Source organism: Nicotiana tabacum, chromosome 5 (genome assembly GCF_000715075.1).
Source record: "Nicotiana tabacum cultivar K326 chromosome 5, ASM71507v2, whole genome shotgun sequence".
NCBI lineage: Eukaryota > Viridiplantae > Streptophyta > Magnoliopsida > Solanales > Solanaceae > Nicotiana > Nicotiana tabacum.
This window is the reverse complement of record NC_134084.1, coordinates 33620339-33764517: the sequence shown is the minus strand read 5'-3', so window position 1 is coordinate 33764517 and position 144179 is coordinate 33620339. Positions and strand designations below refer to the sequence as shown.

Sequence of the window (144179 nt, the reverse complement as noted above, 5' to 3'; positions counted from 1 at the left end):
AAAGAGGTTGTGAAGGAGATTGATATAGCACAAGAAACGATAGTAAAAGTAGTGCCTGAGCAAGATAAAACTCAAATCACAAGAAAGAAGCGACCTCCAACACCATTCCCACAGAGATTGACCAAATACTAGAAGGACGAGCAATATAATAAATTCATGGAGATGTTGAATCAAATACAGGTGAACATTCCACTGATTGACGCTTTGTGAGAGATACCTGGGTATGCCAAGATGATAAAGATTTAATGTCTCACAAATTTGACTTCCAAGACATGTCCACTGTTATATTGACATAGACCTATAATGCAGTCGTGACGAGACCCATAGCTGAGAAGTTATCAGACCCAGGGAGTTTCACAATCTCATGCACGATAGGCATCTATGCTTTTACTAAAGCATTATGTGATTTGGGGGCAAGCATAAACTTGATGCCCTTGGCTATCTACAAAAGATTAAGCATTGGAAGAGCTAGACCCATGTCCATGTTACTACAGCTAGCCAACCGAACAGTGAAGAGACCCTCTGGTATCCTTGATGATGTATTAGTACAGGTTAGGAAGTTTGTGTTCCTAGCAGATTTTGTCATTCTAGACTGTCGGTTTGATGAGGAGATTCCCATAATTTTAGGAAGACCATTCTTGGCCACCGAGAGAGCTTTAATTGATTGTGAAATGGGAAAGCTCAAAATGAGACTAAATGATGAAGAATAACATTCAACGTGCATAAATCTATGCGGCGACCAAGTGAATTTGCTAACTGCTCTTTAATAGAAGCTGTGGATGTAATTTTGGAGGAGGAAGATGAGACATTGAACACTAAAGACCCTCTAGCAACTTATCTCATGAACTTAGATAAAGCAAATGGAGAGGACTTGGCAGAATGGGTGTTGACTCTTGAAGGCTAAGGGTTTTGGAAAAGAGAGCTCAAATTCGAGCCTTTGCACTTAGAAGAAAGAAAAACTCCTCTGACTAAGCCATCGATAGAATCAAAGTTGGAACTGAAGCCGCTACTGTGAGACGTGATTTTTGCCCTATATGAATTACTCCCATAAATTCAAAACAAAACAATTTCTTTTAGTATTTGCAACTTTGGAGATTTTCGTGGCATTTTCTGGTAATTGTTTGCATTTGTCTGTGCATTTTTATTTTATTTAATTAATGAAAAATACAAAAAATATGTTGCATTTGCATTTAGGATTTAATTTTACATTTTTAGGATTAATTGAAAAATTATTTTATAAAAAAAGGAAAAATCACAAAAATAGTTTATTTTGCACTTTTTATTTAATTTTGAATTTTAGTAGTTTTTTCCTTTAATTTAGTTTCTAATTATTTGTAGTAACAATTATTAGGGCTAATTAATTTAGTATGGTAGGATAATTTGGTTTAGAATTAATTTAAGGGTTTTAGTTTAATTTTGAAAAAAAAAAGAAGAAATGAAAAACAACAAAAAAGAATTAATTTTGAAAAAAAGAAAAGATATTGAAAAGAGAAGGAGAAGTCAGATTTGGACGTTTGGGCCAAGCCTGTAACGGCCCAAACACTTTTCCCCATCCAGTCCCAAGCCCAAATCGGCCCCGACCCGGTCCATCCCCTAACTCAGCCCAAAACGACACCGTTCGTCCGCCACTTAATCTGGACCGTTGATCTTATACGATCGAACGGTCCGAAACTGGCTCTTTCTAACTATAAAAGTGTCTGAATGAGTACCCCCCCAAACCCGTCTCTCTCGTTCACCCACTTCAGAGATCCCAAATCCCCAACCCTAGCGCCGCCTTAATTCTCTCCACCATCTCTGCTGGCGGCGGGTCTCTAATCTTACCCAAATTTACACCCTAAAACCCCATAACCCCCTCATCCCAAATACCCAACCCACTACCCTTGAAGCCTAACAGAATTCTTCGAATCTTGAATTGTAATTTGAGCCCTAATTTCGAAAGTTCCGGGTTCCAGTTTTGTTTAAAGATTTAGGTCGATTGTGATGTTATTCGTGTGTTATTTTCAAAAAAAAAACACGATTAATGTCACAGTCAACCAAAAATCCATGGAAGTTGAAGGTTTGGATTCATTCCTTTGAGTCGTAGTAAGTATTCTCCTTCTTCCTTTCTTTCTTTTGTTTTTTTATCTAGCTTTTGTTCTCCCCTGAATCTATTTCTTTTCCTGGTTTTTCTTCTTCATTTTTGTAGTGTAATTTAGTCTCCCAGAAAGCTGTGTACTCGTTTTTTATGAAAACTAGTCTTGCATCTTTAGCATATTGGTTATTAACTTAGTAGGTTAATGAATGTTTTAGCTTAGATATTTGCCCTGTTTGCATTTCCTTGGCAGTTCAGACTTTAGCTAGGCCAATTTTAGTTTGGAGTTTTGGGACCTTTGCCCCATGTAGAAGAAAAGGCCAGGCCCAATTGTGCAAATGGACCCATACCCGTTAGGTCCAATGTAAATTTTAGGGCATTGGGAGGGTAATTTAGGAAGTCTAGGTAGGGAATCTTTTTGCAACTGATTTCGGAAGTTTCTAGTGAGGATTTTTGTGAAATTTCTTGGTTTTTAGCTATTTAACTTGGGTGGCAAGTCATAACTCTAGGGACCCTAAAGCTAAAACAAGAACTAAAAGGGGGGTAACTGGTAAAAAATGAAATCTGAAGGCTGCCCTATGGCCAGGCCTATAAAGGGTAGCATTCTTGCCTTTCAAGGCAAGGATGGGAGAACTAAAAACCAAAAATACAAACGGCTGAAGCTTTTCACTATTTCATCGGCCTTCTTCAGCGATTTTTTTTGAATTTCTAAAACAATTTTTGACTCATCTGAGGATGGAAATGGATTAGAGTTAGTTTTTGAAAGGATCTGGTTCAAGATTTGTGGTTGGGTTTATAGTTCTATTGAATTCCTGAAGCTGATTTTATTATCTTGACTGTTGGAATCTGGGTTTAACTGGTTCTGTTGTGTTCCTGCTTATTCAAGCTCACTGCTGCTACTTATTGCTCCTCACCTCTTTTCTTTGCCAATTCCAGGTACATGTTTCCGAAATGTGCCTACTGTGATGTTCAAGTTGAAAAAAAATGAAATAAAAAGGAAAGTTTGAATTCATGCGCATAGCATAACTCCAGTTGTTTTTTTTTTGGTTTTTATCAGTTATCTTATGTTTCTGCTAGTTGAGTCTCCTCAAGTGTGTTCAAGTATGTTAACAGATGCTTTGCGTATTTATTTTAGGATTTAGTTGATTTTAATTGGGATGTAACTGACTGAAAACATGTTGGACTTTATTGAGCAGATGTGTGAGAGTTGTTTTCATGCAAGTGTGGTTCTATAGAAATATCATGACATGTTTGTTCTGTTTATGGCAATGTTAGACTTTATAGGATAACCAATTAATGGGTATTCTAATTCATGATCCGTTTGTTTCCTTTTTTTTACAAGTTCTGCAACCTTAATGGCATTCAAATACTCTTAATATGTTAATTATTGGCTGGTGGTAAGTTTTTTTTATCTAGTTGTTTTGAATAAAAGGTTGATTGCTTTAATATGGGCCTAATGTTGGCTTTAACATCCCCAGCTTTGCCCTTCACGGGGTTTGGGCTTATTTCGCGAGCCCTGCATTTCATTTGTTTAGTTGCTGGGCACTTATGGTCGCAGAAAGGACCAAAGATGCTTGAATCTTAACCATGGAGGGTTTAGTCGAATAGCTCATGCCTAATTGACCAAGTTCAAGATCCTTGTTGTTAATTCAATTTCGTGTTTGTAAAATAGGCTTAGCAAATTAGTTTCTGTTTGGTTCTGAATGAATTTGGTTCTGATAATTGGGCCTGGGAGCTGGCCCAGTGATGGCATCTCAGAGAAATTCAAATAGGCTCGTCCCCCTCTGTTTATTTTTATGTAAAATTTCTTGTTTAGCTAACATGAACGTCAGAATTAAAGAGGGATGGACGTTGGAATTAAGTCAACTTCGGGCGTGTCCTTTTAATAGAAATAGCCCACGACCCATTTGGTTTCAAAGTCGAGGAATTCTAGAACAATTAGTGAGGTGTGCCATACTTAGCAAATATAGTTATGGCCCTCAACAATGTAATTAGGGACTCCCTTTAAAATTAGAATTGAGGTGCGCCGCGCCAAACAAAAGTTGACAAATTGCGTGGCCCTTTTTAACTATGTCTTTAAAATATTTAGAACACGAGGCACGCCATTTAGCCAATTTTCATGGCTCTCGCAAAGTTAACAACGCGTTAGTTGCCTTTAGGCACGTTATTTAATAATTTTACCTTCTTAAACTCGGGTGTGCATTTCATGTGACCTAAATCCAAATCCTAAAATGTGAATAAAATGTGTTCCGGATTGCGGGTGCATTTCATGTGGCGCGATCCAAAGATATGTTTTAAACGACGTTCAATCTTCTTTAAAATTGAACAAAATCGGTTAAAAGCTAAAATTTGCACATAGGTTCAAATGTATTAAAATTAGATAATTAAGCCGAATATAACAGTTGAGAGACCGTGCTAGAACCACGGAACTCGGGAATGCCTAACACCTTCTCCCGGGTTAACAGAATTCCTTACTCGGATTTATGATTCGCGGACTGTATTACAGAGTCATATTTTCCTCGATTCCGGATTCAACCGGTGACTTGGGACACCCTAAATCTCCCGAGTGGTGACTCTGAATCTTTTAAATATATCCCGGTTCGATTGTCCTTTAATTGGAAAAACTCATTTACACCCTTCCGGGGGTGTAAATGAAAAAAGGAGGTATGACATCTCTGGCGACTCTGCTGGGGATAGAACCCAGAATCTCTGATTCAGGGTTCAAGAATTCGAGCTTAGAATACTTGTTGTAGTTGGCTTTATCCATTATTTGATTTTGTTACATGATTTGGGCCTAATGTGCTAATTGATTGCTTTCACCGCTTTGATATTCCGTGAACTGTATATAAACTGTTGCAAAATCCTTCTTCTCTCTGAGTCTTCTAAATCATGAAGAAGTGTGCACTTCGTGTGACTTATTTTCTGTTAGAGTCATATTCCAAATTTAGAACGAGGTTCGGACAAGTTGCAAAGCCGGTGAAGCTTCTGTATTCCCGGTACGCTGCCCCCCTCGGCTCGAGTTGTCCGCTCGGGTAAGCCAGGTCTAGAACAATAAACCCAAGTTTTAAACCTAGTATAACAAGTCCTCATGCCGGATCCCTAGTAGGAACGTTTGTTGCATCATGTGCATTTGACTTTGGAGACTCAACACAGGGGTTGGGTCTGTCTAGGACAGGTGCACCCGAAACAAAAGGCCATCCTGATGCATCCTACTTGCTACTTGTGCATTTATTTGCTTCGGACTGGCATGCTGGCCAGCTTATGAATATTGGAAAGAGAAATAATAGTATCAGGGTTAGAGAGAGTTAATCGCCTGTTCTGACAAAAAACCGATGTCCAAATAGTGCCGAAACTCTGCCGAATTTTCTAGAACATTAAAAGGGAAGAAAAGGGGTTTTGTTTTCAAAATAGTTTGTTTGATTTACCAATGAAATTAGAAAAATCTTGCTTTCAAAAAAAATAGTTTGTTTTGCTTGTCCGAACTACGCCAGTTTGATTCTCACAGGGTGTGAGATACGTAGGCAACCCCCATCGGGTCCAACTTCCTTTTGAAAAAATAGCCCAAAAACCCCAAAATTTCACTTTAATTTGAGAATAATTAGGGTGATGCCAATCTTGTCAAAAATAGCCGAATGTCCCTAAAAAGGCGCCGGAAGGCTGTTTTTGCAAGAACAACCACTTTTGTCACTTTCAAAGGTTTTGACCGATTAGCTGACACAGCCTTAAAATCTTCGTTTCAAAGTGCTGAAAGACCGTGTTGGTAAGGCCGGATGTTTTGTGGTAATTTTGAAAATTGGTCATTTTTCTTAAGTCAAAACGAGTCATGGTTTTCTTTTAATTAAAATCACCTTAATAAATGTGCAGGATGAGCACAAATCAAAATGAACCTTTCTCAGTCCATGAAGAGATCCCTTTGGAGCTACATATATGGTGACATGATTTGGGGGACGACAGCAGGAAAGTTGTGACAAAAGCACTGGGCGGTCTTATTGGGCTTTTGAAAGTCAAGCCCAGAAAAGACGTGATCGAGGCCTAGAAGAGATAGCAGGCTATGCTGGTTTCAAAGGGAATCTCAGAAGTCAATACCCGGTAGCACCAAGAACAGTGACCCCCACAAATTTCTGGACTTTCTAAGCATCAGTCGGGATGTCCGAGATGGAAATCTGGCCAAAGGATTTTGTACCTTCTACTTTCTGTATCGACGTTACGGGAATCCCCGTGGCTTTGAGATGCCAGATACTGGTCTTACTCACGCTGGAAATCAAGACAAGTGGGAAGCTCGGAAAGGATTAGCTTTCATAGTAGCATTCCTGGGTATTTTGGTTTGCCCAAGAAAAGACGGGAATATAGAGATGGGGTTAGTAGGGATAGCTGACTTTATGATGAAAAAGGCAAACGGGACTATAGTGCCGCTGATCTTGGCAGAAATTTACTGAGCTCTTACTCGTTGTCGAGAAGGAGCAAAGTTCTTTGAAGGGTGCAATATGCTGTTACAAATATGGATGGAGGAACACTTTTGCCACCGTCCCAGATACTTGAATTGTGGTATGATTGGCCTCGAGTGCATTGAAAAACATGAAAAGCGAGTATAGGGTTATGACTTTCCAGATGGTACGGAAGTATGGCATGCTCATTTGAGATCTTTGACCACAAATAAGATCGAATGGACATTCGGATGGCTCTCGGTCAATGAAGTAATCTATATGTCGGCTGAGGTGTGTTTTTTGCTGTTGATGGGTCTGCAGAGTATCCAGCCTCTCCGCACAGAGTCTTGCGTCAGTTGGGCCGGTACCAGACCATCCCCCACAATGAAGATTTGAGTCAGCAAGTCATTGAGTTAGATCCAAAAGTTGCCTTCCCAGTAGAAAAAATACGTCGGGTTTGGCATCAGTGCAGCTTCTTAGGGCCTAACACGCGAGTACGAGACCTATCTAGAGGCGAGGTGGAGCCCAGTTATATTGCTTGGTATGGTAAAAGATCCCGAGTTCAACATGAGCTTGACAGGCCCGCAAAGAGATCCCATGTCCAACAATTCACCGACGAAGCTCAGGTATAATGGGATTGGTTGACCAAAGAAAATAAGTACATGGCTACCATAAGCAAGTTGGAAAAGCAAGTCAGAGAACTTCAATTTGAGAATAGCTTGCAAGTGGCGGCGGATGAAGGAGAAAAGAAAAGGCTAGACAAAGAAAATGAAGCCCTTCGAGCTCAAATTCAGAAATTGAGAGTAGCGGCAGAAAATCCAGTCCGAAGTGACAGAGATGAAAAGCTCATAGCTAACATGAGGCAGAAAGTAAATGACTATAGTTTTTATTTGAACAAAGCAGAAAGCGAACTAACCAAGGCCCAAAAACAATTGGCTAAAACTGCAGAGAAACGAGTACGCCTGGTTAAGAAATTAAGAGAAAGGTACGATGATGAGGTCGCAGGGTTGAAGAAAAGGGTCATCGCCACGGAAAACAAAATGATCAAACAGGCAAAAGACTTCAAAGTTGAAAGGGAACACTGTTATACGGCATTGACACAGTTAGAAATAGACTTGCAACAACATTAGGAACAAAATTATGCAGCTGAGCAAACTTTGGAGGCCAGGGCCCAGCAGATTGGGAGTTTATTACAAGAAAAGGGTGCCATAAGAGAGAGAATTAGAAGCATTGCCGACTACATCGTTATGAAGTGCCAGATTTGTGAGGATATGACTCGCACTACCTTCTTTGCAGCAGTAATGACATTTGTTAAATAGATAATGAACGACTTGGATCGACTTCAAAGGGAGCTTGCATATAGGCCCGCAGCAAGACCGAATGATGTCCCGCGGGCACTAGGAGCATTGTGTATTCATAATTTCTTTTCATTGGAGTCTGCATTTCCCTTTTGTTAAGCGTCTATCGGTCATGTTGAGTTTTCTTTCTGCTAAAGTCTGTCAAATTGCTTTCGAGTCTGTATTTTCTTCTGTTGGAATATAATGTCTATTTTTGGAGTCTGTATTTCATCTTTGCATCGAAATCTATTAGCCTTTTGGAATTTGCAGTTTTGAATTTGTAATAGAAGCATTTGTTGTTTTATTTTATGAAAATTGAAAATTCCAAAAATGTTTTATTTCGCACTTATCTACAAGAACTACGCTTGGTCTGATTCATGCGGGGTTATGATATGTAGGAAATCTCCATAGGATTCGACCGCCACCAAATAAAAAAAAGAGAGAGGAAAAGTGGGAAAGAAAATAAGAGGAAAAACAAGAGGAAAGAGCGGAAAAACGAGAAAGAAAAAGAGAAAATAAGAGAAAGTAAAAACAAAGAGAGAACAAAGGACAGAATGAGAGGAAAGGAAAGAAAAGAAAAGAAAAGGGGATGTTTCCAACTAAAAGAAAGAAAAGGTCAGGATGACGCATGCAACCGATCAAATACATAATAGAGACGGTTAACTGTTTAGGTGCATTCATGCCCAATGTGCGGTTACCAATCTGTTAAAGCCTAGTCGCTAACAAGGTTGTTTGTTTGATGTATTAAGTCCAGGCATATGGTTAGTTGGCTGGCATTCTAGCAACTCACTCCTACAACACCCGATCGAAAGACAGGCTGAATATGGTCGACTAGGAACCGGAAACAAGTATTGTCGACCCATCGAAAGAGGTGGAAGAAATGGACGTTAATGCGATGAGGGAAGAAATGTATAAGCTGAAACAACAGATGGCTGAAATGTACCAAGCTTGGGTGAAGGGACATCCACCACCGGTTTATCCCGCCAATCCTGCTTATATCTCACCATCAGCCCAACCTCCGGAGCTTCCCACTGTGAACTCATCTCCAGCCTTTCCCCTCTACCAACAATGTCATGGCTCCACTTCCCATACTTCTTAAGCTCCACCACCCAAACAAGTCTCATAACCTCCTCCACCAATTACACCTGTTTCTGTGGCACCTCCACCTGCTACATTACACCGATCCTCCAGTGAACCTCTATTACAGACTCACGACAACCAGTATAATCCCCCTGAACCCACCTTCAAAGTTCCAGAACCATATCCTTACACTCCTCATCTTGATATCCCGGCGGAGACCGAGAAACCGCCCAAAAATCCCGAGCATGAAAAGATGATTAGAAAGGTCAAAAGCTTAGAGCAATCTTTCCGAGATATGAAGGGGCTGGGAGTCCAAGTGAGTGTGGCCTATAAGGATTTGTGTCTGTTCCCAGATGTTCAGTTGCCAGCACGGTTCAAAATGCCCAAGTTTGATATGTACAATGGGCATGGCGACCTGGTAGCACACTTAAGAGGATTCTGTAGCAAGATGAGAGGAGCAGGTGGAAGAGACGAATTTCTGATGGCATATTTCAGCCAAAGTTTGAGTGGGTCGGCGCTAGAATGGTACACCAGACAAGATCATAGCAGGTGGTACACATAGGATGATTTGGCACACGCCTTCGCCTGTCATTTCTTGTATAATCTTGAAATCATCCCAGACCGTCTGTCACTGACGAAGATTGAGAAGAAGCCCGGTAAGAGTTTCCGAGAATATAGGTTCCGTTGGAGAGAGCAAGCAGCGAGGGTTGACCCCTCGATGACAGAGATCGAGATGGTTGATTATTTCTTGCAGGCTTTGGAGCCCACTTATTTTGGTCATTTGGTGTCAGCAGTGGGCAAGTCCTTTAATAAAGTTGTGAAAATGGGAGTCATGGTTGAGGAGGGACTCAAGTCCAATAAGATCATGGTTTGTTCAGCAATCAAAGCAACCACTCAGGCCATTCAAAACAGGACTGGGGGTGTGCTCAGAAAGAAGAAGAAAAAGGATGTTGCAATGATTGAGTCGGCAGCTTGGGGTAGATCCAGGAACCTTCCACCATTCTACAACCAGCCTCGACCTTTTCCCTAAACATACCCCCACACTCCATATAGCCCACCACAATACTACTACCCACCGCCAGATCCCCATTTTTTTTGTCTATCACGCACAAACCTATACCCAACCTCCCGCTTACGTATAATGGCGTGCGCCAGCTCTGCAAAGTCCCTACCAAGCTCCACAAAATACCTATCCACCCCCAAAAGCCTATAAAAACTCTCCTGGAACAGGTTTTCGACCCAATCAAGCCTTTAAGAATGAAAGGTTGCAGAAGCAGAAGACTCTCCATTGGGAGAATCATATACCAGCCTACTCCAAAGATTGAGACAATTGGGTATGTTGAATCCGATCGAGGCCAAAATGCCGAATCCCCTTCCCAGAAATCTTGATCGCTCGGTGAGTTGTGAGTATTGTTCAGGGGCCCTGGGCCATGACACAGAGAAATGCTGGAAACTAAAAACAGCTGTACAAGAGCTCATTTATACTCATCGGATCAAGGTTCAGGCCCCAGAAACACCAAATATCAACCAGAATCCACTACCAGATCACCATGAGACCCATATGATTGAGTTGATACACAAGGGAGGGGAGGCTAAGAAACCCTCACAGACGGTAATGATGATCCGCTCCAGTGAAACCAAGGAAAAGGTAACCAGTCAGTGGTCCAGTTGAAAATGGTAGACAATAAGCCAGCTGTGGTAACCGGGAAAGGGTCGTCAAGCGTTGTCACAGTGAAACCAGAGAAAGCTAAAGTGGTGGTATCAGGGGTTACAAGTAAACCTGTTGTGGTCGTGAAGGGTGCTCGCACAGAGCCTGTTATTATAAAACCAGTAACTCAGCTCCCAGTGATCAACAACAAGACGGTCCCATGGAATTATGAACGAGTGACAGTAACTTATCGAGGGAAAGAGGTTAAAGAAGAAGTGTGTGAGACCCATGGTTTAACCCGGTCGAGGAGATGCTTTGCCCCCGAAGAGTTGAGAAAAGCTAAGACCTCAAAAGATAATCCAGTGTTAGTGAAGAAAGCGGTGACTGAGGAAGAAGAAGAAGAATTTCTGAGAAAGATGAAAGTTCAAGACTATTCCATTGTGGAGCAGTTAAGGAAGACACCAACTCAGATCTCGCTCTTGTCATTATTGATCCATTCCGACGAGCACCGTCGAGCTTTGATGAAGATCTTGAACGAAGCCCACGTTCCTAACAAAATCTTAGTAAACCACTTGGAAAAGATAGCTAACAAGATATTTGAGGTAAACCGAGTCACTTTTTCTAATGATGAGTTACCCGTGGAGGGTACCGAGTACAATAGAGCCCTCTATCTGACGGTGAAATGCGAAGATTCCATGGTTACTCGGGTACTAGTTGACAATGGGTCTAGCGCAAACATCTGTCCTCTCTCCATATTGAACAAGCTACAAGTGGAGGATGAAGGAATTCACAAGAACAGTATTTGCGTTCAGGGATTCGACGGTGGAGGGAAAGATTCAGTCGGGGACATAGTGCTTGAGCTCACAATAGGGCCAGTTGAATTTACTATGGAATTCTAGGTGCTCGATGTGGCTGTTTCATACAATCTGCTGTTGGGACGACCCTGGATCCATGCGGCCAAAGCAGTCCCGTCTACTTTACATCAAGTGGTCAAGTTTGAATGGGATCGACAGGAAATTGTTGTACACGGCGAAGATAATTTGTGTGTGCCCAACGATGCCATTGTTCCGTTCATAGAGGTTGACGATGACAAGGGACCATGGGTTTATCAGGTTTCCGACATAGTATCGATAGAGAAAATTCTGGAAAGAAAGTGCGTTCCAACTCCAAAGATGGTTGCGACATCAGTTATGGTAGCTGTTGAAATGTTGAAAAATGGTTTCGTACCGGGCAAGGGTTTAGGTGCATCTCTGCAAGGTATCGTGCATCCAGTTTCTCTTCCAAAGAATCTGGATACTTTTGGTCTTGGGTTCAAGCCTACCGTTGCAGACGTGAGAAGAGCTAAAAAAATGAAAAAGAAAGCATGGGAATTGCCAAAGCCAATCCCGCGTCTGTCTAGGTCATTCGTCAGGCCGGGTATCAGAAAGCAACTGTTGTCAAAGGTCCCTGGACCACTGATTGGTGCCGATGGAGATTTGGAAAAGGGGTTTGAAAGGTTATTCACCGAGGTTAACATGGTTCAGGTTGGGGAAGGGTCCAGCAGGGCAGATGTGCAATTCGTGGGACCACATACAAAAGTAAACAACTGGGAAGCTACTCCTCTTCCTATCCGGAGGGAGTCTTGGTAGTGGGTTTTGATTTTCTTTAGTTGTCTGGATTATTCCAGGGTCTATAATTCAGATATTATGTTCCGTCCAGTTGGATGTGTTAAAACCCTGTCATCTTTATATTTAATGAAATGCAATCGTTCATTTTCCTTCATTTTTTTCTAATTTTATTTATTTTCTTCTCTTGTACAGTTCTTTTTATGCTGATATCAATGATATGACATGCATGAGGAATCTTCGGCCCAGTTTTAAAAGCCAATCTAACTCTAAAATAATAATATAAGAAATTGAGTATGATGACGAGTTGGAATTTGAGGATGATGAGGCCTATGAAGAAATTAGTAAGGAACTAAGTCATTTTGAGGGAAAACCCAAACCTAATTTGAACGATATAGAAGCAGTTAATCTAGGGGACCAAGATAATGTCCGTGAAACTAAAATAAGTGTCCATCTGGAACCTCAACTCAGGGAGGAGATAATTAAAGCACTGTTCGAATACAAAGACGTTTTTGCATGGTCCTATGACGACATGCCGGGTCTAAACACTAATTTAGTGGTTCACAAGTTGCCCACTGACCCGGTATTCCCTCCTGTCAAACAGAAGCTGAGAAAGTTCAAAATGGATATGAGTGTGAAGATCAAGGAAGAGGTCACCAAGCAGTTCGATGCCAAAGTCATTCGGGTCACCCGGTATCCCACCTAGTTAGCCAATATTGTGCCTGTACCGAAGAAGGATGGCAAGACCAGGGTGTGTGTTGACTATCGGGATCTCAACAAGGCAAGTCCAAAAGACAATTTTCCGTTATCGAACATCCATATCTTGATTGACAATTGCGCCAAACATGAGATTGGTTCTTTTGTGGATTGTTACACGTGTTATCATCAGATCTTAATGGACGAGGAAGATGCAGAAAAGACGGCATTCATCACGCCGTGGGGAACGTACTGCTATCGGGTCATGCCATTCGGTTTGAAAAATGCCGGGGCCACCTACATGAGGGCAATGACAACAATATTCCACGATATGATACACCGGGAAATCGAGGTGTACGTGGACGATGTGATCGTAAAGTCTAGAAAGCAGTCCGACCATGTCAGGAATTTGAAAAAGTTCTTCCGAAGGCAAAGCAGGTATAATCTAAAGCTTAATCCTGCAAAGTGTGCTTTTGGGGTGCCATCTGGGAAGTTGTTGGGGTTCGTAGTCAGCCACCGGGGTATTGAATTGGACCCATCAAAAATCAAGGCCATCCAGGAATTGCCACCTCCAAAGAACAAGACCAAAGTGATGAGTTTGTTGGGGAGATTGAATTATATCAGCAGGTTCATCGCTCAGCTCACGACAACTTGTGAGCCTATCTTCAAGCTGTTAAAGAAAGACGCTGCGGTCAAGTGGACAGATAAATGTCAGGAGGCATTTGATAAGATAAAGGGGTATTTGTCGAGCCCACCCGTGTTGGTCCTGCTAGAACCAGGGCGACCTTTGATTTTATATTTGACGGTATTGGACAATTCATTCGGCTGTTTATTGGGTCAACATGATATCACTGGCAGGAAAGAGCAAGCCATAAATTATCTCAGCAAGAAATTCACACCATACGAGGTCAAGTACACTCAACTTGAGAGGACATGTTGCGCCCTAACCTGGGTGGCGCAGAAGCTGAAACATTATTTGTCATCTTACACTACCTATCTCATACCTCGCTTGGATCCATTGAAGTATATCTTTCAGAAGCCTATGCCCACAGGGAGGCTTGCAAAGTGGCAGATCCTGCTCACATAATTTGACATTGTCTACGTGACTCGAACTGCAATGAAGGCACAGGCCTTGGCGGACCATTTGGCCGAGAACCCGGTTGATGAAAATTATGAACCTTTGAAAACTTATTTCCCTGATGAAGAGGTGATGCACATTGATGAGTTGGAACAAGTTGAGAAGCCGGGATGGAAACCTTTCTTTGATGGGGCTGCAAACATGAAGGGTGTGGGCATAGGAGCGGTACTTATTTCTGAAACAGGGCACCATTACCCTATTACGGCTCAACTTCGTTTTTGTTGTACCAATAACATGGCTGAGTATGAGGCCTGTATTCTGGGTTTGAGGTTAGTTGTGGATATGGGTGTACAGGAAGTCTTGGTCTTGGGTGACTCGGACCTCCTGGTGCACCAGATTCAGGGAGAATGGGGAACACGGGATTTGAAACTCATACCGTACAGACAATGTTTGCATGATCTTTGTCAGCGGTTTCAGTCGATAGAATTCAGGCATATCCCAAAGATCCATAATGAAGTCGCCAATGCTTTGGCTACTCTGGCGTCAATGTTATATCATCTAGATAAGGCTTATGTGGACCCTTTGCAGATTCAGGTCCGTGATCAGCATGCTTACTGTAAAATGGTAGAAGAAGAACTTGATGGGGAGCCATGGTTCCATGATATCAAAGAATACCTCCGGATGGGGGTATATCCGGTACAGGCCACAGGTGATCAGAAAAGAACAATTCGACGATTGGCAAGCAGATTTTTCTTCAGTGGAGGGGTGTTATACAAAGAACTCCAGATCTTGGATTGCTAAGATGCATAGATGCCAGACAAGCCACAGTCATCATGACTGAGGTACACTCCGGAGTTTGTGGACCACATATGAGTGGGTACGTTCTAGCAAAGAAGATTCTCCGAGCAGGTTACTACTGGCTCACTATGGAGCGGGATTGCATCAGTTTTGTGTGTAAATGCCAATCAGTGCCAAGTGCATGGAGATTTCATTCATTCTCCACCATCTGAATTACATACAATGTTTGCACCATGGCCTTTTTTTGCTTGGGGCATGGATGTCATTGGGCCAATCGAGCCAGCAGCATCAAACAGACACAGGTATATTCTGGTAGCCATTGATTATTTCACCAAGTGGGTTGAAGCGAAAACGTTCAGATCTGTGACCAAGAAAGCAGTGGTTGGCTTTGTGCATTCAAATATCATCTGTCAATTTGGGATTCCGAAGATAATCATCACGGACAATGGCGCTAATCTCAACAGTCATCTGATGACAGAGACATGTCAACAGTTTAAGATTATACATCGCAATTCCACCCCATACCGCCCTAAGGCGAATGGAGCGGTCGAGGCAGCCAACAAGAATATAAAGAAGATACTTCGAAAAATGGTGGAAGGTTCTAGACAGTGGCATGAAAAGTTGCCGTTTGCATTGCTAGGTTATCACACTACTGTCCGTACTTCGGTAGGGGCCACTCCTTATTTGTTGGTGTATGGCACGGAGGCGGTGATACCCGCAGATATCGAAATCCTATCCCTTCAGATTGTCGCTGAGGCAGGTATTGATGACGTTGAATGGGTCAAAACCCGCTTGGAACAATTAAGTCTGATCGATGAAAAGAGATTGGCAGCAGTGTGTCATGACCAATTGTACCAACAGAGAATTGCGAGGCATATAACAAGAAGGTACGTCCACGGAAGTTTGAAGTGGGTTAATTAGTGTTGAGACGTATCTTGCCTCATCAGGCTGAAGCAAAAGGAAAGTTCGCCCCAAACTGTCAGGGGCCATTTGTTGTAACTAGAGTGTTGTCCAATGGCGCATTGTATTTGACAGATATAGAGGGCAAATATGTAGAAATGGCTATCAATTCCGATGCAGTCAAAAGATACTATGTATGATTTCTTTCTTTGATTGTACTGGTTTGTATTTGGCATATTTCGAAGATTGAAATGACGAAGGCGTTATGTTCTGTTATCTAAACACTTTATCCCTTGTCAGCCCTTTTGAGCCTTATTTATTTTCTTTCATACCCCTCTTTCGGGATCAATGACACAATTCAGAAACGCAAGTGCAGAGGATAAGTAAGTGAAAAAGAAAAGAAAGAATCAACAAGAAAGGAAAAGGAGAAGAAAAATGAAAAGAGAGAAGAAAGAAAAAGAAAAGAAAAGAAAAGAGAAAAAAAAAAGAAAAAAGGAAAAAAAAGAAAAAAAGAGAAGAAAAAAAGAGAGAAAGAAAAGGAAGAGAGAAAAGAAAAATCACAACAACGAAGTAATTTCTATGACATGAACTACGTTCGACCTGATTCCTTTTAAGGATACGTAGACAGCCTCACGGTTCGGTCCCATCAAATAAAATCCAAAAGTCCCCATGCAAGAAACTGGGGCAGAAGTTGTGTTTGTTGTGAGAAATATGATTCCAAAAGTTGTAATTTTAACCCAGTTGAACTGTTTTGAGCCTTTTATACCCTTTCTTTCTAACCTTGTCCAGAAGCCTACATTACGGTCCAAACAAAGACCTTTGATCAATCTTTGAGAAATGCCAAGTCGAGCAGGTAAAGGTAATTCATGTCAGGGGCAACACTCTGGTTCAAGCAGGAAAAATAAAAATGAGAGAGTCTTATTGGTGAAAACCTTCACATGCACCGTAAGGCGACGGGAGTTGAGAGAAAAATAAGAGAGTCTTATTGGTGAAAACTCCCACGAGCACCGTAAGGCGAAAATGAGTTGAGAGATGAACGAATGAAAGAGGTCTGCTGGTGAAAACCTTTCAAGGCACCGCAGGATGAATAAGGCCAAGGTTTGGGTAAAGTAATCAGGTCATGGAAATTTTGGGGCAACAAAGTACGGCAACTGAAAGTTGATTGGTTGGACAGATTGGACCGATTAATCTGAAATGCATGTCATGATCATTGGTACCAACTGTTCCACCCAGATAAGTTTCTTTTCTTTCTCCTTTGGTAGCAGTCATCTAGTTTTGGATTCTTCTTATCCTTAACCCGCAAAGTCATTGCATTTTATTTTCTTTTGGGTATTTATCTAAAGATGTTTCAATGTCACTCTTGTTCAAATCGAGTGAAAAGGATTTCAAAGCTCACTACCAACTTCCAAAATTGCAAAGCACGGAGTGGTCAAAGCAGACTAAGGATAACACGACGTAAGAGGGGGATACAAGGAATCACCGGAAGCTTCATTGGTGGAATGGTTTGGTAATGTCATAGGAGACGCAAAAGTGCAGATAAAGGGGTTAGAGGTAAGACAACAACGGGGGTATAGAACACTCGGCTCGTCAAAAGTAACGGGGTTTGAAAGTCAGCCAGAAAGTCAAAGCGGTTCAGGGCCAGTTCGGAGAAGCCAGTCAGAACAAACATTGCAACAGAAAGATCTTCAACAAGAATGCCATCAGCTAACCACCACTTTAAACTGACAAAATTTTCTTTGATTGAAACAGGGGCAGAAAATTCGTTGGATTCGGAGAAACTCTCCGTGGAGAAAGGCAGTCACCAAATAGGTTTGTTTTGATTTTCAGGACCCTCCTGGAAAATGGGACCTAGTTTAAAGATCATAAATAGCATAATCTAGCATAAATGCATCCCAAAAGAATATAAGTTAGCTTAGAAGTTTGCATGTTCGAGATAGGATTCAATTAGGAGTTACCAGGACCCTCCTGAATAATGGGACTTAGCTTAAGATTTCGATTAGATACCAATATTTAGCGTAAACTCTGCTGTAAGGTAGTATAATTCAGACATGAAAGCTGTCACCTTTAAGATAAAATTTGACCTTTGAGTTTCAGGACCCTTCTGGATAATGGGGAGTAGTTTAAAGATCCTCTTAGATAGCAAGATTTAGCAGAATTCACACCTGTAGAAGATATAACTTAGATTTTAAATTGTCGTTAGTTAAGAGTTGTCAGGACCCCCCTTGAATAATGGGACCTAGATTTCAAATCCTTAGTAACACTTGGTAACATGATTTAGTTTTACAATCACATCTGTCCCCAGCCGCCAAACTGGGGCAGAAAATTTTCTTGGTTTTGTCTATTTTGTTGAAGTCAGGAGCCCACTTGGAGAGCAGGGAATACATTCAAGCACAGCAGTCAGGAGTCCGCCTGGAGAACAAGGGAATACATTTCCAGTCAGAAGTCAGGATCCCGCCTGGAGAGCAGGGAATACATTTCAAGTTGAAGTCAGGAGCCCGCCTGGAGAACAGGGAATACTTTCAAATGCAGCAGTCAGGAGCCCGCCTAGAGAGCAGGGAATACATTCAAGCACAACAGTCAGGAGTCCGCCTGGAGAACAAGGGAGTACCATCTAAGTATTAGCTTTCAAATTCTTTGCTTTATTTATTTTGAAATCAGGAGCCCGCTTGAAGAGCAAGGAATGCATTTCAAGTCGGCAGTCAGGAGCCCGCCTGGAGAACAAGGGAATACATTTCCAGTCAGAAGTCAGGAGCCCGCCTGGAGAGCAGGGAATACATTTCAAGTTGAAGTCAGGAGCCCGCCTGGAGAGCAGGGAATACATTCAAGCACAACAGTCAGGAGTCCGCCTGGAGAACAAGGGCATCTAAGTTTTAGCTTTCAAATTCTTTGCTTTGTTTATTTTGAAATCAGGAGCCCATCTGGAGAGCAGGGAATACATTTCAAGTTCAGCAATCAGGAGCCCGCCTGGAGAGTAGGGAAGACATTTCAAGTTCAGCAATCAGGAGCCCGCCTGGAGAGTAGAGAATACATTTCAAGTCAGCAGTCAGGAGCCCGCCTGGAGAGTAGGGAATACATTTTAAGTCAGCAGTCAGGAGCCCACCTGGATAGCATGAGAATACATATCAAGTTCAGCAGTCAGGCCCCACCTGAAGAAGGGAAAAATATCTCAGTTTACAATTCAAGGTGGCAACAAATGGATGTCTCCGGGAGAATGGAGGACAACAAGGCAACAAGAAACACAAGAGCAAGTTTGAAGATATAGATAAGACTTTTGTAATCCATAGACCATAGTCTAGTCTAGCTTCTTATTTTATTTTGACATGGTGTAATAAGGGGGTTCAGTAAGCAGTAGCAGCAGAAGCAACAACAACACTGGAAATCCAGCTTCATGGTAGTCCCAGCTACCAAACATTCTTGAACTACACTGACCTGATTCCTTTTTAGCCAAGGATATGTAGGCAACCTCGGAAGCAAGGTGCATTCAAATCTTTCAAGATGCTTCCCACGGAGTATTCAGACGGGCAAAAATCGCTCGTATCCGCTCACTTTATCTTTGTACGAAAACTCTCCGTGTTTTCACGCAAAGAGGGGCAGCTGTGAGCACGTGATTTTTTCCCTATATGAATTACTCCCATAAATTCAAAAGAAAATAATGTCTTTTAGTGTTTGCAATTTTGGGGATTTTTGTGGCATTTTTTGGTAATTGTTTGCATTTGTCTGTGCATTTTTATTTTATTTAATTAATGAAAATTACAAAAAATATGTTGCATTTGCATTTAGGATTTAATTTTACATTTTTAGGATTAATTGACAAATTATTTTATAAAAATAGGAAAAATCACAAAAATAGTTTATTTTGCACTTTTAATTTTAATTTTGAATTTTAGTAGTTTTTTCCTTTAATTTAGTTTCTAATTATTTGTAGTAACAATTATTAGGGCTAATTAATTTAATATGGTAGGATAATTTGGTTTAGAATTAATTTAGGGTTTTTAGTTTAATTTTGAAAAAAAAAGAAGAAAAGAAAAACAACAAAAAAGAATTAATTTTGAAAAAAAGAAAAGATATTGAAAAGAGAAAGAGAAGTCAGATTTGGACGTTTGGGCCAAGTCTGTAACAGCCCAAACACTTTTCCCCATCCAGTCCCAAGACCAAATCGGCCCCGACCCGGTCCATCCCCTAACTGAGCCCAAAATGACACCATTCCTCCGCCACTTAATATGGGCTGTTGATCTTATACGATCGAACAATCCGGAAATGGCTCTTTCTAACTATAAAAGTGTCAGAATGAGTACCCCCCAAACCCGTCTCTCTCGTTCACCCACTTCAGAGATCCCAAATCCCCAACCCTAGCGCCGCCTTAATTCTCTCCACCATCTCTGCTGGCGGCGGGTCTCTAATCTTACCCAAATTTACACCCTAAAACCCCATAACCCCCCCCATCCCAAATACCCAACCCACTACCCTTGAAGCCTAACAGAATTTTTCGAATCTTGAATTGTAATTTGAGCCCTAATTTCGAAAGTTCCGGGTTCCAGTTTTGTTTAAAGATTTAGGTCGATTGTGATGTTATTCGTGTGTTATTTTCAAAAAAAAAAACACACGATTAATGTCATAGTCAACCAAAAATCCATGTAAGTTGAAGGTTCGGATTCATTCCTTTGAGTCGTAGTAAGTATTCTCCTTCTTCCTTTCTTTCTTTTGTTTTTTTATCTAGCTTTTGTTCTCCCCTGCATCTATTTCTTTTCCTGTTTTTTCTTCTTCATTTTTGTAGTGTAATTTAGTCTCCCAGAAAGCTGTGTACTCATTTTTTATGAAAAATAGTCTTGCATCTTTAGCATATTGGTTATTAACTTAGTAGGTTAATGAATGCTATAGCTTAGATATTTGCCCTGTTTGCATTTCCTTGGTAGTTCAGACTTTAGCTAGGTCAATTTTAGTTTGGAGTTTTGGGACCTTTGCCCCATGTAGAAGAAAATGCCAAGCCCAATTGTGCAAATGGACCCATACCCGTTAGGTCCAATTTAAATTTTAGGGCATTGGGAGGGTAATATAGGAAGTCTAGGTAGGGAATCTTTTTGCAACTGATTTCGTAAGTTTCTAGTGAGGATTTTTGTGAAATTTCTTGGTTTTTAGCTATTTAACTTGGGTGGCAAGTCATAACTCTAGGGACCCTAAAGCTAAAACAAGAACTAAAAGGGGGGTAAATGGTAAAAAATGAAATCTGAAGGCTGCCCTATGGCCAGGCCTATAAAGGGTAGCATTCTTGCCTTTCAAGGCAAGGATGGGAGAACTAAAAACCAAAAATACAAACGGCTGAAGCTTTTCACTATTTCATCGGCCTTCTTCAGCGATTTTTTTTGAATTTTTGAAACAACTTTTGACTCATTTGAGGATGGAAATGGATTAGAGTTAGTTTTTGAAAGGATCTGGTTCAAGCTTTGTGGTTGGGTTTACAGTTCTATTGAATTCCTGAAGCTGATTTCATTATATTGACTGTTGGAATCTGGGTTTAGCTGGTTCTGTTGTGTTCCTGCTTATTCGAGCTCACTGCTGCTACTTATTGCTCCTCACCTCTTTTCTTTGATAATTCTAGGTACATGTTTCTGAAATGTGCCTACTGTGATATTCAAGTTGAAAAAAAATTAAATAAAAAGGAAAGTTTGAATTCATGCGCATAGCATAACTCCAGTTGTTTTTTTTGGTTTTTATCAGTTATCTTATGTTTCTGCTAGTTGAGTCTCCTCAAGTGTGTTCAAGTATGTTAACAGATGTTTTGCGTATTTATTTTAGGATTTAGTTGGTTTTAATTGGGATGTAACTGACTGAAAACATGCTGGACTTTATTGAGCAGATGTGTGAGAGTTGTTTTCATGCAAGTGTGGTTCTATAGAAATATCATGACATGTTTGTTTTGTTTATGGCAATGTTAGACTTCATATGATAACCAATTAATGGGTATTCTAATTCATGATTTGTTTGTTTCCTTTTTTTTTTTACAAGTTCTGCACCCTTAATGGCATTCAAATACTCTTAATATATTAATTATTGGCTGGTGGTATGTTTTTTTTATCTAGTTGTTTTGAATAAAAGGTTGATTGCTTTAATATGGGCCTAATGTTGGCTTTAACATCCCCAGCTTTGCCCTTCACGGGGTTTGGGCTTATTTCGCGAGCCCTGCATTTCATTTGTTTAGTTGCTGGGCACTTATGGTCGCAGGAAGGACCAAAGATGCTTGAATCTTAACCATGGAGGGTTTAGTCGAATAGCTCATGCCTAATTGACCAAGTTCAAGATCCTTGTTATTAATTCAATTTCGTGTTTGTAAAATAAGCTTAGCAAATTAGTTTCTGTTTGGTTCTGCATGAATTTGGTTCTGATAATTGGGCCTGAGAGCTGGCCCACTGATGGCATCTCATAGAAATTCAAATGCGCTCATCCCTCTCTGTTTATTTTTATGCAAAATTTCTTGTTTAGCTAACATGAACGTCAGAATTAAAGAGGGTTGGACGTTGGAATTAAGTCAACTTCGGGCATGTCCTTTTAATATAAATAGCCCACGGCCCATTTGGTTTCAAAGACGAGGAATTCTGGAACAATTAGTGAGGTGTGCCATGCTTAGCAAATATAGTTATGGCCCTCAACAATGTAATTAGGGACTCCCTTTAAAATTAGAATTGAGGTGTGCCGTGTCAAACAAAAGTTGACAAATTGCGTGGCCCTTTTTAACTATGTCTTTAAAATATTTAGAACACGAGGCGCGCCATTTAGCCAATTTTCATGGCCCTCGCAAAGTTAACAACGCGTTATTTAATAATTTTACCTTCTTAAACTCGGGTGTGCATTTCATGTGACCCAAATCCAAATCCTAAAATGCTGAATAAAATGTGTTCCGGATTGCAGGTGCATTTCATGTGGCGCGATCCAAAGACATGTTTTAAACGACGTTCAATCTTCTTTAAAATTGAATAAAAGCGGTTAAAAGCTAAAATTTGCACATAGGTTCAAATGTATTAATATTTGATAATTAAGCCGAATATAATAGTTGAGCGACCGTGCTAGAACCACAGAACTCGGGAATGCTTAACACCTTCTCCCGGGTTAAAAGAATTCCTTACTCGGATTTCTGGTTCGCGGACTGTATTACAGAGTCATATTTTCCTCGATTCCGGATTCAACCGGTGACTTGGGACACCCTAAATCTCCCGAGTGGCGACTCCGAATCTTTTAAATAAATCCCATTTCGATTGTCCTTTAATTGGAAAAACTCCTTTACACCCTGTAAGTGAAAAAAGGAGGTGTGACAGCTACCACCTCACCTCAGGTATGCTTTCTTGGGATCTAACTCAACTTTACCTGTTATTATCTCATCGGGTTTGTTAGATGTGCAGAAAGAATAGCTTTTGCAGGTATTGAGTGAGTGCAAAACTGCAATTGGTTGGACCATTACAGACATTAAGGGTATCGGCCCGGCCTTGTGTATGCTTAAGATTCTACAGGAAGATGATCACAAACCTTCTAGAGAACATCAAAAAAGGTTGAACCCCAACATGAAGGAAGTTGTGAAAAAGGAGGTGAAGTGGTTAGATGCGGGGATCATTTTTCCCATCTCCGACAGCAACTGGATCAGCCCAGTCCAATGTGTACCTAAGAAAGGTGGGATAACTGTAGTGCAAAATGAGAACAGTGAGTTGATATCAATAAGAACAGTCATAGGATGGCGAATTTGTATGGATTACAGAAGATTGAACAAGGCCACCCGAAAAGACCACTTTCCCTTGCCGTTCATTGATCAAATGCTAGATATATTGGTTGGGAAGTCCCACTTTTGATTTCTGGATGGATACTCGGGGTATAATCAAATCTCCATTATAATAGAAGATAGAGAGAAAACATCATTCACTTGTCTGTATGGCGTCTACGCCTTTCGGAGGATGTCGTTCGGTCTATACAATGCACCGGCCACATTTCAAAGGTGCATGATGGCCATCTTCACTGATATGGTTAAGGACATCATGGAGGTCTTTATGGATGATTTCTCAGTGGTGGGATACTCATTCAATGATTGCCTAAGGAATTTGAAAAGAGTGTTGAAAAAGATGTATCGAGACTAATCTGGTACTCAATTGGGGAAAATGTCATTTCATGGTACAAGAAGGTATAGTCTTGGGGCACCTAGTGTCGAGTAAAGGCATTGAGGTAGATCATGCAAAGGTTAATGTGATTGAAAAGCTTCTACCACCCACTTCCATCAAAGCAATAAGAAGTTTCTTCGGCCACACTGGCTTTTATAGACGGTTTATAAAAGACTTTTCCAAAATTGCTAATCCCTTGTGTAGGTTGCTTGAAAAAGATCACCTTTTTGTGTTTTTTGATGACTGCATGGTAGCATTTGAGGAATTGAAGAAGAGGCTAGTAACAACACCTATCATAGTTTCACCTGACTAGGAGAAACCATTTGAGCTGATGTGCGACGTAATCGACTATGCTGTGGGAGCAATGCTTGGGCATCACAAAGACAAAGTCATGCATCCAATATAATACGCAAGTAGAACTTTGAGTGGTGCCCTACTAAATTACACAGTGACCGACAAGGAGATGCTAGCAGTGGTATTCGCATTTGACAAATTCAGGTCATACCTGATAGGCTCCAAGGTAATTGTTTATACTGACCATGCTACTCTCAGGTAGGGGCGTACATAAAAATCCGAAAAACCGAACCAAACCAAAAACCAAATCAAACCGACCAAAAAACCCGATACTTCTTAGGTTTGGTTTGGTTTTGGTTTTGAATTTTAAAAACCGATCAAATTTGGTTTGGTTTTGGTTTTACTAAAATAATAATCGAAAAAACCAAACCAAACCGACTATAAAAGTAGCTATTTAAATTTATTATTACACCTATATATATGTATATTTTTATATAAAGTTTCTAAAATTTTATGGCACATATTAGTCATTTATATTTTTAGTCTAGTTCTTTTCTATTTAATAATCTAATTCTTTGCCTTTACATTCTAGTTTAATTGGTAGTTTTCTTTTTCTAAGTACAAAAATTTATATCATGTTAAAAATAATCGATTTTTAATTGAGTAGTTAAATTATTCATCACTATTTGATTCAAGTATCATCAATATATCTTGGTAAATGATAGATTTTTCAAAGAGCAATTGATTTGATAGTGTTATGTTGAAAATATAGTCGCCGGAATATGCGTTTGGTAGTGTATGTCTCATACTTAAGAAAAAACCCGATAAATAACCGAAAATCCCACAAATCCCGACAAAAACTGAATCGATAAAAAACCGACTTAATTGGTTTGGTTTGGTTCCAATATTTGAAAAACCGATTTACTTGGTTTGGTTTCTTTAAAGGGAAAAATCGACCCAAACCGAACCATGAACACCCCTACTCTCAGTTACCTAATTGATAAGAAGGAGTCAAAGCCGCGCCTGATTAGATGAGTGCTACTGCTGCAAGAATTTGACTTGGAAATCCGTGACCAAAAGGGAACGGAGAACCAAGTGGCTGATAACTTGTCTAGGCTAGAAGGAGTCGAAAAGAAGGTTGAGGTGGAAGAGATTGTAGAGACTTTCCCGGATGAACAACTACTAGCCACGAGTCTTGAGGCAGTGCCATGGCAGACATTGCAAACTGCCTAGCAAGCGGTATTGCTCCCTATGACCTTTCCTCTGTTCAAAAGAAAAAGTTCTTTCATGACTGTCGCATGTATATTGGGATGAGCTTATCTGTTTAGGATTTGTGTTGATAATATGATCCGGAGATGTATCCCCGAGATAGAAAAATCTTCTATTTTGCATGCTTGTCACACTTCACCATATAGTGGCCATTTTGGGGGATTAATGACAATTGCGAAAGTGTTGGAGTCGGGTTTCTACTGGTTGACATTGTTCAAAGATGCACACTTATGGGTAAAGAGTTGTGATGAATGCCAACGAACCCAAAATATTTCTCGCTAACATGAGATGCCTATGAACCCAATTCAGGAGGTAGAAGTGTTTGATGTATGGGGAATCAATTTTCATGGGGCCTTTCGTCAGCTCATATGGCAAAAAATACATACACGTAGCTGTGGACTACTTGTCAAAATAGGTGGAGGCTACATCGCTCCCTACTAATGATGCCAAGGGGGTAATTGTTTTTTTGAGAAAGAATATATTTACCTGATTTGGCACTCCAAGGACAATAACCAGTGATAGAAGCACTCACTTCTGTAATCGAGCCTTCGCAAAGTTGTTAAAAAAGTATGGTGTACACCACAAAGTTGCCACCCCATATCATCCACAAACGAGTGGGCAAGTCGACGTTTCTAACAGAGAAATAAAGAATGTTTTCACAAAGACTGTGAATGCTACAAGAACAGATTGGGAGAGAAAGTTAGATGATGCACTCTGGGCCTATCGTATTGCTTTCAAAACTCTGATTGGCATGTTGCTATATAAATTGGTGTTTAGGAAGGCGTGCCACTTACCAGTAGAGTTGGAGCATAGAGCTTTGTGGGCATTGCGATAGCTAAATCTCGATATAGAAGCTGCGGGTACAAATAGAGTCACAGAGTTGCACGAGTTTGATGAGTTTCGCTACCACGCTTTTGAAAGCACAAGACTATACAAGGAGAGAATGAAGATGATGCATGACAAAAATATTCTAGAGCGGAGTTTTAAACCCGGAGATAGGGTACTGCTATACAATTCAAGATTGAGGTTATTTCCGGGCAAATTAAAGTCAAAATGGTCAGGACCATTTCGTGTGGTGGAGATTCACCCCACTGGTGTCGTAGAGATTATTGCAGAAAATGACTTTCGCACGTTTAGAGTCAATGGGAATAGGTTAAAACATTAGTTGGGCATGGAAGATGCGAAAGTAGTGTCGGTGTCTCATTTGCTCGAGCCACCAAGGTTAAGCGAGCCTTAAGTGCAATTACCTTCATCATGCCACGACATTAAATCAGGCGCTTGATGGGAGGCAACTGTAATGTTGTAATGTTGTATTCGTCGTACCGACGTTAACTAAGGCACTCGTTGGGAGACAACCCAATTCGTAGTTAAATTTTAGGGTAGTTAGAATTTTTTTTCTTTTCGTTTTTATGTACTAACAAGTTTGCAGGTGATTTTGGGCAAGACGAGCAAAGCTTTAAGCATCACAATAAGGAAACCAGGCGAGGTAGCTCGAGCCGCGAGGGGTAAGGCCAGGTAGAGTTGGCGATGGAGCTCGCGCCTCCAGGGGTGAGGCCAGGTACACCAGGCGCTAAGGCTCGCGCTGCATGGGTTGAGGCCAGGTACTTCACGCTTTAAGCCTAGCGCAGCAAAGCCTCCAGGCTCACGTTTGAGCTGGCAAGGCGAGGGATTATGCGAGATCCTCCAGTAGGCATCACCAGGTAAGTTCTTTGGCATATTTTAATTTTTTTCTCCCTGATATTTAACTCTAATGCCCAAAAACACTAAACATAATAAAAACCCTAACCTAAACCAAACACACATCCAGCTCAAAATAAAAGTCCCAAATGCACAACACCGCTCACAAACAAACACACACTGCACAAATTTCCTCACCCTCACACACTCACAAGCACACTACCATCGTTGTCTCTCCCATACCCATTGAAGTCAAGCTTAGTACTTGTACACGGTGAAATCTGGGAGACCGATTTCTCCTCAACTGAATACCTCGAAGGGTGATCCCGAAAGCCCGTGATCTTGAGCCAGTCATTTCCCTCGAGATCGGGCGATACCCCGCCGAGGATAATGTCGGCCAAAGCCTTAGCGAATACAGGGACCTCTCGAGGAATGCACCCGGGGTCGATCAAGTCTATTCAAGTGGCTCAACATCAACCCACGCACACATCACAGAGCTAGACGGTTGTCCTATCCTATTTTCCTGTATCACATAATGTATTTTGTACTAAGATTGGACTTCCCCCTTTCTATAAAAGGGGAGTCGCTAACACCCTGTAAGGGCAGAGCTCCATTTTCTCCACAAGTGCAATAATATCTTCTCTCTCTTTCTCCTCTCTAACTCGCTTGTCCTCACTGGTTCGAAGTCATTTAGCTTTGTTGTCTTCTTGCCTGTTCTTTGTTTGCCACTCGATATTGGCTCGAAGTTATCTCGATATCCATCGCTTTCTTACTTGTTCTTTATCATATACCTTAATAGAGGCCATAAAGAGCCTTGTTTAATTATATCTCCAACTTTTATCCCATCCCCGACTATCCCCGATAGCTTGAGCTTGACTCTGACGCCGACCCCGAGGTCCCTCATTGTAACAACCCGAATTTTCGTTTTAAGAATTTGCGTTTAGTTCAATGGCTTAAGACCCCGAGAAGCTTCGTAATACACATTATGACCCGCATGTATGGTCAAGTTTGGTTTTCGTAAGATTCGGAGTTCAATTTAAAGAAATCAAAATCAAAATCTTATTTTTGAAGCTCAAATGGAAAGAGTTGACTTTTGAGCAAAAGACCCCAAAATGGAATTTTAATGATGTCCATAGCTTCGTATGGTGATTTCGGACTTAGACGTATATCCAAATTTGGATTTGGAAGTCCATAGGACAATTCGGCGCATTTTGGCGAAATAAGAAAGTTGACGTGTTTTGATTATATTATTTTATATGTGTAAGAGGTCTATTACCATGATGAATATCAATTGGATATGATAGCAAGTGTACGAGGTGTACTATAAGATATATGGGGTCTAAGGAAAGTCCTAAGTCTAAGCCAAGTTGGAAAATTTCATAATAGACTAAAGTTGTAAATGTGTACGTACAAGACCTCACTTTGGATGAGCATATGTACATATATATAAGGAGTTGTGTGAATCACAACCTATAAAATTAAAGCTCTGTGAGTCTAGTTTCCAAATGCATCAAACCGTTTGTCATTTGTAGGTGCATACAGAAATCTATGACCAATTTACTGGACATGTATCATATGCGCGGCCAGGTGCGCGATCTGAGCGCGACCGCGCATATTCAGAAGTTTTTTCCTCGTTAGCGCGGGCGCGCTAGTAGCAGACCTCTAATAGAAGACCCCTAAATGCACCTTAAGACGGGAAAGGAGAGTATTTAAGTTATTTTTCAAGACTAGGGCATCCTCTCCATCCCCAATCTGGCCAAGGCATCCAATTACACACCTAAGGTGAGTTTTTAAGTGTGTTTTCATGGTGATTTCACTTCTCAATCACTAGTTACAACATGGTTTTGATTGGATTTCATAGGATTCCTTCAAAATCTCAAGAACACCCCCAAAGTTGTCTTTCAAGATTTGGTCTACAAGAGGTAAGCTTTCACCCTTAGACTTACATATATGGAGTTATTATGGAATTATGAGTATGAATCAAGTATTGGAACTTATGGTATGGTGATTGGAAGCCCTAAATTCCCAATTCAAATAGAGATTTAAAGGTGATTATTTGATGGAATTTTATTGGTTGGGTGTGAATGGTTGATCGCACATGTGATGTTAGGAGTATAAATTGTTAAAGAATAATGGTGAGATGAATTGTTCGTAAATTGTAGTAGTTGGATGAACTAATTCTATGGATTAAGAGATGTAGTCAAATGTTCACACATAGTGCTTGATGAAATGCTTAAATGAAGTAAACTTACGAATATCTTCCTAATTATGGTTCACTTTTGTATGATTCTAATTAGATTGAAGTTGCTAGAATTTCCGGAAACCTTGTAGTAAGGTAAGAAAAGCTCAAGAAAGATTGGAGCTGTCCGGAGGTCGATTCGTGCAAGAATGCTATTTTGGAATATCGGCCTAACTCCGTTAAGGTAAGTGTTTGGTCTAACCTTAGCTTGAGGGATTAGGAGTTGTGTCCTATTTTTTATATGTTATTTGTTGAGTACGACGTATAGGCATGGTGACGAGTATCTATACATTGGTGTCAAGCATGCCCGTGAGTCTTATACTTCGATTAATGTGACTCTGTTTCGTATTGTATATGCTCTATATGATAATTTATATTGAGGAATATGATTTGTGGAAGTATTATTGAATTGTTGAACATGGTAGAGCGTTGGCTCAAGTTGAGAATTGAGTTGTTGAACATTGTAGAGCATTGGCTCAAGTTGTGAATTGAGTTATGAAGTAAACGTGAAAGAAGATAGGAGAGAGAGAATCATGATATTGTCTCCCTTGTAGGGATATTATTGTTTTGATGTTGTTTCCCTTGCCGGGATTTGATTGTTGTACTATTGTTCCCTTTCCGGGATTTTATTGTGATTTCATTTATTCCTTGCCCTTATTTCTTATGATTGGTGTTTGGGTGAGGAAGAGTGTTAAAGCACGAAGGGTGATGCCGTGTATGATTTTGTGAGGAAGAGTGTAAAGCATGGAGGGTGATGCAGTGCCGCACGATGTACAATTCCGTGCCGATTATATGATTTTGTGAGGAAGAGTGTAAAGCATGAAGGGTGATGTCGTGCCGTACGATGTACAATTCCGTGCCGATTATATTGATTTTATGGTGAGGATGAGAGTAAAAGCTCGAAGGGTTATGTCGTGCAGTTTATATTGATTCTTATGGTGAGGACGAGAGTCAAAGCACGAAGGGTGATGCCGTGCACTTGTCCTTAATTTTCTTGATTCTAATTGAATTATGTTGTCCTTTACATTTATTTACTGATTTTCTGTTGTTACTTGATTTTATTTCAATGTTATAGATTTCCTTACCCTATTTGCCTTGTGTTTGTTGCTTGGGTGAGGAAGAGTGTAAAGCACGAAGGGTAATACCGTGTATTATTTTGGTGAGAAAAAGTGTAAAGCACGAAGGGTGATGCCGTATATTGTTTCGGTGAGAAAGTGTTAAAGCACGAAGGGTGATGCCGTGTATTGTTTTGGTGAGAGAGTGTTAAAGCACGAATGGTGATGCCGTGCACTTTATGTTTGCTATGTTTACTTATTGTTACCAATTCAAGTGTTTTTTAACTTTTCATATTCCTTTACTGCTGTGATCCTTTGTGAAGGAACCCCATCGTATTTTCAATACTTCAAATTTCAATAATTGCTTCATCTTCAATTCATTTAATTACTCAATTAAGTTTTCTTAAACCATCTGAGGTTTTATGTTACTTAAGAATGGAATTTCTACTAAGTTAATTTATTAAATTCCTTGTTAAAGGTAATATTTCATTCGATGTTGTACTTTAATTGAAAATGGTACTTTCTTTATTTAAATAATTTCTGAAAGTAACTTCATCTTTTCTTGCTGAGTTCCTAATTGGTTTAGAAGTTGTACTCCATTTATGTTAAGTAAATGAGGCTCCTTGAACATTCTTAATTGTATTGGGTTATGAAACCTATGAACTGAGTAACATGAGAATATTGTTGTGCAATGTGAGACAGAAATATGTGGGCACAAGGTGCCGGGGAAAATATTATGGTTTTATTTAATGGCACGTGAGTCGTCCGTGCGGTTGTGATATAAATATGGGCACGAGGTGCTGTGGAAATATGAAAGTGGGCTGAGACCTATATTATTTATGATTATGAAATGAGGCATCACAAGGTGACCTTTACTCGAAAGAATTATATTCGAAAGATGCTTATTTGAAAGATATTTATTTGAAGGAAATATATTCAAAATATATTTATTGAAAAGCATTGTATCTTCGAGATTTACCCTCTCCCATACTTAACTACACAATACTGTTCTTCTTTTCTGATGTATATGATTTAACTGCACAGGTTTATTTGGTAGTCTGGTCCTAGCCTCGTCACTACTTCGCCGAGGTTAGGCTAGACACTTACCAGCACATGTGGTCGGTTGTGCTGATACTACACTCTGCACTCTTTCGTGCAGGTCCCAGTGTTGTAGATTTCAGACCGCAGTGAGATTGTTGTTTCTTGTTCATTAGGCGACCCGAGGTAGTCCTGCAGGCGTTCGCAGTCCTCGGAGTCACCTTCAATTGTACTTATTTTCATTTGTTCCCTTTGTTTTGGAACAATGATGTATTCATTTTGTATAGCTACTCTTAGAAAGACTTGTGACTTATACCACCGGTTTTGGGAATTGTAAATTATTAAGAGTTATTGAATTTAAAGTTGGAAAATATCAATGTTATTTCAGTTAATGTTAGGCTTACCTAGTTTAGAGACTAGATGCCATCACGACTCATTCGAAGGGATTTTTGGGTCGTGACACTCATTGACCAGACCGACATTCGGGCAGCCGGCCCTTCGGTTCGATTATTATCTCATTTTAGCTCGTATTTAATCTTTAAACTCCATATTATTAGCATCAACTACTCTAACAACTAGCTCGGGAATAGATCACGCATTTTTATAATCCTATTTATAAATTTAATTGTTGTTACCATTTTCACGGTAAACAGTATGGGGCCTACCGTGGGGCTAAAAATAATAGTGATTATTTTCTTGCTAGTTTCATTGCACAAATGCACATTATCTTTCACATTTTTTTCTTGTCCAAGATCCTTTGATTTCAGGTCAAAATGTCTGGCTCGATAAATGGAATCGAGAACGACAACCTCGAAAATCACGGGGAAAATGGCGTGTCTGTCCCGATCGCCGGAGCACCACTACAAAATCCCGATAACATGCCCGAACCGATTCTAGCGGATACGGACTCACAGGACGCGCAACATGTCAACAAAACTTCGCACACCAATAGGAGCGTACGACACAACGACCGACAGGAAGCTCCAAAAACCCCGGCTCGAGAAGAACGGGAAGTTAGTCTTCATGTTATTTTTGAAATGTTGCAGGCACAGTAACTGGACATTGCCCAGTTGCAAAGCCATCCGAGAACTCCCAGCACAGCGGTACCAAAGACAGCTCCCTCCGCCGAGCAAGTACCCGAAAGATCAAGCAATAACGGATCAGTGGCTAACTCCGCCATAGTGAAGATGCTCGAGGACCTCAAAGGATCGAATCATGTGAGAAAATGATTGCGTCCAACGATAAAAAGGTCGAGACCTACAAATCTAGGGTGGATCAGATCCCGGGAGCACCCCCGGTCCTAAAAGGTTTGGATTCGAAGAAGTTTATACAGATGCCATTCCCCAAGGAAGCGGCCCCAAAGCCCATACCTAAAAAGTTCAGAATGCCAGAACTCCCTAAGTACAATGGTACCACCGACCCCAACGAACACGTTACTGCCTATACCTGCACAGTAAAAGGTAACGATATAAAGAATGAAGAGATCAAGTCTGTATTGCTGAAAAAATTCAGAGAAACGCTTTCGAAGAGGGCCATGATGTGGTATCACAATTTGGCTCCGAACTCCATAGATTCATTTGCTATGTTAGCAGACTCCTTCGTAAAAGCACATGCAGGAGCCATCAAGGTAGCAACGAGGAAGTCTGACGTTTTCAAAATCAAGCAAAGAGATAACGAGATGCTGCGGGAATTCGTGTCCCGCTTCCAGATGGAACGAATGGAGCTACCGCCTGTCTCCGACGATTGGGCAGTACATGCCTTCACCCAAGGCCTAAAAACGAAGCTCGGTGGCCTCGAAACAGCTGAAGCAGAACCTGATCAAATAACTGGTTGTGACCTGGTCGGACGTTCACAACTGGTACCAGTCAAAGATCAGGGCCGAGGATGACCAACTAGGAGCCCTTTCGGGCTCAGTATACCCAAACAGTCTCCTGATAAAAGAGTTGAAATCAAACAAAGAAAGGTACTGGTCGTACCTCGAAGACAAAAGGAACGCCCTAAGGCGCAACCTACCTCGCAACGATCGAATGATAGATCGAGGACAGGACCTCGAGGGCTCGTCAACAAAATCAGGTTCGATCGAAATATAGTGCCAACAAACGCACCCCACTTATCGGAATACATCCTCTGTGTCGACGTTTCAGACATCGTGTTCTCTATCAGCAAGATCAGAGACGCCAAGTGGCCCAAAGCGATACAGTCAGACCCTTCGTAGAGAAATTACAACTTAGTGTGCGAGTTCCATAACACGCACGGTCATAGGACCGAGGATTGCCATCAGCTACAGGAGGAAGTGGCTCGACTGCTCAACAAAGGGCACATCCGGGAATTCCTCAGCGATCGGGCTAAAAATCAATTCCGAGATAGGGAGACAACCAAGAAAAATGAGGCAAACGAGCCATAACACGTCATCCATATGATCATGGAGGGCGTCAATGCCCCGTAGGAGCCCATAATGAGAAGGACAAAAATATCCATCACTAGAGAAAAATGGACTCGGGGATATATCCCCGAAGACGCCCCCACGTTCAGCGACGAGGACACCGAGGCCCTGTCTCGAACCCACAACGACGCCTTGGTAATCTGCTTTCTTGTAAATTCTTTTCAGATAAAACGTGTATCGTGGATCCAGGTAGCTCGGCCAATATCATCAGGACAAGGGTGATAGAACAACTCGGGTTTCCCGAACGAATCGTGCCCCCCACTCGAGTCCTCAATGGATTCAACATGGCAAACGAAACAATGAGAGGAGAAATTGTCCTTCCGGTTACCGTGGCCGGCACAACCCAAGACACTAAATTCCATGTCATCGAGAGAGATATAAGGTATAACGCCTTATTTAGACGGCCTTGGATACACTGCATGAGAGCAGTACCATCCACTCTCCACCAGGTGATAAAATTCCCGACAAACGACGGGATCAAAACCGTGTACGGGGAACAGCACGCGGCAAGGAAAATGTTCGCTATACACGACATGATACCAACGCTCATGCCTCCACCCCCGAATGAAACAATGAGCAAACTAGGTCTCGCCCCCGGTCAAACTCGACCAAAACAGAGTAAAGATCCACGCTGCATCTTTGCCCCCGAGCAGTTATAATAGACCGATCCCAAGGCATCACCGGCATATCTCGTTTCAAGGTACAACCATTCTTTTTTTTTTTATTATTATTTCGAATTCGGAATTAACCTTTGTGCCGGCACCCGATCAGAACTGCCGGGACGATAGTACTATTGCAAGACCTCGAGGCCCCAAAGTCGCACTCGTTGCACTCTTTTCCTTCGACCGAGTTTTTATCCCAGAATAAGGGTTTTTACCGACAAGGTTTTTAATGAGGCAACGTCTGCAAGCCGCTTCAGGGGGAACTCCGCAAAAAATATTCAAGACTATCCCATCAGTCGACTTTTGAATAGGCGAGGGGCATTCCCCTCGAAAAGCTGCCCGCTTGAAGGAGTTTTGAAAAACTCCGAATGAGGTTTCCTATGGGAAAACGATGTATCAGACCGAAACACCGATATAGTCAAGCCCCATCGGCAAAAACATGTACTATTGTATTGAGCAATCAAAAAATACCTTTTGTCAAAAAAAGGAGGGGGGAGGGAACTCCTTCTCAAAGTAGGGTAACAAATCCTTTTACCAGAAATGCCCCGAAAAACTCGGGAATGGGTGCCAGTAGTTCAAAACGCCCCAACGGCCTCTGGATCGAGGCTCTAAAATCACAACAAATTTCAGGCAGGACAAACCTCCAAGCGATCGGCTTTGACCCGATATAGGTCAACTCAACAAGATATATTACGATAGTGGATTGAAGGATGTCTCCCAGTACCCCATTCTCCGAGCAGGGAAATCACAGTATGTTCCCGGTAGGGGCATCTCCACCAAACACGTCCCAAGATACTCGGAGACTTAGCGTCAGCAATTCAATACTCGCACAACCCCAAGGTCGAAACTCTGGGCTCAAAAAGCCCCTGCAAGGCAACTCCGAGCTCATGAAAAGCGGTCTTCACGCTTAAACAAGTTTGATGACTCGGAGACTATCATTCATCGCCAATCACCATGCGCTGGAAAACCCAAAACTGTAAGATCCCTAGCGGGCAGACTCGACGTAACCAGATCTATTCTACATTACAAAAACTGTAAGATCTCAACAGGCATGAAAATCCCTAAGTTTAGGCTATATGTCGCATTTGTAAAAATCCCGAAAGGGCATACCCTCGGTGTAGACGCCGAAACTGTCACTCAGGATAAAAAATGGCTACGGCCAAACACATATGACTACGGTCAAAATGGCTGATACAGCTTAACTAACGCGGCTTGAGATGCCCGACCGTCGCTAAACAAAAATTGTAGGCCACTACTTCGAATATACTTCAGAAAGAACCGATTAAAACAGGCTTCCCTCAACATGCAAAAACGAGATTCGACCACGTCAGCTCCAAATCATAAGGCTTCGACCTACTCAGCCTACGAGCTATGAACCTTCCGAGGTGCTCGAAACATCGCCGATAATGACTTGAAATCGAGGTTATTCCAGAACCGATGACGGGTCAGGAAAAAATCTTTCAAAAGACCTTAACGAGCGGAAAACAAAGCCTACAAAAAGCCCACGGGCAAAAAATAGCGTGAGAGCCATTGTCGCTAGCTAAGCAAGCCTCCGGGCCACATATTAAAATGTCTCTATGACCAAACAACGTAAGAGTCATTGTCGCCAGCTAAATAATTGACAATTTGAGGATTAAAATGAGCTCGAATCGTAATCCGATTCGGAGACCGGATCCAAAACAGTTAACTATGCAAGCCTCCGGGCCACATATGGAAAGATATCGATGACCAAAACAACATAAAAGACACTATCGCCGGTCTAAAAATACTTAAGGGTTAATTAAAGCTCGAATCGCAACGCGTCTCGGAGATTGGACCCAAAATGGCTAAACTACAATATGCCTAAGGGCATGGCATAAATGCCACTGCCAACTAGCCGAGTGAGCCTCGGGGCCACGCACCTGTAAGGTACTTTGACCCGAAGCACAAAAGGCCATTGCCTCTACCCATGCAGGCAGGAAAGAACTTGAGGGTCAGTTGAAGCTCGAATCGCAACGCGACTCGGAAACTGGACCCAAAATGGCTAAACTATAATATGCCTAAGGGCACGGAATAGATGCCCATATCAATGAGCCTCCGGGCCACCCACATGTAAGGTCGCTTCGACCCGAAGCACAAAATGCCATTGCCATCTGCCCATGAAGCCAGGAAAGAACTTAAGGGTCAGTTGAAGCTCTAATCGCAACGTAATTCCGAGACTAGACCCAAAATGGCTAAACTAAAATATGCCTAAGGGCACGACATAGATGCCCATATTAGCGAGCCTCCGGGCCACCCACCTATAAGGTCCCTTCAACCCGAAGCATAAAAGGCCATCGCCGTCCGCCCATGCAGACAGGAAAGAACTTAAGAGCCCCCAGGCCTGCCTGATCAGCTCCGAACCCACGAGCATCCCACCAAAACACGGAGACCAGCCCATCGGATCAAAGGCAATACGAGGAGAGATACAAAGGAGGATACAAAGGAGGTAAAACTTCAAGATTTCTCTCATTATATATATATATATATATATGCGCAAACATACATATATATGCACGAAAGGTGCGCTCTCCATCCACAAGCATGCTCTATAAACAGCAAAATACAAAGTGGCAAAATCTATGCTCCACCCCTAAAGGGTTACGGCCTACCAGCCCCGGCCTCGTTCTTCGTGGCATCGACAAAAAACAAATTGGGTATCACGCCCGACTACCTTCGCTCAAGCAAATCCTTCTAGAAGGACGGAACCCCGGGCATGGGTCTCTTCAAGTGCCTGTCTCGAAGATCTACGATGAAGGCGTCCCTCGAAGGCCCGCTCCGACCCGACTCAATCATCGGCAACAAGTCGCCACTCCTTCATCATCCTCGCTCCAGCATTAGTACTATGCCAATCCAGGCACCGATCGTTTCCAATCTGGACTTTTGAGAAATCAAGCTACAGCTTCACAATTATATCGATTCAGATCAGAGCTCGAAGCCTGCATTTTGATACTTCAGGTATTCCTAGCTCGATCAGCTCCGCCCCTAAGGTCGAAAAGGCGAAAAAAGACTCTTGCCTCACTGAAAAGTTTCTGTAAAGCGAGCTCCGATATGTCCCAAATCGCCAGTGCACCAGCTCAACCCTTTTTTCCCTCGCCAAGAATCCTAAGGGGCCTGCCTTCATCCAGGGCCCCCCGAAGTATAGCCCTTTGACGGAACAACTCAAAGACCCGATATACGGAGGGATCGTGCTAAAACCTACCACGAGGTGAAGCCGGAAAACCTACTCGATGACCGAGCATCCTCCTGATATCCCAACCCTTGTTGGCCAAAGGAACTACCGCTCCGGAACTAAGGACTTCGGAAACACCAGGCTCGAATGATGCACTCTCCTCAGAAGCACGGGCCCGTCTTGCCCCGATAAAAGATCCTTCATGATTATGGAGCACACATCTCCTCTATCGCCATGTCCGGTCTTTGTCGTGCCCCTAATAAGCAGGTGCTAAGGGCATGACCCACCAGCATCACAAAATCAGCGAATCTCGAGGACCTCTGGGAAGCAGAAGCAACCTTGCGACTACATACAAAAAGAGTCGGAACGAGTCAACACCAATCAAAGGCACCGCCTCCGGTCTCAAGGTAATGCTCAACCCCAAAGACCTCCGCCATAGCAAGACAGTGCCCTAGCTAACCAACAATACCTTCACCAAATTGGCGTCCAGCCTCAAGAGGCCTCCACCAAAGAAGGCTGGTTTATGAAGAAATGGGCATCCCTAATAAACTCCCGTGCAAAACAGATTCCGAGTAATGACCCGGGCGGCCCGAAACACAGCCAGGCCTCCATTCAGATATTGCTTCCAAGAAAGCCTCTTCTCAAAGGCCATTATGAGGCCTGGAGATGTTATCCACGCTTTCACGCAGGGAAAGGATCCCAGCGGCCCGAGGTTATTGGCCTAATTTGGGTCCGGTTCGAGAAATCATAAAAGACCCCGCGCGAAGCCGTTTCATCAACCAAAGGCTGGGGAAAATACTCAAATCCAATATCACAGGCGACGAAACAGGATCATGCACTCGAAGCTGCCAAAAATATAAAGAAATACAGCAAGTATCGAAGGAAGGAACCAAGAAAGTATCTTTGTATTTATACAAGTGTTCTCTTACAACGACCCCCGATGGGTCCTTACATATGGATACATTACATATGGTTACAAAAGCCCACGGAGGATCCTTACGAAAGAATGAAGAAGTACAAGTGATACGCATACAGCAGGAGCCTAAGGATCTAGCCTATTCATGTTGCATCTTTGTCATCATCCTCTCAGGCATATGACCTCAAAGACAATATTTTCCAAGTCCGATCCCCTCGGGGACCACATCCCAATCCTCCCGGAATGGCATCTTCAAAAGGAAGGCAGGGGAGAAGAGCAAAATAACGAAAGAGAAGCCAGAAGAACACGAGAAGTGGCTGGGTGAAAAATTTGGCTAGTACGAGCTTCGCCAGTACTGCCGTTTTGAAGCCACTTCTTGAGACGTTGCCTCGTCCCGGAAGGCAACAACCGATAGAGACCGCCAACATATCCCCCTGGAACCCAAAAGGGGTGTAACACGCCCAGCCGAAGCCCCATCTTGAGCAGCGGTGTATAATCCGAGCCCCCTCTTGAGCAGCGGTGCATAATCTAAAGTACTCCCAGGCCGAAGGAAATCGATCCTCTACCTCATCACCCCGGGCCAACGACAGCAGAAATAACAACAACAATAACAGCATCACAGCGGCACAACTTCGCCCGATCGAAAGAGGACCGAGGGTTGGGCCACGATACACATGGCATAATATCTTGAGGCCACAGGCTCAAAACATGACAAGATGGCAGAAATTGAAGATAGCGGGAAAGGAAGAAAAGATGGATATCAAAGGAAATTTGGATAAAAGGCCAATCACGAAAAGCCCCATTTATAGGGAGAGCAAAGTAACCGGCGACGCCATTACTGCCCTCGAAAAGCGTAACACCAGGCGCAATTAATGCGTTCATAGAAGTTGAACCGATATCAACAAAAGATCGAAGAATCACGTCATTTTGGGTAATCCTAGAGAAGCGGGAAGGCAAAATGCCTCAACACCTGTAAAAAAAGGGGTTGCACCGTTAGCACGATGTCATTATGGGGGATCAAGAATGGAGTATCAAAATCATTTCTTATCACTTCCCTCTAATAAACACGGAGACTATCTGTACACGGTGAAATTTGGGAGACCGATTTCTTCTCAACTGAATACCTCGAAGGGTGATCCTGGAAGCCCGGGATCTCGAGCCATCATTTCCCTCAAGATCGGGCGATACTCCACCGAGGATAATGTCGGCCAAAGCCTCAGCGAATACAGGGACCTCTCGAGGAATGCACCCGGGGTCGATCAAGTCTATTCAAGTGGCTCGACATCAGCCCACGCACACATCACAGAGCTAGCCGATTGCCCCATCCTATTTTCTTGTATCACGCAACGTATTTTGTACTAAGATTGGACTTCCCCCTTTTTATAAAAGAGGAGTCGCTAGCACCCTGTAAGGGCAGAGCTCCATTTTCTCCACAAGTGCAATAATATCTTCTCTCTCTTTCTCCTCTCTAACTCGTTTGCCCTCACTGGTTCAAATTCATTTAGCTTTGTTGTCGTCTTGCCTGTTCTTTGTTTGCCACTCGATATTGGCTCAAAGTTATCTCAATATCCATCGCTTTCTTACTTGTTCTTCATCATATACCTTAATAGTGGCCATAAAGAGCCTTGTTTAATTATATCTCCAACTGTTATCCCATCCCCAACTATCCTCGATATCTCGAGCTCGAGTCTGACGCCGATCCCAAGGTCTTTCATCGACCAGACCGGCGTTCGGGCAGCAGGCCCTTCGGTTTGATTATTATCTCGTTTTAGCTCGTATTTAATCTTTAAACTCCATATTATTAGCATCAACTACTCTAACAACTAGCTCGGGAATAGATCACGTATTTTAAGAATCCCATTTATAAATTTAATTGTTGTTACCATTTTCACGGTAAACAGTACTGCTATTTTGTGCACTTGCACCAGCAATTCACAAGCAACTCCTTCCTTTTAAAGCTTCTAAGTTATGATTCTTATATCTTTGCTTTGCAATTTTAAGTTGGGTAAAGGTATGCAATTATACATGAAAGTTGGGGGTTGTTCTTTATTATAATAATGGTTTTTTGTCCCAATCCCCCGGATTATCGAACCCCATAGGAATGGTGTTGCTATTGTATGAACACGTGGTAGTACGGAACTCCCAAGCTGATCTGGGAAGGTGAGGCAATCCCTCACCCATATAAGCACTCACATGGCACTAGTGCATGCTAAGTGTTTGGTATAATTCCTCAATGGCATTCCTTGTCCACATTGGAGCCCGAGTCTCCGGGATTAATAGACTAGTATTATGTAGTCGTGCACCACGTTAAAATTTTACGTGTGGGGTGGCTCATGGGTAGCCCATGTGTTATTGTTTGATTCTAACGTTAAGAAAATACGAGGTGAAGTCTGAGTAACCTCAGAAAGTTAGGCAAGACTATGTGTGTAATGTGTAATACAATTTTAGCTGATTAATGATTACTTGTATAGGAACGAAGATGCCTCCGAGAAAAGACACATGCAAAGGAAAGTCTGTTTCCACTGCTCCGGCTAAAGCAAAGGTGACCTTCGCACCTCCCCCAAAGAAGAGAAAAGGGGGAGAAGCTACCTCCAGTCTAAGTGGAGCACAAGCTGTGGAAACTGTAGCAGCCATCCGTCCATAACCCTAAGGCCAATGGGAGTTTGGCATCAACAGCATACCCCCATATACTAAGGATTGGTACAGGCACTATAGGCCTAAACATGTACACCTGGAAGCAGCTATCCATGAACGCAGCCTGAAAGCAAAGTATTAGGCAATTTGGAGGGGTATCAAGGATTTGGGGTTGAGCTATGTATTCAAGAACACACAGGATATTAAATCTCAATCTAGTCCGGGAATTCTATATAGGGTTTGATCCACAGGATACTGAACAGCTAGTGTCGATTCGTGGACGATTGATTGATTTCTCAGCCACAACCATATGTAACTTTTTAGGTGCTTCGGATGTTCCTATGGAGCCATTGGACTACTTCATTCACCGGCCTACATATAAAGAGTTGAGACACATACTTTGTGGTATTGATTCTACAGCAGTGTGGGTACAGGATAAGAAAACAAATCGGCATAAGAGATTCCCCAAGAAGAAGATGAGGGTGGAGGCTCAAGTGTGTCTTAAGCTGATAAATGCACGCCTTCTACCGTGCAATCATACCATGCTCATTAGCCGTGAGAGGACTTGTGTACTATACTTCCTTATGGTGGTTCAAAGGGTGAATGTGGGTCATTTGATCCTCTACCAGATGTCTTTAGTCAGAACGAGTAAGAAGGTCGATCGGATGCCATTTGCTAATTTTTTGACTCAGTTCTTAATACATGAGGAGGTTGAGGAGGAGCCAGAGTTTGACCACACTATTGATCAGCCTCTACGACAAACAGACATCACTAGTATCCGAATGAAAGAGGAGACTGCCACGACATCTTTGACAGGTGCCGAGCGTAATGCTCGTAATGATAGTTTTATGGTCCATCTCTATGAGATGATGGATTTGCAGCTGAGGATAGGGGGTCAGTCGGCCACATCTGAGGAGAGGACCTTATTGGAGCAGCGGTACCCGCTCAATGCTCATGCCCAACAACTGGTTGGGATAGGTGATGGATACAGACTCCCCGATGATGAGGATATCAACACACCTGAGCAGCCTGAGGCCAAGCCAGAGCAGTCAGATAATGAGGGCGATAATGATGATGAGCAGGAAGCACAAGATGAAGAGTGGAGATCGTCAGAGATAAGGACGCAGCTTAATCAGAAAGTTCCCTTGCACCCTACTCATTTTTCTTGTTTTGTCAATTTGTGCATGCACTGAGGACAATGCATGCTCTAAGTGTGGGGTGTGGACTTGTAGAAATTAGTAGTAGTTGCTCGTTTTTGTTGTTTTAGTAAGTGTCGTTTTCGTTAGCTAATATTTTTTAAGAATTTGTTGTCGTTTTTGTTTTTGTTATTTGTTTTTAGTTAGAAAACATTAAAAAAATCGAAAAAATGAAAAATAAAAAATAAAATTGGACTTTTCCCGACGATGGATCTCCTAGACAGTTTTCTTGAGGGAAGTAAGTCTAAAGAAAAAAAAATACCAAAAAGATTTTCTTGTAGGTAGTGTAGTAATTCCCCCTTGGTTTTTTGGGCTGCGGTTCTTTTCCAAGAGTTTTTAGTTGAACCAGATGTAGTTAGTTTTACTTTTTAGGAGTAGGAACCACTGGGTTATGCATTTAATGGCAGCAATATCTCTTAACGTTATTATGCCTTGAGAATAGTTAATACTCTGGTTGTGACGCTTAGATTCAGTTTTTGACTCTAGTAGAAGTACCTTAATCGTAGATTCTTAATTTTGCTTAATTGCTTTGATTGGAGTGTCGTGGTAAAACCAATCCTAAGTGAATTATGTGTCATGTCTGTGTGAGATTTGTATGTATTCTGTACATTGCATTTGATGCCTAGAACTTGCCATGTGTGTGTGCAAAGCGAAATAGTAGTCTTGTTTAGTCTGAGAAGTGATATAGGCATTTCTTTGTTAAGCCAGATATATATAGTGTACCCACCTAAATGTTATGTATCGTAGTTAACTCCTTTGAGCCTATAATCCTGTTTCTTTGGTAACCACATTACAAGTCATACCCCTTTATTTGAATCGACCATATATTTGAACCTTGTCACCTCTCATGAGCACTTGAATTGTGATGAATTATGAAAAAATTAAAGTGTGGGGTGGCAGATTGGCTTTTGAGTGGAACAATTGAAATAAGGAGAAAGATGCACCGTTTGAAAAAAAAAATATAAATAAAAGCTACTTGGATTGAAAGAAAAAAAAAGAAGAGAAAGAAGAGAGAAAAATAGCCGTATTGTATGGAAAGTAATTCTTGATGGTAGTGGCTAGTGATATACTGGTGCTTAAAGAAGTAGGGGGTAATATAAAGTGAAGTTAAGGCGGAGTCTTGGTTTGACATAAGTATGGTCTTGAATGTTAAAGTATATGTATTAAAGTGCTTAAGGGAGGTGTAGTAACTTATATTCAAATGTATCCTACCCGACCCGCAACCTACATACAACCAATGAAAGTCCTACTTGATCTTAGACTAAATGAGCTCGATTAGTAAAGTACTACTTTACGGGCAAGCCTATGGTGCATCATTTGTGGCATATGAATGTTATTTCTGAGAGCGAGAGAATTTTTCCTATCTTGAGTTCCTACGTTCTTAAAATTCATCATATGTGGAACTGAGCTCTTTGTCGGGTGAGGGCATATGATTCATAAAGGAAGGGTAATGTCATTGACCTCCATGTTAGAGTAAGTAAGTGAATTGTAAATAAGGCATGGTATTTGAGAGTCAAATCTTGAGGTGAGGATGTTACACCTTTTTGCTTAGACTATTTTAAAAATTCTTGGAGTGATGAGTTAAAGGAATTGCTTAAAAAAGGTTTGTGTCTATGGGCAAGCCTATGGTGCATCATTTGTGGCATATGAATGTTATTTCTGAGAGTGAGAGAATTTTTCCTATCTTGAGTTCCTACGTTCTTAAAATTCATCATATGTGGAACCGAGCTCTTTGTCGGGTGAGGGCACATGATTCATAAAGGAAGGGTAATGTTATTGACCTCCATGTTAGAGTAAGTAAGTGAATTTTAAATAAGGCATGGTATTTGAGAGTCAAATCTTGAGGTGAGAATGTTACACCTTTTTTCTTAGACTATTTTAATTTTTTTTGGAGTGATGAGTTAAAGGAATTGCTTAAAAAAGGGTTGTGTCTACAAGTGTAGATTGATTGCTCGAGGACAAGCAACGTTTAAGTGTGGGGTATTGATATGTGGCTATAATTCCATTATTTCGTACATTATTTTCCTTGCATTTTATATGCTTTAATGATACATTACACTTTATTTGCGCGTAATGGAGTCTATTTTATGTGTAGGTGAATTGGAGATGAAAGTAGAGCAAAAGGGATACTTAAACGTTGAAAGCATGCTCGAGAACAATGAAAAGGAGAAAGGTGGCGAAGCCAGGCCTATAGCAGTCTTTATACCTGGCGACGCCAGGCCTTTAGCTCGCGGAACAACTGGCAAGGCGAGGTAGAGGTGAGCTCAAGCAAGCTGCATACCTGGTGACGCCAGGCCAGGGGTGAGATCCACCAAGCGTTATGCCTCATGAGGCTAGGTCTGGGCATACACATTCCGAGTTTTGAAGACTTATTTTGTCTTCGGGTTTGACTAGGACTTGGGCTACATGTTTAGGCCTTTTCCTACACATATATAGACCTAAAAGGCCACTTTTGAAGACTTTTGGCAATCGGAGGCAAGAATAGCTTGTGGAATACCCGTTGGGAGTTAGGATCATCGATTTCTACATCCTTTCATCTTTACTTTGTATTTTTATTATGCAAAATACTTTGGATATTGTTACTATGAGTATGAGTAGCTAAAATCCTAATTTAGGGTTTTGATGGAACCTATTGGAGGATAATTTTCATGTTACGTTAATATAGATTTGCCGAAGTATTCTCTCTATTTGTTCAACTATATTAGCATTGTGGTTGATTAAAGGGCCCTCAATTAGCTGTGCCTATTTAGTATGTATTACTCGGGAGAGAGTGCATATTTAGGTAGTTGTTGAAAAACATCACTCCTAACTTATATGAGGGATCAATATGAAGGGTTTAAAGGTAGGATTAGGGATAACGAAACCTTGGTGCGATCCGAGTGAGCTTTACTTAATGCCAGCTAGCGTAATTTGGGAGATAATGTCTAGTAAACTGTGATAATTACTCGGGAGAGAGTTACGACAGTCAAAGAGTGCTCATGATCGATAGAGAAGACTTAGACAAATTTATAAAAAACAGAGCTGAAAAGATTCTGACAATAGGCTAAATCACAACCTTAGATCATTCTAATTCTTGTCTACAACCTGTTAGTAGTTAGTTATTAATTATTGTATTTTTATTACGTATTATTTAGTTAGTAAAACATCCAAATTGTTACTTAAATATTTCTGAAGATTGATTGTGTGAAATTGTGCAAGTCTAGTAGTTGTATTCGATAGGTTAATTCCCTGTGGGATTCGACTTCGGACTTATTAGCCGGAATATATTTGCAACGACCACTAAGTCCTTTTTATAAGGCATAGTTGGGCGTGATCAATACATATATATAGGTCTAATAATAAATTTAAATAGCTACTTTTATAGTTGGTTTGATTTAATTTTTTCGGTTATTTTTTTTATTAAAACCAAAACCACAATAAATTTGATCGGTTTTTAAAATTCTAAACCAAAACCAAACCAACCCTAAAAGGTATCAATTTTTTTTGGTCAGTTTGGTTCGGTTTTTCGGATTTTTATGAACACCCTTAATCGTATATTAGCAATTTGGTTAAAGTGGAAGATTAGTAGCTTGTTTGGCCAAACTTATAAACTAAATTTATTTTGAGAAATGTTGTTCTTTTAAAGTACTTTTTATAAATAAGAAACAATTTGTGTTTGATAACTAATTTGAAAAGTACATTTGATCAGCAATTAGGAGCTTTTAAAAAGTATTTCTAAGTGCATTTTTAGAAGTGTTTTTTAAGAAAGTACTTTTTCGGGAGAAATTGTTTTTCTGCTTCTCCAAAACTGTTTCTACTTCTACTCAAAAGTATACTTTTTTCTTCTTCTAAAAATTTGGCCAAATAAAGAAGCTTGACCAAACAAGTTATACTCCTTTAGTCCTTTTGCCACTTAAGTGAGACACGTAGCAAAAAGAATAAGAAATGCCCTTAAACTTTGAGGGTGTTTGGATGAGCTTAAAAGCTGGTCAAACTAGCTTTTAAGCACTTTTTTTATTTTTTGGAGTGTTTGGCAAAAAAAAACTGCTTAAAAAAAGCTAAAAAATGCTTTAAAAAGCCAAAAGCAACAAATTACCTGACCCCAACTTCTCCGATTTTGGCTTAAAAGCCATTTTAGTTTGATCAATAAAATTACTTTCTTGTCTATTATAAGTTTTCATAATACCAAAATTACCCTCAGTCAAAGAAACCCTAAAACATCGTACTTCTCTTATTTCCTTCACTTCTGAAGACAGCCGATCCTCTTCTTTCCTTTTTCTCTTTGCTTCATCTTCATTTTTCTGCACTTCCCTCAAGCTTTAAGATTGCATACTGGATCGGCTTCTACTGGACTTCCAAAAACATGAGCTAATGCCATAATGAGTTTTCTTCTGCTTCCAATTGATGTAACTGCATCTTTAATCCATCAAGAGTAAATGGACAAAAAGGGAAAGAGGAATTCAACAAAATAATTTGATATTTTTAATAGGTGAGACTTTTATGTATGTTAACTTGATTAAAAGTGGGAAAAAATGAGCATTCAAGAATTATATTTATAAAAATTATCTAAAGTAATCAATTAAATTAAAATTAAATTAAATTATAAATTATTTTTATTTGTATTAATTCAGAATTAAATATATTGTAGTAATCAACTCCTTTATAATATTATAACTTTAAGGATATTTTTATCTTTTTAACAGAGAAAGGGCTTACCAGCACTTGTTTACCAAACACTTCAATAACCTTTTTAAAACTTCAGCACTTTTATCCAAACAGGTAACTGCTTATTTATAAAATAAGCTCCAACACTTAAAAGCTGCTTTTAAGCACTTGTACTTAAAAATTACTTTTTTAAGCCAATTCAAACGGGCTCTTTTCCATGCCCCTTTTGTCTTAATTTTGATTTTTAAACAATCACCACCATAAACATTTTGCAAATGGATCTGCAAGTTGGACTTACTACCTTTCTCATTTCCCTTGGATCCTAAGGTTTAAGTAGTTAGAATAATAGGTATCATCAACTCCACCAAAAAAAAAAAAAAATTCCCATACTTGCAATAGCCATAAAAAGGTCTGCATGACAAGTCCCATATAGCAATTGGTCTCAACCTAAAGGTTACAACAATAACAATAACAACGACCCAGTATAATCCCACAAGTGGGGTCTGGGGAGGGTAATATGTACGCAGACCTTACCCCTACCCGAAGGGTAGAGAGACTGTTTCCAGGAGACCCTCGGCTCAAAAAAGCAACAAGAGCCGATATATTAGTACCATAAAAATGCATAATAAAATAACAGCAATATAAGAGATATGAAATACAGAATACGAAATACGAAATAGATGGCTGGAATAGTAAAACTAGCAGGTAAAGCCCTGCATCAATAGACGACCAATGACATTCTTAGTCTAACTCCTAACTGGCTAGTCTCACTCTATTGTGCTGTAGAAATATTCACAACTTTCCCCTAACCTACAACCTTAATGCTCGACCTCCATAATTCCCTGTCAAGGGTCATGTCCTCAGTAATCCTAAGTCGCGCCATGTCCTGTCTAATCACCTCTCCCCAATACTTCTTAGGTCGCCATCTACCTCTCCGCGTGCCCCACTACAGCCAGTCGCTCACACCTCCTCACCGGTGCATCAGTGCTCCTCCTCTGAATGTGCCCGAACCATCTGAGTCTTACTTCCCGCATCTTGTCCTCCATGGGGGTCACGCCCACCTTCTCTCGAATATCTTCATTCCTAATCTTATCCATCCTTGTATGCCCGCACATCCACCTCAACATCCTCATCTCTGCTACTTTCATCTTTTGGATGTGTGAGTTCTTTACCGGCCAACATTCAGTTCCATATAACATGGCAGGCCTAACCACTGCTCTATAAAACTTACCTTTTTAGTAACGGTGGCACTTTCTTGTCACACAAGACTCTCGACGCTAACCTCCACTTCATCTACCCCACCCCTATACGGTGTGTGACATCCTCGTCAATCTCCCCGGTCCCCTAGATAACCGATCCAAGGTACTTGAAACTACCCCTCTTGGGAATGACTTGAGAGTCAAGCCTCACTTCAACTCCCGCTTCCGTCAGCTCAACTCCAAATTTGCACTCGAGGTATTCCGTCTTCGTCCTACTCAACTTGAAACTTTTAGACTCAAGAGCATGTCTCCAAATCTCTAGCCTCTCGTTGACGCCGCCTCATGTCTCGTCAATTAGAATAATATCATCAGCAAATAGCATGCACCATGGCACCTCCTCTTGAATATGATGAGTCAGTGCATCCATCACCAGGGCAAATAGGAATGGGCTGAGCGCAGACCCTTGGTGCAACCCCGTAATAACTGGAAAGTGTTCAGAGTCGTCTATTACTGTCCTAACCCGAGTCTTAGCTCCAGCATACATGTCTTTAATCACCCTAATATAGTCAACCGGGACCCCTTTATCCTCTAAGCAGCTCCATAAGACCTCCTTAGGAACCCTATCGTATGCTTTCTCCAGATCAATAAACACCATGTGGAGATCCTTCTTCCGATCCCTGTACTGTTCAACCTAAAGGTTATAGAAAAGTTTTCCATTGCTCCGGATGATGGAAGCTCTTTATAGTCATTGGCAATGGTGATAGTGGTTTCCTTTTTAGATAAAAGATTAAGAAACAAGATTAAGGGGGCATGATTGAGTAATTTTGTAAGTTCAAGGGAAAATTCAAATATTTTTACTTTATTCACGTATCTTATGTTACTTGAAAATTTAAATATGTACAAATAAATTATATATGCAAGTTAGAGCTCTATTAGAAATGAGTGGCATATTGATACATTTGGTAACAATGATGTCACTTTTAAGTAAACTTTTAACATAGGACATAACTGGCTAATTTCACAAAATTCAGGGATAAATTTAATCTTTTCCCATCTATCTATAATTAAAAAGAGAGGAAGAAGCATCCTCATCAAGCCAAGTGGCATCATCATAATAGGCCACTTGGCACTTTAGGACAATCCTCCAAAGAAAATAGGAGCTAGAAGATTATTTAAAAAAATAAATCAAATTTCTTTATTTTTAAAATATTAAATATTTCTTTATTTTAAAAAGTTAACTGATTTTAAAGCTTACATTTATTAATCTTTAAATTTAAAAAGGAAATCTGATTTAGATTGTTATTTAAAAATTAAACATTAATTGCACATTTTAAAACATATGTTATTGACTCTTTAACATTGAACCATGAAGACCAAATTTTTTATTTTAAACAGCTTTATTTAATTCAAAATTTCAAATGTATTTATTTTAATAAAATTAACTGATTTTAAAACATACATCTTAAAAATTTAACCGATTTAACATACATTGTTTACTCTTTAACTTTAAAAAAGTAATTGATTTAGATTATTATTCTATCTATAATTAAAAAGAGAGGAAGAAGCATCCTCATTAAGTCAAGTGGCATCATCATAATAGGCCACTTGGCACTTTAGGACAATCATCCAAAGAAAATAGGAGCTAGAAGATTATTTAAAAAAATAAATCAAATTTCTTTATTTTTAAAATATTAAATATTTCTTTATTTTAAAAAGTTAACTGATTTTAAAGCTTACATTTATTAATCTTTAAATTTAAAAAGGAAATCTGATTTAGATTGTTATTTAAAAATAAACATTAATTGCACATTTTAAAACATATGTTATTGACTCTTTAACATTGAACCATGAAGACCAAATTTTTTATTTTAAACAGCTTTATTTAATTCAAAATTTCAACTTTATTTATTTTAATAAAATTAACTGATTTTAAAACATACATCTTAAAAATTTAACCGATTTAACATACATTGTTTACTCTTTAACTTTAAAAAAAGTAATTGATTTAGATTATTATTCTATCTATAATTAAAAAGAGAGGAAGAAGCATCCTCATTAAGTCAAGTGGCATCATCATAATAGGCCACTTGGCACTTTAGGACAATCCTCCAAAGAAAATAGGAGCTAGAAGATTATTTAAAAAAATAAATCAAATTTCTTTATTTTTAAAATATTAAATATTTCTTTATTTTAAAAAGTTAACTGATTTTAAAGCTTACATTTATTAATCTTTAAATTTAAAAAGGAAATCTGATTTAGATTGTTATTTAAAAATAAACATTAATTGCACATTTTAAAACATATGTTATTGACTCTTTAACATTGAACCATGAAGACCAAATTTTTTATTTTAAACAGCTTTATTTAATTCAAAATTTCAACTTTATTTATTTTAATAAAATTAACTGATTTTAAAACATACATCTTAAAAATTTAACTGATTTAACATACATTGTTTACTCTTTAACTTTAAAAAAAGTAATTGATTTAGATTATTATTCTATCTATAATTAAAAAGAGAGGAAGAAGCATCCTCATTAAGTCAAGTGGCATCATCATAATAGGCCACTTGGCACTTTAGGACAATCATCCAAAGAAAATAGGAGCTAGAAGATTATTTAAAAAAATAAATCAAATTTCTTTATTTTTAAAATATTAAATATTTCTTTATTTTAAAAAGTTAACTGATTTTAAAGCTTACATTTATTAATCTTTAAATTTAAAAAGGAAATCTGATTTAGATTGTTATTTAAAAATTAAACATTAATTACACATTTTAAAACATATGTTATTGACTCTTTAACATTGAACCATGAAGACCAAATTTTTTATTTTAAACAGCTTTATTTAATTCAAAATTTCAACTTTATTTATTTTAATAAAATTAACTGATTTTAAAACATACATCTTAAAAATTTAACCGATTTAACATACATTGTTTACTCTTTAACTTTAAAAAAAGTATTGATTTAGATTATTATATAAAAATTAAAAATTGCACATTTAGAACCCACTTTCCCGAATATTAAAGATTTCTTTATTTCTAGACAATTAATTGATTTAAAGCATATGTTTATTAATATTTAAATTTAAAAAGCAAATCTAATTTAGATTATTATTTAAAAATTATACATTAAAAATTGCACATTTTAAAACATACGTTTTTGACTCTTTAGCTTTGAACCATGAAGACCGATTTTTTTTCAAATATCTTTATTTAATTCAAAATTTTAGTTTTATTCATGTTTAAGAAAATTAACTGATTTTAAAACATACATCTTAAAAAATTTACTGATTCAAAATTATGAAATAAAAGCTCCTTCAAATTCATCTACTTTAAACCATGAAGACTGTAAGTTTTTTTTTCCAAGAAAAGAGCTTTATTTAATTCAAAAATTCTGATTTCTTTATATTTTAAAAATTAACAGATTATAAAACATTATTTACTCTTTAACTTTAAAAAAGAAAACTAATTTAAATTATTATTTAAAAATCAAAAATTGCACATTTAGAACCCACTCCCTATCCTCTCTAAAACCACCAAACACGATGCAAACGCACGTTGAAACCTAACTATTCCACGATGTTGACTTTTATTTCTCCAACTTATAGCCTATTCTTAACTTCAAATCTTCTGCTTGCTATCAAAAATACAAGAAAACATACGATTTCAGCAAATATGACTATTCATAGTGATTTAATCAAGCAAGTTCAAAGTTCGGATCCTTACCATTCCAATGGTATTTTCTGGATTGAATTGGTTCTACAAGATGAAAAGGTATTAAAAATATATTATTATCTTATAATTCGTTTTTAAATTTTCATATATGCATATTCATGGGATAATCAATAGCAAAAACCTGATTGAAGCATTTGTACACCAAATATATGTATCCTTAAATATGTTTCTCAGTGATATACTAAGCATATATCATGTGTTTGCTTCTCCGTTTTTCAATGTGAAAATCTTTATTTTTTTGCTCTGTTATTCGTATATTTTTTTAATTTCTATATACATGCATGTATGTAATATGCTTTCTTTATAAGGGGATCGAATACATGCTTTTATTGGCAAGTCAGTGCTGCATTTTTTCAGAACACATATTAATGATCCACTTCTCCAATGAATATCTTTGATGTGCCACCATATGATTAATTGATAAATAAGGTTGATATGAACGAGCTTGAATTATTCGGTAAAAATAACGTTCATTGTAAACTTCTAATTATTACTTTCTCACTTTCATGATTTTATTTTTCCTATGGTTTCTATTGGTGGTACTGATATTGTCTCTTTTCGTCTCCTTGAGCCGAGGGTCTTTGGGAAACAACCTCTCTACTCCCTCGGGGTAGGGGTAAGGTATGCGTACACACTACCCTTCCCAGACAGGGTTGTTGTTATTGTTGTTTGTGAACTTCTAATTATTATATTTTCTGCTATTTAATTAACATCTTCTAATTCTTTAGATGTAATCGGAGAAATTCCCTGTTTTAGTGAGGTCCAAACGCACAAACAAGGTGAAATTTCTAGAAAGGTTATGAATATCGAACTTAAAGATGTTGAGTAAGAATAAATACTTATTCACTGATTATGGATGAATTTGGCAATTATATATGCTAAAAATTATCTTTCTATTTCTATTTGGTAGGACGAAGAGCCACTACATTCTGGGAAAAATTATTGATCAAATTGTGCCTCATCTGACAAGCTTTAACAACCAGCCTATCGTTGTTATTATGCAGCTTATAGAAGCACATAAATTTCAAGGTAAAACAATTGTTCACATGTCTTTACTTTGTGAGAGGTTATTCATTACATCTTACACATACGTTGTTTTGCAGATTTATATTCGGTGCGCAATACTTGGAATGTATCAAAGTTTTAAATTAATCCAACTTTTTCTCAATGTGACGAGTTAAGAAAATAATTTAATATAAAAAAAATTCCCTTTATCAATACTCAATTTTATTTTTTCAGTCTAAATATTTTACACTTTGTTAAATTCAGATTACTTTATGTTCGGGATAGTTTCTCTGAGAGGCTGACTCAAACCATCTCTCAGCAAAGTTTTTGTCTCTGATGAGTTAGCTAAGGGCATTGTTCAAGTTAAAACAATTGGTGAATTAGTGGAGTTCATGCAAGTAAGTGAACTATTTTGTGTTATGTTACTCCAATCATTCTTTAAAGTTAATAGTTGTTCTATGTGCATCTGTTACAATGAATAACACATATGTTTAAGTTGTGTGATAAAATCAAACTAATTGAACTTAGTTTGTCAGATTGATACATATGTTGTAGAGTCCTAAGTATCATGACTATTTTTGTTGTACCAAAAAACTGTTTAACAATAAGTCCCTCTATGTTATGTATTCTTATTAGCCAACAATATATAATGTGATTAGAAGGTACCAGCCAAACAAGTTGGACCATCTCTTTTGCCTTCACCCTTGTCCTAAATTTCTCCAAGAATAAGCTTATTAGGCAGCGTGCGAGCATACATGCTAAAAGTGTTCTCAAAATGGAAATGTAGTACCTTTTGGAGGCAATTAGAGAAGGAAAATCATCGACTTTACTTTTAGAGATCTTGAAAATAGTATCTAACTTAAGAGGGAATAATAAAGGGATAGTATGCTAGCTTTAAAATTTAACGACTTAGTTATATATTTGAATAAAATCTACTTTTTGTAGCAGTTCTATTGTAACGTGAACAACATTTGTAGTTTAAACTAGGAATTACCTCTTTTTACCAATCAAACAACTATAAGATATAATTACAACTGCAGAGAAATTTAACAATTACGCTAAAAAAAGACAGCAACACTTTTTTCCATTTAAATATGTGCATTATTGTAATTATTTTGACTTTATGTTCTAAACTGTTTTTTTTAAAGAAACACTTTAAGTTTTAACTGTTTTGCTTCTTCCCTCTAAATATCTAATAATTTGCTTGGTTTAACTATATTCTTCGATCTCTTTAGTTAGGAAGCTACATGTAAATAACTGAAATAATTGTATTTACCAAAAATTAAGCTATATATATATTCATCTCTCGATTGGCATTTTGGTTTTTGATTAATGAAATATGCCTAATTTATGTCTTCCCTTTTACACAAATATGCTATCCTCAATTTCGATATCACAAGTGTGAGCACGTGATTTTTGCCCTATATATGAATTACTCTCATAAATTCAAAACAAAATAACTTCTTTTTATTTGGAACTTTTTGAGGATTTTATGGCATTTTCTGATAATTGTTTGCATTTGTCTGTACATTTTTATTTTTGATTAATTAATGAAAAATACAAAAATATGTTGCATTTGCATTTAGGAGTTAATTTTACATTTTAGGAATTAATTGACAAATTAGTTGTTTTATAAAAATGAAAAAATCACAAAAGTAACTTATTTTTGCATTTTAATTTTAGTTTCGAATTTTGGTAGTTTTTCTTTAATTTGGCATTTAATTAGTGGTGGTAAGCATTATTTAGAATTAGTTAATTCGATTTGATAGAATAATTTGATTAGGAATTAATTTAGGTTTTATTTTTAATTTTTAATTTGATTTTAAAAGAAATTAGAAAAAACAAATCAAGAGGAAAAGGAAAATGAAAAGAAAATGGATTTGTTAAGAGAAGACTCGGGTTTTGGCCAATTACAATTCCCCAGCCCAATAGATTCCTCCTCAAAATCCGATTAATCACAAGCCCAAACCCGTTACAATACCCAGTCCAAATCGTAGCTTAACCAAACAATGTAGTTTCGAGTCTTGTTCAGTCCGAGTTCATCTCAGCCATTCGTTCACTTCCATCCAACGGCCCTTAGGACTTCCCTTTCTTTAGTTAAAAAGGTCTAAAGACCCTCATAGCCCCCCTTCGTTCATCTCCTTCATCTCTCTCCTGATGAACCTAGCGCCGCCCTCATATTCCCATCACCTTAGCCCGGCGGCGCCACCCCTGTTCACCGCTAAAATAACACCCCTGAACCCCTGTCTCACCCTCATTCCAGAAATCCGCTCCGTTTCCCTTGAATATTAGCGAAGCTCTTCGAATCTGGATTTGAAGGGATAGCCATAAAATCCTCAGGTCTCAAATCAAGGGTTCATTGAAGATTTTAAGGCTCAGTTTGACTTTAATCGCGTGTTTTTGACAAAAAATATACGATTAATCTCGGATTGGGCCGGAAATTGGAGATTTCGAGGCATAAATGCTATTTCTTATTTGTCCGAGATCCCTAGGTATTTTTCTTTACCCTTTGGTATTTTGTTTCCTCATCCTCACTTCCCTCTACTCTTTTTTTTTTTTTTTTTATTCTGTTTCTTTTTCATTTTTCTTTATCTTCCATATCTGCGTGTTAGATTTAGGATGTGTGTGATTGTAAGTTGGGTCTTGTGTTCAAGTTTGAATTTGCATTGTTTTTTTTTTTGGCTTAACTTTGTTCCGAGTCTTTAAGGTTTCTTAATTTGAACATTTGGGTTTTTGGGTTTTTCTTAATATTGATTGGGTTCACAAGATTAAAAAGCCCAATAGAGAGTTGAACTAGGTTTCAGTAGACTCATCGAATTGTGTGTGAAGTTTTAGGTTTTGTTGAAGTTTTGTTAAACTTTGGAGATGTTTTTTCTATAGTCGTGTTTCAGCATCCATCAGATTAGCTCTTTTGTTTGTTCCTCCTTAGCAAATCTGGTTTGTGTTCTGTTGTCCATCCATTAGCTTCTTTACGTTAGGTTGTTCTGTCATGATCCACAAAATAGCTCAGTTACTTCAGTTTGTTACCTCGCCTTGCTTGACCCATGAATGAATTCATAAAGGCTTTCAAATAGATATAGGGTTTGATTTTAAACTTGAGAATTCTCAGATTAGCTTAGTTCTTTGCGTCGTGTTGTTTTCTTTTGCGGAAATAATTAAAGGCATATGATTCTGACCAACGTGTTGGCTTGAGCCAGATTTGGCATTGGGCTATAGTGTTTGTTCTTTCCCTTACCTATGGGCTTAGCCTGAAGCCCAGATCTCTCCATCAGTGCTGTGTTACTGAACATATAGCACGCTGCAGCCCATCTGTGCCTGTACTCGCATCCCATTTCTGAGTAAGAGCTTGTAGTTCATTCCCGGGACCGAGTTGAGCCCAGTTCTCATTTGACCGTTGCTGCCAGTCTCGTTCGTAGCAGGCATGGTCCAAGGGCCTGAAAGCCAATGTGAATGATATCCGCACAAACAATAGCCCAAAATTATGTGATTTCAGAATAACTCCTTTATAATAGAGGCGTGCCATATTAAATAGTATTAATAGTTTATGGCCCTCTAAGTATAGTTGAAATTCCCTTTAAACATTGGAAGTCAAAGTGAGCGAACAAATGACAATTGCATAGCCCTCATTTTAATTAACTTCGTTTTGGCCCCTAGAATTCGAGGTGCGCCATTTAGCAAATTTTCACGGCCCTCGCAAAGTTGCTAATTCGTAATTGCTTTAGGCGCGTTAGTTTAATAATATTACATTCCTAAACTCGGGTGTGCATTTATGTGACCCAAATCCAAATCTCAACAACGTTAGATAAAACATGTCGAGAGCCGCGGGTGCATATATGTGACGTGGTTCAAGGCGTATTTTAAACGACGTTGCAATTTTCCTTAGAATTAATTAAAAGCGGTTGATAAGTTAAAATATACCATAGGCTAAAACATGTATTAAAATCAGATAATAGGCCAATTATAACAGTTGAGTGACCGTGCTAGAACCACGGAACTCGGGAATGCCTAACACTTTCTCCCGGGTTAACAGAATTCCTTACCCAGATTTCTGGTTCACGGACTGTAATACAGAGTCAATCTTTTCCTCGATTCGGGATTTGAACCGGTGACTTAGGACACCATAATTATCCCAAGTGGCGACTCTGAATTTAATAAATAAATAATCCCGTTTCAATTGTCCTTTAATTGAAAAAACTCCCTTATACCCTTCCGGGTTGTGTAAAAGGAGGTGTGACAACAAGTTGTATTAATATATTAAATAGGAAGGTCCATGTTGGATTGTTGCAAGTATTGAAAATTTAAAAATTGAAAGAAGGTGGTCGTATGTCAACTGCAAGAAGTGTCGAAAGAAGGTGGATAAATTGTGAAACATTTATTATTGGCCAAATCTAAAATGTAAAAATGAAGATTACTCAACGGCGAATAGGAAATAACAGAAACTCTATTTCCTTAATCCATCAAAACATACATTTATATCTCAAATCAAACATGTATTTAGGTATAAGCTTCAGGTTAGGGTCATGGACGGTACTGGATCTGTTTCACTGTTGCTCTGGGATTGCGAACCCATGTTTCTCATAGGCAAGTTCGCAAATGAATTGAAGGAAGGATTACTTGAGGTATTTTCCTAAATTATGTTCATAGTTGTTTTAAAAAAATTCTAATGCAAAATTTCTTCTAGAATACTGGGGTTGTTGACGAATCTCCCTATCCATTAGAGTTGAACAATATCCTTGAAAGAAAATTCATGTTTAAGTTCATTGTCAAGAGCTCGAATATTCAGATGCAAGATGAAGTTTACAGTGTTGTTAAGGTTATATATGAGGAACAGCTGATAAAGTAATATACTCATGCTCCACATTCAGATGCCTTCACCGTATGTGGTCGTTACCCATAAACATCATAATTTATTCAAGTTCCACATTTCCGTTAAATTGCATATTTTAAGTCTTTTTCAAACTCAATTATTATTTTATATTTGTTAGGACCCTAACTTCAATACTATTCAAGGCATAGATAAAGAGAAGGAATACGAGGTAAATAGATTGCTAACTTTTAATTTGTCATTTACGATTGACACTTATTTTACTTATATATGTGGATAGATATATTTGAGAATAAAATTTTAGATCTGGTCAAGCCCAGATTTTTTGAAGGATGCACTAAAGAACTTGATTATTAGAATTTAAGGGTTTAAATTCAACAGTAAGTAGGTATATACGATGTATTAAAACAATTTAATAAATTACATTAATATTTATATCACAAGATTGTGTTTTGTGTGTAAATCATGAAATGTTAAAATTTAGTTAATACACAACAAAATACTTTACTCACTTGAAGATAATGACTTGATGTCTCCATTGAAGATGTATGACAAGAGGACTAGATAAGCCAATAAATCATCATAAGTATCTGAGTTGTTAACTACTCGGATGTATGTATGCATTACTTTAATGCTAATTCATAGGAAGTCAAAAATATAAAATTTCACCAAGCCTCGAAGAACTTTTTGCCTTTACTGTTTCTCAGTCATAATTTATTCTCCATAAAACATATTATAGTTTGCGATAAACATTTAGAGGAATACATTTGAGGAACTTTATTCACCATTATGAGTTTTTAGAAGTAGAATAGGCATTTTCTAATATTCAATTTGGTAGTTATGCATTGTAACAAATTGAAGCATAATTTAGTTCTTTATTCTTCACTTACAATCAATTGATTATTATTTGAAAAGTTAACAAGTAAAGCTTTATACGTTCGGTTTAGTGTTTCTACCTAATTCACCATGAAGCAAGCAGTAACAGAGAGATAGGTAAGTAGAAACGAAAATATATTAATGTCACAGTCATATGCCGTAAGGAATATAATAAAATGCAGGCTACTTACATTTCCAAGCCAAAATTAAGGTTTCACCTAAAAGACCAACTATCTTGAAAGAGCTAAAATTTATAGCAACTCTCCGTTCATTAAGAGGAACTGAATTGGTAGTGACCTGCAGAGATTGTAAGAAAACTTACCTCAACATTATTGCAAATATCAAGGATGAAACATTTTCTTTTTTAAATTGACAAGGAATAACCCTTTCTTAAATACAAGTCAAATTTTTTCTCTTGGATTCCAGGACAATGATAATCTTACCATGATGAAAAACTTAATTTTATAACTTTCAAGGATTAAAAACTAGCCTATGATATCTATCCTCACAGAAATCGAGCATAAGTTTTTTACCTCTTACATTTTCACAGCAATTGCAAAGGTTTGTACAGTTAATCTAAGCTAGCTTCACAGCTACTGAGAAATTTTCTTAGAATAGTACTGTCATTTGGTCTTGAATCATACTTGGGTTCCAATATTGGCCTCGATAAAATTCATCTATTTAATTTTTTGTTTTAATTCTTTTAAATTCGATCGTTAAATTTAATCTGCAATATATATACATATGTTTCTATTATCTCTCTCCGCTCTTTTTTTCCTTTAAATCGATCCGCGTATCACACGGGTATATATACTAGTTAATTAATTAAGAAGAAAGACTCAAAGGTGAGATTGGAGTAGACGATTTTAAGAGAAATAACAACGACGAAAAAAGTGTGGTAGTCCAACTTTAAAAGATGTGCTTTTAACTTTAGGTGGATATGATGGAACAAATGAATCCAAACTCTCGATGAGTTACAGTTGATACATACATATGTATAGTTAATATGCACAACATGGGTGCTCATTGATCAGTTTAGTACGCTTTTGAAAAGAAATCGATTCGATATTTGATTTTTTAAAATATTATACCAAAACTAAACCTAATTAAATACGATATGTGTCAATTTTTTTCTTTTACTTTTTTATTTTAGTTTCTTCAACCTTTACACTATAATAAACAGGGTCATAAACAATTATGGGAATATATTATTATAATAAATATGACGGACAAATAATGTTAGAGTAGAGTATAATTTTACTATCCTCAATATCTTTGGACCTAGTAAAGTAAGTGTTCATCCAACCCAATAATTTTAGCTTAGACTTTGTATATATTTAAAAGTTTACTAAACAAGTACAAATAGTTAATTTTGTAGCCATTAAATAAGATAATATTTTGGTAGAATCCTGAATTTAAACCCATAAAGTTCAAGTATATTGTGTAATAAATTATTTTATTAAATGAGAGGTGCTTTTCTTTTTGGTTGAGAAAACTCGACCTTATTACCAATAAAAATGAAAGGGATGAAGAAGGCGTCGAGTACACAAATTTTTTTCTTCTGAAAAGTTTTTCCGCCAAAAAAAGATAAAATACTTTAAAAAGATGAACCAAAAGTCAGAAGGTGCCATTTAGTTTTTTCAAATTTAATTTCAAACTTATAATCGATAAATGGTTTAGAATTTTTAAAAGTTTAAATTTAACTATAAACTTGAATAATTAAAAAGAAGACGTCAAGTTGATGCACAATTTCATTTTTTAAAAAATTTTAAAATTGTGTACTTATGATGCTTTCTTTTATTTAAGGGAAAATTTCACATAAGAACAACTGAGCTCCTTGCTTTTTAATTTTGTAGCCCATATTTCAATTTACAACCAATTAGCCCAAAAATAATAGGCTAAGATTCAATATCCAACTCCAATAGATTCTAGAAATTACTATTTAATTTTTAAAAAAGATTGTTCAAGTTTTTAAGTTAATTTTCGAATCAGTAACTGTGATTCAAATATTAGTTCAACAAACCAAATCCATTTGGATGGTGAAAATTAAATTTTTAACAAGCTTAAGCATGTGGGTTTTAAATTTCGAATTTGATTTTGTGAGAAATTTGGAGTGGATGTTATATAAACTTGTTAAAAATAGTATAAAGAGGTTGTATATAAATTTTGAAGTCATTTAATGGAGATTTGGACTGGTTTTGAACAAAAATTGCGACTGAAAATCGTGGAAGAAGTCCATCTACAGACGCTTGTATAAAGGTGTATAAAAGTGTATAATAGTGTATAACATGTGTTTGTACACTCATATATACACTATTATACACGATTATACATAATTATACAAAAAACTGACTTCGTCTTCTTCCTTGCGTCTTTTCTAAAATTTAACTCAAATCTACTCCAAATCACTTCAAATTTAAATTTTGAACTCCTTTTGATATTTTCAATCAATTGGAACAACACCCAATCCAAACAACTAACAAACTCAAAAAATCCTATTTTCGAAAGCAAAGCTTTAAATGGCCTTCAATGGTGGACTTCTTGTTGGCCCAAGTAAAGGTTAGTTTTGAAGACTGATAAAGGAACTCAGGATGAACCAGTCCATCCATCAGGTTCACAAAAACGGGCAAATTCGAGTATGTGGGATGCACGTGAAGGAGATAAGCTTAACTTGGTGTATTTAATATTTCTTGATCGAAAAGGTTGCATAATTGATAAGGAGAAGGAATCCTTAATCAAAGAGAACACAATTCAAGATAGGGAAGGAGTTAGAAGTTGAAATCAACTAGAACTCTTCCACCAAGGAAGAGTTGCATCAGAACTCTTGTTATTTCTTCATCTACTAACTCTATAAATTGCAGGATGTTCTCACATTACAGTGTTGCACAAAAACGCAAAAGTTAAATGTAAATTGAGAGCAAAATAGCAAGGCTTTTTGCAAGCAGTTCGTGTATAATTCAAGTGTGCAAACCTGAAGCTACATGAACCAGATTGAAGAACCAGCTCCATAAAGAGTTTTATGTGTCTTTCTTTATTTCTAGTTCAATTGTAGTAGGTGTTTTCATATTGTACTTTTCATCTTTATCTAGAAGCAATTGTAATAGGTACTTTGAGTATTCAAGTTAAAGTTAACTTGAAGTTGTCTCAACAGTTAGAGGTTGGTTGCTACAACGGGATTAGAGTTAATCCTTAGGTTTACAAAGAGTTTTGTAAATGTTGTTTTGGCTCAGTGATTTAGTGAAGTGTTGGGGAAAATCCTACTGAGTAGTAGGTCGTGGTTTTTTTTACCTTTTGAGCCGGGTGTTTTCCACGTAAAAATACTTGTGTTCTTTACTTTCTATATTTATTATTCCGCAACAGTAGTAGTTGGAACACATAGAAGAACCAGGTCCTTCCATAAACAGTTTAAGCAAAAAATTTGTCACCACACAAATCACCCCCCTCTTGTGTGGTATTTACGTATAAAACATCACTTCTACTTTTTAATTTTCTTACATTGCAGCCAGGTGACACAGGGTAAGAAGCAACAATGGCGGACAACCCTTTGAAGTATATGTAGAAGATGTGAGAAGAAGAGAGAGTGAAAGCAATGGTTGTGAGAACACATATTTAACTCCATATCTTTTAGAAGCAATGGTTGTAAGAACACAAGTTTTGAATTTGCTAGTGCTTTCAAAATAGAGAAATTTTCATAAAACACTATCTTTTAGTAGTAATTAGCCATCTATAGATACCATTTGCTATATTACGGATTATAGATACCTTTTATGTGGTTATAAGATGTATGTGATGTATTTAAGCTATTGTATTCATGAATACAGTAGCAAAAATAGGCGTGAATCAGGGAAGTCTAGCTAATCAGTTGTTGTATTCGACTGTATTCATGGAGTGAAACATGGGATTACAACTGGACAGATTATTGTATTCGACGGCGTGAAACATGGGATTACACTGTTTTTAAAACGGAAAGTGAATAATTTAACATAATAGACTCCTAATATAACTCAACAAACTCAATTATAGCACACAAATTTTGTATTTTCAGTAATAAAAAAGATTCTCAACCGAAAAATACCCCAAAAATATAGCAATCTTCAGAGAAATTATATAATACATCTGAATACATAAGTTATATTAATTAAAAAAACATATGAATACATTCATGACATATAGCGAGACAGTAAATACAATGAAATACATAGAATACAGCGGGATACATTGAAATACAATGAAAAAAAGACAGTGAATATAATGAAATACATGGAATACAACGAGATACAATGAAATACATAAAAATACATTGAAATATATTAACAGAAAATAAGTTGCTCAGCCCCAAACTCCGCCGTCTTTGTTCTAGATAATGTATTACTGTACTGCTTGTTCACATCTTGATATAGCTCCAAAGCAGGAAAAGTTTCGGTGAGTTTCGAATCCAAATCGAGCGAATCGAACCCGAAACCTAAGTCAAAGCAAGCACGAAGCTGTTCTAGGTCATTGTCGGTGACGCTCTTCGATCGGCGACGGTCGGCGAGCTTCGTGCAGTAATTTCCTTTTCGGTTGAGCCAGGCTTCTTCTTGAAGCATATCGGGAGACCATGATTTCTGCTTGAATAGCGGCAGTAGAGCTTCCCATTCCGACATAGCGTCTGCAGAAAATTACACACGCCGCCGCGTTGGAATGAAAAGCTTGATTGAGATTTTATGTAGATCGGAATGAAAAGAAAATAGTATGAGTGTGAGGAATTGGGAGAAGAGAATGTGATGTATCAAAGTAGAGAGAAAAAGAAAATAGTGTAACCGAATAACGTATTAGTAGCTTAGGGCTAGGAGGTAACCAAAATTAAATATTTTGCTATAAATCTTAAAAGGTATCTATATAATATAATATTTTTAAATGGTATTTATTTAAAATAAATAAGGTGTTAACCTTTGCTATAGGAGGTAAAAATTTCTTCAAAATATGTACAATATGGGCTAGGTTGGGTAATACTTAAAAAACATGGGCCATTTTTTGTTATGGTGTGAAGTCATGTGTATTTTCTTGTAATTCTTTCTTTATTTAATATCTCGTGGCTCCATTATTTGTGAGTTGTTAGAAGTATAGGTGCCTAACGGACTAGGCTAACTCGGTTCTGGCGCGGTCAAACCCGATTCGGTTCATATTTTTCTCGATTCATATTCAGTAAGCGGTGGATCGGGACCGATTTAGTCCGATAAGAAAATATTAGACCGAAACTAAGTACCCAACTCGGTAGGAATGGCAATGGGACGGGGCAGGGCGGGTTTGAACTTAACCCGTAAAATTTCAACCCGCCCTGCCCCGCATAGCAGTTTTTTCTATTTTCAACCCACCCGCACTGCCCCACAAAGACCCACCCCGCATTTTTTTTTTCATTTGTTATTTTTGCTGAAAAGGCACAAGTTTAATATATTAATTTTTTTAAGTTTCTTAAATCCCTCATATCCAACTATTATATTTTTATTTTCAGAAATTATAATAGAAAATATAACTTAATTGAAAAGCGTAAAAGCTAGAAAATAAACGCGTTGAAAAGCGTAACATCAACATATTGTATACCTAAATTTACGTATTAACTTGTACTTGTTAAATTTCCGTATAACAAATATGCACCATAATTTTTTTATAACTAGTTAATAATATAATATGTAAGCTTATATATGCGAAGTGTGAACATATACTTTCTGCTTGATTTTATAGTATTTTTCTTTTTTCCGTTTTCAGTAGGAATTATCTCCTAACCAGTTACTATTTAAATACAAGAAAAAGACCATATGTATATAATTAAAAGAACCTTTGTAAGGACATAATACGGATCTCCCCTCTTGTAGGCCACCATATGATACCTAACAACAAGACAAATGGAAAATAAAGTTGATTCAATCACTTATAAATTTAGTGCAAAAAAGTACCAATGTCACAGAGAATTTTACTCACTATTTTTTTGCCTTATTTGTGCAGTCCATAGTGATTTCCGGAGTAAACCCGCAAGGAACCGCAATAAAACCCGCAACCGCCCCACCCCACCCCGCATTAGATTTTGAAAAATCAGTTTCAACCCGCCCCACTCTCGCCCTGTATAAGATCAAACCCGCCCCGCACCCGCACCACCCAATCTGTTCTCATCACAAGTAGGGTACTCCCAAATGGAAGATAAAAGAATATAACGTAGTTGACTTTTCGTAAGAAATCAAAATAGAATGATTTGTCTAAAGTATGTATCCTAGAATATTTTCTAGTACTCAACTTTCTTGAGGAATTCGTAGCTTTGCTTACTCTGTACTTCTGGTCAATAGGTATGTTCAGAGACGTGCTAGTTGCTTCAATATCAACAGTTGCTTCGTCATGAGACTCGACAGTGTCTCCGAGGGACAGTTGAACTAGCGACATCAAACTATTCTTAACAAACCAAACATGCAAAAATTAGTCCCAAACAATCGTTATGTTGGGTAATTATAGGGGAGAATTGTCCCATAAACGGCGTTCTTTCATCTTTGATGGCTCGTAAAGGTGCACGCATAGTTCAATCAATAGCCTATTAATTGAGAATCATAGAACAGATTGCTGAGTTCAGTCATAGTTTCAGGATGAAGGAGCTGGAGAGTTTCTACAAATAGCTTATTAATTGAGAATCATAGAACAGATGATGTATGGTTGAAGGCAAAGGGATGAATAAATACAAAGATGGAGATCCAATGACTAATTTATGAACAAAGACCAACCTGAAGAGAAACCAAATCTTACAAATAATATAAACAGATCATAGGAGGAACACAGACTAACATACAAAAAAACACTAAGGATATCAATTAAAATTACTTCTACAGCTCTGAAAGAATTGCAGGAATATAATGTGATAGTTCTGCAGTGAGAGACTGGAACCCATTTACAAGCTGAGTATGAAAATCCTGATCTTCTTCCCCGATCAACCTAAAGTGTACCCGAATAGCACGTTTGCACACAGCCATAAATTCAAGAAGAGCAGCAATAAGTTGTTGTAGCTCCTGCGAACGTAACCTAGTTGCAGGTTCACCAGAAAGGAAAGCTGTGCAGACGCTGAGGACTCCACTGTTAACCTGTAAAAGTTTTATTTGTACTTAGATAAGCAAACTCCAACAGGTAAACCAGATCGAAAGTAACATGAAATGCACTGTTGGACAAGTTCTAGACTAGGGAGCAGCTGAAGGTAAGCTCTTTAAATGCATAAAATTTGCAATATCAGGAATAATTGACAAGAATCAGGTGATTTATTACAACTATAGAGAATATACAAAGATATAACACTCACTTGAACTGCAACAGAACCTTGAAGAATCCTCTGTAAGCTCTGCAAACGGGGAAGTTGATCGCCTTCTGAACTTCGAGGCTCTTCAAGTTCGTTCCTTAATGCAGCTGTCCTAGTTTCAATCATTCCAATAGCGTTCTCAACCGGGGAGAACTCAAGAGATTCTGATCTGATAACCACGAGTCGGTTCACTAGCGCTGGAAAAGATCCCTCAGTTTGCAGAACTGTTCGCCGCTTCCATTGGTCTTCCAAGCCTCCTTGGGTTTTTCCATTTTTAGTAAAAGGGGTATCAAACAAAAACCGATCAAAGACTCGAGCACGGACACTTCCCGTAGAGAGAGAGAATATTCTTTCCCTTCTGCTTCCTAAATCTTCATCCTCCATTACTGGATCGACTGCAGTTATTTGCAGGTAGCAGACTCCAGTCTGCAACTCATCTGCTTTGACTTGTCTAGAATCAGGAATTACATGTAATGTAGTTCCGTCCATTCTCGACTCATAGATATGGCTCAATTTCTCCATTATATCACCTAATCGCACATCACGAGGCTCTCTATAAACATATTCTTTCCTATCCAGCTTCCCAAACTTCTCACCGTAAAATCCTACTCTATAATATGTGGCATCTGTGAAAGGTATAGGGCTTGATTCCTGCTCAAGGATGGATTCATAGATATTAGTAAGCATTGTGTGGCATTTCGCAAGCTGTCCATATGCCTTTCTGCTTTTATATACTGGAATTACAAGTTCTAGAATGCTTGCACAGAAATGGAATAACTCAGCCTGAGAGAAAAGCTTATTTGCAAGCTGTAAATACTTTACAGCCGAGTCAACTGTGAGTTTTGAAGAACCATATCCCTCCACCTCAGCTGCTGAGGCCTCAGAAGTGATCTCACTGCTGACCATGGGGCATATTTTGCGCAATGCACTCACATGATCCTTGCTCCAGACACCATCATTTCTACTCACAAGGGCCTGGAGAGAGTGGTACAGATTCATGTCAGCATCACTGATCAACACATATCTTGTCATGTTTTAACTTCTAAAAATTAAAACGCAATGTTGATCGAAGACCTAGTAGGTTAAGTTCAAGCGCCGCAATATCTAACACCATAACATTTAGTACCAGTTTTGGATCTACGAAAACTAGGTTAACTGTAATCACAAGCGTCAATAGTGACCGATGAACAAAGGCAACAGGCGGTACCAGCTGATGACTTCAAGCACATCCGCAGGGAAGAAATCTAGTCATAAGAAACTCGAGCCTATACACATAACCATTTGTCAATCCTAAACTAATCGGCTCGGCTGTATGAATTCTAAATAACTACTCCCCATCATTTATGCCTATTTCGCTAACACTCAATAGCTTGAAGGGAAGCCTTGGAGCAATGGTAAAGTTGTCTCCGTGTGACATATAGGTCATGAGTTCGAGCCGTGGAAGCAGCCACTGATGCTTGTATTAGGGTAGGTTGTCTGCATTACACCCCTTGGAGTGCGATCCTTCCCCGGACTCTGCGTGAATGCAGGATGCTTTGCGCACCGTGCTGCCCCTCTTTTTCTCTAACACTCAACAACTTATCTTTTAGGATAAATAATGGTTCTCTAAAACTAGAGATTCTTTAAGTCTCACACTTATCCCTGCACTGACATATAATCTCCAAACAAACTAAAGATACTTCTATCAAACACCAAACCTAATGCAAATCTCAACTCGTTGCTATTGCCTAGACAGATTTTTGCTTCCAGTAAAGATATAGAATATTTCAAGATGTTTCATGTTGTACACCGAAAATTAGATAATGCTCCATTCCAGTTCATCTTATTCATTCCACAGTGTTTAACATGGCCCTAAGTCACGGCAATAATAACAGCAACAAAACAAGGACAGCTTTACACAGCACATACAAAGAAGTCAGTAAGTAATGTCTCTTTCTGGGAAATAACTTGAGAACCTGTTCAGAGCAGCATCAAATTGAGAAAACCCTCCAATCTCGGTGAGGATCGATAAAGGGGATGTCATGAATAGGCCTACTGCCTACACCAGATATAATATTATATTTCAAAAATGTTCGGATATAAACTGACCTTGGAACATTCTCTAGCGCCATGCCATATATAAAAACACCAGATCATAATCAATCAAGCACTTCTTTTTGAAAAACTTACCATTCTTCATATAGGCAAAATTTTAGTTAAACAGATAAACTTCACCAAGAGAAAAAGGAGTCATATAGAATCACTCAGGTAGCCTAGATATCTCCCTAATTCTTTTGGAAAAGGATAATTCTTGAAATAAATGAGAATAGACCTTATTATTTGTGCACATAATGCAACCATTCCGACCAGATGAACAAGGCCTTCTCAACTCTAAGAAGTCACTGATTTTAGGTCTCTCCTAGACCAATGACCAAGTAGATGACTTGATCTTTCATGAAATCTAGCTCTCTGAATAGCAGAGGCAAATGGCAACTCCAAAAAGGTTTTGAGCAATATAGGCTTTACAGATTAGCATGTAAAGAACCAGGATGAATCTAGGTTCGAAATGCATCAAGAGTAGAGTTGTTGATAAACTAAAACACATATATTGCATTTTTATCAAGTGCTTAATACAAGTTTTTCATGCAAAAAGTATCAATAGAAGTGATCAGAGAAATCATTACATTTTGTTGCACCAGTCAATCAACTATTGTTTTTTTTCATTCCGATCTATTTCATTCAAATACTAAATATTTGTCTTTTAAAGAAAACTAGTACTAGTTCTCTAAAACGAGATGTTTCTTCAAACCACCTTATCCCTACATCTCTGCACAAGTCTCTAACAAAAATATAAAGACCCCAACATGCATTGTTGAAGATATTTTTTGGTTTCATTTTGTACCTTTAACTTGAAGTAAATGGTATTGCTAAAGGCGAATACACGAGAAAGGAAAAAATCACACCAACGAGGTTAATATGATCAGCAGAAGATTGAATTCTCTGCAACAGAGAAAAATCAAGTAATTGCTGAGTAGCATTAAATGCTTTAGCAGAAAAGAGACCTCAAGATGTGAAGCCGTAAATCCATGACCATTTTCATGGAAATTGGAGATCAGTCCTACAACAACAATATACCCAGTGTAATCCCACAAGTGGGGTCTGGGGAGGGTAGTGCGTACGCTGACCTTACCCCTCTACCTTGTGAAGATAGAGAGGATGTTTCTGAAGACCCTCGGCTCAGGGAATGGACGATCAGTCCAAGTGATCTAGAAAAATATGCTATGTATCCTAAATTAACAAGGAAATAGATTGAAAAAGGATTTTTGGCACTAACTTGGGAACAAATAACGAAAAGATGTCTTTTATAAGGATTACTTTCTCCTTCCCTCACTAGAAACGGAAAGGTGATCCAATCAAGTTATACCTGCATCACTACACCAGCAACAGCAACAGCGCACTGAGCAGCTTCAGCCCAAGACTGCATTTCCTGATGAGCATCACAAAGATGCAGTAACCACATTATGTGAAGATCTGGTACAGGAGCAAATGCCATTGCTAGTTTATAAAAGCTCTCTGCAGCTGCATACCTATCGACATTCATAACAGAGCCCTACAGATAGTAGTGGCAAGGGAATTTCAAGAGAGTCAATGACAAAATATCATTGCAGAATAATAGTAGTAATTTGGAATCAAAGCAGTGATTAAAAAGGTCAACACATACCAGAAGTGCATGTTCCAGGCTGGCATCAAGAGCCATAAGAAGACTGTCAGAAAGAACTTTAACCTCAGACCATGACCAGCGGTTTTCTGTTGATCCTTCTGGAACAGCAACCAGTGCATTTTCAGGGAGCCCAGACTCTAATAATAAGGAGGAACTCTTAGCTTCATCTGCCATTTCATCCAAAGAATTTCGAAGACGACGAGCTTCACCACTTTCTTCTAGTGTGCCATCAGGTTTCATTTGTGTTACTTGAACTTCAGACATTAACTCTGACAATGTAATGGTTAGCATGACTCTTAATCTTCCCGTCTGCATATAACAAGAAAACGAGCTCTGCAGATTGAAACATTCAACAAAGTTTAGCAATCAATAGATAAAGATTACTCAAAATAGTAAAGTGAAAAGGAACATTGGTCCACAAACTTCAGCTACAAGCCTTACCCGAATAAGTAACTGCAGGCCAATTACAGCCCTTTTCCTGATATTGTCATTCCGGAAAACTGCAAGCCGAAGAATTTGGAAAGCAATTTGCTTTAAGAAGCGATCATTTTCTCTTGCCATCAGTGTAGCTCCATGAAGTTCAAAGACATTGTTGAAGACAGGAAAGAGAGCTTTCCAGAAGGAGAGTGGTTGATTACGTGAGAACACATTCATAAATATAGATGTGATACAGTCAAGTTTTCCATAATCAGTAGCAATGCGCTTCGTTGCAGCAGTCCGCGAGAACTTCTCGGAAACTTCTAAAACTTGAAGACTAACAGCAGCACTCAGGTTTTCTTCCCAAAGTTCCTGAAATTATCTTACCATTAAGTAACAGAGACTAATGTACTTCTTGTAAAAGTCAGAGTATGTATGTTATGAAAATCACAAGGTTCATGACTTCTAACTAGCGATAGGCATCAATATTATAATTGAGCAATCAAAGGTTTCTCAATCTAGGAAGTAATACAAATAAAACCCATAGAAGAATACCAGCTTTTGCCTTAAGATTGGGTGCAAAGATTCCCTTAATGCTAGCGCTGATGCTCCAATTCTGGAAGATTGGGCTTGAGCTAACGCTTCTCTCAAAGAATATGGCTGACTAGGTGAGCTTAATTGGGAGTTGACTCTCTGCCACAAATAACCATTATCCGGAGTTCCCTGAGGATGCATAGATCTTAGATACTGAGCACCGCATAGAGAAAAGGAAGACAGTTTTATCACAAAAAAGGATGAGGGTGGTATTTTAACGTACTCTGACTTCTTGCCGCGCTGCTTCAGACATATAATGATTTATTGCAGGTGAAAGTCTGTCAGAATATTTTGGGGATGCAGGTCCATCCCCTATCACACTACGAGAACTACTACCAACAAGCATGCCATCAGCAGGTTTCCTATGCTGCAAAATATGTAGAATCAAAATGAGTGCCTCAGAGCCAAACCGGCTAGTAACAGACAAATAATACCATACACCAGCATCCTAGAGCGGCAAAATTGCCCAGTTGAAATTAATTCCCACGAAGCTCCAATGATATGCTCTGTTCTAGAATAATTAAAATAATTAGCAACGCGACAGAACCTTTAATCTAGAAGCAGATCACATTTTCTCTCATACATCATCCATAGTAGTTTAAGTTTGTTCCTGAAGCACTCATAACTGTTAGAAGGTCCAATTATCACCATTCTACAGTTTGATCAGGAAAATAACAAAAGGCATTTGACATAGTGAATTCTGTTTCTCTTGGAAGACCAGAATGACAAATAAACCAGATAAAATCCACTGCTAATGACACACTGGGTCCTTCTCCACGAAAAACCTAATTTATGTCATCCAGCTAAGTTATGTTTCTACTTTCTAATGTGAGACTACTAAGTTTGGGTAGCATCTCAGAAAATTTTATCATCTAACTTATAAAGATCTTTTTATTTGGCTATTGACATCATTATAGAGATGCAACAACATGGTTGCCAAATGATCATGAAATCCGAGCTTCAAGCTGAATGTATTGTGAATGTTAAGTGATGTAGCAGTTCAGACATATTTTAACCTCAAAATGCATCAAGCACTCTTCAAAGAGTTTGAAAAATAATCTGGTCCGTGCAATGCTCTGCTCCCAAGCTTTAACAAGTGAGTCATCATCCAAGTTGCGTACTATTTGCAGAAAGATAATCAGGACTTCACGTTTTTCAATTGTACTCAGATTGTAGAAGACAGGCATCTCATCTAGGATCTGCACACACATATAAAAATGTCATGAAAGGCAAGAAGAACATTATAGTGTTACCAAAGGCGAAAAGTATAGAAAATCTCAACGTGTCTACTAGGTCATCAAGTGCAAAGCACAAGCTTGAGGCAGATATATGGGGTAAAAACATGTCAATCGAGCTCAGAAAAATCGTTCAAGATTTCTGATTCAGAAATCTTGCTAGAGCATCTCCTTTGTTTATTACCTCTCTACTCCCTCGGGGTAGGGGTAAGGTCTGCATACACACTACCCTCCCCATACCCCACTAGTGGGATTTTACTGGGTCGTGGTTGTTGTATTTCTGATTCAGATGTAGATTATTAATTGATAAAGTAATAAATTTTTATAAATGTTTGGGCCAAAAAATGCTCGTTTTTACAAGTATACCAAAATGTAGAAAGCCTACAAAAAGATATGGTTTTCTATAAACGACACCCAGTTTTTAATACATAAAGGAACTTCGTGAGTGCACCAAAAAGGTATAAGCGATAAGAGGCTACTCCTCGATTTACAAAATTCATCTCTACACCTTCAAAATCTCTCCTATTTTTTTCTCTCCAAACGACTCACATAAGTGCTAGCGGGGCAACATTCTAAACCCTACGTCTTCTCCATCTTCTACCACAATTCCAACAATACATTACTTTTTCCCCTGTTCTGACATCACTCAAAGTATCTGAACCATCTGAGGATTTCTCACCATAGCTTCAAAGCTACCGAAGTATGTTTGAGGAGATGGTCGACATCTTCACGCGAGCCCTTGCCCAAAAAGTGCCATGTGACACAAGTAACATTCCTCTTCCTTAGATTTTTAGCCGTCAAGAGCATCCCTCTTCCTTAGAAAATTTTTTTTACTCAAGGAAGATCAAGTAGCAGAATAGAGTCCGTCAATGTTGGAGAACTGTTAGAAAGCTTATGGGATGGACTTGATGATTATCTATATTTCTTAAAGGTTGAATCATTAATTTTGAATTCAAGAAGCATGACTTCCGGGTTCCTTTTGGGAGTATGCCCTCCTATACCCTCCTTCAAACTTGATATCAGATTTTATCGACAAAAATTCAAACATGTGACGTGCGGCTAACTCGCTCATCGCGCGCCGCATCCTTACCACTGAAACAAAGTCCTGGGGGCAAGTTGAAATACCAATGTTTGTGATATTGTATTTTACTAACCCCAGAGGGGTCTTTTTAAAAATGTATACAACCATTATAAGGTCCATAAAGAAGAATGACATTCCAAAATCTTAGATCCAATTGGAATTTGGATAATAGAAATTCTCACTATTTTCACCTTTAAAATCCTAAAGATTACGCCAAAAAGACAAAAGCTATAAGCATCTTAACTTTATCTTCTGTATAGTTTCTACTTTTCCTTCGAAAGATCTCGCATTGCTTTCCTTCCACAATACCCAAGGAACACAAGCTAGTACTGATTTCCAAATCCTCGTCATAAAATTTCCTTATTCCTGCAACACGCGAACACCATAGATGGTAAGGAGCTGCCTCACTCCCTCACTGTATGAGGTATGGCATATAGGATCTTGATTAGGGTAAACGATAATGATCAGATTTTGGCAAGTAGAAAGAGATGACTGCGGTTTTCCTCTTCATTGTTATACATAAAATACCTGCATAATGACACTCTCTGTAGTTTGCTTCAGTCAGGCAATGACTCATGCGTAATCAAGCACATAAAGCAACAACTTTTGGAAGGGGACTTGGACCTAGCAAGTAATTCCATGTTTAGCTAAAGGGGCTGCCCCTACTGTTAATTGTTTTGTAGAAGAATAGACAGAGAAGCTGCCATTCTTTGCCTGATCCAGAAAGTAAAGTCAGAACCTCACCACTTAATGCCACCAGGTTCAAATCTTCCAACAAAAGAGACATTCCAGGTATCCTCCCAATAAAAAAATTCCTTCTAAAACTAATACACCAGCAGCTAGTATTCCAACAGTCTGAGACCAAGTTATCTTTATTAGAGGTGAAGCTATATAGGTCCTGATATTTTATCTTTAGAGGTGAGTATCCAAGTATCTTGCCAAAACCTTGTATGTCTACCATTTCCCACCTCGATCTTTATGTTGGCTTCAATTAAGCTACAAATATGTGGATGACAACGTCGGACGTCCTGTCTTTTTACCCACAAAAACCAACCAACACAAATTTCCTTCTTATTCTCGAGTTTTCAAAGTCAAATAGCATTTCAGGGAGTTGTTCAAACTCCAAACATAGAGTCCATATACAAGGATTTGATGCAAAATTTTGTCACAATTTTGTTTTGATGTGCTAAAAATGTACCAATTTTATTCCATAAGATGATAATTCTAGCATCTCCTACCTTAAATTTCATCTTCTTGGAGAAGTCCTCCTGTAGTATCATAAAGACGGATGTTGATTCAATTACTCCATCTACTTGAACCATAATCCTTGCGGGTAATCTTGCTTTTCATCCAGAACCTCCAAACCATATCCTCAATAGAGCATCATTATAAATCTTAACATCCCTTACCCTAGGCGCATCTATACAAGAATTAGAAAGTTCCCAATCTACAAAGTGACACCACTTTTTCTGTTCTTTGTTGTCTCCAGCAACGTTCTTCTAATTGATGCACTCTTTAGCAACTTAAACGAGATCGATAAATATAAGACAAAAGGTAAGTAGGGGTCTTTAGAAAACACTTACTAAGACCAACTTGTTGGCACCCAATGGCATGGCCTATCAGTCAATGAAGCCGGAGCAATCATGGAAGACCAGGATTCAAGTTCCAGCTGAGGCAAAAGACTATTAGGTGATTTCTTCTATGTGTCTATCCTACTCGTGGGATTATACGGGGTATGTTGTTGTTCTTTTTCTATGTGTCTAAGCCTTGGTGGATATTATTATCCAGTACCTATGCTAGTGGGAGGTAGTAGGCACTTGGTAAATCAGTTGAGGTGTCTACAAGTAGATCTAGACGCAGCTGCTATGGTGCTTAAACGGGATCGGTAAATATAAGACAATATGTAACCAGTGGGGCTTTAGAAAAGACTTATTATTAAGACTAACTTGTTGGCTCCCAATGGCACGGCCTATCAATCAATGAAGTCGAAACAATCATGGGAGACTAAGATTCAAGCTCCAGCTAAGGCAAAAGAATACTATGTGATTTCTTCTATGTGTCTAAGCTTTGGTGGATATGGTTATCCGGTACCTATGCTAGTGGGAGGTAGTAGGTACTCGGTAAATTAGTCGAGGCACCAGCAAATTGATCTAGACGTAGCTGGTATGGTGCATCAATAAGGATAAAAAGTCATGTATAGATCATATAATACAATTGGGGGAGGCGGGGGGCTTGAGGAAACACTTATTATTAAGACTAACTTATTGACACGGAATGGCATGGTCTATCCGTCATTGAAGCCGGAACAATCATGGGAGACCAGGATTCAAGTTCTAGCTGAGGCAAAAGAAAACTAGGTGATTTCTTCTATGTGTCTAAGCTTTGACAGATATGGCTATCCAGTACCTATGCTAGTGAAAGATGGTAGATACTCAATAAATTAGTCAAGGTGCCTGCAAATTGATCTAGATGCAGTTGGTATGGCGCACCAGTAAGGATAAGAAGTCATGTATAGATCTTAAACAGGATCGGGGGCAGACCCACGTAGGATCAAGAGGGTTCAAATGAACCCGCTTCGTTGAAATTTTTTGATATTTTATAAGTTAGTTTCTGTAAAATGAGTATATAAACATTCTTTGAACCTGCTTGACACAAGCTGATCTTGTGGACATATGGTTTAGCAGGTTCAAAGTCAAATAAGGGGTCAGGAGTTCGAAAGCCGATAGCAACATTTTTCATAGTTCTGTTACGAGTCACGCTATGCATCACAAGTGCACGGGGGCCTAATAAATAGGGGACCTAGCATACTTATAGTCAATTCTTTTTTTAAACAAAGTAGCTAGTTTATTCCCTTAGCGTGTTCTATTTTTTTTTTATCTCTATTTTTTAATTTATTTCTATTTTATTTTATATTTGATCTCCTACTCAAATCCAATAAAAATTAACCTACAGCCTATTTAACTTCATAAGATCAAAAAAATTTACAAAGTAAAATCTACATTGTTTTTGATTAAATATGCAAATACAAATCTTGAAATTATTTCTAATTTATTAGTTCACATTAAACTAGGTTATCCTAAATTGTTTATTAATGTTACGTAGATTGTTAGTTCACGTTATACGTTATCATCTCTTATAGTTTCTAGCAGTTTATTTTTAGTTATAACTCTTTATTTTTTTGTTGTCCTATTATTTTTGTAAATTAACAACTTTGTTATTTGTTAAATTTCTTAGAGTCTAAAAAAACTCTAAATTGTGTAAATAGAATTTTTTTAAAGTTTAAATGAAAATGTAAAATTAGATATATAAATTGTTAATATTTTTAGTTAAAGCAATTGTTTTTTGTTAAAAATTTGAAGTTTTGCACTACTTTTTTGAAAAAAAGAAGAAGAATTCGGACCTCATATTTTTTAAATTATTCATTTCAAGGTAGCATTATGAACCCCAAAAAGAAGCCCCGGACAAATCCCGTTTTTTCGTACAACACCTATCAATGATTAAGGTTGTTTTTAGTTGAACCTGCTTGTATAAAATCCTGGGTCCGTCACTGAACGAGATAGGTAAATATAGACAATAGGTAACCAGAGGGGCTTTAGAAACCACTTATTATTAAGACCAACTTGTTGGCACCCAATGGTATGGCCTATCAATCAGTGAAAGCCGGAACAGTCATGGGAAACCAGGATTCAAGTTCCAATTGAGGCAAAAGAATACTAGGTGATATCTTCAATGTGTATAAGTTTTGGTGGATATAGTTATCCGATACCTAAGCTGCTAGGAGGCAGTAGGTACTCGATAAATTAGTTGAAGTGCCTGCATGTTGATCTAGACACTACTTTATCGTGTAGCTAGTCAAGTATTCTGTAAACCATATTGAATAGCTACTTAATCATAATAATATCATAAAATAAACAAAGAGTTGTGTTCTTTCAGTGACACAACTAACCCTTTCAAAAGTTCTTTAAAATAAGTTACTAATGAAAGGACACAACTATTTAGAGAAGACACAATATAAATCCATATTTTCAAAGTTTTATTTAATTACCATTATTAATAAATAAAAATTATATATTGTTAAAAGGATATTTTGGTTTTTTAACTTTTTAGTTTAGGACTTCCACTTTTATGATAGTGTAGATATAGATTTGTTTTCTTTGGATAGGCTAAGTGTAATTTTGATGAAATACCAGCAAAAAGGGACTGCTAGAGAAAGTTACAGCTAAAACAGTTGAGCCACTACAAGTTGTGTAATGAGCTAAGTCAATAATTCCTTTTGGGTAATTAAGAAAGTCAACAATTATATATCTATCATTTACATCTAAGGGAGCTATGTTGCACCAAATCCCGCACAAAGATATACAGTTGCACTTAATTTGAAGTACAAATCTTCTTTGTTCTTAAAACAACTATTGTTCCTTTCCTTCCAAATGCCCCACCAAATAGCAGCTGCTATGGTGCACCAGTAAGGATAAGTAATGTGTAGATCTTTTCTATGCCATTCTTGAAGAACAAAACACCCTTTTAATAATACTAGTCATGTGCTAAAGGCACTTCACCAAGAGCCTGACGCCATTATGTTTGTTTAGATTAGACTAACTTTAGGGTCTGGTCAATTAACTGATTTGACAACTAAAATGTGAGATGTTCTTCAAAACACCAAGCGTGCAACAACTTGAACATAAGCCCAAAATTTCTAGCAAGGACAACCAGAACACTAAAGTTCCCTTTTTCGCTTCATTACTATTTAGAGCTAGAGAGAAAACCGAAAGGCAGACATCCTTAATGTCAAGTGCATATTTAATCCCAGTAAATATGTTCTCAGAAACCTTGTAATGTACAGCACTCAAGAGGCTTTGCAAGAAATTTTCAAACATTATAAGGATTTTCGAACAAGACGCGCAAGAAACAACATTACCGATAAGGGAACACTAAAGCTCATAAGACATTTTAATTAGAATCACGCACCTGGCCAACAAGGGGAAAATATAATTGAGCAATATATAATTTATCCTCTTGCTTTTGGTAACGAATATCAAACTCGTGCTTACACATGAGGACCACCAGGATTCTTGCAGCCTTCAAATAAAGAAAGTGAAAGGTTTATGTATAGCTCGGAAGCCTGAACTAGGAAAGACGATAGCACTAAATTCCTCACAAAGAGCATAATACTAGATGGAGGAAATTTTTGACCAAGTATATGAGCATCCAGTTAAGTACTCACTTTTGCCCTCATCGATAAGTCATCATGATCCCATGTAAGGAAAATCTCTTGAATTAAGATAGACGAAAGATAATTCCTGTACATTAAAAATATAAACCCACAAATTAAAACTGGCGATCAGGTCAAGCAACTAATGAAAAATGGCCGAAATTAGAAACACAGTGAAACATGGCTAGCATCATCAACTGGCAACGCAAGCAAATCAAAATAAGAAGTTTAAACCAAGAAAATACATCGTTCCATGATAGGTTGTTGTTTTGGGGAAAAGAATAGCATGAAGCGTTGAAGAATACTTAAAATATGATGTTTAGAGAAACTTCTTTTGTCCATGAAAGTACTGTTCATATTTTAGGTAACATTTTTTTATTATCATGTAAAGCGACCATATGGAATAACATTATGGAGGAGCACAATGAAAGGGAAGATAATTTCAATAGAACTGTGAGATTTAATGTAGGAAATGGAGCTGAAAGGAAACTATTGGAAGTAGAAATTGTGCGTTGACGCCCGTCTATGTGGATGTTATCCAGCTATATTCAACGTCTCTAGACAGCCGATTGCAGTAGTTGTCGAGGTTGCAAAGAGTGGAAGGCATAATTTCAAGGGACTTGAGCTTCAATAAGAAACTTACAAGACTGCGAGATGGAAGAGCTCACCTTGTAGGAACTACTTTACAAGCACAAAACACCAATAATAGATAGAGATTGCTGGAAATGGGCAACATTTTCATGGAAAAGTTTTTCTGTAATTTGCGCAGGAAAAGGGAGAACTCTATGACAGGTACTTTCCACATTCCTCAATTTGGAGAGCGTCACAGGAATCCATTCTATCAGTAGAAAATTTGTGGAAAAACAAATTTAATTAGTATTAGCTGGTCTTTCACGTGCAAGAATGCAGGAGAGCATGTATCATTTACTGCGCTTGAATGGTAATACCAAGAACCATTAAGAAGCTGCTCTTCAAATGACAGTATAGAAGGAAAAGGAATAGAAGAAAAGCATGGGAGGTGTCTCCTCTAGAATTCATGTGGAAAATGCTGAAGGAGAGAAACAGAAGTGCACGGAAGGAGAAAAAAACACTTCTGTAGGTATTAGTGGAATTTGTATAGGTGCAAACATGACATTCCAATCTGTTTTGATGATTGGCTGCTATTTGCAACACAGTCATGTGTGCTTGCAGATTTTAATTATCTAGCTGTCTATGTACCTTGTATGCAAGATTCCTCTTCATATCAATAAAGATCTTACCTTTATCCCAATAAAGAAAAAGTATTAGATATCTAGACAATAATTAGAATTTAATTTGTTCAAATAGGGCCTGTTACAACTATGCAATCATTAGACGTCTTGCTATCAATATCATAAGCCTTTCGCATTAAGTACCTTTCTCAACAACCACAAACATTTATGAAATTAGCCCTTATTCAAGGCATTCCCCTGCTTTTGTTTTAATCTGAGGCTTCATTTAAAATAAAATCCATTCACTTGGACTTGCACAAACACATGCATCATTTTCCTTGTGATCAAAGACACAAAATGGTTCATCGTGAAACCTCTTTTTTAACCTAATCAAAAGCAGTTACGCTTTTTTCTAGTGACTTTCACTGTTTATGTCAGTGTCCTAAGTACTTTAATGTTGTTGTCAAGAGAGTCCTTGGTGGGTCATGGGTGCTTGAGAAGAAAGAACTCAATATCAAATACATAAATGGTGAAAATGATATTACGAGGGGAGTATCACAAGTCTGAGAACATCAGGGGAGATACAGGAAGATTCTTATACCTGTTGGCTTACAGAGATCTAGCTTTATTTAACCTATTTCAGACACGGATAAGTATGAGACATACAATTTTAAGTTGAAAGAATTCCTAATTTGCTAAAAGACAAATCATTAAATCCATATTAGAATGAAATAAGTCCAAACAGATGAAATGGATATAGAGAATACATATAGCCGGACCAACTAGCTTGGGATTGAGGAGTAGTTGTTAATTGATTAACTAATTGTCTTTTAGGACAGTTTGGTAGTCCAGTGATTCCGAGCCTAACCATACTATTTTCTTTTATTCCGATCATTTTGAAAATTTTCCGGCAGAAACGATGTTTCCTTCGCCTGTTTCGGCAAGATCCAGTTGATTTTTTTCTGTTATTACGTGATATTTTTGCTAGACCTTTCTTCAATCCAACAATGTCGTTGGGATTTGATGTATTTGGTTCTAAAAATACGGGTTCCGGAAATTCAAGATTCATGATTACTTCGGACACCTTAATGGGGAGTTCAAACTATTTAGCTTGGGCTTCCTGTATTGCATTGTGGTGCAAGGGCTCCGATGTACGGAATTTGATGCTCGTTTCTGCTAGTGTTGAAAAGCAACAAGAGCAACAACAGAAGATGCTCCTAGTTCTTACACTTGTTGGTAATGACCTTGATTCAATACACGACCAAATTTTGGCTAGTCCGATTGTCCCTACAGTTGACGAATTATTCTCTCGATTACTTAGCCTTGCTGCAGCACCCCGTCACCAGTGATCTCATCACAGACAAATGAATCCTCTGTTCTCGCATCCCAGACAGTGGAAAGTCAGGCACCTCCAAACTATGGAGAATAGAGGAGGAGGTTATTTTAGATCTCGACCCAAGTATTACAAGGACACACTCATGAGGTGCGCTACACTTTGCATGACCGACCATCTAAAAATGCTCAAGTTGCTCAAACCGAGACTGCAGGTAAACATGGGATGTCTTTATCTGCAGGGGAATATAATAAGTTCCTTCAGTATTGTGCTTATATTGAGCAAGTAAGTAGACACCTCTATAAACTATGTTGCTCAGATTGATACTTTTGTTGCTAGTAATTCCTTTGCTTGTGTTTCCTAGTATATTACTCTTGGATTGTGGGTCATGGACATATTTTTGTTAATAGGTCACTTTTGACATATATTGTCTATTTACCGTCTATTCCCAATGTTACTTTAGCCAATGGAGTCCAAACAAAAGCAAAAAGAGTTGGACAAGCTAATCCCCTATATGTTCTTTATGTCCTCGACTGTCCTTTTAATCTTGTATTTGTTAGTCATTTGACTCGTGCCCTCCATTGTGGTATATATTTTATTGATAATTTTTTTGTTATGGAGGACCACAATACGGGACAGACAGTTGCCACAGGGCGTGAATCACAAGGTCTTTACTACCTTAACTCCCTCAATCCCTCCATAACATGTTTAGTTACAGATCTTCCAGAGCTAATTCACAGACTTTTAGGCATCCGAGTTTATCCAAGCTTCAGAAGATGGTGTTTTTCTAGTTTGACTATATTAGATTGTGAGTCGTGTCAGCTTGGAAAACATACTCGAGCCGCATTTTCACGTTGCGCTGAGAGTCGTGCAAAGTCTGTTTTTTCTTTTGTTCATTCTGACATATGAGGTCTTAGTAAAGTAAGTTCAACCTTAGGATTTGTTATTTTGTTAGTTTCATTGATGATTACTCAAGATGTACTTGGATTTTCCTAATGAAAGATCATTCTGAGTTGGTTTCTATATTCCCGATTTTTTGTTATGAAATAAAAAACCACTTTGGCATTTCTATTCGCATCTTTCGTAGTGATAATGCCTTAGAATACTTATCATCTCAGTTTCAGCAGTTTATGACTTCTTGGTAATTATTTATCAAACATCTTGTCCCTATACCCCTCAGTAGAATTGGGTAGCAAAGAAAAAGAATAGGCACCTCATTGAGACTGCTCACACACTTTTCATTGTGTCCTATATTCCGCTACGTTTTTTGGGCGACGTAGTTCTCACGGCTTGTTATTTGATTAATCATATGCCTTCATCTTTCATCCAGAGTCAGATTCTGCATTCAGTATTATTTACTCAGTTACCCTTATACTCTATTCCTCGTGTTTTTGAGAGCATATGCTTTGTTCATAGCTTTGGCAAAAGATAAGCTAGCTCCTTGTGTTCTTAAGTGTGTCTTCCTTGGTTATTCTCGAGTTCAAAAGGGATATCGTTGCTACTCACTTGATCTTCGTAGGTACCTTATGTTAGTTGATATCATATTTTTTTTAGTCTCGACCTTACTTTACCTTTTCTGCTCACCTTGATACAACTGAGGTCTTACCTACACCAACTCTAGAAGAGTTTACGATAGCTCCTCCAACATCCTCACTCACAGATGTCTTACATATATATTAATCGTAGAGGAATCTAGTGTTGCTCTCCTAGATCCCAGCCACAAGAACACCACTCTTGACTTATCGTCGTCGCCCATGTCTAGAATCAGGCCCAATTGATTCACGTCATGCACCTGACCTTGCTCCTACTGCAGACTTGTCTCCTCCTAGTCCACCGATTGCACTTAGAAAAGGTATACAGTCCATACTTAATCCTAATCAACATTATATCTGTTTAAGTTAGCATCATCTGTCATCACCCCATTATGTTGTTATATCTTATTTGTCCTTTGTTTCAATCCCTAAATCTACTGGTGAAGCATTGTCCCATGCAGGATGGCAACAGACTATGATTGACGAGATGTTTGCTTTACATGCGAGTGGTACTTGGAAACTTGTTCGTCTTCAATCTACTGTTGGTTGTCATTGGGTTTATGTAGTCAAAGTTGATCCAGATGGCAAGATTGATAGGCTTAAGGTTTGCCTTGTTGCCAAAGGGTATACTCAGATATTTGGGCTTGATTATAGTAATATTCTCTCCCGTGGGTAAAATAGCACCAGTCCGTCTCGTTCTATCCATGGTTGTTGCTCGCCATTTGCTTCTTTATCAGTTGGACCTTAAGAATGCTTTTCTTCACGGTGATCTTGAGGATGAAATTTATATGGAGCAACCACCAGGTTTTGTTGCTCAGGGGGAGTCAAGAGGTCTTGTATGACGGTTGCCCTGATCACTCTATGGTCTAAAACAGTCACCTCGAGCCTGGTTCGGTAAGTTCAGTGTAGTTATTTAGGAGTTTGGCATGACTCAAAGTGAAGCTAATCACTCTGTGTTTTATTGGCATTCTGCTTCAAATCTCTGTATGTATTTGGTGGTTTATGTTGACGATATTATTATTACCGGCAATGATCAGGCAGGGGTAAGGTTTGCGTACACCCCAAACCCCACTTGTCGGATTAGATTGGGTATGTTATTTGTTTGTTTTGATCAGGTCCATCGGAAGGTATTACTAAGTTGAAGCAACATCTCTTTCAGCATACTAAGGATCTGGGGAAATTAAAGTATTATGTAGGTATTGGGGTCGCTTAGTCTAGGGGAGGTACTGTGATCTTATAAGGGAAGTATGTCTTAGACACTCTTGAGGAAACAGAAATAACAGGTTATAGACCCATTGACACTCCTATGGATCCGAACTCTAAACTTTTGCCATGACAGGGAGAGCCGCTTAGAGATGCTACCTCACAGTGATTACACCTGACATTTCCTTTCTTGTGAGTGTTGTGAGTCAGTTTATGGATTTTACGTGTGATAGTCATTGGGATGTAGTTATCTGCATTCTTCGGTTTATAAAATAAGCCCCAGGCAAAGGATAATTCCGAGGCCATGAGCAGATCGGTGGATACTCAGATGCTGATTGGGCAGGATCACCTTCCGATAGCCGTTCTACGTCTGCATATTGTGTTTTAGTAGGAGGAAATTCGGTGTCTTGGAATAGCAAGAAACATAATGTATTTGCTAGATCTAGTGCCAAAGCAGAATATCGAGCATTGGCTATAGCAACATGTGAGCTAGTTTGGATCAAACAGTTGCTCAAGGAGTTGAAATTTGGTGAAATCAGCCAGATGGAACTTGTGTATGATAATCAAGCTGCCCTTCATATTGCATCAAATCCAATGTTTCATGAGAGAATGAAATCCATTGAGATGACCGTCACTTCGTTAGAGAAAAGATACTCTTAGGAGATATTACTATAAAGTTTGTGAAGTCAAATGATCAGGTTGTAGATATTTTCATCAAGTCCCTCACTAGTGTCCTCGTATTAGTTACGTATATAACAAGCTCGGTTCATATGATTTGTATGCACCGGCTTGAGGGAAAGTGTTAGATAATTATGTAAATAAGTATAGCCCCACATGAAATAGGAGTAGAGTATGTATTGTGTATAGTTACAATTTTCCCATTATTCCTCACAGCGCTTATAAGTTTTATTATGAGGAATTGAAATGCAGATTCACATATTCAAGGCCTACTCTTTGCAGATTTTTCCTTTCTGCTTCTCTAGTGGTAAAACAAGAGCTTTATTAACCAGCAGTCTTCCTCATGTGACAGGTTACTGCTAGTATAGACAAGGCTGTTTATATCTAGAACATCTTAAGCAATTTTCAGTCCTTGTTATGTCCTTTAGTAGCCTTTCTGTACAAGGCAGGCACCCCATCAATATATATATTTAAAATTTTCCCATCCAGATAACTTTTACGAGGGATCATTCATGCTCCAATTCATTCAAAAAGTCTTTGAATTTCCCAGTTATTGACCTACTTGGTCATCATGTTTTTTAAATCATGTTGTTGTTGGTTTCCTTATTTAAAGTATATTTGAATTCGAAGTTCTTTGTGTTTTCAAATATATAATAAACTTAGATATTTTACTTTTCAAAAACCGAACATTAGCCATTTTAACTTTGGAGAATAGATGTCTTATAAAACAGGGTAGTGCTATAGCAATATAAACAAGGTATTTGAACAAAAGAAGATGGCAAAAAATATTTGAACATTTACCTATCAGAAGGATCTCGTCCGGGCATTTCAACAAAAAGATCGTGATCGCATATAATTTGTAGAAAAGTAAGCTTGCAGTCATGCAGCACCGTCTGACACACTCCAGAGAATTTATCGAGGTACAAGGATACCTGTATACGACAGCAATAATGGGGAAGCTATATATTTATTAGACTGTGGGAAGAATAATTAATAGAACAATTTAAAGTAACATAACATAGCATAATGATATAAAGAAAACTCTACTTGGTGCTGAATAAACCAACAGGGCTGAAGAAAATCTATGTTTCCTTGTAAATTAAATACGACCAACACAATAACATCTTTCTGTAAATAATGTCATTTAAGCATACATAATCAACTTTCTGTTTTTATTTAATCATGCTAAGAAATTCAGTTTCTTTTGGTATTTTCTTCTAATGTTAAAGGAATAGTATACCAAACAGTGAAAACTAGATCGAGGACTTCTAATCTGACCTTATTTTATCAGACAGCTACAAGATAGAATTAAAATCTGAAATCAAAGTAACTGAAGCATAACTTTTAGGGGGGCATGAAGCTTTAGCAGATGCAACATGTTTAGTAATTATCATAGAGAGATTATTTCCTTGCAGGAGAGAAGCTTGTTTAGTTAATTGAGAAAAAAGGAAGATTCCACTAATTGCTATGGTGGTGAAAAGAAATAGGAACTTTGTTAGTAATAAAAAGGTGGTTAGTGCAAATTAGGTGTGAATTAGTGTTCTGACTCAACTCTTGGAGAACAAATTTCTGAGCCAACCAAGGAAACTTTTACTGGTTGGTATGTGCTGGTGAGAAAAGAAAAAAAAGAAGAAATCATATAAGGCGTTGGCAGTATAAAAGTTTATAACATAAATTCGTTGTAGATATGAACTGTTCCAAATCGGGCCCAAATGTATTTTGAGGGTTCACATAGCCAACCCAACTAGTTTGCGATTGAGGCTGTTATTGTTGTTTTATATGTAGATCAGTGATTAAAAACGCGCTCGCTTCATCACTTTAAGCGAGAAGCGAAGCGAGGCGGGCAGGTCAGCGCTTCAGGTCTGTGAAGCGACTCTAGTACGAAAAAGCGACCGCTTTTCCGTAAAAAGCGAAAGAAGCGACCGCTTCTTTGTTTAAATTAACCCAAGCCCTATTGTAAACCATAAACACTATCTGGAGTTCAGAAACAGCAGCGAGGCTAGGTTTTTCTTCAACAAGAGCAGCGATTTCTTCTTCTCTTCTTCATCAACTTCAGATTTCTAAAATTATCTCAAGTTCCAAGGATTGTTCTTCTTCTTATTCAACAACACAGGTATGTTCTGCTTCTTCTACTTTTGATTTTCAGTTTTCTTTTTCTTTTTCTTTCTAAACGTCAAAAAACCGTCAAAATGCTGGCGAATTTTTTTATTTTTACCTTCGGTTCTTTCGCAGAAAATTTCTGCCCAATTTTTTCAGTTTCTGCCCCCAATTTCTGCCCAATTTAATAATGGCAGTGGAATAGAAGAATTTGACAATCTTGTAGAAGAATAGGATGCTCATTTTGTGCTTTAATTGATGCTACTCTTTAGTTTTTTAATTGAAGTATTGAACATTTGCTTACAATTACATGTGTTGTCTATGCAGTATTTTTTTAAATTTTTTTTTTTAAATTCCGCTTCACTTAAAAAAGGCGAGCGCTTCGCTTCTCGCTTCTCGTGAAATGGGGGTTGTCGCTTTTCCTCGCTTCACGCTCTTCACAATCTTCACAACACTGATGTAGAATGTAGTGTTCTGGATCTAGTGTCAGAGTGCTTAGGAAAGATATGTCGTAGATGAGCAAAAACAGATTAGTATATGAATATAGGATAATACCTACAATATTATTACAATTAGAACAAACCTAGAATACCTTTTTTTTTACGGAAAGAAATGTATAAAAAAAATAGGTATGGTAGATTTGTTCTAATTGTAATAATATATTGTGTGTGTGAGAGAGAGAGAGAGGCAGTCATCACACTTGAGATTAGCCCCAACCCTAGCTGGTTGGATGTGGCCAAAAGGATCTTAATTTAGTTGAGCAAGGCTCTAGTAACAGCAAATTTTTTACCTTTGTGCCAATGATTAGGAGATAAATAAAAAGGTTGTTAGTGCAAATTAGGTGTGAATTAGTGTCTGACTCAACTCTTGGAGAACAAATTTCTGAGCCAACCAAGGAAACTTTTACTGGTTGGTATGTGCTGGTGAGAAAAGAAAAAAAAAAGAAATCATGTAAGGCGTTAGCAGTATAAAAGTTTATAACATAAATTCGGTGTAGATATGAACTGTTCCAAATCGGGCCCAAATGTATTTTGAGGGTTCACATAGCCAACCCAACTAGTTTGCGATTGAGGCTGTTATTGTTGTTTTATATGTAGATCAGTGATTAAAAAAGCGCTCGCTTCATCGCTTTAAGCGAGAAGCGAAGCGAGGCGGGCAGGTTAGCGCTTCAGGTATGTGAAGCGACTCCGGTACGAAAAAGCGACCGCTTCTCCGTAAAAAGCGAGAAGCGAAAGAAGCAACCGCTTCTTTGTTTAAATTAACCCAAGCCCTATTGTAAACCATAAACACTATCTGGAGTCCAGAAACAGCAGCGAGACTAGGTTTTTCTTCAACAAGAGCAGCGATTTCTTCTTCTCTTCTTCATCAACTTCAGATTTCTAAAATTATCTCAAGTTCCAAGGATTGTTCCTCTTCTCATTCAACAACACAGGTATGTTCTGCTTCTTCTACTTTTGATTTTCAGTCTTCTTCTTCTTTTTCTTTCTAAACGTCCAAAAAGCGTCGAAATGCTGGCGAAATTTTTTTTTTACCTTCGGTTCTTTCTCAGAAAATTTCTGCCCAATTTTTTCAGTTTCTGCCCCCAATTTCTGCCCAATTTAATAATGGCAGTGGAATAGAAGAATTTGACAATCTTGTAGAAGAATAGGATGCTCATTTTGTGCTTTAATTGATGCTACTCTTTAGTTTTTTAATTGAAGTATTGAACATTTGCTTACAATTATATGTGTTGTCTATGCAGTATTTATTTTAATTTTTTTTTTTTAAATTCCGCTTCACTTAAAAAAGGCGAGCGTTTCGCTTCTCACTTCTCGTGAAATGGGGGTTGTCGCTTTTCCTCGCTTCACGCTCTTCACAACACTGATGTAGAATGTAGTGTTCTGGATCTAGCGTCAGAGTGCTTAGGAAAGATATGTCGTAGATGAGCAAAAACAGATTAGTATGTGAATATAGGATAATACCGACAATATTATTACAATTAGAACAAACCTACAATACCTTTTCTTTTACGAAAGAAATGTATATAAAAATAGGTATGGTAGATTTGTTCTAATTGTAATAATATTATTTTTTTTTGTGTGTGTGTGTGAGAGAGAGAGAGAGGCAGTAATCACACTTGAGATTAGCCCCAACCCTAGCTGGTTGGATGTGGCCAAAAGGATCTTAATTTAGTTGAGCAAAGGCTCTAGTAACAGCAAATTTTCTACCTTTGTGCCAATGATTAGGAGATCAATAAATTCAGCAGCACTGAATAAACCGCCGGACGATGAAAGTAAATTATTGGAAGGATCAGAACATCTTGGGAAGCACAATTATGGCGGAAGAAGATTCTCTGAAGTAGGGGAGAAACTATATTAGCAGATGACTGCTGGGTAGATTTGGAGATAGCACTCCAGAGCTCCCAGACTTCTTAACTATTCAAATATTGGGCTAAACACCTCTAGGAAAACTCCAATAGGAACTGAAGCACCGGAATATGTCACAACCATCAACTGGAGAAGAGAGGAAATATAGGCTGAGTGATGAAGAACAAGAATAACAGTTCTAGGCGTGAATACTAAATTAGAATGAAGAGCAAAAGTCGAGTTTGAAAAGCTTACCAGTTCAAAAACCTGTCGAGGCTCGATGATGGATAAAAGATCATAACAAAAGAAAGCCAAACTACTGTTTAAATGCTTGGCCAAGCTTAGACCTTTCTTGCAGCGTTCATGAACTTCTGTTAGAAGGCAATCATACAATTGAACAACACATCTAAAAACACCTTCTTTCAACTGCATTGGCGGGACATCTTCACCTGTGCTCAAAAGGACGAAAATGAAGCTTATCAATATAAAGCCCCAATTTGGTGAATTTCCAAACACAACTATTCAGCAGCCAACAATCTAATTTTTAAACGAATGACAATGCATCCAAACCAATTCAATAACGAGTAGTCTAAGACTCCAAAACCTAACTTCTGAATGAGCATTATTCTAAAGGAAGCCATGGTTATTAGCTCAAAACAATGCTAAGAAACCACGAAGCAAACACAGGCTCACCATTCATGATGGATATAAATGGATTCGACAACCTGAATACATCCATAAATGAGAATGAGATTGTTGGGTAGTAAAGCAAAACCATTGCACATTGATTAGACTATTATGCAGAAGAGACACATGAAAAAAGGTTTGACCAAAGCTACCAACTTACATATTAAACAATTTTATTTCTTATCTAGCATCTACCCATATATATATATATTATGTAATTGTGGTCTACAGAGAGTGATTGCTACGGGGCCAGAGAGTGTAAATAGCAAGATTGAAGAGAGTGAGAAAAGTGCGTTCACTTTTGACACTAAAATCCAAAATCAAATGACTTTGACAAAGCATATAAAGCCAAAGGCATGTCTTGCACTCAAAGGAAAGCAACATATTCTTCTCTGTCTTCAGCCTTTGAAGTCTTATGTATCGGTTTATCACGACTTATAAATTTTTGAGTAGATCGGCTTGCTGGAACTTTTTTAACTGTTTCTCTTTGTTGTAAGATTCTTTTATATATTAGTCTTTTCCAGGTTAATTAGGAGTTCTCTTTCTATCTTTCTCCCTCAGTGCGTTGCGCAACGACAAATGCCTTGAATACCTTAATCGAGTTTTCTGATCACTAGCTAATACAACACTGAGATATTCCATCCAAACGACTTTGAAGTTCGTGCTTCTGTGCAATCCGCACAATCCAGGATGTATCATTAGGATTATCCAGTCAAATAACATGATATAACAGTTTCAGATGATCGTCTAACACCTACCAGAGCTGTGGTTTAGGGCTGAAGGAAATCTGGTCGAAAGACCATCCAATAAAGAACACTAATGGAATTGGGAAATTACAACTGTTTCTTTTTCCTGATCACATGCAAAAGATCAGTTTTCTTCTATTACTCTGTATTGTAAGATGACCAGGTAGAAGGAAAACAATGAGTACAACCTTTGTAAAGACCTTATTTGAATGCACTTTTCAGAGAAGAGGATTCAAAGCAAAGCATGATTACAAAGCATAAGATTATAACAATAATGACAAATCGAAGCAAGCCCAACTGCAATTACCCGATGGAAGATTGTGATAGAAGGATCGAGCCTGCTCCAGTGCCATTGACTTGACAATCAGCTCAAGAAAAAACCAAGCCATTGCCAGGACATCATCATAGACTGGCCCAACGCGGTACCCTTTTGCCTATAACAGAAACCAAAGTAGTTAAAACATAAGAAGAAAAAAACAACTGAATGGTTCCTTAGTTTCTGAACCAACAGATGTCATATACATAGAGTCCTTTTCTGTGATACTAAAATATTTATTGTGCAGTAAACTAGAGCTGACAATGACAGTGCAGAAGTCAACATGATAAACTTGGATCCAAAGCTCACCTACTAAATGAAATTCCAGTCTTAATGATGCAGGAGAATATATTTTTTTTCATAAAGTAATAAATTTCATTAAAACAAAAGGAAAAGGGTGCCATATACAAGAAGTATACGAAAAAGATAGAAAACCTTACAAAATGATGCAGGAGAATCTTATAGAGAACTTTCTGATTTGGCAGTCCCCTGCTAAGTGCTAAAGCCCTATATGTTTTCTGTGTTTTCTCTGATGAGTCAGTTTTATGTAGAACTGCCCAGCCTTATCTTTGCTCCCAGTTGATATGTATGAACCATGTAACTTTACTAGGTCTACACTAGGGTTAAGTATCACTTATACATAGGTTGTCATGGGGTTGTGATGGCAGCAACTTCTTTCTGGTATACTGGATGAGGAGTTCCATACCTTCTTAACCTTCTGAACCTAGAAACAATATACTTTTTAGTTTCTCCAGTTCCGTTTGGAAGTTGCTATTACGTTTCAGATTCTGCACTTAATCTCTATATTTCAGTTGCTATTAAAGCAGATTTTCGAACCTTGAAATCCAGCCACTCCATTCAAGCACATTATAAATAGATATTTGAAACTTATGTGGCTAACAAGCATGCCATTTTACCTCAAATGCCATCCTTTTTTTTTTGGAGAAGGTAACATATTTGTATATTAGTATATAGACTTCACTAAAATTGTGAAATCACCCTGCCTTCTTGCTAGTTGTAAGAGTCTCCATTTAACCAAATGGATTTTCTTCTTCTCATTATTGCCTTCCCATCAGAAATTCCTTCTTAATGCATCAATTCTCTTCACTACATCCGTAGGAATTGGGAATAGAGACATCATATAAGTAGGCATGGCATCAAGTACAGAGTTGATCAGAATTAGTCTACCTCCCATAGATAGATATTGATTTTTCCAATTTGCTAGCTTCTTTTCACACTTCTCCAGCACACCATTCCAAATTCCTTTTGACTTGTTCTTGGCTCCCAATGGCATCCCCAAATATACACTAGGCAGTTCACCTACTTTCCCACCAAGAATATCAACAAGATTTTGTATCTCCATTACCTCATTGACTAGATAGATGAAACTTTTGTGCCAGTTTATGTGTAGTCCAGATGTGACTTCAAAAAGAATGAAAACCACCCTTAATACTTTCAATTGTTCTCTATCAGCTTCACAAAACACAAGAGTGTCATCAGCATGAAGGTGGGAAATCGTCATATTGCTATCAGCCCTGCAATTCACCTTGAAGCCCCTTATCCAATTGTTTGCTTGAGCTCTTTTCAACATATTATTCAATCCCTTCATAGCAATAATGAATAGGAAAGGAGAAAGGGGATCCCCTGTCTCAAACCTCTCTGAGAAGGGAAAAAACTAGTTGGTGCACCATTTATGAGGCTGAAGTCTCACAGTAATGATGCAGAATTTTATCCAGTTAATCCACCTTCCACCAAAGCCCATTTGCCTGAGAGTTTCTAATAGAAAACTCCAGTTCAGATGGTCATATGTTTTCTCTATGTCCAGCTTACATAGTATCCCAGGTTCCTTGCTTATTTTCCTTGTATCAATGCATTCATTGGCAATTAAGATGGCATCTATTATCTGTCTTATGAATGTCATCTGTTGAGTATCCACCAATTTGTTAACCACCTTCTTGAGTCTTTCCGTCAATAATTTGGATATAATTTTGTATATGCTGCCTATCAAACTGATAGGCCTGAAATCTCTTAATTCTTTGCCCCCCCCCCCCCCACCTTCTTAGGAATCAATGCCACAAAAGTAGCATTAAAGCACTTTTCAAATATTCCCTGGTCATAAAAGTTCTGGACAACAGCTACCACTTCCCTGTTTACCACTTCCCAGCAATTAATGAAAAAGGCCATTGAGAATCCATTTGGGCCAGGTGCTTTATCTCCAGCACATGCCTTTACACTATCCCATATCTCATGTACTCCAAAAGGACTCTGAAGCATTAAGTTGTCTTCTGGTGTAATCATGTGACTGTTTCTGATAGCACCTAGTGACCTCCACCCATCTTCTTCTGTGCAGAGGTTTTGGTAATATTTGATAACCTCTCTCTTGATATCTTCAAGATTCTGCGAAGATTACCCTTCTACTATCAACTGATCAATATTATTGCATCTCCTGTGAGCATTAGCTGTTCTATGGAAGAATTTAGTGTTCCTATCTCCCTCTTTCAACCAAAGGGCCCTAGATCTCTGCTTCCACGCCACTTCTTCATGGTTTGCAATCTCCTTAAATTCCATAGACAAGACAGTTTTTGTATATATTTCCTCGTCAGCCAGGCTCCTTTGATCATGTATTTCTTCCAGTTCTACAAGTTGGTTGAGAATACTTGCTTTCTGCAATGTTAAATTACCTTGGATACTTTTGCTCCATTCTTTAAGCTTTACCTTCAGAGCTTTAAGTTTAAAAGCTAGAATGAAATCAGGCCTTCCTTCACAAGCAAAAGAGTTCCACCATTCTTGTATTCTAACTTTGAAGCCTTCAGTCTGTAGCCACCAATTCTCAAACTTAAAGTAGGATTTGACTGGATCCCACATTGAAGCATCAGTGGGGAATGATATGAAGTAACTCTGTGAAGCACTGATTGTTTTATGTTTCTAAAATCTTCATTCCAGTCAGCAGAAATCAAGAACCTAGCCAATCTAGCTGCTATTTCATGCCTTTCATCTTTTCTCCATGTATAATCACCTTCTGATAGTTGGATGTCTACCAGTTCCATGTCTTCAATAAATTTAGAGAACTCATTCACACCTCTTGTGATTCTGATGCAATTGCAATTCTTCTTCTCTGATGGGAACCTCCCAGTATTGAAGTCCCCACATACCACCCAAGGCCCACTAAAGAGACCTCTAGCGCCTGCCAGCTCCCACCAAACTTCCTCCCTTTCTCTCATGTCATTAGGAGCATACACAATTGAAAGATGCCATGAGTATTCCTGAGTCTTACCAGAAAATTTACAACTAATTGTATGTGTTCCCAAGCAACAAACTTCCCCCTTCCAGATTCTACCATCCCACATAACTACAATACCTCCTCTAGTTCCACTAGCTTCTAGTTGTGCAAATTTCACCCACCTATTACCCCATAATTCTTTTACTATCTCCCCGATATCCCCTTCTATTATAGATTCTTGGAAACAAAAAATCTCTGCGTATCAGACCTTTAATCAGCCTCCTTTTTCTAACTCTATTGAGTCCCCTAACATTCCATGATAGAATGTTCACTATCATTGGTCATGACTAATGATGCACCCCCCCCCCCTCTGGTTTCATTACTCTTGAAAAGCAATGATAGATACAGCACAATTGAATGATTGGATACAGTATACTGACAGACAGGAGAAAACAAAGGAATGGAGAGGCCACATTGTTAACTGTCTGCTGTTAAAAGGGTGGAGAAAGTTTCATTCCTCAATCTCTCGTCATCCATGACAGTTGTTCTCTTTATACTTGAAGGTCCATTATTTTAGATTTGACCTTTTGCATTGTATTATTTGATCTAAGTACCAGAATTGATAACATTCAGCAACATGTATATCTCGCATCAGATTATGAGAAATTCTTCTAAGCTTCTAAGCCTTTCATTGCCAAGAGTTCTTGCGAGTAAACGCCCAAGTTTAATATAAAGCCAAATACTTCACTGAAGAAAAGTGGAGGTCACTAGTTTTACCTTACTGCGAGCCAAACTTCCCCACACTGTGGACAAACCAGGATAGACTGGTGGCTGACGACCCCCAAAATCATCAAAAGCATAATCAACAAAGTTTACTAGGAAAGCATTTCTCTCAGCTTCATCAACAGACTCCTGCTGCACCCTATGGGGTAGAGATTTAATGTTAATAATAAAGGATAACCATGTTAACTGAAGCATAAAGGAAATATATACTGTACCTTGTTAAAATGTTAACCATTGCTCTAAATGCAGCAACCTGAAAGTGGAAAATGAAAAAGAGAAAACACAGTATTTACCATTTAGAATTATGATGCAGAGCCCACAGCAGACAACAACCACGAAGGGAAAAAAGAGGTATATAGTTATATAAGCAAGTGAAATAAAAAAGACATTGTTATGTAAGCAAGTGAAATAAAAAAGACAGCTATCATTAAAAGCACCAGCAATGTTTGTCTCAGACCTGAAGAGTTTCTCCCCCGTTGCCAATAAGATGGAGAAGCATGTTTAAGATCGGATAAAGAAATTGAAGCAAAGCAGTGGAATCAACATTCTTCAGGCTATTAATTGCCTGCAAAAATTGGACAAGTTTAAGTACCAGTTCATCACACTGCATCGGTTGAAAAGCAACATGTTCAGTACTTCTACTATTTTTTAGAGGCTACCAAGCAGAACATCATCAGAGAGGTTAGAAAATAAGGCTTTTCACCATAAATACACAATTTGATGTCATGACAGTTTAGCAAGAGAGAACTTTTATTTTGAATTGGTAATTAACAACTAACAAGAGCACTCCTTATGCAAGAGTTTCGAGTTACATGAAACAAGCAAAGTTCCCCAATTCTTGAAATTCTTAATTATTATAACATAACCTTTAGAATATTATATTCTTTGTTATTCTCTTGACTTTCAACAATGACATAACCATCATGAATATCCTATCTCTTAATTTTAACATACCCCCACAAACAAAAGCTGGTGAAACAGCTTGAATTTGTAAATTAAAACTTGAATGTGCGGCCGGAAATAAAATTGATTTAGTACTGATGTGAGACCAAACTGACTTGGCATTGCCAGGCGATTGACTTGGCCATGATGCCACTGTTAATCAATTAGACATGGTTAGATTGAAGACATGTATGCTACCAGTTTAAGTTGCCAATTTGACCAAATTGCTGGCAATCCATGGTGCTAACCAGACGAAGATCTGAGGATGAGACAGTTGACCAGACAAACCAACTGACATAAACTGCTAATTTGATATGTGATCTGACAAACATTGATGACTACTCAGATTTTAAGTAGTACTTGACAGGTCAGCTGACTTGGACTAATGTTGACCCAAGATAATCTAAATTGCGTGTTGAAATGAAGGACAAGGTTTTCACCATTGTTGTTGTCTTGAAGAAATGAATCAAAATCGAGTTGAATGAGGAAAACACCAAGTACAAGCACAGAAAAGTCATGAGGTGAAGCAAGAATGGTCATGGGCAATAGATAAGAATGGTAAAATAATAAAATAAATCAGCAAAGCTAAGTGGAAGCTACTTAGGCTCCATTTGTTTTCACTTAATGGAGGTTTGAATCTGAATAACTCAAATCTCCGACCATTAAGCACGTTTGTATTTTTTTCTTTTACAACTACTTGTATGCTCTGAATAGGTCTGATTCATTATGATCTTGTACAAATTTTTAAAATCATTAAGATGCTATCATTTGACAACACTGGAGAATGTGACTTTTTACAACTACTCTATCCACTAACCACCTCCACCCCAACCACCACCGCATAATCACCACTACCAACCATCAGCAACCCTATTGACAACCACCGCGATCAACTACTCCCACCGCACATTTGTACTTGCATCATTAAATTAAGCTAAAAAGGGACATGCACACTCCCCTAACCTATATATTTGGCAACACTAAATTATTTCCGACTATGCAAAGGACTCCTTACAAAATGATAAAAGCAAAATTGGTCAAACAAACAACTACGCCTCAATTCCAAGCAAGCTGGGGCCGACTATATGAATCCTCACTTTATCTTAGCTAATTGATATCACCTATATAGATCGTTTTCTTTCATTGTATCCTTTTTCGTGACGTCTACAGTAATTTCAAGATATTATAGGTTTTTGAAGATAATTTCCTTCCATTTAATGTTAGGTCTATCTAGCCTTTTTTAACACCTCCACTCACCATGATTTCACCCACCTACTAGACCGACACATCTAAAAGGTCGATATAGGACATCACCAAACCAACTCAAGTGACTTCCTCTCATTCAATATTTTGTGTGTGCTGCTTGCACCTCCTGCTGAACATGATCATTTTTAATCGGCAAAATACATAAGTTGCCGCCTGACTTATGGCCCAAATCCCTGTTATACACTTTCTAGGAACGAATATTACTTTACACACCCAACCTTTCCAAAGTGTATCTAAGACGCACCACTTTTTTCTTAACCAGTTTTTCAGAATATGTATAATATCACGCACCAATAAGGTCGTGACACATGTCCTAACTCAAGGAACAAAAAAATAAAAATACTAAATTTACACCACAATTGATATATTTAAAAAAAAAAAGAAAAAACGGGAAACAACCCCCCTCCCCCGTCTCTCATCTTCTTTAAACTCCCACACCAAGCCTCCTCTAAACTCCATGGAAATACCCACCAAGCCTCCTCTAAAATCCCACAGTCATGGAAATACCCACCAGAAAAAAAAAATCACATGAATCAAGTGTTGGCCATGGCAACCACCACTATCGCCATGGCCAATATTCACATAGATCTTTCACATGGTGCTTTAAGTGTTGCCATGGCAGCCATCACTATCACCATAATTTTTAGAGCAAAACCTACACTATAAACCCTTTCTTCACACCCATTCAAAAAAAATTAAATTTTTGAAGTCAAAGAAAAAATAAGCAGATCTAAAAACAAAATTATGAAAACAAATGGAGAAATCAGTCACTGATTTCATTAGCAGATCTAAAAATATTTAAACTTGAAGGAGATGACTAATTAATTTGAAACTTGGACCTAGCTCTAAAACTATTTTTGTGTTTCAGAGTTTAATTAATGGAGATGACAAAGTAGGTGTCCAGGGGTGTGTGGAAAAAAGACCAAATTATTTGGAGATGAAATAACTAAAAATAGAAAAGAAAAAAATAACAAAGGCTGGAGACATGTGGCATTTAGATAATGGTTTAGACCCGAAAGTTTTACATTCACTCGCCTCTTTTTTGTGTAAAACACGCGCGCGCCAGCTGCCAAAAGTGGTGTGTATTAGATACACTTTGGAAAGGTTGGGTGTGTAAAGTAATATTCGTTCCTAGAAAGTGTGTAACAGGGATTTGGACCATAGGTCAAGTGGCAACTTATGTATTTTGCCTTTTGAGTATGATAGCTAGCTGATATGATGCTTGGCTGCCTACGATATATTATGAGTGGCAGCCATGTTCGCCTATGTATGTTTTTTTTGTGGAGAATGGGATATATTAAACTTTTGAGGCCCAACATTTTCTCTCCTGCAACGTTGTTAGTCTTACAATATATAGAACTTGCATCTCCCTTTGATAGGTGTGTCCCTTTTATGACATAACACTCTGGTAGCCCTTCTCCGTTCCAACCATCTTATTGTGACTTTGTAACATCTTCATTTATCATACTATTCTCTTGGAACATCAAGCTTAAATATCAGAAATGGCATTTAGGCACCGCAATCACGTCTAATTCACCTCAATTTCCCTCTTCTTATTCGGACTCAACTTGTAGTGCATATATCTAGTCTTTACGCCAAATTACCCAAAAAACCTTACTCTCTAGAGTGCGTCTGCATCACTCAATCTTTTGGTTGACATCCTCACTAGTTTCGTCAATTAGCAAAATAACATTTGCAAAAGCATACATCATTGGACCTCATCATGTATAACGTTAGTTGGCCCTGGAGCGATTCAAAGGCACTAATGATGATCGAGAGGACAAGCAAACACGACGAGCGAGTCTCCATAGTCAAATCCTCATATGATGTTTTGATTCATACTGGCCAACAGGCTAATTTGTGGCCTTGGAAACACATATGGAAAGTCAAAATTCCATACAAGGTGGCTTGTTTTGTTTTGCTGGCAACAAAAGAAGCTTGTCTGAGCCAAGAAAATTTGAAGAGAAGGGGGATTCAGCTTTTGTTCAAGATGTTCTGGTGGGAAGGAGGCAGAAAGCAACAGCCAATTGGTTTTGCATTGTGAAATCACCGATCAATTTTGGCAGAATTTTCTAAACGTGAAAGGCATTAAATGGACAATGCCAACATTGACTAGAGAGCTATTGGCATGCTGGAACAGTTTGGCAGATGTGTCAGACAGAAGAATAGATGGAAAGTAATCCCTGCATGCATATGGTGGAGTATTTGGAAGGAAGAAGTTCAAAATATAGGGGATAGACATAGTTTTAAAAAGAAGATTAAGATGAATTGTTGTTACCTTTTTCGAAAAAAAGATTAAGATGAATTGTTTTCTTCTATTTCACTTTTGTTGCAAAGAGAAATTTACGGACGAATCAAAGTCTATTTTAGAGGTTTTAGAACCCTTGTAAGAAGAATTAATAATATACTTTTTTTGCTTTTTGAATTTTAGATATGGCACACAGCACCTTGTGCTGATGATATTTATAACATTTGTTACCTTTCTCATAAAAAAGAAGATAGGTTCCACACTATCTATTTCAGCATCTCCATTGATTTATAAGTTTCAGTGTTAAAGGTAAAATGGTGTGTTATAGCATAAACATAGAAGCCTGGCAAGCTGGCACTACGCTAGTGCCTGGATAATTCTAAAGTTCGAAAGTTCAGTCTTTTTTTTTTTGATGACCGAGAAATCCGTCTGGCCCCGATCCTTTGGACCAGTCGCAGCCTTCGAAACTCGGTGGATAATGGGCCCGCCCCTCTACCCTTCTCCACTTAAATACAAGGCTTTGCTTTGCATGGTGTGGGGGCTTGAACCTGTGACCTAAGACACAAATCCACCACCCTTTGCCACTTGAGCTAGGCCCTGGGGGCCGAAAGTTCAGTCTTTTTCAGTTAACTTTTCAAACAAATTAACAAACAAAAAAAAAGAAGGAAAACAACGTGCAAATATTTGCACAGTACCTTAAGAATGGGATAACTACCTCAGGTAAAAACATAGAATGGTCAATGACAGCATTAGTTTAGTTACCTCAAGAAGCTCAGATCCCCAAGGGGGGCTTGTCCGAAGAGTGTGCCTATCATACTCAAGGAAAAAATCCCTAATGCGTTCACTAACTGGGTACAATGATGAACATAGTCGTAAACGAAGCTTGAATATATTCTTGCCATCTTCCAAGTAATCCAGCCTCTCCTGCAAGAAAGAAAACATAAAGAAATTATGATATCATCAGAACAATCATATCTATTACCTGTCAAAAACAAAAACAAACAAAAAAATTAACCCAAAAAAAATAACAAACCAAAAGTGTGAAATCCCATTGGACTTGGACAAACGGCCAAGGTAGCATGAAAACTAATCAACAAATGGAAGCTGCCTTGGGACAAAATAATTATCTACGGCTGGCAGCAGAAAAAGAGTAGCAGTTCTGATATTATCTTTGCTGAAAAAAGCATGATTCAGGATATGGCATTTACTTGAAAAATTAAGAAAGAAAACTAAGGAAAAACCCAGGCTAGGTCACAACGACAGCAGATTATCGAAAGTTAAAGGCTTGGAATTGGAAAGAGCTCATTGTCGAAGGTTGTTGAGCTTTGTGATAAGCATTATATTGTTCGATCATTGGATGCTCTATGTAAAGTATCATGTTTTGTAGCTCTTTAATTTTTGTATACACCTTAAATGCAGGGCTTTCCTCAGCATGCAGAAAAAACTAATTTTCGTGAAAAAGCTACAAGGAACTTTTTCACGTAAAAGTAACAACTTGGTACATTCAACTAGAGAAGATGTCAATCTTTTTTTTCTTTTTTGATAGTAAACAGAAGGGTTGCCCCAGCCCTTTAGTGCAGCTACAAAACATCAGCCATGAAGGACAAACGAAATTGAACTCCCAGAAAAAGAGATGATATCGGAAGTTGAACAATGAAATATGCTCCCAACTCAAAGATAAGCAAATCAGTTCATACATCAAGCACAACTAAAAAATGAAGAGTAGGGATGGAAGGTTAACAATGGCAAACATAATTTGAAACAAACCTTGGCACTATCTTGAAGATAATGAGGAACTAATTCTTTCATGATTGGCAAGGAAATCTCAGATCTGAACCTGTATTAAACCCCAGCACATTAAAATTGCATACTTCTCAAGAGAATATACATTGGCAAGGAAAGATAGAGCTTTAATTTCCCTTCCCAAAGCTTTACAAACAAGAACAATAAGCAGACCAACTAGTGAAAGTTCCTCTTTTGAGCAACCACCTCCTTTTACTTATAGGGCAAAGATGTATGCTAGAAGGAGCAGACTGTAGCATAAAAGACACATAGAAAGTAAAGAAACTTAAACAAATATCACACTCTACATCAGTCCTCCACGTCAATTGGGACCAGAAATGCATTCCAAAAATTCAAATATTCTTTAATCTGTATGAAGCTAAATTTTACGCCTTAAAAAGCTCGCCAGTTTCTTTCTCTTCAGGTTGTCTGCATTAAGTGCCAAAGGGACGATGTATCATACTGTGGCTCTTTTCCTTTTCCTTTTGAAAATCAAACTGTGAAGTAACCCTTGAACTGTTCTTAGCATCCCCGCTTCATGATGAGGTCCAAATTGAAGTCCACATTCGATGCACTACAATGCAATGAAGCAGTACATGATTCACATCTTTCCTTTTAAAGATGAAGCATGGACTGACAAGAATGATGTTCCACTTCCTCATGCTCTCGGGACTGACAAGAATGATGTTCCACTTCCTTGCTGCCAGCAGGACCACAAAAAAGAAAAAGGGAAAAAAAAGGTTTTCCTGGGTGCTATTGGAATTAATATTGTTCCGGGGTGGGGAATCTATGTTATCTCTCTTCACGAAGTATGTGATGGAATGACTTTACAATAAACCACCATTTGTCCTTCCAATTTCCAGGTATCATCATCGCAGCTGGAAATTCTCTTTTTGTGCAGTAGTTGAAGAACACCTTGGAATTCTTTTGATAAGGAAGATTCTGAATTCTTCAGTTTCTCAATCTTATAAATTTCTACTAAATCTAAGTCCTGCTCACTCCCGTTTCATCATCTTTATGACACTTGATATTTGTTGTGAGGAGATGCTAGGATTATCGGGGAGTTTCAGAATTGGGCCACATATGATTCTAGAAGTCGATCAAGGCACCATTCCCTGCCTTTAGGTTAATGTTTTTATAAAATTTATCCTATACCTCCCCCTCCATATAGCAAGCTAATTCCCGCAGTCCTCCATGCTCCATCATGACTCCATACTTGTCTTGAATACTCTCCTCTGCAATGCCAGCTCCTCAAGACCAAATATCCATGTCCATTTTCCCGTAGGTCCTTCTTGAATGCCCTTATTAGATTGAGTAAGTTTTTAGGAGAATGACTTCCTTTGGATTGGCCAAAAGCAATAAGAACTGCTTTAGCTTAGCAAAATGAAAGTAGCTTTTAGACACCAAGTCTTTAAAAACACTTTTTAAGTGTTAGCGTTGATTTTACGAAGAAGGCTATGTTTGTATAGAAGTGCCAAAACTGATAATGAGCAAGTTGATGTGGGTTAAAACGACTAAAATGCCTTTTTTTATAAGGTAAATTGTATTAATTAAAAGGGAGAGAACTCCCGTATACAGGAAGTATACCAAAAAGTAGAGAATTTACATCAGAACATGGTTCTCTACAAAAGACACCCAATCCTCTATACAAGTAGGAGCTATATGAGTGCACCAAAAAGCGATCAAAGATAAAAGACTATTCTTAAGATGTGAAAAAGGAGACTCAATCCCCTCAAAAGCTCTCTTATTTCTCTCCCCCCAAAACTATCCACATGAGAGCTAACGGGGCAAACTTCCACGCCTTTTGCTTTCTTCTTCGACGGAAACTGGCCCAGCTATATAACATTTCCTTTACAGTGCTTGGCATCACCCAATGAACACCAAAAAGATTCAAGATTGCCCTCCACAAAGCCGAGAACACAGGGCAATGCAACAAAAGATGATCAACTTCTTCCCCTGAGCTTTTACACATGTAGCACCAACTAACAAGTATAATTCCTCTCTTTCGCAGATTTTCAGCAGTCGAAATCACTCTCCTCGCTGCTAGCCATGCGAAAAAGCACACCTTCATAAGCGCCTTAGGAATCCAAATCGAGGAGTATGGAAAAGTGGCCTCCTCTCTCACCAACATACTCTGGTAAAAGGACTTTACGGTGAACAAACCATCGCCACGCAAACCCATCTCCAAGAATCACAAGATGGTTGGGGCATGTCTTGCCCATATAGCAGTGTCAATAAATCTTGGAGCTCCGCAATCTCCCAATCTTGCATGTTCCTTCTAAATGAGAGGTCTCATACTACCCCCTTCACGCTCCTTACGAATCTATTGGACCATCAATTCCTTCTGGTTTGAAACTATGAAGACGTGGGGGGAAGGAGACCCTCAGAGTATCCTCTCCATACCACCTATGATTCCAAAAGCTAATTCTCCTTCCATCTCCCACCCTGTAAGTGATGTTGCCATTGTAGGCTTCCCAATTCTTCATGATGCTCCTCCACATGCCACACCCGAAAGGTGTTGTGGTTGCCTTGGTCCTTCAATGCCCCGTGGAATCGTACTTTTCTACTATGACCTCCCTCCATAGAGCATGCTTTTCTACCCCGAATCTCCACATCCACTTCCCCAACAAAGCTCTGTTGAATACCCTAAGATCTTTTACTCCAAGTCCACCCCACTTCTTTGGGGAAGTGACTGTCTGCCAATTCACTAGATGAATCTTTCTAGTTCCATCTGCTGCATCCCAAAGAAAATTCCTTTGAATCCGCTCCTGTTTTTCTGTGATGCTCACAGGAGCTTGCAACAGAGACAAGTAATAGGTGGGCATACTCGATAAGGTGCATTTGATAAGCACTTCCTTACCGCCTTTTTGACAAGTACCGTTTCTGCCAGCCTGCTAATCTTTTTTTAACTCTTTCAGTTACTGGATTCCAAACCGCAGTATCCTTATGCGAAGCGCCCAATGGGAGACCCAGGTAAGTAGTGGGAAGGGAGCCCACCTTACATCTGAGAACATAAGACAAAGCATCAATGTTAGCAACCTCACCCACCGGGAAGATCTCACACTTGCCGAGGTTGATTTTGAGACCTGATACTATCTGAAACCACTGCAAGATCTGCTTCAGGTAGGTCAACTGATCCATATCGGCATCACAGAAAACCAGGGTGTCATCCGCAAAGAGCAAATGAGAGACTCTTCGGGCACTGAGCACCCCGATAGGAGCTGAGAATCCTCTCAAGAAGCCACCGCCCGCCGCACGATCCATCATTTTACTCAGAGCATCCATCACTAGAATGAATAGCATGGGGGATAGGGGGTCACCTTGCCTGAGACCCCTGAAGCTGCCAAAGAAACCACACGAGCTACCATTAACGAGGACGGAGAATCTGACTGAGGAAATGCGGAACTTGATTCATCCCCTCCATCTTGCCCCAAACCCTATCTGCATCATAATGAAATCCAGGAACTCCAAATTAACATGGTCGAAAGCCTTCTCAAGGTCCAACTTGCATAGTAAGTCGGGATCTCTATTTTTCCTTCTGAATTCTACAAGTTCATTTGCCACCAAAGCAGCATCCAGGATCTGCCTACCTTCCACAAAAACATTCTGGGAGGACGAAACAGACACGTCAAGAACCTTCTTGAGATGCATACTGGGAGGACGAAACAGACACGTCAAGAACCTTCTTGAGTCTGTTGGAAAACACTTTAGAAATAATCTTGTAAATGCTCTCCACGAGACTAATAGGCATGTAGTCTCTGATACAAGATGCACCTTCTTTCTGAGGCACAATAGTAATAAAAGAAGCATTGATGCTTCTCTCGAAAACACCATTCACATGGAAGTATTCAATGGTTTCCATCAACTCCCCCTTGATGGTGTCCTAACAGAGCTGGAAGAAGGCCAAGGAGAAACCATCAGGCCCGGGGGCCGTATCACCAACACAACTCGACATAGCCTCGTGCACCTCCTCCTCCTCGAAAGCCCTTTCCAGCCACTCACTATCTCCCTTCCCAATGTGGTTGAACTCTATTCCCCCCCAAAGTCGGCCTCCAACTAACTTCCTCTTTGTATAAGTTCTCATAGAACCCAGTATCGCCCATTTTACCTCCTCCTCTCCCTCAATCCTCACCCCATCCACAACTAAGAACTCTATGAAGTTTCTCCTTCGATTTACAACCGCCACCCTGTGGAAAAACTTGGTATTTAAATCCCCCTCCTTTAACCAGAGCATTTTTTGCCGCCAACTAGTCTCCTAAGCTATTGCTAACTCTACTATTTCTCTTGTAACCTCCCCCAATCTCGCTTTCTCAGCTTCATCTAACTCCCTCGCCCCTTCCCCTCTTTCTAATTCTCCCAATTCATGCATAAGCTCCCTCATTTTAACCTCTACCCTCTCAAAAACTTCCTTATTCCACCTAATAATATCTCCCTTGAGCAATTTAAGTTTCTTCGAAAGACGAAATGAAGGTGTTCTTGATACTCCGTAGCTTGTCCACCATTCTTTCACCTTGTCACCAAATCCTGGCACTTTCAACCACATGTTCTCGAATCGGAAGGGAGCACGCACCCCCCTCCTTCTGCATACATCTAGCAAGATAGGCAAATGATCCGAAGTCAGCCTAAGTAAAGGAATCTGCAGCACATTCGGCACCAGCTCATCCCAGGAGGGTGATATCAGAAATCTATCAAGTCTAGACCTTGAGTTGGAATCCTCCGCCCTGGCCCAAGTAAACATTTCCCCTGACAGAGGAAGATCAATGAGAAAGTGATCATTGATGAAGTCAGAAAACTCCTCCATGGCCCTCGAAATCAGACTACACCCTTATCTCTCCTCCGGAAATCTAATAGTGTTAAAGTCTCCCCCTAGAACCCATGGAATATCCCATTCCCCCATCACATTGGCCAGTTCTTCCCAGAAAAATACCTTGGACCCTTCTCCTACCGGTCCGTACACTCCCCAAATCCCCACTCCACCCCACTCACTCTATCTTTGACAAGTGTTGCTAAAGAAAAAACTCTCTTCCTAATCTCCTTTACCTCCAGACTTCTATCATCCCATATTAGAAGAATGCCTCCGGCACTCCCCAGTCCCCACTGTTGGAACCCTGTCATATTTTACCCAACTACCTCCCCAAACACTCCTCACAATCACATCCGACAAAACTTCCATTTTTGTCTCATGAAAACAAACTAGGTTAGCACTCCACTCTCGAACTCCCACTTTGATGATGGCCCTTTTGTTTGGGTCATTCATCCCCCTCACATTCCATGAAAGAATCTTAACTTCCATAAGTAACAATATCCCCCTTTTCCCCACCTCCCCACCCCCAGTCGAGCTCCCTTCCTCCCTATCACACACCCGGCCCCTTCTCTGGTACACCACTACATCCCCTAAATTATTTTGCTTAACACCTTGACCCAACTCCCTCCCTGCACCATCATAAAAAGATTGTTGTTCAATCTCCCTCAACAATTCTAACACCCTATCTTCCTTCCCTTCAAAAGAGACTCCTAGAAACTTCCCAAAGTTTAATAGTTTATCCTCCATCCAGAAAGACATATTCCCTCATCCATTTTGTGGCGAAATTGGACAGACGTCTTCTATATGTACCCTTTCCTTGCTCCTGCCGGGGGAATACAAGACCATAGCATTGCTGGCAATAGGAACCTTAGGTGCCAAAAGGATCTCACCATTTCCTTGAGGGCAGCAACCTCTGAAATTAACACCCCGCTGCTATAGGAATGTCCAGAAACACCAGTAGGGTAGCAGGAAGGAAGAGAGCATGGAACCTTTTGCGGCATATTAACTGGAAATACTGATCCGGCACTAACATCAATTGGGGCATGCTCCACAAACTCCCCAGAAGAAGAAGAAGCTTGAAGTGTAACCTCAGCACAACTAAGCCTAGGAGGAGACAAGGGGGCGATGGAATTGGTTCCATCAGAGGTGGGAGGCCGTGGAATAACAACACCACCTTTAGCCAGTGTTGCCCCTGAAGCAGCGGCCATCGAAGAGGGGCGCAGGTCACTAGAGCTCGGTGAAGAAATGCCACTGTGTGAAGCACCGTTGGCAGAAGAAGAAGAAGCGACTGTTCCCATATGCTTAGGAGCCTTATCAGACGCAGCGTGAAATAATCTGGGCCCCAAATTCAAACCTCCCGTCTCTTCTCGATCTAACATCTGATTCCGGATTAGACCACTGATCCGGTGAGCCCTCCCCTCCCCTCAGAGACAGATTTCCCCTCCCCTCCCTTCTATTTGACCTTCCCTTTTCTTCCGCCACTATCACAGGCATAAAGATAGGACGAAATTCAGGGCTCAACTAAACCCTATAACTCAAGTAGCCATCTTCCACCACAGTGGAGACAGGGATTCTGCCCCCTTTCCTCACCACAATCCTCAATCGCGATAGATCATGTAGGCTGCAAGTGACATCAATAAAGCCCCCACAGATTTTCCCAATCTTCTTGAAGAGGTCAAAGCACCAAAGATGCACCGGGAGACCCACCATGTTGACCATCAATGTTTCGCCGATGAAACGATGGTCGAGACACCCATCGTGCTCCACCCATCTGTCTAGATTTAAAAAGTTCCCATCGAACCATTTGTTTCCTCTAACAAGAATTTCTAAAGCTTGAGACTCGTCGAGAAATCGAAAGAGATATTGTGTATCCCCCAGTTGCATTATTTTCAGCCCGTCATTGACGTTCCATGCATTTGCTGCCCAATTCCTAACAGTCTCGGGAGAACCAACCCATTTGGAGAAAGATCCAATCAGACAAGATATCAAGAAACCTTTGCGCCTGAGAGTGTGCTCCTCAGACAGCGGGAAGTGCGGCTCCTGCCCTACGTCGAGCTTTCGATGACATCTTCCCCCAAGTTCTAGGGTTGGCCAAGAGGCAGCTTTGATAAAAGACATTTTTTCCAGTTTTTCTAGATTCCAGAGAGAAGTAGGAGTTTCTCTTTGTAGAGTCCATCATTTCTAAAAGCGGTCGTCCCAAAGACCTAGCGTTGAGGCTGACTGAAGAAGAAAATTTGAAATCTGGCTGGAAATAACCTCCACGTCGCCGGAAAATAGAGAAAGTCGTCAGATTTTGGAGAAAGTTTGATGGGTAGGCTCGGAATAGCCTCTTAAACACAGGGCGGATGTAGCCCTTTACCGACGGATTCAATTGAACTCATAACTTTCGACGCGGAGCATAAATTTATGTGTAAAAGTTCACTAAAATAGTAACAAATTGTAGATATAAACCCATAACTTTAAGAATATAATGAGTTCAATACTAAAAATCTTAAAGGTTGAACCCATAGAGTTTACATCCTGGATCCGCCTCTGCTTGAACAGGCTATCTAACGGCGGCCAGTCGAGATCTGGCCGGAATATTCCTCACGCGTCGGCACATCGCAGCGAGGTTGCCGGAACTAGGCTTCGCGTGAGAGCGCGTGGGTGGCCCTTGGTCGGAGGTTTTTGCTGGGTTTTGGTCGCGATAGGGGTGGCTATTTGTGGGTGGTGGTAGAATCCTAAGATTCATGATACAAAGATGCCTCGGGAGTTGTGTCTGGGAGCATCTCTATCAATATGCACACCTCAAGCTATTGTCTTCAGCCACTGTCACTTATAAAGAACAGAAAGCTACTAAAATGCCTTTAAAACTGTTAATACTAAAAATGAGCAAATTATTGAAAGATTTTTAATTGATTCAAATATAAATAAATTTATGACTCAATTCATTTAAGTTCCAAAATTATTAGACTAGCTTATTTTATAAATTATTTATTCAAATAACATATTAATCCCTCATCCCAATTTATGTAGTGGTGTTTTACTGGAAACGGGTTTAAGAAAGAATATCTTTTGAAACTTGTGGTCTAAAATAAGCTATAAACATTTTTTGTGGCTATAAATCACCACGTTAAGAGTAAAATGGAAAGGTTAATTTAAATCGTTTCAAAATAAGGAAATATGACATTCTTTATCGAACAGACTGAAAAGTAGACAAAAGTGTGCGCTTCCCACTAAAAAGCAAGAAGCGACGAAGCGAAGCGAAGTGACCGAAGCGAGCGCTTCTTTGTTTTAAAGAGCTGGCAACAGAGATTCTAAAGAGGCGACTAGGGTTCCCTTTTATTATTATTTCACTGTTTCAGCGTCCAAATAGCAGCGAAATGCTGGCGAATTTTTTTTTTACCTTAGGTTCTTCTTTCTAAGTCTTCTCCTCTTTGTTGAAATGCTGCCCAGTTCTTCTTTCATTGTTTTTATGCTGCCCAGTTTTTAACAAAATGGTATACTGCCCTTCCTCTTATTTTTATATCTTTTATTCTTAGTTCTTATTGTCTTTCTTATGTGTTATGTAATTGTTCTTTTAATGGCACCAAAAGAAGATAGGAAAGACCCAGCTTGGGTTTACTCTGCAAGAGTTAGCGAGACCAACAAGATGGCAATTAGATGTCTTTTTTGTGACAAGATTTCAAATGGGGCAATCTATCGTCAAAAAGCGCATCTCATCGGTGGTGATCCAAATGTCGCATCTTGTCCTAATGTTCCATTGCATGTGAAGGAAGAATTGAAAGCATTCCTTCAAAAAAAAAGAGTTAGACTCAAATGATTCATGAACAAGAACTGTATGATCTTGATGATGACGATGATGAAATAGAAGAAGGTGACGATGCTTCGTCGCTTCCATCAAAATCACAAAAGCGGGGAAGGATGCAAACAATGTCTTCTAGTTGTGGATCTACTGGCAAGACCAAAGGTCCTCTATATTGTTACTTCCCGCAAAAATCTGGAGATAAGGGAGGAAAAAGTGGTAATCCTCAAATTGATGCCAAAGCGATTTTGAGGGATCGTGCAGTTAAAACATTTGCGTTGTGGATGTATGATGCAGATTTTCCTTTTAATTGTGTTAATTATACTGACACTTTTTCTGCTTTTAGTGAGGCCGTAGGCCAATATGGTCCAGGAATGAAGCCTCCAACTTATCATGAAGATAGAGGTCCATATCTAAAAAAAGAGGTGGAAGAGACTAATAAAATCATGGAAGAGCACAAAGTAGAATGGAACAAGTTTGGTTGTTCCATTATGATGGATAAGTGGACGGCAAGAAATGGAAAAATGATCATCAATATCTTGGTGCATTCTCCTAAGGGAAGCATGTTTCTTGAGTCCGTTGATGCAAGCGACTCTTCGACTGATTCAACCAAAATGTACTCCTTGTTCAAGAGTACAATAGACTCTATCTGAGCAGAAAATGTTGTTCAAGTTGTCACGGACAACGCCAGTGAAAATGTTAAAGCTAGTGATTTGATGTATGTTGGGTACCCGCATATTTATTGGACTCCGTGTGCAGCACATTGCATTAATTTAATCTTCGGTGACATTTTCAAGGAAAGACCCTTCAGTTCAGTCTTTAATCAGGCAATTAGAGTGCATTCCTATATTGTTCAAAGGTCTTTGTTATTGAATATGATGAAGAGATTCACTAAATAAAGAAGCTTGGTGAAACCTGCAAAGACAAGATTTGCTACCGCTTTCTTGACTTTGCATAGCATGTATGAGCAAAGAAGCAATTTGAAGAAGTTGTTTGTTTCAGATGAGTACACTAACAGTGCCTATGAAAGGGAAGCTCGAGGGAGAGAATCTGCAGATATTATACTTTCTACTTCATTCTAGAACAATGTGGTTCATGCATTGAAGATTGGTGGTTCTTTAGTTAAAGTGTTTCGTATGGTGTATGGGGAGCAAAGGCCACCAATGGGCTACTTTTACGAAGCAATGGATAGGGCAAAGGAGGCTATTCAAACCTCTTTAGTGATCAAAGAAAATACAAAAGAGTCTTTAAGATCATAGATAAAAGGTGGGACGGTCAGATTCATCGCCCTTTGCATGTAGCTGGACTTGTTTTGAACCCGAAACTATTTTATGACAATGAAGAGAGGATTCTAGGAGATGAAGATTTCTGGAAGGGATACATTGAATGTATTGAGAAGTTGATACCTGATTTATCCGTACAAGATAAAATAACATAGCAATTTAATACTTATAGGAATGCTGAGCAACTTTTTGGAAAAAACATGGCGATTAGACAAAGAAAGATGAAGTCACCAGGTGAGCGAGTGCTTATATGTTGCTTTATAGTTAATAAGTTATTTCTTTATCAATATTAAGTTTTGAATATTTGTTCTACTTCTACAGTTGAATGGTGGAAGCAATATGGCCAATCCACTCCAGATTTACAAAAGTTTGCCATCAAGGTTCTAAGTCTAACATGTAGCTCATCCGGATGTGAAAGGAATTGGAGCGTGTTTGAACATGTAAGAACTAAGAAGAAAGATTTAGTATATTGAGATAATTAAATTACATCTCAATTGTCCTAATCTTACTAATTACGTATTATTTGTAGATTCATACCAAAAAGAGGAACAAACTAACCTTGAAGCGTCTCAATGATCTAGTCTTCATTAAGTACAATAGAACATTGAGGCGTCGTTACAACGCTCGCAATGTAATTGATGCAATTAGTTTGGACAACATTGATGATGCTAATGAATGGCTAATTAGAGTCCCGGAAGATCATGCAGATGAAGAAGTATTTGAGGAAACTTCTGATTTCACTAAGGGTGATGTTGCGGAGGCGCGTGGAATTGGGGAGAGAATTTATGGCTTGAGGGGGAGAACCTCAACTTCGAGGAAGGTTAAAGAAGCAGCTACTTTGTCCCTAGTTGATGAAGAAGAAGTTGAAGAAGATGACGAGCAATATAATAATGATAGTGGAATACATGAATTTGACAATCTTGAAGAAGAATAGCATGCTCATTTTGTGCTTTAATTGATGCTACTCTTTAGTTTTTACATTGAAGAATTGAACATTTGCTTACAAGTGTTGTCTATGCAGTATTTATTTTAATATTTTTTTTTAAATTCCGGTTCACTTCAAAATGCTCGCTTCGCTTCTCGCTTCTAGCTTTAAGCGAAATGGGAGTTGTCGCTTTTCCTCGCTTCACGCTCTTCACAACACTGAATTTGACTAATGTATGCAAGCAAAGCATCATACTCCCTCCATCCATTTTATGTGACAAGAGTTTGACTTGGGTACGAATGTAAGAAAGAAAAACTTCTAAAACTTGTGGTCTAAAAAAAGTCATAGACATTTGTATGGCTATAAACCATTTTATTAAGGGTAAGATAGGAAGTTTTGCAAGGTTCTCTACTTTTTGGAATACTTCTTGTATACGGGTATTTTTTTTTCTATCAATTAATTAGAATTATATTAAATAAGGGCAAACAAGCCTGTATACAAGAAATATACCAAAAAAGTAGAAAACCTCAGAAAAAGAAATGATTTTCTACAAAAGACACACAATGTTCTATACATATAGGAATCTCATGCGTGCTCCAAAAAGTAATATGCGAGAGGATGCTATTCCTCGAGTGGACAAAATCCTTCTCTACTCCATAAAAAGCTCTCTCTCTCTCCATATGGCCCACAGAAGTACTAGAGAAGCAACATCCCAAGCCTTGCTTCTTCTCTTCTCAGCTAAACATTGCTTCTTTCACCGTGCCCGGCATCACCCACTCAACTCCAAAACATCTCAGAATTTCCCACCACGTGCGAGATGCTATCCGACAAAGTAAGAGAAGATTGAAAAGGAAACTATTCGGGTATTTACTTGCCCATTGTTAATAAAAGTTATTAATTGATCAAAAAACTATTTCTAAACACATCAACTGATTATTTCGCTTTTAGCAATCTTATCCAAAAATGTAACTACTTATTCGTAAGCACCAACACTTGAAATGTGTATTTCAGCACTTAGCACTTAAAAGCTACTTTCATTTACCTAAATCAAAGGGGCTCTAAAAATGTTAAATGTTTACCACGTGAGAAATGAGTTGAGATTCTAATGCCCAATAAACCAAATCAATTGGAGTCCATCCTATCTGCTTTCACATTACTTCAATTATACTTAATCTTCCTTTTGCTAAATCCTGCTATAAGAAATTAAAGAAGTGAGGGAATGTATGTCCTCTTATTGCCCGTTAGATTTTTATCATACATAACCGTACTGTTTCCATAATTTGCCAACTACACATCACCCAAAATTGATGAAGAGAAAATGACTTTGCAGTTCTCTCCAACTATAAGTAAACCGATTTCAAATGTTCAGACATTTTCAGGTGAAGCTCATGATATGAATTATCTTCATTCAAGATTTCTAAAGTTCCATTAGCTTTATCTTTGGTTTATTTCACATGAGAAGCTTATCTTTACCCAACCCAAAAAAAACTGCTATTTTCTTACCTTAATGTTCCCAGTTTCTCAATTCTATTAGTAGTTTCTTTGGCTGGCAAAGCTTATCCATCGCGTAATAACACATATTTACATCAATTATGCTTTGAACATTAATTACCAGTTACAAACACATGTTACCAAGATGGCAAATCCCACACTTTTACGCTGCTCTTTTGCCGGAGTCAGGGCAGAGATTATGACTTCATCACTCTAGTCAGGGTTTTTACATATGGCTGAAGGTCAGGGAAGAGATGGTCAAGCTAATAACAGCTCAACTGAAGTGGATTATTAACTAGTATCCAAAATAAATGCAGACACATACAAAATCCTACAGATTTTTCCTAAACCCTTCACTGGAAAACTATGTCCTTATTGCCATTACAAAAGATTTTCTTCATAGAGCACATTGAGAGCAAAGCTCAAAGAGAATATTGTAAATAAGGCACTAACATGAAGGGGAAAAAAGATCCAACTAGACATAGAAAAACATGGATATTAAAGTTAAAGAGAAATGACAATGACTCTTAAGTCAAAGAATAGAAACATACTGCGCATGTGTGGACAATGGAAGTGAAGCGTATCCAATTACCACCTGGCAGAAGTAAACAAAGAAAAGAGCAACTTATAAGGAGTCTGCCATGAAGCTGTGCACCAATTCTAATAGGTGGACATGCACACACCAACACACGCCTTGTGAGAAGAAGAAGAAGACTAAAACTGTCAGTTTAATTGTCACAAGAACAACAGGGGATACAAACCAAGATGGTGCGTCCCTCAAAAGCCAATAAACATCAAACTTACCGGCTTTGGGGCTTCAAGTTTTGTTTGAAGATCAACATGATAGAAAGTAAACAAAAGGTGATGCAATGGTGTCCAAATAGCAGGCAAAGAAATTTTGATCTCGTCATGGTAGCTGGCGACCCTTGTCCCAACAGCAACTTGTGTGTGTGACCATTTCTGAAGTGGTACACCTGGTTCCCTTGAATGCATAGCCTAATGATATACAATTAGATAGGTATCCAACCACATGGAATTTACAAGATAAACTGCTCTGAAAACACAAATACATACCTCTAGAGGTGGTTTCCGAACGTCTGTGTCGTCCTTTCTCAGTTCAACACGTATAAACACGTTTCTTTTCCGACTCATACTAACAGTCAAGGGGTAGGCATATAAGCAGTGAAAGAGCTGCAAGAAAGGTTCATTTCTTGTCGTCGTGCGGAAGTCAAAAGCTTCAAACTGTACACTCGAACATAATTATTCTGAATCAGTGAAGGGAAATGAATCAAATCTCATTGAACAAGCAGATAAAGGCAAGAACCACCAAGCAAAGTAAACTATATCGCAGGATTTGTAAGAATCATCTTGCGCAGCAGTTTAGCCCTTGCAATAAACTGAACGCTGTTTTGGGCACATTATTGGAGCAGAAGATTTACTTTAGTATCCAATCTAAGATAATCATAGTATCATCTTCAGATAAAGATGTACCCGATCATCGGGCAGAAGGCCGAGGCTTCTATATAACAGTTTAGATCATAGAAGCTGAACAGAAAAAACATATGAATCTGAAACAACCTACCACTGAAACATGCCAGTTAAACATTCCATACAATACAAAAGTTGAAATTGTAGAACTAAAAGACAGAAAACATTGATTTGAGAGATGACACTTACATCATCAGCAGAATTTTCCACATTTTCGTGAGCAATTGAACCATTCCGAACAAGCTCTTTCATCTCAAAGGATTTAGACTTAGAAAAGGAACCATTAGTAGGGCGTTTCATAGAAGCCGAATCAGTCAAATGGTCTCCATGATCAAGAGAATCATAAGCCAGACTCCCACTCTCCAAAGTATTTTCAACTTCAGCAGAGCTAGCTGGCAGCTTTTCGATTTCCAATTTCAAGACACCTTTTACTGGTTTATGAACCTTTCGCTTTGGATCCTGAAATTTAAGCAAATCAGATATCAATTGACACAATGGATCCTGAATAGCTACGTTTAAATTAGCTTTTGACTTCAATTGAGTAACAGGAGAACAACCTCATGCGCAGGGATGGGTGTAAAATTAAGTTCCTCATAAGGCTCAGTGGTGGTGAACTTTAAGTATATTTCCCTCTTTAACAAATTATAGCATTTTATCAATTACAGCCAGACCATGCACAGATAGGGAATAAGCAAAGTTGATAACAACATTGCGCACCCCTCTGCAGGGCAGGAAAACGAACTTAGGAGCAATTAGTATTCCCTGCTGTGTAACCCGTGGCGTAGCCTCCCCTAACAGCTTTATCCATCATCAAACTAAGTGCTTTCGTGGCAAGTATGAACAACACAGGGAGAGGGATGTGCCTTAACTTCAGCCTCTTGACCTTTTCCAAAATACATTTCAGAATTCCTTTCAAAACATCCTTTTCTCTTCGACAAAGAAGTATTTTACTAATGACAGAATAATCCACATTGGCGTAAATGCTTACACAACATGACTTTTCAAAAGAAGGAATTACACATCTACATAAGTAGGAATCAAATGTGCCCCAATTCATGAGGCAATACGGGGAAGTACGAAACAGAAGAGAAAATAGAAAGGTATTTAGATTGAGTAAACTTATTAGCACAAATATTGAAACTCTACCGACTGATACAAGATAATTATTGCACTGTTCATGCACAAATAGTTTTTGGTAAGTAGTATTCATGCAAATACGCCGAAAGACTGAATTCATCAATTACAAATTTTCAACACACAAGGACATTAGTGAGAACAAGATTTATGTCACTGGGCAATGCCCAGGACAACTGCAGATATGCTAGTATGTTGGAACGATCCAGCCAACTTACCGAGGAACAGGACTTGGGGGAACACGATCCCTGCATGTATTTGGTGGATAATTTGGAACGAGAGGAACTTAAGATGCTTTGAAGGGATAGTCAACTCTGAACAGAAGATCATTATGAATTGTATATTTTTGTTTCATTTTTGGTGCAAAGAAGCACTAGTAGAAGATGTAGATTCAGTGGTTGACATCTTGGGGTCTTTGTAACTAGCACAGGACTAAGTTTTTGTTCTTTTTAGGGGTCCTGTAACTCGGGTTCCTCTTAGCACAGTCTTTGTGCTAAGGACTGCTTTCATTGTTAATAATAAACAAGTTATCTTGTTCCAAAAAAACAAGATTTATGTCACTACATCATGTAATTAAAAGGAGAAGGATCAACATACTGTACATACTAAAGAAGACTAAATTAATGGTAAAATTGAAGTCAGATAGAATCAGAAACCACTATTTTATTCTTTGAACAAATAAGTGAATAGGAATCAAAAAGATAACAAATGAAGAATGAAATTAACCTGGAGTGATTCCTCGGTATATCCTTCTTTGACTTTATTTAAGTTAGACACTTCGACCACAATAGAGTTCCCATTTGAATAACCAAGCTTTCCATCAGCTGTAATTTTTGAAACCGGATCAGTGACACCCTCTTGAGAACTTGAAGCTGAAACGCTTGGAGCAAGAGGACTGCTGGGAGAAGCAGAGCCAGCAACAGAAGTAATGTTACTATCAAAGAGTGGAATGATGGCCCAGGCAAAGGACTCCTTATAAGGCATGATCCGCGACCACACTTGTAGCTTCTGTTTCTCTCTCTCTGTCAGATGAACCTATTTAAAGGTAGAAATATTCAATGAAAAGAGAAAATACCCATCTTATCACATGCAAGATGAGTGCATATAGGCGAAATGTATCAACTCACAAACAAGCTGGAGGACATCAGTGTATGCAAAACAACATTTGCAACAAGACAGTAAAGATACACTTTTCGGGGTGGAGAAGAAACTAGCATAGGTAAACCTCAGGAAAAGCATATCTTAAGCTGTACTTGGTAAAAAAGCTGGCAAAGTAACGAATTTACCAATCACCATAAAACAAATGCAAGAAAGTTGGTAAAGATTTACTTCTCGCAGAAGATAAAAGGGATGCTAGCAATTCCTATATGACTCAGATGTATCAAGAACCTCCATTCCTCTCCTAGGAGAAACTACAGACAGACTAGAAGCAGTGTTGTCAAAGGCGTGCTTAAGCCCTGAAGCGAGGCTCAAAACATATTGAGCGCTTTGCCTCGCTTTGTGGGCGCTTTATTGTCGCATCAAGGCTCTAAGGCATACTTTTCCTTGCCAATGAGTGTAATCCTGGAAAGGCGACATTAAACAATTGATATTTCGCTTTATCGTATTTTTTTTTCAATTTCTTTGTCCATGTATTTGTTATTCATGTTTATAATTATTAGTTTTGGACTACATATACATATTTTTACTTTTTCTCTAGTTGCGCCTTTTTTCATTAAAGCCCACGCTTTAGTTGCGCTTGGTGCTTAAAGCCCCAACGGACCTTAGAGCTTTTTTGCGCTTTTCGCCTTTGATAACACTGACTAGAAGTACTATTAAAGTTTCTAGACTGACAATTCAAAATTTTTTAAGTGAAAACCCACATGCGGCTTATAGGGTAGTTATAAAACGGATAACATCAAACTTGAGGCACATTCTGTAATCAAACTAAAAACAGAAAGGATAAATCAAAGTTGAGGGACATTCTGTAACTAAACTAATTTAGTTCTGCATAATGCCAGCCTGAGATGAACTAAAATGGAGAATCATGGACAATGAGTATTCATAGAGCCGACCCAACTGGTTGCAAACTAAGGCAGAGTTGTTGTCTGTAACTAAACTAAAAACAGAAGAACGCCCTTCTGTTTGGCACCACGATGATGGAAAAGGTGTAAATAGAGATGATAAGCAAACCTGTTAATTGAAAAGAGATCTCTTAAAAGATAACCTATACTAATTCAAAAAACCAGTTTAATTTCTTGACTCTTGTCAAACTCACCTAAAACTTCTGTTTTAGAAGATTTTGGCATAAAAGTTATCTAGTTGGCTGCAGTTAGTTCATATCTAATACTATATACCTTAAGTCTAGTACAGTTATTCTCTTTCAGACTTAAGGGGAAAAAAGAAGACCAAAATGGCAGGACGTAGACAGAAGATCTTCACTTTTTCAGGCTAATGGGAGATCTGTATAGGATTCCCCCCAAACTCTTAACTCCTAAATGTTCATCAACCATGTATGAAATGCTAAATAAGTGTAACCGCAAAAAAGATAAAGATAAATTCTTAAGATCGTCAAATTAAAGCTTTCGCGTCAGTGTCCCCAGATCACATAAATCGAATTATGTATTGAAATGAAGCAATCATTAGCTTAGGTGTTGCAAGAAGAGCTCAAGCTTACTGGTTCCTTTCGTGAATAAACAGAAGGAGACACTCCACCTTCTTCAGTTGCAGGCTTTTCTAGTTGGATTAGCAGACAAATAGATGCTGATGGAGCATCAAGATGAAAAATACAACGCCGTTCACAGGAACTGCTTGCCTGGGGATGGCATCACAATAAGCAGATATTACAACATGCTAACATCAAAAGACACTAATGGAACAAAAAAAAGAAAACCAAGAAAAAGAAAAGCAAAACATAAGCAGCTTACTTCTTGCATTTCGGTAGGCAATATATGGAAAATAAAATCCTCTGAAAGTTTTTCTCTTCGCTCCCTATTATATAAACAAATTGTGCCATAAAACGGCTCTACAAAAAAACTTCTGAAACTCAGATACGGAGTGCTGGCATCTCAAAAGCTCAAATGAATAGAGAAATCTTAAGCAGAAACGTCGTTTTAATAATCAAGACCAGTATTCAACAATATAAGCTCACCAACAAGTCCAGCTTGAAATGACAATGATAGGACTTTCACGGCAATCTTCAGACCACTATAACCACAGCCATAAAATTTGATAAGAAAGATTTCAGGGAGCAGGAGGACCAAACGAATGTTAAATGAATTAAAACCTCGTATACTGGGACATATGAGCTTCTGGAATCCTTTGCCCAAATATTAGTGACCTTTCATTTTCCCAGTCAAAAACTGGTTCATAAGTCGGCAGGGGGGATTCACCAAAATGCTGCAAATTAATGATTTGAGTCACTTTTAAAGGAAAGGCTATCTTTATAAAGGCCTGCATTTGTGTAACAGGAAACAACCTTAGAGATTTTGGCGTTCGAGAGGTCAGAGAAATTAGTTTCAGAGAGTTGTGTCCCAGAAGTGCTAGGGATTTCATCATCAATTGAATCCTCAATCTTAGGTCGCCTAGCATTTGCAAGATGCATCTCTGAAGACAATTCACCATATAAGCATTAGTAAAAAGAAAGGTGATAAAATTGCAGAAAGCACACTGTTGGGCTGTAACTACATTTTCAGATGTTTTACTTTCAGCTAATCAGAAGGATGTAAATAGCTCAAAGCACAACCCAACAGTAAGTATAATCTCTAGTAGATCCTAATATGCGAATTTAAGAAGAGGCATGTCAACAATTCTCTTAGTAAAAGCAAAAATATGAGAAAGGGACTTTAAAGACCAAACCCATGGGAAAGCTGTTTATCTCCTGTTTACTAGATCAGTTGTATGAGAAACAATTCTCATTAGTTTGCAAGGTGGGAAAGAATCAAAATACTTTTTAGGTGTTTACTTATATTATGGATAGGACAGCAGAAAGGGAGTATGCTTTTTAAGATAAGATGACACAAAAGGACTGGTGGACAATTTTACACCATTTGCACCACTAAGATGTTTATTTGGAAGAGATGAACTAAGAGATTTGGAATGCATGGAATCACAAGGTCCTTTAGGAATGATGAATGAGGAGCATGGAGAAGTCCTGCTTGAAAAAACAGTTGATAGATGCACATGAAATGTGACATGACTTCTCTGTTCAAGTCAGCACCCCTTCACCAGATGGTTGAACAAATCTACTTGTGAATACACACAGATAGATGCACATGAAATGTGACATGACTTCTCTGTTCAAGTCGGCACCCCTTCACCAGATGACAAATCTACTTGTGAATATACACAGATACATCAGAATATGAATGCCCTTAATCTTGACATACTCAGAAAAGAGCTATCCCAGTAGTAACTTACCTGTTTCAATATCAGTATCAGGACCCTCGTATATCTGATTCTGAAATGAAGCTGGGCTGACGCTTTCATAGTGACCATACTTGTTCTCATCTTTTACCCAGTCGGTTCTGTAGCATTGCACAAGTTCGTTTAAATGTGGCCACTGCTCCAAATTTTCATCAAGCTGCAATGAAAAAAGAAAGAATAATGAGAGCATGATAATAAGCCAGGAATTTATCAAGTGGTGATTTTAAAAATTAAAAAAAAGGTGATTAAGAATGAATTGGTTTATTGTAGATTTTTTACTTGATGGTCAATATCATATAAATTATCATAGTGGATACAGACATTATCTAGCTCCACATTCCATACACAAATTACACAACCCAGCTATAAATAAGAGAGAATACTTGATCAAGTTAGTAGCTGCAGATTGTAAATTCTATACAGGGTTTATGAAGAATGGCTTTCAAGCTGCTTAAATATGTGCTACCCAAGTTAAACACAGAATCTGGTGAATACAGTGAAGGTAACTTTTTGTCTTTGGGAGATTGAAAGGGGAAATCCGGCTATAAGATGTATAAAAAAAGTTTCATACAAAACATACTTTCTACTAAGACACACAAAACATCTGTTAGAGATCATCCAATAAAATGTACTAAAAACTTGGCCCCTTTCTAATTGGACCATACACCCATGAGCCATGAAGCCCCCAAAAATGCATCTCTATCCCCGTAAACATTGTAGTTCGGAGTGCAATGTACAATGACGATTTCACACCTCTTGTTTGCAGACAATACTTCAGTTTTCTAAGACACTAACACTAATAAACTGGATTACTTGACATAGGTTCTTATATGGCTCCAGGAAGTGCCATGATCAACCACAAGAAGTGTCAGATCATTCCAATGGATGAAGTGAACAATTGAGAATTTAGCTGGTGCTCAATAGCAGGGTTGGAGCTCGCCTATCTCAGTTTATCATTTGGCGCTTCCAATAAGGATCAAACGGTATGAGCCCGTGCAAAAATTGGAGTCAAGTTTTGGAAGAAAGGAAACCAGTTTGTAAAGAGGAACATGAGTTATTTAAAATTAAAGTTCTTGCATCTCTGCAACTAGCTTTGTTTTTGGCTGGTTGAAAGAGCTGAGAAGAGGGTAGCAGGATGGCATAAGAGGTACCTAGCAAAAGAGGGAAAAAAGTAAAATTAAGAATACATAGTCGGACATTCTCACGTACTTCAGTCATTGCTTCACGCATTGGTCAATATCACCAGCAATTTTTTTTTTGAGAAGGTAACATATCCAGTATATTCATAAAATCATCAGCACGTATGCTGGAAGCCATAATCCGAGTGTTACATCAAAACTCAAAAGAAACAAAAATACAATCCATGTTCTTCTTTACAAGGAGCTTAAAACAACTAGAATTGAAGCAAGATCATCTATGTATTCTGATTTACACCAAGAACAAAAAGCAGAATACACTTTATCTTAATTTTCCGGAGAGGGTTGCTTATATCTTCAAAACATTTCGAGTTCCTTTCCTTCTAAACTGTCCACCAAATAGTTGTTGGGGCAATTTTCCATCCGTCTTTATCTGTGGTAAAGCTTGCCCATGTATTCCAGTTTAGTAAGAGTTCAGAGGTTCTCCTGGCATTATCCATCTAGTATCTCTGAGGTTGATAAACAAATCCCATAGCTGGTTGGTAACTTTACAATATAGAAACAAATGGTTAATTGTCTCAGCATCATGTCCAGTTGCCCACACACATAACACCAAGATGCAATTGGTATACCCCTCAATCTTAGGTTCTCCTGAGTAAGGCCGGCTTCCTTAACCACCAACCAAGAAAAGCATGCGACTTAATAAGGCACATTTACTTTCCATATATGCTTCCAAGGCCATAAACTCAGTTGAGAGCCCACCTAGTTCAAATCTTTATATGCTGAGTTGACTGAGTAAATTCCACTACTTTGCTTCTGCCATCTAAGTGTATCTTCACCTTCCTGTAGTCCTTTGCCTTGTTCTAAAATGTTACAAAACTCAATTACTCTTGGCATTCTCAATCTTGTAGGCATCTCCTGAAAGTTAGGTTCCAACTTTGTGTCGACTAAAGTTCATTCAAAATAACCCCCCTATTGTTGGTTCAAAATATAGATGTCAGGATATAATTGTTTTAAGCTTCCAACACCCAAAATTTGTCTCCCAAAGCTGTGTTTTCTTTCCATCTTTTACATTAAGACTAAGCTTATCCTTCAAGCTTGGCCACAAATTTCTTATGGATCTCTAGAGACTGACTCCATAAGGAGCGTTAACCCCTCTAGTCATCCAAAAATCTTCTTTTCATATTTCACCTTAATCACATCGCCCCATAGTGCTTGTTCCTCCTTTGAAAACTTCCATAGCCACTTCATCAGGAGGCATTTCTTATGCTTCCGTAGATTCCTAACTCCCAATCCTCCTTTTTGTTTGTTGAAAATAGGGTCTTCCATTTAACTAAATGGATCCTTATTTTTTTCTTTGTTTCCATGACACATGAAGTTTCTTCTCAAAGCTTCTAGCCTCTTTTCTACACTTGCTGATAAGGGAAATAAAGACATCATATAGGCAGAAAGAGCATCCAAAACAAAGTTAATACATATCACCATGTAAATTGAAAGGCTTTAAAGGAATTCTCCATGGGATTAAACAAATTGGACTGGGGAGTTCCACTTAGGCAGGTGGGAGCATGTTACATCTCCAAAGGATTGTGGGGTCTTGCGGTGAAAGAACTCTGATTTTCAACAAGGCCCTATTAGGAAATGGTTATGGAGATTCAAGATCGAGAAGCACGCTTTATGAAGGAAGGTGCTTTTGAAAAAGTATGGAGTTATGGAAGGGGTAGGAAGACTGAATATAGCACGCTTCCATTAGGTGCAGGCATCTGAGGAATACCATAAAAGGATGATAAGGCTTCAACGGCAACACGTTATAAAATGTCATTGCACATATCGCATTGTTCTCCTCTCTTCACTTAGTTGCACTAAACTCAAGTGTACTCTAGTTTCTACTTACCCACCAATCTCATCATCACTTGGGTCATGCATAGGTTTTTATTTTTCCAACAAGGAAGATTTTGGATTAGAATGTTCTTGTCGCCATTCGAGTAAACAAATGCTAACATTGTTGGGCATTCTAAAACTTCTTTTTTATAAGATGCAAATTTTATTAAGGGTAAGGAGATAACTTATGTATACATGTGGTATACCAAAAAGTTAAGAATCTACAAAAATATGGGATTCTATTTGAAAGACACCTAATCTTGTATACAAATTGGAACTTCATTGTTGCACCCAAAAAAAGTGGAATAAGAGGCCACTAGCCAACATTACAAAAACTTCATCAATTTTTCAAAAGCTCTCTTATTTCTCTTCAAAACTATCCACATTAGTGCTAATAAAGCAACATCCTCCATTCTTCTCTTTCATCTTATAAAGGCCCAGCTGAATAGTGTCTCATTCAACGTCGCTGGAATTACTTATATAGTTCGAACCATCTCAAATTTTCCTACCATATGCGAGTAGCTAGCTGCCTGACAATGTATGAAAAGACGATCCACGTCGCTAGTCTTACACATGATGTACCCACTAATATATGTTATTATCCTCTTACGTTTTCAGCTTTCAAGATCATTCCTCTCTTTACTAGCCAAGTGGAAAAAAAAACCTTTTTAATATGTAATTTTCTTCGTCCACCTTGCTTGTTGACCCTTTATTTTCAATAGTGAACCACCTTGCTAAAAAATTCTTCAATGTTGTAATCATACACTTCTATCCCCCTTCCCAACCATTCTACAAGATGCAAATGCATTGTTACTTTCCTTCTCTCGAAATATCCAACACGAAAATCTTATGTTTAAATTTGAGTCCTAGCCGATATTTCACCCATATATTCAACGTTTGCATATTAGCTTTCACTAGTACTCAACCTCCGTCAAACATGTAGACGTTGAATAAGCCACACCACCATTGATCCTAAAATATGATGTTATTTCCATTCCCTACCCTATAAGTAACTAAGTTGTTGGAATTGTCCCAACCCTTCATGATATTCCTCCAAAATGTAGCGTCCATAGGGTCATTTAAGATCTGCATCCCCCTTCCACAACTTCATATTTTTCTGCTATTACCTCCCTTCATATCGGAGCCTTGGCGTAACCGGTAAAGTTGTTGTCGTGTGACCAGGAGGTCACGGGTCCAAGCCGTAGAAACAGCCTCGTTCAGAAATGCATGGTAAGACTGCATACTACAGACCCTTGTGGTCCGGCCCTTCCCCGGACCCCCGCACATAGCGGAAGCTTAGTGCAATAGGCTGCCCTTTTACCTCCCTTCATAATGCCTATTCCTCAATCTTGAATCTCCATACTCACTTCCCAAGTAGTACCTTGTTGAAAACTCTTAAAGGCCCCTCACCCTAAGCCCAGGGAGGTGACAACCTCCTCATTAGCTAGGCGAAACTTTTGTGTTCTATCTGCTGAGTCCAACAAGATTCCTTTAGAGTCTTTCCAATTTCTCTATCGCATTAATTGGAGCCTGGAAGAGAGACATGTAATATCTGTGTAAGCTAGATAGTGTGCTACTAATTAGTATTTTCTTCCCTTTTCTTATGAGTACCTTTTCTCAACTCTTACAACAACAAGGTTCCACCCAACTTGGTCCCAGGGCAGTCACAAGTAGATGGTAGAGAAACCTCCAAACCTATAATTAAGCACTTGTACTAGATGATTCACCAACCCTAGAATGATCTTGCGCTTTTTGAGTTGATCTTAATCCTACCACCACTTGGAACCACATGAGAATCTATCTCAATGATGCATTTTAATAATGCCAATGGGGAGATATTTGATTAGAGAATACAAATGCATCCTGTGAAACAATAATTGTGACTAACACGTGTTTGCTCAGCAATTGAGGCTTTGAAGCAACAAGTCTCAAACTCCTACAACGGCTCTATCTATCATCTTACTCAACGATTTTACCACTAAGATAAATAGCATAGAAGATAACGGGTCCCCTAGTCTCAACTTCTTATGGCTGCTCAAGTAACCACATGCAACTCCTATTCACCAGCTTGTTGAGATGGAAAAAATGATCCAACTTCTCCAAATCTCTATCATATAAAAATCCATAAACTCTCAATTCCCACAGTCATAGGCCTTCTCAAGATTCAACTTATTTTTAGACAAAAATAATATATTGATCGTCATCTTACAAGGAAGCCTAGCTCAAGTGGCAAAGGGTGGTAGATTTGTGTCTTAGGTCACAGGTTCAAGCCCTCACACCATGCAAAACAAAGCCTGGTATTTAAGTGGAGAAGGGTAGAGGGGCGGGCCCATTATCCACCGAGTTTCGAAGGCTGCGGTTGGTCCAAAGGATCGGCTCCAGACGGATTTCTCGGTCATCAAAAAAAAAGGAAACACTGCAAAAGACTACTTAACTTACGCTTTCTATGATCATTAGTCAAATTGAGAGGCAAAGAAACTTTCTGAACCCGTGTCTTGTGGGAAGATTAGACCGCTCGGTGGGTCCAATCGAAAAGTGACTACTGTGGTGAAGGTCTCAAAACTAGGAACCTATTTCTACCTTTTTCAATTTCCAATTAGAATCGAGGTCAAACGGGTCCTAAAAACAAGTAAGGATAATGCTTTTTTATGCTAGATAGCAGTCTTCCCCATCGGGACCCACTAAATTTAGAAAGTTTATTCCTCTCCTCATTCATTTGTAGTGCATGGCTCTACTCTGGCAAGTAGACAATCTATGTAGTGGCTTCTCGATTTGGATTTCAGCAAAAATGAACACAAATTGTAAAGCTGGTTGTAGAGGATAAGGGGAAGGTATCAGAATACTCTCAAGTTGAAGATGATACAGATTAGAGCAAAAATGATTGCTATAACAGGTGGAACAGTGTCAGAAAGAAAATGTAATGCGCGGCAAAATTGGTAGATGCAAAAGTTTTGAATATCAAATGATACCAATTGGGCAGAAAATAAGCGGGCCTAGTGTAAAAGAGACACAAGTAATGAACAGAAAGCCAAATACCCAAACCAGAGACTACCACAGTTGACCAAAGTACCCTCCCATAATTGTTAAACTTTCTGGACAGAATAGGAAATAAGTTGGGCTAGAAGGCCCAAGTGAGGCAATTTGGTCTGCAAGGGTGGTGAGTGGTGACAATACAAAGAGCAAAAAAACTCTAAATCAATGCACACATCGTGCAGGAGGAAATAGGCCAAGCTTTATAGGGGCTGCAGTAGATGACAATTACATGGTGAATCTAGTCTGAAAGCAACATAGGGACTCAGAAGATAAATACATGAAAAATTCGGTTAGGCGAGTGGTGGTCTTCTCAGCATCTTTATGGACCAAATAGTATGGTTTTGTTAGTAATTTGCCTATAACTGCTTTGCAGCACAAACTGAATAGCTGTCGGCTTAGTTCTAAAGAATATTAAGCTTAACTCAGCTTTGTAATTCTTTATTAACAATTCAAAAAGCACTAGAACTAAAAGAAAGATAACAAAATGAGACTAATAAAGAATCATTTCCTCCCACTCTCAATCAGTTTCTGTTAAGGATTAGTAAGTCCAAATACTTGAATACCAAACTCACCAGGGGATCTAAATTCACAGAACCAGCAAAGGAGTGGCGTGGTATTCTCCGAAACCGATATCCACTAGATGAAGTTTCCATAACCTGCAAAAAGTAAAAGCATAATGGCAAATATTAAACAGAGTAATTTAGTCTAGGTCTTGGTATTTTTTTTCAATAAATAAACTAATCTTGCATTCTATACGATATACAGTAATTCCATATCAAATACTTGCTATAAAAATAAACAATTTAAATACAAACAGAACAAAAGAAAGCTCATTCAGTCCGTGTACTTTACGCTATCAGGTTACTTATAAGGTAATTACAGGTAAACTTCTTGATAAACATTAATTGATAATCTGATAAATATGGTAATTAACCTGCTATCAAAGGTCAAAATTCACTATAATGTAAAAAATCTTTACACTGTCCGTTTATGTAACTTCAAACCTAACTTCAACACTTAAGAATGACAACAACCTTAAAAAATCCATTGTCTTCCCTTTTTGAGAGAAATATTACAGTAATTAACAATGCAGATCAGTTTGGGCACAATGCAATATTTACAAATCGGAACTGTAACTATATTTATGCATCGGAAAAGGGGAGAAAAAAGACAAAAACTCACTTGCATTTGCACTGTACCTTTAACAATCACTTGGCGAGGGGGTTAGGGTTTTCTTGTCGAGTGAGAGACAGAAAGTAGCAAATTTAGAGAGAGAGAGAGAGAGAGAGAGGAAGAGAGAGAAAGATGTAAAAACTTAAAGATCGATTTCGCCGGAGAAAGAGACCGGCGAGGAGTTCGCCGGAGAAGCCCGATGTGAGAGGAACAAGCTGCTCGCAGCAGAGAAAAAGGGTGAGCTTTCAGACTGACTTGTGTTTAGTCAAAATATAGTCAAATTAAAACAGACATTGGTCCAAATCAACCATTCCCGAAATCCTCAGTTTTTCCAAGTGCACGGGTATTCTTTCTTTCTTTTTTTCCTTTCCCTTTCCTTTTTTCCTTTCCCTTCCTTTTTTTTTCTTTTAGGGGGTTGGGGCGCAAACGGGAGAAATTCAAAACTAGTCAGATTCACAAGTGATCATTCAAAATAGTTACAGTTTTAAAAGTAATCAAAATTTAACTACTTTTCATGTAAAGATAAATTTGAATAAAAATACTGTTCAGAATCCGAAAAATACTCCAGCATAATATATTGGAGTTCCAGCATAAGTATGTTGTAACTCCAGTATATTATAATGGAGTTCCACCATAAGTATACTGGAACTCCAGCATAATATACTGGAGTTCCAGTATAATATGCTGGAAGTTAATACACATATGCTTCAATCTCTAGTATATTATGCTGGAACTTTCTGCGTGTTGGAGTTCCAGCATAATATGCTGGAAGTTTGTACACAGGTGTACCGATTTTCAGTATATTATGCTGGACCGGTCCCTGTTGCGGCAAAATAGTGACTATTTTTTAATGACTTTGGAAACGCTGGCTGTTTTTGAATGACCAGTCCGAAAACTGGCTAGCCCGTACTATTTTAACGACGCAAATAGAAATGTTATTTGAGAGTTGAGTACAATAGTACTAATCTTGTAGGAACTTTAGTCCATAAGCATTAATCATTGACAGGTGACTAAGTTTTCTTGATGATAATTTTGAAACTTTTTGTAAAGTAAAATTAAATATGAGAAAGTTACAAGGGGATTTTCTTTGTATTGATTCAACAATTAAGATATTTTTATATAGTAGACAACATACCAGAATAATAAATTATCAAATTTGACTGTTATGTTGATTACATTAACCATGACTAAGGACATACATTATTGTGAGCATATTTATTACAAACAAACAAAGACAAATATTCTATTAGACTTCGTCATATTGAGTTTCATTTGGAAAATAGTGATAACTTTTAAAATAAAGTTGAAATGGATAGGTGAACTCTAAATGTGACATCGATCGTTTGTACATAGAATTTGAATCATAATAACCTACATATATTGTGAGTCTTTGAATATACGCTACCTCATTAAATTGAAGGTCTACCAGTTTTGCCGTTAAACGTGGAGTATTTTTATTGATAGAATTAACGTTGTGTGCTTTTTCTGACCTGACCCATTTATCTTATTTTCACCCTCACAGTTGTCACACATCGAGTCCACTCTTTATTTCTTTCCCTTCTTCTTCCTATATTCAACAAATTCAAAATAGAAAACACGCAGACAAAAAAAAAACAAATAAACACCCAAAAAAAAATCGTGAAGCAAAAGCTCAAATCGTAGTATCAATACTCAAGGGCACATAGGACTGTGCATAATTTGGTAAATACCGAATTACCGTACCGAAACCGAAAATTTTGGTATTCATTATTTGGTATGGTATTTGGTTTAAGTTTTTAAAAAAATTGGCATTAGGTATGATATTTGGTATTTTAAAATGAAATATCGAAATACTGATACCATACCGAAATATATATTATATTACACAATACACATTTTATTAATTATAACATAAATATAAGAAATCTAAAAGTTTACTTTCTTTTATTCTATAAGTTCATCAATTAACTCTAAGCAAGTAACAAGATATTTCTCTAAGTTTTCTCTCTCTAGGTTGGTATATGGTGGTTTTGGACAAAATTTTTGTCAACAAATATTTTTAGTTTTGTACTTTTGAGTACTTTAATTAAGAATATTATCGTCTATGACTCTACGCACTAGTTAGTATTCAAACCGAATAAATCGAAGTTACCGAACCGAATAAACCGAAACTGAAAGAAGAAAAATCAAATCATACCGAATTTAATTAGGTACGGTATTGGTGTAGTATTTTACAAAACCGAATATCGAAAATACCGAACCAAAATGTCTAAATACCGTACTGTACCGACCGACGAAGACCCTAAGGTCACATATCATATAGAGCAAATACATCAATAATCCAAAGATCAATTCATATGTGGATGCCAAAAAATAAAATCAAACACAATTTGAGAAGAAAAAACAATAACAAAACCTAACTTTAAATCTCAGTAACTAAAGCAAAATTCAAATAAAATATAATGAATAGAAGAGTCTAAAGAAGAAAACAAAACTATTGGTCATTGGAGTAAACTATTCTTCGGGGGTTCTGCGGGAATCAAGCAAAATTACAATGGTTTGAATATATGACTGATGAAATCTTGGTCATTTTGGTCTAGTTTAGCGTTTGAAGACCAAAACTCTCTAACCCTTCCAAAACTACATACGTTGAGGAAGGCAGACACATACACACACTAATGTGTAGATAAATCAATCTATTATGATACATGTTTGATTTGGGTCTGCTTACTTGAGGAGCATTTATTTTCATTTAGCTCTTTCCGAATCACTTGTGAAGATAGAATCCTCTAGTGCGAGATTATCAACTGAATTTCCTCAAAAATCAACTAAAGCTCAATTAGTTGAACCAACTTTTTTAGATTTGGGGACCTCTATTTGAGTTCTCAAAGAAAGAACAACAAACAAATAAAAAAAAGAGGAGATGTGGTGAGTCGGTGGTGCTCCGGTAGCCCTGGTGGCGGATTTTCACCAGCGACAGTAAGAAAAGAGAAAAAAGATAGAGTAGTAGAGCAGCTATGCGAGTTCTGTGTAGCCTATGCATCATACAACGCAACCTTCCATAGGCATCCAAAAATTTGCCAAGAAAGAGAAATGGAGCGCCTATGCACCAAGTATACACAGGGACCAATAGACTACACAAGCCTTTAGATATTTTTTAAGAGGTAGAGACATGGATTTAGAGAGAGAAAGAGTTAGCTCGTGAATTTGAAATTGATTTCTAGAGAAGGAGGAGATATTTCACCATGTGATCGAAATCCCTACGAATTCGGCAAACTTCAAGAATCTCTACAAATCCAAAGTTAGGATTTTGAACTCAAAAGCTAATATTTCTACCCTTATCTTCAAATATAAGTATGAGATAAATATTTAGAAAATATATTAGACTAAGAATTATTATTCGAGTAGAGAATTATACTGGTTCTTGAATTGGACATGTATGAACTAGGGTTCTACCGAAGAAAAAGATAAATCGTGATGGGTAGAGATAAATTGTGGAACTTGATGTTTCTAATAAATGGATTGAATTTATTATCACCTAAAATGGAGGGATTACGATTGATGCACAAGAATAAAATCATGCACGAGAGAGGATTAAGACTGAATATTAATAACTTGAGCTATTAAAATAATATCGGTATTTTTATGACTTGAGTTAGAGAGATGAGAACCAAATGAGTTATTGACTACCCGTGTCTATTCTATTATGTAAATTGACTCTAGTTGGGTAATATGGATTACCTGAAGTATTATTAGCTAGAGGAACATCCAAGGTATGTAAAGCTGAACCCTTCCCTAAAATTATTTTTTCAAAATTTCATGACTTCTGAATATGTCTGCATCCCTAAATGTTCTACAAAATATTTATTGTATGGTTGTGTGTGACAAGTAATCATGTAATATCCATAAGTTTTGAAATAATAATACTCAAATATTAGATTTTACAAATTATGGTGATTATAAATATTTCAAGACTTCAAATTAATGTGATGATATGGTTTTAAAAATAACTATAATATGAAAGTTTCAAGTATAAATAAAAATGAGCATGACGCTATTATCTTTCATGAACATGAATATGATTTTACTTTTTTCAAATGACAATGCAAATGATATGGCATGGCAAGTGGCTATTGAGCCTAATTTTAAAGACTATGATTTATGGGACAAAGGTGTCAAATGAAAAATAAAATATTTTGGGAGTTTCTTTAGAGAATCGAAAAGGTATTAATAAGTAAATCAAATATCCATAATTAGACGTATCGGTGTGAAGCTATGGTCGTAATCATTGATTTGGGCGACTAGATAGCTTTCCCTAGTTGGAATTTGCGATTGCTAGCAAAGTTGGCAAAATCGCATGGAATTATGGTGGAAATGCCTAGTTGATGCAGGATGGGTACGACTTCCATGAATGCACACATGGCAAAAGATATTATGTCGGCGCCATGAACTCTCACTAAATATAATAAGTTTATTTAAAGCTCTTTATATGGTTTACGAAATGAAATAGTTATGATTTAAAATGCTAAAAAGATCTTATGAAATATCATATTAATTGATTATTATTTTAATTACATAGTAACTCTCACATTTTATTTGTATTTTTATCTTGTTATTACGTGAGCGATTTGGCGATACATACGAGACTTTTCATTATGTACTCATGTCCTTTTTGCCAGGGCGCTGCATCTTTTCGTGAATACAGGTATCCTACAAGTGTTGATTTTGATAACGGACTTGATAATGGCCTCTGGTCCTCTTGGTCTCTTCCTCCCTCCCCCCCCCCCCAACCCAATGGTGGTGTGCGTGTGTTTTGGCTTGTGTACAGGTCTGGCGGTGACTTTCCGACGCAAACCAGCCACGCACCGGTGAGTGGACATTCGTGCAGATAGTTTTTTGGTGACTTCTTCCACCCTAGTGGTTGTCGCTGCAATTCAGACGATTCTTGCTTGTTCCTCGAGGTCCAGCCCATCTGGTCAGTCTTCCGGCGAGCCCCGTGGTTTTGGGCTCCCTCCAACCAGGCAGAGACGAATCCAGGATTCAAATCTTATGGGTTCAATTTTAATATTTTTAACATTGAACCCATTATATTTTTAAAATTATGGGTTCATATCCATTATTTTTGCAATTTTAATGAATTTTTACATATAAATTTTTACTCCGCGTCAAAAGTTATGGGTTCAGTTGAACCCGCAGTTAGTATACTACATCCGCCTCTGCAACCAGGTTCTTCTACATCAATATCACTCCTCAAGGAGTAACAACTTTTAGTTTGGCATCCCCTATACAATTCAGGTTCCTTCGTTTATTGATTTACTGTACTTTGTGGCTTTGATTCATATGCTATTTGTCGATTTTTGGGAGGCCGTCCTGTTGGTGTATTCATGCTAAATATTTTACATTCTTGCTGTAGCATTATTATTTGTTTTTCATCGTTGGAACTAATTTGCATTGACTTGATTTATTATACTTTGGTGCTCTAAATCGTCTACCACTTGTCGGTTTTTGAGAGGCCTTCATGTCGGTTGTGTTTCTGCAAAGTAGTTTACATTTTTTATCTGTTTTTGAGACAAATTAGTAGTATTTCATAATGTAGTTCTTTGCTGGTCTAGTGGAAGTATAGTAGCTGGGGCAGTGATGATAGAGTAAGGTTATGTCTTTGGGTGGGGTGGGGTTGGGGGGCAATGTTAGAAAATAATAAACAAAATTGGCTTTGAGGCGTGATGTCTTTGTGATGTCTTTTTGGAGATCGAGCATTAAGGTTGTAGGTTAGGGGAAATTGTGATGTTTTTTTTACAGCGCACTAGAGTGAGACTAACCAGTTATGAGTTAGTCTTAGGATGCTATTGATCAACTACTAATGATGGGCTTTATCTGCTGTGTATTAATACCTTACATCTTTCTCGTATTTCCTATATCTCTTATATTGTTGTTACTTTGTTTTATGGTATTTATGTTATGTTATGGATTTTATGGTATTTTATGTTGGTTTATTATGAGTCTATTGATAGTACTAATATAGTGTCTCTTGTTGCCTCTTTGAGCCGAGGGTCTCCTGGAAACAGCCTCTCTGCCCCTCGGGTAGAGGTAAGGTCTGCGTACATATTACCCTCTCCAGACCCCACTTGTGGGATTACACTGGGTTGTTGTTGTTGTTGTTGGCTTTGAGGCGTGAAAATCGACTGTCCTTAAAGAGTTATCGTCTGTATACTAATTTAGGGAAAATACAAACCGATTCTATTCATGATACAACAAAGCCTGCAATAACACTTGTGATTTTCTATTTCCACTTCGTTGGAATTCTTGTGTATTTATAGGCAACCAACAGACCCTTTCAGAAAAAGATGTCTTGTTTCACAAACAGACACGACTATTTATTCGAATTTTGAATTTAAAATTCAAATAAATTTGATTTTTCTGTTAAAAATAATTAACTTTAGGATCTCGTGCCTGTTGAGTCAATCTCGTGCATGTTGAGTCAGTCTCGTGCCTGTTGAGTCAGTCTCGTGCCTGTTGAGTCAGTCTCGTGCCTGTTGAGTCAGTCTCGTGCCTGTTGAGTCAATCTCGTGCCTGTTGAGTCAATCTCGTGTCTGTTGAGTGTTATTTCATAATGATCAGTTCCGAGGCTAACAGGCACGGTACGAGTAAGGTCGGTCTCGAAGGTGTTTCACATAACAGGCACGAAACTTCTTTCTTCCGATGTGGGAAGAATCCCACTTCCAACTTGCCAATAACAAACTATCTTACAATCCCCCACTAGTTTGTTATTTCACTTCATAACACTTGTGAATAATTGAAAGTATCTTTTACAGATTTGAACTTTCCTTTAGTGTAAGTATATTAAAGTTTTGACGAAGTTAATGGTATATTAAGATTTGAACGACAACTCCTTGTGCCAAAACCGAAAGTACCACACACACAGTGTTATCTAGTAGCTTAGAAAATCCAGTATTCGCTTTAGCACGTTTACGGCCATGTGCTCATCCTGAATTCATGAATATTTACAAGATCAACCCTTTAAATCTTGCTAGAAGCGGCACCACTTCAATATTCATATAGGTGGAATTAGTTACTATGTCCCTGTTACTCCAGACATTAATAATTCCATTAAGATTAATCAACCTCTTCATGTAACAGTATGCACTTTGGAGTTTGTCTTTATGCCCCTGTTATAACAAGCATTTAACAACTCCTTAACTCCTCACATAACAATAAGTAGAACAATATAATTAGGGCTCCTAAAGAGGAGATCAGTGCTTAAACAATACAAGTAACTTGTTATTACCCATTGAACTTATATTGTTAGAGTGTATACTAACTCAAACTGGGGTTCCTATTCCTTGTATTTAATTTAAGGGTCTCAACCCCATCCCTCCACAAGTTTGTTGTACTACATCTCTACCTAATGGCTTCGTAAGTGGATCAGTCAAATTCTTATTTGATCTCACATATATTATAGCTATAGCTCCATTTGTAATTAATTCTCTTATATAAGCATGTCTCAAGCTTATATGTCTCGATTTCCCATTGTATATTTTATTGTGAGCAACACACATTGTAGTCTCACTATCACAGAATATGGAAATGGCTGGCATAGGTTGTGGCCACAACTTTATATCAAGTAACATATTTCTCAGCCATTCTGCTTCTTTTCCAGCAGCTGCTAATGCAATAAATTCAGATTCCATAGTAGAATGGGAAATACATGTTTGTTTCTTGGATGCCCAACTAATGGCTCCACCGCCTAGAGTAAATATCCATCCTGATGTGGATTTATTATCATTAACACTTGTAATCCAACTTGCATCAGAAAATCCCTCTAATACATTAGGAAAACCATTATAACAAATGCCTAAGTGCTTTGTATATTTTAAATATCCAAGTACTCTACTTATTGCTTTCCAATAATCATTACCTGGATTACTGGTAAACCTTGAAAGTTTACAAACAGCAAATGCAATGTCGGGTCTAGTGCAATGCATTGCATACATCATACTACCTATCGCACTTGCATACTCCAACTGTGGCTACTGCTCTTCCAGTATTTGCAGTTAGCTTAACACTAGAATCATAAGGAGTATTATACCCCTTTATTCATAAATGACTGAATTTAGTAAGGATTTTATCTATATAATGTGCTTGTGACAAAGTCAATTGCTTGTTATCTCTTTTGACCTTGATTCCCAAAATAGTATCAACTTCATTTAAATCCTTCATTTTAAAAACTGAGGTTAGATACTTCTTGGTCTCGGTAATTCCTTGTAGATTCGTACCAAAAATCAGCATGTCATCGACATATAAACAAATTATTACTCCATATTCTTTTGTAAATTTAGAGTAAATGCACTTGTCTGCATTATTATGTACGAATCTGGTTGATAGTATTACACTATCAAATCTTTCATGCCACTGTTTAGGCGCTTGTTTAAGACCATAAAGAGACTTTATCAATTTACAAACTTTCTTCTCGTTTTCCGGAAGAACAAAACCTTCAGGTTGTTGCATATATATTTCTTCACTAAGGTTCCCATTTAAAAAGGCTATTTTAACATCCATTTGATGTACGTAAAGATCATAGATAGAGGCCAAGGATAGAAGGACTCTAATGGATGTTATTCTTGCAACATGAGCATATGTATCAAAATAGTCTATGCCTTCCTTTTGAGTGAAACCTTTTGCAACTAATCTTGCTTTGAAGGTTTGGACAGAACCATTTGTATTGTACTTTCTCCTAAAGACCCACTTACAACCTATAGGTTTTGATCCAAGAGGAAGATCAACCAAAACCCAAGTGTTGTTGGATATAATTGAGTCCATTTCATCATTAATGGCCTCTTTCCAAAAGGCAGCGTCTCTAGAAGACATTGCTTCTTGAAGCGTCTTTGGGTCTTCTTCAACATTTAATACAATAGGAATTTGATTACAAACGTTTGTCCTATCTCCTTCAACAAGAAATACTATAGATTGTGAAGAAATAAAATCAGAACCAAGATGTTTTTCTTTTCTTATTCTTTGGCTTTTCCTTGGTTCTATCTGCATATCATCACTTATTTCCTTAGTTTTAATAATTTCAGAAAGCGACAATTTATTAACATCAATACGTTTTCCATTTATTTCAGTCATTTCATCAACATTGTCATTTATAAATCTATTTTCAATAAATTCAACATGTATAGATTCTATAATGACATTAAATTCTAGATCTAGCAGTCTATAAGCTTTGGAGTATTGTGCATATCCTACAAAAACACTTTTAATTCCTCTAGGACCCAATTTTGTTCTTTGATGGTCAGGTACTCTATAATAGGATATACACCCCCACACTTTAAAATAATTTAAATTTGGTTTTCTACCATTCCAAAGCTCATAAGGCGAAATATGCATACTTTTTGAAGGCACTCTATTTAAAATATAACATGCAGTTAGTAGTGCTTCACCCCATAAATTATGTGGCAGATGTGCATTAAGTAACATAGCTAACCATATCCACCAAAGTTCTATTTTTTCTTTCCGCTAACCCATTTTGTTGAGGAGTATAAGGGGCACTCATTTGATGTATTAGACCATGCTCTTCACATAACTTATTAAATTCGTTAGGAAAATATTCTCCGCCTCTATCACTTCGAATAATTTTAATTTTCCTACTCCTTTGATTTTCCACAACAGACTTGTATTCTTTAAACTTTTGAAAAGCTTCGTCCTTAGTTCTAAGTAGGTAAACATATGTAAATCTAGAGAAGTCGTCTATAAAAGTAATAAAATATCTTTTGCCTCCTCTAGTTAATTCTCCATTTAATTCACACAAGTCTGAATGTATTAAATCTAATAGTTTTGTGGATCTTTCAACTTTACGAAATGGTTTCTTTGTCATCTTTGCTTGTATGCAAATTTCATATTTTATATGTTGAGTTTTACATGAGATATAACTATTTTTGGACATATAATTCAAGGAGCCAAAATTTAAATGTCCTAGTCTAGCATGCCATAAACAAGAATCAGACTCAATGATGTAAGCAGAAACATAATTTATTTCATTAATACTCAATTTGAACATGTCGTTACAGCTATAGCCTTTTCCAACAAAAACTTCATTCTTAGACACTATTACATGATCAGACTCAATAACTATCTTGAAGCCTTTCTTTGATAGCAAAGTAGCGGACATTAAGTTTTTCTTCATATCAGGAACATGATACACATTCAGTAACGTCAACTTCTAGCCAGATGTGAAGTTAATCTCAATACTTCCTTTTCCAGCAACATCTGCCGCAACATGGTTTCCCATCAAGACTTGTTCAGAATCCTGCACTTCTGCATATGTCTTGAACATCTTCTTGTCATAACAGACATGAATAGTAGAACCCGAATCTAGCCACCAGTCTTGAGTATTTGTAGCAGCGGTAGCCACATTCAACTCTGTGACCATACCAATTTGCATTGCGGAAACCATGACAACCAGTCCTTGGGCAGAATTTTCCACTACGTTTGCCTTTTCAGAATTTCCAGATTTTTTAATCTTTCCAGACTTTTCGGTATTGCCTACATTGAAATTTATTCCTGTCTTTCTATATTTGTAGTCCCGAATCATATGGCCTTTCTTTCCACAATGATGACAACTAAAGTTCTTTCTCTTTTTAAAAGAAGACTTTTTGGAAACTTTCAGATGTTTGTTCCCATTTACTGAACCATTCTGACTGACAAAATTGACTGCTGAACTCGAAGGCTGACTAATAGCATCACGAGCACGAGTCTCACTTTCAATTTGAATGTGAGTACGAAATTGTTCCACAGTCATTTTATCCATAGAATGTAGGATTTTCTTTCTATAGTCATTCCAAGAGGAAGGCAATTTCGAAAGAATAGCACCTATTTGAAGTGCATCAGGAATTTTAACTTCAAGATCACTTAGTTTTGATACTAAGATTTGCAGTTCATGAATCTGATCCATTATAGGCCTAGTATCAAATATTTTAAATTCAAAGTACTGTAGAGCCAGGAATTTGTCAATACCTCATTTTTCATTCTGGTATGCAGTTTGTAGAGCAGTCCAAATCTCTCTTGGCGACTTCAGATTGCAGTAAAGATCATAGAGTCGATCTGTCAAAGTATTCAGAATATGGCCGCGACACAACAGTTCATCATGTTCTCGTTTCTTCCTTTCTTCCTTGACTACGTCAGAATCTTCTGCTGTGGGCTCAGGCATCAGAGGCAAGGCAGAATCAAGAACATAGTAGATATTGAGAGCGGACAACAAGAATATCATCTTGTCTCTCCAACGGGTAAAGTTCGTTCTATCAAAGCGATCAAGTTTGATGAACTCGTTCGGATTCTCAACAACAAACATCAATTTCTCCATAGCAGAATAACTCTTTAAGATTGTTAGAAAATAATAAACAAAATTGGCTTTGAGGCGTGAAAATCGACTGTCCTTAAAGAGTTATCGTCTGTATACTAATTTAGGGAAAATACAAAACGATTCTCTTCAGGATACAACAAAGCCTGCAATAACACTTGTGATTTTCTATTTCCACTTCGTTGGAATTCTTGTGTATTTATAGGCAACTAACAGGCCCTTTCAGAAAAGATGTCTTGTTTCACAAACAGACACAACTATTTATTCGAATTTTGAATTTAAAATTCAAATAAATTTGATTTTTCTGTTAAAAATAATTAACTTTAGGATCTCGTGCCTTTTGAGTCAATCCCGTGCCTGTTGAGTCAGTCTCGTGCCTGTTGAGTCAGTCTCGTACCTGTTGAGTCAATCTCGTGCCTGTTGAGTGTTATTTCATAATGATCAGTTCCGAGGCTAACAGGCACGGTACGAGTAAGGTCGGTCTCGAAGGTGTTTCACATAACAGGCACAAAACTTCTTTCTTCCGATGTGGGAAGAATCCCACTTCCAACTTGCCAATAACAAACTATCTTACAGGCAATGGTAGTAAGGAGGGTAGGGGAACCATTCGGCTGAGAATTGGATCATGGAACATAGGGACATTACTATCTAGAGTTTAGTTGCTGTTTTGGCTTCAGTCTTTTTTATCTTGTTGTTGTTTTCACTTGTTGCCGTGATTTTCTTTTCATTCTTTTGTCAGTCGTGGGTCTATCGTAAACAACTTCTCTGCCCTTCCAGGATAGGAGTAAGATTGCATACATCTTACCCTCCGCAAATTCCGCTTGTGGGAAATTAATGAATGTTTTTTTGTTGTTGTTAATTTCTAGGAAAAAGTGCAGCCAAACACCCATTAGGTCAAGTGAGATCCTCTTTCCTATATTCAATTACATTGCCAAATTTAAAGAATTAAAACTAAACACCCGATCGAGACCCTTTCTAAATATTTTGTCCAAACAAAGGGTTGTATATCAAACAAAAGCGCTTGTAGTACTGCGGCATTGTGAAAGTTTGTGTGATTATTACTTCGAAAAAGGAAAAAATCTTGGGGGAAATTACTCGTTGCCTAAAGTTTATTACATTTTATCCTAATTTCATAGCTTTACCATGTTCAAAATAATTAAAACCTTAAACTCGAGGCCTTTCTAAAGCATCACATCCAAAGAAAAAATCTATAACTTTTATAAATAGAAGCGCTTCTTGGGGGAAATTACTCGTTGCCTAAAGGTTATTACACTTTATCCTAAATTTCATAAGCTTTACCATGTTCAAAATAATTAAAACCTTAAACTCGAGGCCTTTCTAAAGCATCACATCCAAAGAAAAAATCTATAACTTTTATAAATAGAAGCGCTTCTTGGGGGAAATTACTCGTTGCCTAAAGGTTATTACACTTTATCCCCCAAAAAAAAGTCTTGAGTGCTCATTTGGCTAAAGTTTATAGTTTTAAGGAAAGTACTCGCTTGACCAAGTGGGCATTTGGATAAGAATTATAAAATCCCAGGAAAAAAAAGTGAATCTTTTTTCAAGTGGAAATGGTATTTGAAAATGAGAGTTGTGTTAGGAAATAAATATAATTTTGAGTTATTTTTGAACTTTTGTGAGTGATCTGAATGAAAATTTTGAAAAATAGTTTTTTGGAGTTTTTCAAATTTTGGGAAAAATTCAAAAATCCATCTTCAAGTGAAAATTGGAAATTTTATGGCCAAACACTGATTCCGAAAAAGTAATTTTTTTTTTTTGTAAAAAAAGTAAAAAATATTTCATGGCCAAACGGGCATAAATTTTATGATCTTAAGGAAAGTGCTCACTTGGCTAAAGTTTATTGCACTTTATCCTGGATTCAAGGCCCTTCAAGGCATTTAATCCAAACAAAATATCTTATATTAAAGGGAAAAGGGTCCAAATTCCTCTTAAACTTTACGAAATGGTCTAAGTATTGTCCTCTGTTAACAATTGAAGTCAGATTTATCTTTATTATTACCATAAATAATGAGTTAGATTTGCCCTTATTGACCAACAACAAAAGCCTTCCAACACGCCAGGCTGTTTAAATGAGAAAAAGGGTTAAATTCGCACTTAAACTATGCAAATGGTTTGGATTTTTCCCTTGAATTTTGAAGAACAATGTCATTATTCCAATGACAATACTGCCATCTTTTTCAACACTCCTTAGGATTCGTTTGGATGGGTGTATAAGAATAGTGCGGAATAAAGTGTATTATTAATGCATGGATTAGTAATGCAAGTATTAATTATGCCGGTATTATTTCTTACCTACTATTTGGTGTGGTGTATTAAAACTATAATGCATTGCATAATTTTTAAGAACAATAATCACTTGCAAAAATGCCCTTCATATTCTCTAGTTTTAAGGGACTTTAAGGACAATTTTGTCTTTAACCATACTAATGCGTGCATTAATAGCCTTGATATTACTAATGTCATGGCTTTCTATGCATTACTTATACATAGGATAATTCCAATGATGTATATAAGTTATACACAGGTTGAAAAAATGTATCAAACAAGATATTAGTAATGCATAAAGTTAATGCTTGCATTATTTTTCTAATACCTCCCACCAAACAACCCTTAAGTTGAATTTAACCACCCTCAAATCAGTCCAAACCTTTTACATATCAATTTTTTAAGTTGGTTTAATTCAATTTTTGTTGAACATCCATCATGATACTTAATATAAAAACTTGAACACGTGAACTACCATTACAAAAGCGTGGTCCTTGGTAGACAATGGACATTAGGTGGATGTGAAAGGGAGCAATGAGTAAAGTTGCCGCTTTTATTACGTCCGGTCCAATGTTTTGTTTTTCCTTTCTTGATGGGATAAGAACATGGTTTCCAATTCTCACATCCTGTGTCGAATCATTATTAATAAATCAACGAAACTCCAAATCCGTCGCCAACAAAAATAAAATAAAATGTATTGCAGTTTTTAAAGAAGTGGTTGTTTGTAGGGGTGGCAAACGGGCGGGATAGGTGGGTCGAAAACGAATAATGCAAAAAACGAATAAATTATACAACATAACTCATATTTAATGCGGAAAAAATCGGGTGAATCAGTGGATAATATGGATATTCATATTATCCATAGCTTCTTGAATATGATCACTTTTTGGGAAAATTCCTAATCTCTCAAATTTGAGGCCGTACAAATATTAATGTTAAACCTATTAGTTATCTATTTTCTAAGTAGATAATATTGTTCTTATCCATATTTGACCTGTTTCTAAAAGATTCATTATCCAACCTATTTTCTAATGAATAATATAGGTGAATAACTATTTTCTTTTAACCATTTTGCACCACTAATTGTTCACTTGTTTGATAGAGAATATGCAGGTAATTTTTCAACTAGGAAAAACTTTTTGTAATTTTTTTCTTCAAAATCATGAAACTCGAAGAAAAATAAAATTCTTTTTTTCGCAAAATTTTCATACAAAAAGTATTTTGCAGTTTTTTTAATGTTAAAGATCCAAAAGCCACCTAATTGTCTTGATTTACACCCCTGTTCCAGGATAGCCTTTACCAAAACTTAAAAAGTGCATTGTCCGTGAATGGCTATGATGATAAAATCTTACTTACTATTCAAAGCGCACGTGGGCCCACTCGTGATTTTTCTTTCTCTTTTTCTTTTTTTTGAAGACAAAGCACCCTCTTAATCTCTTATTATTAAGTTATTAAGTTAAAAACTAAACATAAGTCTATTCATGACTGTGTTTTAGGAAAGCAGCCTAAAAGTCCCACATCTTTGAAGAGTCGTGACCTCAGTTATTTTTACATAAGATTATACTAATTTGTTATAATTAGTATAATACAATCGAGGAATAATATGTATTAATTTGCTATAGCTAAGTAGAATAATAATTTTTATATATATACATAGGGGTGGATTCCACGTTAAGGTACCGAATTATCTGAACATAGTACTTATGACGTGAAATATAAATTTATGTATAAAAATTTACCAAAATTATAACAAATAATAGATATGAACCCATAACTTATAAAAAAATATGTTCAATATTAAACATCTTAAAAATGAAATCCACAACGTGAAAAAAAAATGCAAAAGTTTACTCACATTTCATGTTTATATTAGTTCTCTCTCTAAATATATAAAGGAAATTTTCTATGTGGTAATTGTTGAGTACTATGTAAAGGATATATATATATATATATATATATATATATATATATATAAACATGACTTCACACCATAACAAAAAATGGCCCATGTTTTTAAGTTTTACCCGACCTAGCCCATATTATACATATTTTGAAAGCACTAGCAAATTCAAAATCTATGTTCTTACAATCATAGCTTCTAAAAGCTATGAAGTTAAATTTGTGTTCCCGCAACCATTACTTTCAGTCTCTCTTCTCACATCTTCTACATATGCTTCAAGGGGCCGTATATTTTCTGCTTCTCCTCTTGTGTCACCTGGTTGCAATGTAAGAAAATTGAAAAGTAGAAGTCCACCATTAAAGACATTCAAAGCTTTGATGTCGAAAATATTTTGTTTTGAGTTTGTTAGTTGTTTGGATTGGATGTTGTTCCAATTGATTGAAATATCGAAAGGAGTTCAAGATTTAAATTTGAAGTGATTTGAAGTAGATTTGAGCAAGATTTGAGTTAAATTTCAGAAAAGACGCAAGGAAGAAGACGAAGTCAGTTTTTTGTATAATTATGTATAATTTTGTATAATAGTATATATGAGTGTATAAACACGTCTTATACACTATTATACACCTTTATACAAACGTCTGTAGATGAACTTCTTCCACGATTTTCAGTTGCAATTCTTGTTCAAAACTAGTCCAAATTTTCATTAAATGATTTCAAATTTTATATACAACCTCCTTATACTATTTCGAACAAGTCTAAATAACATCCACTCCAAATTTCTCACAAAATCAAATTTGAAATTTAAACCCACACATTTAAGCTTGTTAAAAATCTAATTTTCACCACCCAAATGGATTTGGTTTGTTGAACTAATATTTGAGTCACAATTACTGATTCGAAAATTAACTTAAAAGCTTAAGGAATCTTTCTTAAAAATTAAGTAGTAATTTTGAGAACTTATTGGAAATGAATATTGAATCTTAGCCTATTATTTTTGGGTTAGTTAGTTATAAATTAAAATATGGGCTGTAAAATTAAAAAACAAGGAGCCCAATTGTTTTTTTTTTGTGAAATTTTCCATATATATATAGACGTCCATTAGTGGGGAGGTTGAGTACAAATTTTCCTACATCACCTAATTCCATTTTCAACAGAACGCTAAAAGTGAAATTCAAGAAAACAATTATTATCCGTAGTGAATTTCTTTCTAGATATTTGCAGTATAACACATTCGACAAAGAAATTTCGTAAAACTCATAATGAGGACATTGAGTAGAAAGAAAGACGAATCAACATGCTTCCTTAGAAAGGAAGTCTCGTTATCAAAATACATTAGGACTCGGTTTGGCAAAGCTATCAAAAATTGCTTATGTTGAAAAGTATTTTTATTCAAAAATATTTTTTGAAAAAGTATTTTTATAAAATAATAGTTTGTGTTTGGATAATTCATTTGAATAGTACTTTTTGCAAGTTCATTGTGTCTGTCCAATTTTTTCAAAAAGTACGTTTAAGTATCAAATTACGAAAAAAGACGGTAAAAATTCAG

The 144179-nt window shown here is 37.9% G+C and overlaps 1 protein-coding gene across 3 annotated transcripts; it reads right to left on the bottom strand.

The window, feature by feature from the left end:
- Positions 1–65297: 65297 nt before the first annotated feature.
- Positions 65298–127472, bottom strand: LOC107801480 (guanine nucleotide exchange factor SPIKE 1). 3 transcript variants are annotated; one of them, XM_075253448.1, is made up of 31 exons: positions 127142–127472; positions 126515–126598; positions 119890–120052; positions 118949–119076; positions 118757–118869; positions 118622–118677; positions 118398–118495; positions 118148–118285; positions 116218–116526; positions 114547–114816; positions 113944–114111; positions 113674–113865; positions 113421–113464; positions 100568–100637; positions 99563–99724; positions 94802–94909; positions 94560–94597; positions 94339–94483; positions 90333–90459; positions 88848–89041; positions 84952–85082; positions 78227–78302; positions 77971–78081; positions 71706–71888; positions 70913–71056; positions 70651–70818; positions 70120–70467; positions 69679–70011; positions 69382–69567; positions 65982–66953; positions 65298–65769 (listed from the first exon to the last, which is right to left on the bottom strand). In XM_075253448.1, the coding sequence occupies exons 2-31, from the start codon at positions 126593–126595 to the stop codon at positions 65515–65517; spliced, it is 5511 nt and encodes a 1836-aa protein (XP_075109549.1). In that variant the 5' UTR covers positions 126596–126598; positions 127142–127472; the 3' UTR covers positions 65298–65514. The 3 variants fall into 3 exon arrangements, with proteins under 3 accessions (XP_075109549.1, XP_075109548.1, XP_075109550.1); XM_075253447.1 differs by having other exon boundaries at positions 127125–127456; XM_075253449.1 differs by having other exon boundaries at positions 118398–118506; positions 127142–127440.
- Between the last annotated feature and the right edge of the window lie 16707 nt (positions 127473–144179).

Bases quoted from the DNA above. Each gene is read 5' to 3' on its own strand.
- LOC107801480 (XM_075253447.1), bottom strand. The intron at 118,678-118,756 runs GTTTTAATTCAT...CTGTGGTTATAG, and splicing joins CATATGTCCCAGTATACGAG to TGGTCTGAAGATTGCCGTGA. The intron at 66,954-69,381 runs GTATAACTTGAT...CACTCTCTCCAG, and splicing joins TTGCTGGTGTAGTGATGCAG to GCCCTTGTGAGTAGAAATGA.